At 42.6% G+C, this 144,179-nt stretch overlaps 3 protein-coding genes across 12 annotated transcripts in view; 1 reads left to right on the top strand and 2 right to left on the bottom strand.

Annotated features, from left to right (window-relative positions):
• Positions 1 to 25,947, bottom strand: part of LOC147605624 (uncharacterized) — a 26,468-nt gene extending 521 nt beyond the window's left edge. Inside the window, exons 1-13 of one of the 8 annotated variants that reach the window (XM_086793100.1) lie at positions 25,788 to 25,920; positions 25,639 to 25,719; positions 23,700 to 23,857; positions 2,799 to 2,888; positions 2,612 to 2,677; positions 2,449 to 2,514; positions 2,224 to 2,312; positions 2,073 to 2,118; positions 1,936 to 1,990; positions 1,760 to 1,836; positions 493 to 1,638; positions 307 to 411; positions 52 to 225 (exon numbers count right to left, since the gene is read on the bottom strand). In XM_086793100.1, coding sequence (XP_086649226.1) covers positions 52 to 225; positions 307 to 411; positions 493 to 1,638; positions 1,760 to 1,836; positions 1,936 to 1,990; positions 2,073 to 2,118; positions 2,224 to 2,312; positions 2,449 to 2,514; positions 2,612 to 2,677; positions 2,799 to 2,840 — 1,866 coding nt within the window. In that variant the 5' untranslated portion in view covers positions 2,841 to 2,888; positions 23,700 to 23,857; positions 25,639 to 25,719; positions 25,788 to 25,920. Of the gene's footprint in view, positions 1 to 51; positions 226 to 306; positions 412 to 492; positions 1,639 to 1,759; positions 1,837 to 1,935; positions 1,991 to 2,072; positions 2,119 to 2,223; positions 2,313 to 2,448; positions 2,515 to 2,611; positions 2,678 to 2,798; positions 2,889 to 23,699; positions 23,858 to 25,638 lie in introns of all 8 variants that reach the window. The other 7 variants (XM_086793102.1, XM_086793101.1, XM_086793095.1 and 4 more) reach the window with 7 other exon arrangements.
• A 26,965-nt stretch (positions 25,948 to 52,912) lies between these two features.
• LOC147605623 (bystin-like protein) lies at positions 52,913 to 112,269 on the top strand. Of its 3 annotated transcripts, none has more exons than XR_015265181.1 (13): positions 52,913 to 53,154; positions 53,491 to 53,564; positions 106,842 to 106,968; positions 107,049 to 107,175; positions 107,454 to 107,505; positions 107,600 to 107,927; positions 108,329 to 108,408; positions 110,261 to 110,308; positions 110,487 to 110,633; positions 110,861 to 110,933; positions 111,169 to 111,247; positions 111,467 to 111,639; positions 111,970 to 112,269. XR_015265181.1 is itself a non-coding variant. In XM_086793560.1 (12 exons), the coding sequence occupies exons 1-12, from the start codon at positions 52,960 to 52,962 to the stop codon at positions 111,550 to 111,552; spliced, it is 1,416 nt and encodes a 471-aa protein (XP_086649686.1). In that variant the 5' UTR covers positions 52,913 to 52,959; the 3' UTR covers positions 111,553 to 111,855. The 3 variants fall into 3 exon arrangements, 1 of the variants encoding a protein (XP_086649686.1); XR_015265182.1 differs by having other exon boundaries at positions 111,960 to 112,081; XM_086793560.1 differs by lacking the exon at positions 111,970 to 112,269 and having other exon boundaries at positions 111,467 to 111,855.
• A 5,831-nt stretch (positions 112,270 to 118,100) lies between these two features.
• Positions 118,101 to 122,431, bottom strand: LOC147605622 (rac-like GTP-binding protein 5). The gene is made up of 7 exons (XM_086793559.1): positions 121,977 to 122,431; positions 121,388 to 121,475; positions 121,179 to 121,288; positions 120,888 to 120,951; positions 120,734 to 120,798; positions 118,768 to 118,833; positions 118,101 to 118,678 (listed from the first exon to the last, which is right to left on the bottom strand). Exons 1-7 carry the CDS (start codon positions 122,073 to 122,075, stop codon positions 118,574 to 118,576), a joined length of 597 nt encoding a protein of 198 aa, XP_086649685.1. The 5' UTR covers positions 122,076 to 122,431; the 3' UTR covers positions 118,101 to 118,573.
• Between the last annotated feature and the right edge of the window lie 21,748 nt (positions 122,432 to 144,179).

Genomic DNA, 144,179 nt, shown 5'->3' with positions numbered 1-144,179 from the left:
GTTTAAGGTCACCAGCAGACTGCAAACAGCAAGAAGACTGATAAATGTTACCCCTCCAGCAAAGTAGTCAAGACTGCCCGGTAGATTTCCATAGCCCATTCTTTGCAGCGCAGCAGCATTGCCTCCCCATATGCCTGCGGCTCCTGTGCCTGAGTGTGATGAAAATTTGTTTCCGTATGGCATATTTGCACCACTGGCCTGGGGAGTTGGGCGGTCTACTGCAATCTGAACGCAATGGTACAGTGCAACACTTACGATAGTTGTCACAAGAGCACACAAATTTGAATAAAATAATTCCAAGCTTACAGGTTGCCCAAGAATTTCATGGGATTCAAGAGACACTTGCTCAGCCACACCGTCATCAAAAAAGGTAACAAAGCCAAAGCCTCTGTGTCCAGTCTTCTTCGCGTCCTGCCGTAAGTACCAATTATTAAGGATCAGATCAAAAGTTAAGGAAATTGATTCGTGTGGAACGTCTTTACAGCAACTCACCTTTGGCACATAGACATCCAAAATCCTTCCAAATGAGCTGAAGTAAGTTCGTAAGTGTTCTGCAGTTGCCTCATGTGGAAGCTTTCCAATAAACACTTTGTTGCCCATTGTAGGAACTTGTGGACCACTTGATCCATACCCAGGTAGTGTACCGCCATATAAAGCACTGGAACCATAACCAATATCAGACATAGGGGCTGCACCTGCATATAAAGCACCTGTACCATACCCAGAACCAGAAGGGAGGGCAGTTGGAGCACCAGCATATGAGGCACTCGAATCATACCCAGGACCAGAGGAGAGGGGAGCTGTTGCACAACTGTAGGAGGCACTGGAGTCATATCCAGCACCAGAAGTGGGAGCACCGGATCCATACTCAGCCGCATAAGACTGAGGTGCTGATGCAGCCACAGCAGCTGAAGCAGGATTAGCTACAGCACCACTATAGTAACCACTAGCGCCATAACCTGGGGCAGTGGGGACAGCACTGTATACCACACCTGGTCCATAGCCAGCAGCAGGAGTAGTTGTGGGTGGTCCACTGCTGTGAGAGGCATACATAGCAAAAGGCATGCTTGTAGCTGGTGCATTGGTGCTATACCCAGAATCAGAGTTAATAACCGAGTACGTACTGTTATGAGACGCACCAAGGCCATATGCAGAGAGTGCATTGTTTTGAGCAGCCTCGGGATCATAAGCAGCAGCAGCAGAGTTCATGACTGTTGCACTATTTTGTGGTGCACTGCTCTGAGGTTCATGTCCAGCAGCAGGAGAGGAGAGCGTCGGGGCCCCACCACCATCAGGTGAATCATTACCTTGAGCACTTGCATTTTTTACTGCTTCCCCTTCTGAAACATCCCACGCATTGTCGGCTTTCTCAGCACCCATTCCCATAAACCCAGGGAAACCATAGCCTGAAAAATCAAAACCTTCCATTGGACCACCCATTCCACCAAAAGCCCCCATCTGGGCAGCAGCAGCTGCTGCGGCCATGTAAAAGCTCAATTGATCAGGAAACATTTTGGCCCATTGCTCAGGAATACAATTGGACCATTGCTCAGGCAAAGCTTTGCCCCATTGATCAGGAAACGATTTGCCCAATCGATCAGGAAGCGATTTAGTCCCCCAGAACTTTGGTGTCTCTTCCTGCATACAGACAAATTTCTTTTTCAGTGACCCAGCCTAAGCTTGAGTTGATGGCATATCCACCATTGAGGGGGGGGGGGAGGGGGGGGGGTTGAAGGAAGAAGTTTTCAAACATTTTAACCTTTGGTGTAGCACGATCCACTGCCACCAATGACCCTCCAAGCTCATGTGTCTCACTCATAATTTTGTCCACGGACTCTGTAGAGGACAAAAACACAAGATGTGAGCAACATAGAAAGAAAACAAAGCAGCAGTACAATTACATGGTCCTACAAAGTGTCAAGACTCAATATGAACCTGCATTGTCGAAGGTCACAAACCCAATTCCGCGATGTGTTCTGGACTCTGCATCCTGTCAAACAAATAATGAAAACAGGGTGTCTGTGCCAAAGACATAAATCGTAAAAACCCAGTAGTATGTTGAAACAACCCACCTTGGGCATATATGCATCAACAATGACTCCGTACTTTTGAAAATAGCTGCAACAATTCCCAAAAAGTATGCTCAGTATATTAAGCCAGAATAACTACAGCACAACTATGCAAGAGAATTTTATCACAACAAGATTGTGTGGCATGACTTGCCTGCGAAACATTCCCTCTGTGACTTGAGGAGGTATCCTTGCAACGAAAATTCGGCCAACTTTTCTAGAGGAGGATGGCCCCATTTCATCCTGCAAACCCCTCACAAAAAACTTCAAAACATGATTTATTTGTAAGAAAAACGCTTAACTTAAACTTGCTACAAAAGCTGGAAGACCATGGTGTCCTCAGCCTAACATACAGAAGCTACTACCCATTCAACTTTACCCTCGGAGTGGCAACTTTGACCTCTAGCATTCGACCACTCAAGACATGCTGTGCTGTGGTGGCTTTCTGGACCATGAAAACCCACAAGGTCTCTTGTTAGAAATAACTAAAAGCAACAAATAGGGGTTTCCTGCAGAACCCTGTAGAAGGTGTAGAATCCCACCTTTGCATCCTCTGCCGTATTGAACGTAACATAACCAAAACCACGGGACTGCCCAGTTGCACGATCCTATAGATCAAGATGAGAACGAGCGCCCGGATTAACTAAGCCAATTGACATGTGAACAAGTCTGGAGATAAAAAGTAGCAGTGCTACATTTGCTGCTGTCTGGTTTTTAGACAAGACATACCTTCATGACAATACAATCCTCAAGTTCTCCAAACTTTCTCATGTAGTACTTTAACTCATCTGTCTCAACATCGAAAGGAATCCCTAAGACCTGTTCCACAAGCAAAAAAAAAAGATAAAACGGTCTCGACACCTTGCACTACAAAACTGTGTACACCATTTTAAGTTTCATTAGTTCAAAGAATCCCCCAAGCTTCCTAACCACATCTCACTGAACACCCCAACAAGTCCCCTCAGGCAAGTCACCTAAAAAAAAACTGTGTTGTGGGCACACTGCTTTGATGGTGTGACAGTAAGAGAGCATTATGAAGGAGTTAGCTTATCACATGATCAAATGCGTGAATATAATGCTATTGTAGGCAACGCTCATGTTTACCTGTACTTCGTTCCAATTTAAGTTAAGTAGCACTATATAGGAGTTTTCTTATCAGATAACCAAATGCGTGGATATAATTGTCATGCCTCCTTTCATGGGAAACCCTCATGTTTCCCACGGTCTTTTGTGTGACTATGGCCACAATGTAAGAATTTTCTTAAGATCACCAAATGTGTGGATATAAATGTCCAGCCCCTTCACAGGTAACCCTCATGTTTACCCACGTGTTTTTAATATTTATCGCTAAGGTTATCCATAGTAATTCTGTGCGAAGAGCTCATGGCACTTCCTCTTTTGTTAATTTAAAACTTAATTTAAAAAAGAAACTTATGGTCATTGTGTTATGTACCTCAAGCTAATCCTAAAATTAGCAGGCAGGGTTAGGGGACCTTGGGATTAGGAGATAGCAAGCACATACAGAGGGCTAAGGTTCAGAATTAATAAAACTAGGCTACTCACTATCTATAGCGGATTAACTAATTATAGCGGCAACTATCACTATATAAGTGATGCCTTGGATTATTATTGTGTGATGGCAGATCCCTTAGCCCCTGCCTCGGGGGTCGATCGAACTATTGATCCTACGGTTGGGTGGACCCCTATTTGGACTGTATTTAGGAGCTCTTGGTTAGACATGCCTCGGAAGGCCTCTTACACTTGGTATCAGAGCAACCAAAGCATGAGGTCTACAAAGATTTGCATATACATCCAAATTCCTAGGTATTTCTCTCAGCACCATAGCTTGCTTTTTGTCTTGTAAGAGGTATGCTTTCCAAGGTTCCTGCCATGGTTGTGTCACCAATTGGCCGACCATTTGGTCCATCTCCAGATTTGTGTCTCGTTCAGGCCGGTGTCTCATGTGAAGGGGCCAGTATTTTGCATAACATGGACGGGAGCCAGACTGGTGCCACCTGTGTGTTAAAAGGATGGTGTCGTATGACGGGAGCTAGACTGGTGCCACCCGTGTATGACCTGGACTGTGTTCTATCCATGGGATTGTCACGCCATGGAAGAACCAATATTTGTGCCGTGTCTTGCCTATGGGACCGTCACTCCATAGGGGGGCTCGTGCCTGGATCTGTGTCTTACCTATGGGACTGTCACTCCATAGGAAGATCGAGATTTATGTTTTCTGTCGTTATAAAATAAGGCACATCTTAGGAATTACACCATCAAACAACGCCCTTTCCAACGTTCAGTGTGAGACAAAACAACTGGGAGCAAATTTCGCACCTCTTCTTGTACATGGAGCTCAGGGAAGGCAAGTGGTTTTACGCAATGGTCTCAGATTTTACCTGCACTTTCGTAATTTTTCCCTCGCTTTCCTGAAAATTCAGAATCGGCACATATCAATCATTCTTTCTTTTTGCAGTGGCAGAGATACACCCTTGCTTTTCTTCTCTCTTCTCATATCCATGGCGACACCCCAGGCCCTCTTTACTTCCACAACAACGAGATGCAAAAACTCCGAGCAAAAATCTCTACCCACCAGCAAGAGTAGTTTAGGTTTGTGAAGGCTCCACAAATCCAAATCAGACCCAAACTCAGAGAAGACTCAAAGGACCGAGTGAAGCCTTCAGAACATTTGGGAGGGCCGGTGTTTTACTTGTTGGAAAGGGAGCTGCCCTCAAGCACAGAAAAAGCAAAAGCTTATGGGAGCTCACTTGACCGAGATTACAAGTAACCCCAAGCTTACTTCTGGTCACAATTCTTGATGCATCGATTGTAACTTTAGTATGGCAGTTTTCGGACCCGATCATCCATACGTATGTATGGATGAGTATTCGGGAAAACTGTAAACATCCTATTTGATCCACGTAGCACTCACAATTTTATTAATGCCAAATTGGTGCACAAATTGGGAGTGGAGACCTGGCCTAGTGATCATGTCTACCATGTGAACCTAGAAGTGGAGCATCGACAAACCTTGGACAAATGTGTCTCAGCTGCCTATATCTATCCAGAGTTATTTAGATAGTCTAGATTTCTTGTTGATGAATCTAGATAGAGTAGATATTACAATAGGTAAAGAATGGTTTCATAACCATGACGTCCATTTAAACTCGAAGGATCATACATTGTCTTTTTTACTACAAGATGCTCCAGTTTGTCTCAAGGGTGATTTTGGAGTCCCACCCACTACTCCTGTAAACTCTGCAAAGCTTCATAATGTAATACAGAGTTCGTATTTTGATTATGAAGTGTTTCAAATTCTGTTTCATCTGATGTTACTTCTGCTTTAAAATCTAGTAAGTTGGATGTTTGGAAGACACGTGAGTTAGAAAACATCTTTTCCCACAGAGTTACCTCATGGTTTAGGTCGGTTCACCATAGGATTGATTTGATTCCACGATCTCAGCCAATGAGTATTGCACCTTACAAGATAAGTCAGCTAGAAGAGAATAAGATTGCCCTACAGTTGTCGTAATATGTTAGGCTGAGACAGATTCAGCAGCATAAATCTCCTTGGAGCTCCAGTGCTTTTGACACACAACAAAGATGAAACTCGGAGAATGTGTATAAAAAGTTAAACAAAGCTACAATCAAGAATAGATATCCCCTTCCTAGAGCAAACAGTCTACTGATAGACAAGCTCCAGGTAGCCAAATAGTTGAGGGAGATGTCTTTAAGACAAGAGTTCAATATGGTCATTACAACTCACGAATTTCTTAGATTACCCTACAATCAAGAATAGATATCCCCTTCCTAGAGCAGACCATCTGTTGATAGACAAGCTCCACGGAGCCAAGTAGTGGAGGGAGATGTCTTTAGGACATGATTTCGAACCAGATATGGTCATTACGAGTTTCTTGGATTACTTTTTGGACTCACAAATGCTCCTACTACTTTTCAGCAGATGATGAACGATCTCTTTCGGGATTGTTTGGGAAAATTCGTTATGGTATTCTTAGACGATGTTTTGATATATAGCCTTCTTTGGAGTAGCATGTAGAGCACCTCGTATACGTCTAGGAGATTCAATAGTATGAAAAAATCTCTAAGTGTGAATTCTTTTGTAAAGAAATCACATACCTGGATTGGATTTCCAGAGATGGGATGAGCATAGAGCTTTAGCAGATCCAAAGGTTTTAGATTGGCCACTACCTCGGACCGTCAAGACAGGTTCATTCGTTTTTAGGATTTGTCTTCTTTCTCAAAAAGTCAATGAGAAAGTATTCTAACGCGACCGTTCCCCTTTCTAACCTCTTGAAAGGACGTGGACAAAAGTCCAACACTCCCATTACCTAGAATGAGAGGCTTGCTCAAGCTTTTAATAGGATCAAGCTTATAGTGAGAGATACACCAATTTTAGATCCTCGCAAATCATTCGTGGTAATGCGATAGGGGCTGCCTTATTCCAAGATAGCCAATCTCTGGCTTTTGAAAGCAAGAAGATTTATGATACAATAGTTAGATGGCATACTCAAGAAAATACTCACTTGTATGGATCCAAATTTGTCATTTTAGCCAACCATGAATCGGCCAAGTATTTTTGTGATAGACCTGAGTTGAGGAGAAAGACGGCACGGTGGGTAGAATTGATGCAAAATTTTGATATGGAGATTTGGTTTCGGAAGGACGGTTGAATAGGGTTGTGCAGATGTATTAAGTTGGATTGGGGAGGTGAATGTTTTGAGTTTCACCGAGATGCACACTGATCTTGATGATTCCCTGAGAGGGCTATGTGAGACCGATAGATATTTTGGTCAGTTTTGTAGCAGGTCTAGGGAGGGAGCTCCATTATCACAGACCAAAGCTCATGAATCATTCCACCTGTCAAGGTGGCTAGAGGTCAATATCTTATTCAAAATGGATTGTTGTTCCAAAATGATAGGGTTCGTGTGTTGTTCCAAAATGATAGGATTTGTGTGCTGGATAGTGTTAGGAGGATCCTTTATTACTGTCACGAAGCTCCTACACACGTCATCCGGAAGAACACAAACCTATGACTTGGTGAAACGTATGTTTTACTGGCCCAAGATGAGGGTATAAGTCCAAGACTATATGGGTAATACTAAAGTGTCGTCTATGTTAGGTGAACAAGGTTGAGCGCCTTAGTGCTGGATGACTATTACATCCTCTGGAGATCCCTTTTAGTAGATGAGTGAGTTTTTTCATGGACTCTATCACCAGTTTACGCAGAGGGCATGATGCCATTTGGGTGGTGGTAGACACATTGACAAAGATGGCAAGATTTTTACCCACAAGGAAAACAATAACGACTCCTGAATTGGCACAGTAATTTGTTGAGCAGCTTTTCAGGTTATATGGTTTACCTTGTGACATAGTAAGTAATAGGGACTCGTAGTTTACTGGACACTTCTAACAGATCGTCTTCCAGAAATTGGAGACCAAGCTGAGTTTGAGTGTTATCCGAGAGAATGTTGGTGTATTTGCAAATACCCAAGAGTTCAAAGACATTACGGAAAAGGAAGATTGGGAAGTTATCCCCTAGGTACTGTGGACCTTTCTGGATCCTTAAAAAGATGAGAGATTGTGTGTTGTGTGCATTCTTGCTTCTTCTTCTCCAAGCTTTGTGTGCTTTCCTGCAACCCTAATTCCAACAATTGGTATCAGAGCAGGCATCGGCTCCCAGGGCTACGCCGCCGGCACCCTCCGACTCACGTTTTCCGATTGAGGTGAGCTTTCACGATCGCTTGCAAGTCCCTATACTCTGCAAATAAGCCCGTGGGGCTTTGCGTTCTCAGAAATCGCATCTGAGGTCATTTCAGGCTCCGTTTTTGCATTGCAAGTTCTGCATAGGTGTTTTCGTCGTTTTCTGCAGAAATTTCGACAGTGCAATTTTTTGCAAAACAGGCATACGTATTCTATTGTGAACAGTACTACATAGCACGAGTTGTTTTCTGTTCAATCTTTGCTTCATTACAGGCAGCTTTTGCATCAGTTTCAGTCAGTGGCCATGGCTGATAACAGCAATGATGTATTTCGCATGTTGTCTGCTGAAGACAAACTGGATGGAGACGGCAACTACCAACTTTGGGCATACATGATGCAGCATGTTTTGGTTGCAAAAGGTGTGTGGAACATTGTGCAAGGTATGGATGTACGTCCAGGTTCTGTGGATGTAGGATCTTTTGAGGATGTTGCAGGTTCTAGCAGCTCTACTGTTGCTGCTATTTTACCCACTGCTGAACAAGCTCATTGGGATGGTAAAGATGCGCAGGCTCATATCTTGATTGCACTTTCTGTCAAATGTAACATCACCCCACATATTCGTTCAGCTAAAACAGCAAAACAGGCTTGGGATATTCTAGCTGGTTTGTATGCACGTCGTAACGAGGTAAAAATCTCTTACCTGCGTAAAGAGCTAGAATTGAAGATTATGCAAGAAGATGATGACATGAATGTTTTTCTTGCTGAGATTAAAGATCTCAAAGAACAGTTGATTTCCGCAGGTGAGATTATTCCTGATCATTCTCTTGTGCAAACTGTTCTTGATGCTTTACCTGAGACATATCAGACTTTTGCTTCCACGTGGAGACTTCTTACTAAGGACAAACCTGATGCTGTCAAGTATGATACTTTAGTCAACAAGCTCTTGCAAGAAGCGCAGTCCAGGCAAAACAAGGCAAGACAGCGTGCAGTTAATCAAGCATTTATTGCTGCCCAGCAGCAGAGAAGAAGTGGTAAGGCAGCCCCTTCCACTGTTTCTTCTCCTATTAGTAGGTCTGCAACTTCTTCTGCTTCCATAGGTAGCAACAATAAGTCTGAGAAGGCTCTTGATAAAGGCAAGAAAAAGACCAGGTGTAACTATTGTAAGGCAAATGATCATGTCATTAAGAATTGCCCTAAGCTAAAGGCTAAAGAGGCAAAGAAGAAAGAGTCAAATGCAGCCACAATAGCGGATGCTTCTACAAATGCAGATTCTGCAAATGTTGTGCAGGATATAGAATGGGCGTTTAGCGTGTATTGCCAGTATGACCCATCTGTACATGATGCATGTTTGGCAGTTTCTGATGACTCTAATGTATGGTATTTTGACAGTGGTGCTACAAAGCACATTACCTCACATCGTGATATGTTCACTTGTCTTGAGGCTGTCTCTAATGGGAATACTGTCACACATGCCAATAATGCTTCTTACCCAGTGAAGGGCGTTGGTAAAATTATGCTTACTGCTGCAAATGGCAGCGCTTTCACACTTTCAGATGCTTTGTATGTGCCAGGGATAAAGAAGAATCTATTGTCTGTCTCTGCGCTTGCTAGACTTGGATTTGTAGTCAAATTTGTGGATGACAGATGTACTGTTCATGATTTGACTTCTGGTGATACGATTATTGCATCTGGCACCTTGTTTCGTGGGCTGTATAGGCTCAATTCTTATGACAAGTGTGTGGAAGATTCAACAAATGCAGTTTCTGATAAAAAGGCAGTTTCAGATGCAAAACTATGGCATGCTCGTTTTGGTCATCTGAACTTTGCTAGTTTGTTGCGTTTGCAGAAATTTGATATGGTTGCTTCATTGCCTCCTCTTGAGGCACCATTGAAACATATTTGTGAAGGTTGTATTTTGGGCAAAATGCAGCGTTCTGCGTTTCCAAAGGATGGTTCTGTGCGGGCCACTCGCAAATTGCAACTTGTACATAGTGATGTATGTGGGCCTATGCAAACTCCGTCATTTGGTAAACACTTGTACTTCGTGACTTTCATTGATGATTACTCAAGGCATGCATGGGTATATCCACTGAAGGCAAAGTCCGAAGTGTTTTTGTGCTTCAAACAATTTTTGCTTATGGTTGAAAATGTATCCAATTGTAATGTGGACACCCTCCGTTCTGATCGAGGGGGGGAGTACTTGTCTAAAGAGTTTGATGCATTTCTGGCTAGTCGTGGGATAAAACACCAATATACAGTGTCATATACCCCTCAGCAAAATGATATTGCTGAGAGGAAAAACAGGTCACTTATGGAGATGGCACGATGTATGGTCAAGAGCCAAGCTTTGCCACATGCGTTTTGGCTTGAGGCTGTCATGTGTGCTGCATATGTACTCAACAGGTGTCCCACTAAGGCCTTGCAGTCTATTACTCCATACGAAGCTTGGCATGGCAGGAAGCCTTCTATTGGTCACTTGCGTGTCTTCGATTGCTTGGCCTATGCTTTAGTGCCTGTGCAACAACGCAGAAAATTGGATGATAAGGCTGTCAAATGCATTTTTGTTGGTTACAGTACTGAGAGTAAGGGTTACAGATTGTATCATCCGCAGTCAAAGCGTATCTTGATTAGTCGAGATGTTGTTTTTGTGGAAGATGCTGTGCAGCCTTTGTTATCATGTACCAAAGAGACAAGTGTGAGCTCACGGGATGTATTTGATACGCTGTGGCCTTTGTTTACAGGTGGGAATTCAAATGTAAGTCCTAATGAGGCAAATATTCAGCCTATGAAGATTTCAAACCACATCATAGATCAGTTTAAGCAATGTGATGGAGATATTGCTTTGTGTCAAACAAAGTATATAGAGACATTGTTGCGGAGATTTGGCCTTGAAGACTGCAAGCCTATTGCTACTCCAATGGAGACAGGTTTGAAGTTGAGTCTTCATGATGTTGGAGATCACTTTGACGTCACACTCTATCAGACAGCTGTTGGTTGCCTCATTTATGTATGCATTACGAGGCCGGACATTCAGTTTGCAGTCTCACAGGTGCGCAGGTTTATGCATAGCCCAGGGTCTCAGCATTGGAAGGCAGTTAAACGCATCTTTCGCTACTTGAGTGGTACCATACATCTTGGGTTGTTTTATCCCAAGGGGGGATCGTTGCCGCCAGATTTGCATGCTTTTTCGGACTCAGATTGGGCTGGTTGCTATGACACAAGAGTGTCCACAAGTGGTTTTTGTTTCATGCTCGGTAGCTCTAATATCAATTGTTGGAATTAGGGTTGCAGGAAAGCACACAAAGCTTGGAGAAGAAGAAGCAAGAATGCATACAACACACAATCTAATACATTGTGTGTTGTGTGCATTCTTGCTTCTTCTTCTCCAAGCTTTGTGTGCTTTCCTGCAACCCTAATTCCAACAAGGTAGCCTATCAACTGGAACTGCCTCAGAATGTGAAAGTTCATCCAATCTTTCATGTCAGTAGATTGAAAGAGATGCTTGGAGCTGAGGATAGCATTGTGACTCCTTTGAGGACTTGTCCTATGTTCCACATGTGACATGAACTGGAAATGGTGATTGATTTTAGGGAATGGCAACTTAGGAATAAGTTGATCCAGAAGTATAAATTAAGTGGAAAGATAGGACAAAGGAGGACTCGACTTGGAAGAAAGTTGCTAGTTTAGAGCATAGGTTCCCCGGATTTCTTTCCTAGACAGATTTTGTTTAGTGGAAATGTCTGATGAGGGGAAGTAATTATGTACCTAGAGCTAATCCTCAGATTAGTTGGCCTAATCCAACACGGTTAGGGGACTCTAGGATACCCAAAGGGTATTTTATCCAGCCCAAAAGGGCTATTTTGACGCCCCTCCCCCCCTCGCTTTCCGCCTTTCCCTCCCCCGTCCCGCTTCGCCCTCGACTCGGCTTCAGACTCTGATGGAGGCCCCTCCCACCCCACCTCAAAGGGACTCTTTCGCAGCCCCCTCGCCCGCCCCTGAGGATACCCCCATCAGGCTTTCTCTTTCGCCAGAAGAGGAAGCGAGCCTCGCCGCCGCAAAGGTGAAACGCCTCCAGGCACATTCCACCATCTGCCATATAGTTGACACCCGCCCCAATAGAGGGGAGATCCGGGATCTTCGCCAGACCCGCCTTCTTGCAGATGTGGGCAAGATCCAGGACGTTCAGTTACTGGGCCGCGGCCATTACTAGATTGAGTTTGAGACAGCCCAGAGCGTGGCCCAGGTCCTAGCCATCAGTCCTCTTGACATCGGGGGCGCTCGGGCCTTCTTCAGACATTAGCAGCATGGTTTCGACCTAGCAGCGGCCGAACAGAGAGAGCACCTATTCCATGTCACACTTTGTTTTCCTGGACTTCGCCGCAAGTACCTTCCGCTCCTCTCCAAGATAGGATCATTGGTGGGCTCGGTGCCTGACTGGCCCCACAGCAGCTTTAGTGGTGGCTAGAGCAGCAGGCCTGCCTTCGGTCAAAGTTTTGGTTCCTGACATCTCCTCCCTTTCGAAGGTCATTCAGTTACCTAGGATGGGGGGGGGGGGGATGGATCGATCAGAGAGTGGAGTTTTTGGGACTCCCGAACCAGTGTTTTATATGCAGGCAGGTCGGCCACCTGGCCAAAGCCTCTCCTCACGGAAGACGCTTTTGCAGAGCAAAGAACACCTCCAAAGCCTTACCTGTAATTGAAACTTTCTGTTTTCTAGTCTTCACTCCCTTGAGCGGATCTGTCAATGGTATTGCAAGGTTAGAAAACCGACCCGTATGTGAGTTGTACGCTTGGCACAAGCCCACGAATATTCTTTGAGATGTCGGCTTCAAATATTCTGACTTGATGATAGCCACCTTTGAGGTCATTCTTGGTGAAGTACTTAGCACAGTTGAGTCTTCCAAGATTGTACTCGATCCTTGGCATGGGGAACTTATTCTTGATTGTCAACTTGTTCAAGGCTTGGTAATCCACACAAATACGTGCAGCCTTATCTTTCTTCGGCACAAAAAGAACTGGTGCAGCAAATGGTGTCACATGCACTCTGCACTAAGTGCATGGTGACACGATGGCTCATCATCAGCAGTGCAACATTTGTCCATTATTAGAACCCACTAGGATGATATTTGTCGTACGTCGTAACCCCATTGTACATCCTCAGTCCAGGATAAGTCAAGCACGAGCTACGTAGGTCATTCCTCAACCTTAGCGGGTCAATCAGTTTAACCCACTTACAGAGAATCATTCATGCATGTAGAGTCAGTAGAAGCCTTAGCATTTGCATCATTTAGAACATCCCAGAAGCCTTAGGGAATTTACTAGGATTTATCTGGTATTTTTCCCATATTTTATGGTATTTATTTAGCACTTAATGTCATTTATAAACATAAAGTTTATTAAAGTTATGACCAGCCAACTTGACCAGCCCCTAACTAGTATAAATAGGCTTGCTCAGTGCTTAGAAGAGCATTTAGTCTTCAGAAGCTAGGCGCCTTCATCCTCAGCCTTAGGAGCATCCACGCCTTCAGCCCTAGACTAATCCAGCCCTATTGGAGCTTCTGCGTTTGCTTCTCCAGTCCCTTGAGAAGCTGCGTTTCTGCTTCAATCAGCCCTAGCAGCCAACGCAGCAGTACAACATCCCTTGTACTCCAATGCAGCAGATTCCGCAGTGCCATACAGCAGTACTGTCCCTACAGACCATAGGCACAGCCTTTGAGTACTTCCACAGGCCCCAATTCAGCATATACCTCTGCATTTTCTGCATATATCATACCCGGCTTGTGTCCAGTTCCCTACAGCCCTGCGTTTACAGTTTTACAGCAGACCAACCTTGCGTTTTCAGTTCTGCGGCAGTCATACAGCAGTGTACCACCTTCTTTGCATCATCCAAACATGCTACAATCATCTGGTGAAGGTAACATATCATTCATAAGCATTTTCAGCATATTTACATAGCTTAGAACAGTCCACCGCAGTCCCTTCTCAACCTCAGGTGTGCAGCCCTTCCTCATGCCCTTGGGAAGAGTGCATAGGCTCGAGATCAGTTCATTGTGGTGTTTCTACAGCGGTGTACAGTTCAGCTAGGCTTCCGATCCTCCGAGATCTTGCGTTTGGCTTATCTACAGTCCACAGTCATTCTCTCTAAAGTAATAAAGCAAATACTATCTCATTAGATTCAGATTGTCCACACACACCGTATCCTAGCGTGGGAGCATCCTTGGATGGTTAGATTGCGTTCCGGCACGACCACCGACTTCAACATCATGTCTACACAAGAGAGTACACATCAGCCGAAAGACGTCTCCCTTGAAGGAGACCATGTTCTTCCACCTACAATAGACAGCATAGCTCTTCTGAGAGCTCAGAACCAGCTGCTCATGGAGCGTCTCTAACTCTCGGAGGCAGCAACAGCACGTTCTTCTCCGCCTCCAACAACACCCGACTACATCTCCCTCTTCTTTCAGATGGAACAACAAAGGAGAGAGGATGAGGCCCGAAGGAAAAAAGAAAAAGCAGAAAGACGGGACTATGAGGAAGCCCAACGCAGGATCGACGAAGACCAACGTCAGACTGCACTAGCCGCTCGGGAACACCAACGTGAGCTTGATCGAGAACGTATGTTACTCGAGCACCAATGGGAAAAGGAGGCCATACACTTGAGGTATCGACATCTCTCCTCAGTATCCCCAACCATAGGTGTCACCAACCCGCAGTCCGCAGCAGCATCAACCACCGTCATTCGCAGTCAACCAAACTTCAGTAAGTATGATGGTAAGTGTGATCATTCATCAGTTAATCAATTTATTCATCAGTTTAATGCTCATTTTCCACTAGCTAAGATCACAGACCCACAAGATAAAGTCCACTTAGCGGCTCCCCATCTCACTAGTGAGGTAGTCACTTGGTGGCAGCATTGGTCTAGTATTGATACAGACCAGGCCACAGGTGTCACAGCCTTTGATTGGGACATCTTTGTCCATGACCTAAAGACCAGATTTCTCCCACCCCAGTACATGACCGGTCTGGCAGATGAGTTCTATGGACTCAGACAGAACGGATCCCCAGTGCTTCAGTTTTCCGGTAAGGTTATTACTTTAGCACAGCAGTTAGGATTATCTGCGCAAGCTAAGATGGAGCAATTCATTCGTGGATTGGACTCTAACATTCGGTTCACAGTTCGTAACTTTGATCCAAGTACATATGCCTGGCCATTATTCAGTTCAGAGACAAGCATGTAAGTTTAGACGAGATATCCACTTCAAGGAAGGGGATTGGGTCTATCTGCGTATCATGAAACAGAGATTGAAACAAGTGGGCAAACGTTGTCCCAAGCTTTCATTCCATAGTTTTGCCCCTTTTCCAATAGTTAAGAAGTTAAGTGATGTCTCCATGAAGTTAAAGTTGCCTACCAGTTGGACAATGCATGATGTTTTCCATGTTTCTTGGCTAAAACCATATGTTGGTCCAGAAAAGTGTGATATTTCAGATGAACAGCAGCCAAATGTGGTAGACAAAGCAGAAGTTATTGAGCCTGAGCAGATCCTTCTTCATCGATGGAAGCATGGTTCCGGTCAACGGATACGTCACTTCTATACGAAATTCCGTGTTCGAGGCACCCACGAAGCCGTATGGCTCGACGAGGAGTTCTTCCAGGAGTACCCCCAGTTGCTAGCGGACTCATCATCAGCAGTGCAACATTTGTACATTATTAGAACCCAGTAGGATGATATTTGTCCTATGCCGTGACCCCATTGTACATCCTCAGTCCAGGATAAGTCAGGCACGAGCTACGTAGGTCATTCCTCAGCCTTAGCTGGTCAATCAGTTTAACCCACTTACAGAGAATCATTCATGCATGTAGAGTCAGTAGAAGCCTTAGCGTTGGCATCATTTAGAACATCCTAGAAGCCTTAGGCAATTTACTAGGATTTATCTGGTATTTTTTCCATATTTTATGGTATTTATTTAGCATTTATTGTCATTTATAAACATGAAGTTTATTAAAGTTATGACCAGCCAACTTGACCAACCCCTAACTAGTATAAATAGGCTTGCTCAGTGCTTAGAAGAGCATTCAGTCTTTAGAAGCTAGGCGCCTTCATCCTCAGCCTTAGGAGCATCCACGCCTTCAGCCCTAGACTAATCCAGCCCTATTAGAGCTTTTGCGTTTACTTCTCCAGCCCCTTGAGAACCTGCGTTTCTGCTTCAGTCCGCCCTAGCAGTTCAACGCAACAGTACAGCATCCCTTGTACTCCAACGCAGCAGATTCAGCAGTGCCATACAGCAGTACAGTCCCTACAGACGAAGGCGCAGCCTTTGAGTACTTCCACAGGCCCCAGTTCAGCATATACCTCTGCGTTTTCTGCATATAGCATAGCCAGCCTGTGTCCAGTTCCCTACAGCCCTGCGTTTACAGTTTTACAGCAGACCAACCTTGCGTTTTCAGTTCTGCGGCAGTCATACCGCAATGTACCACCTTCTTTCCATCATCCATACATGCTACAGTCATCTGGTGAAGGTAACATATCATTCATAAGCATTTTCAGCATATTTACATAGCTTAGAACAGTCCACCGCAGTCCCTTCTCAGCCTCATGTGTGCAGCCCTTCCTCATGCCCTTGGGAAGAGTGCATAGGCTCGAGATCAGTTCATTGTGGTATTTCTACAGCCGTGTACAGTTCAGCTAGGCTTCCGATCCTCCGAGATCTTGCGTTTGGCTTATCTACAGTCCACAGTCATTCTCTCTAGAGTAATAAAGCAAATACTATCTCGGTAACGGGATAGGGGGGCCCTTCAGTGGGTAATTCAGGACCCAATCTGGTGTATAGTTCTCATATCTCTTTAAAGTTTGAAGTATTAAAGTGGATTGCTAAACTCACGAAACTCAAGATACAGAAGACGATGTGAGCATTTGTGTGACAGGATCCTCCAATACGAAGACTTCCGTTGCATATTACAAATGGAGAGGATGAAGGCCTGATGAAACCACACCTAAGCCACTGTGCTAGCTACGTCTCCAATTCAACTTCCAACGCCTTAGAAAGATGACACGGCAACTTACTGGGTGGCTCAGCTCCAGGTACCAAATCCATACGATGGTCTTCAGGACGAGAGGGTGGAGGTCTCGGTGAAAGATCATCCCTCAACATGATGTTCTGAAACTGCTGGAGGAGACCTGTCATCTGTGGCTCTAATGGAGTCGCAATGGATGTCGCTATCTGTCATGGGCGGACATAGATCACCACACACTCAGCTCCCTTTCTAATAGCTCTACTGGCCTAATGGTGGGAAGTAAGTGGAATACCTTGAATGCTCCAATCCTCGCGAATGATAGTAGGCTCAGGCAAACCTTCGACGATAGTGAAGGTGTCTTGCCTCCAATCAAGAATGGTTGCATACTGGTGGAACCACTGAATCCCAAGGATCATGTAACACTTGAGAAGAGACGAGTCGATAAAATCCCTCTGAAACTGAGCCTTCTAGACTGTGAAGGCAAACTGTTGAGCTCTCTAGGTAATATAGGTACATAGGCCATGAGTGAACCTGTCCACCTCCAAATGATATGGCACCAAGGCACGTTTCATCTTGGTCGCCAACTACGGAGTGATGGCATCTTCTGAACTACCCATGTTGAAGAGAACAACAAATTGTTGCTCCTTCGTTGTGCCATAAGCTCTAATAAGACCTTTCTGACGCTCCTCCACTCCGCCCTCTTGCTTATCATCGAATACCACTACGGATATCGCATTCAAAGCGGGCAAAAGCTGAACGATTAAGGGCAGGGGTGGAGAGGGTGCCACTGAAGAGAACAACAAATTGTTGCTCCTTCGTTGTGCCATAAGCTCTAATAAGACCTTTCTGACGCTCCTCCACTCCGTCCTCTTGCTTATCATCGGATACCACTACGGATATCGCATTCAAAGCGGGCAAAAGCTAAACGATTAAGGGCAGGGGTGGAGAGAGTGGTACAGCTATGGCAGTAGCCACTATAAAGGCTGGTTGTTTGCCTTTTTCCACTTGCCATTTGGTACAATCCTTCTTTGCATGTCCCTTGTGCTGGTAGAAAAAACAACGGTTCTCTTTGAAGTACCCCTCCTCATCTGACTGTAAGAAACCTCCAATAAGTCTCTCCTTGATCTTTTCTTCAGAGGTCTTCTTTGGTTCGTCTTGTCGCTCCTTCCCAATAGAAGAGCTATTCTCGCCCTTCTTCTTTTCATTCTTGTTGTTGGGAGCCCCCTTACCTGCCTGTTAATTAGACACCTGGTTCTGTTGGGTGGTCTGCGTCTGCTGCTGTAGGGGTTTGGGGGTGACGAGCGCGATCTTGGACTTGCCTCCATTGAGCATCATCTCATGGTTCTACACAAGAGTCAAAGCCTTTCATAAGTCTAGGGTTCAAAATTATGGGCGAGGAACCGAATTTTTGGATCCAATCCCCGAATGAACTGCTTTAGCTTCTCCTCCTCATACTTCCCAACTATTGAGCTGATGTGATAGCACAAGAGAACCGTTCTGGGTGAGTTTGTAGAACTCATCTTCAAGATTGTCATGTACTGCGGAGATAGAAACCTTGTCTTCAAATCGGACACAAAGGTGTCCCAATAATAGTCCGGTAAGCCAATGTAAGAATCTCTGTGTAAACAGGACCAATGTTCCCACCAAGTGACTACAACACCTGAGAGGTGTGGAGCCACCAGATGGACTTTGTCTTGGGTATCAGTGATCTTGGAAAATGGAAAGTGAGGCACGGATAACTGTTGTCGAGGCTATGGCTAGGATTGTGGAGGATTGAGAAGAGTGGAAAGAAGTTACCAGAGTCTGAAGTGTCTGTTGTTGGAACTCGTCCCTCAAGTCTTCTGGGGGTCGTCGCTCGTGGTTCGCCTTCGCTTCGAGTCCTACCTGCAATCGCTTTAGCCTTACATTTGGCTTTCTCTGTCAATTGTTCAACTAGTCTTGCTTCACGGTCTTGCTCTTCTTTTTCAGTCATCCATCAACACCATTCTTCAATTGAGGAACTTTGTTCTTCACGTGTCTCTTGCTGGGCCAAGGTTGCCTGTAATTCTTCTACCAATTTTTTTTCCATTTGGACTCTTTCGAGTTGAATCTGGAGTTGTCTTTTCTGCTCCTTTAACTTCTAGTTGTCTTTGTCTTCTTTTGGTGAAAGAATTTCTTCGAATGATTCTTCTTCTTTAGTGATGTCTTCTTGATGCCATGGTGCATGGGCGAGTAGTTTTTCCTGATCTCAGCTTTACCATCCACATGATGCTCTCACCCTAGTTTGCTTGATTGAATCACGTCCCAAGCTCTGATAAAAATGTAGCATGCATCGAGCTAGGACCGTGTGAAACAACAAAGCCTTCTTTAAACCTAAGTTTAGTGAGTCTTTAAAATCCTTTAAAACAATATACATGAATCTGAAAGAGATATAGTAGAGACAACACCAAACGGAATCACGAATTACTAAGCAAATTCCACCAAAGGAAAATATTCTTCCCATGAAGCTAATCGAGATTCAACATAATGACACAGCATTTCTTCCAGAATCTGATTACCTCGTTCCGTTTATCCATCTGTCTGTAGATGATAAGCAGAACTAGAGTAAATTTGTACCAAGAGATTTGAATAGCGAAGTCCAAAATTGTCATGTAAACTTTGGATCTTGATCAAAAACTATAGATTTTGGCAACCCATGAAGCTTGAAGATATACTATATGAACAATATTGCAATATCCGAAGCCTGGGCTACTTTCTTGCACGGAATGAAATGTGCCATCTTAGAAAATCTGTCAACCACCACAAGAATCTGTGTATTGCCTTTAGAAGAACGTGGCAATGAAGTGATAAAATCCATACTAATACTTTCCCAGCGTTCATTGGGAACTGGAAGTGGTTGAAGAAGACCAGCTGAAACTTGTCTGCTAGATTTCATACGTTGGCACGAAAGACATGCTGTGACAAACTTAATAACATCTGAGGCCAATAGTATGTAGCTGTCAAAAGACGATGTGTTGTTGATGCCTCGTGTGCAGCATAAGTGACCTTGTGACGTTCTTTCACTAAGACTCTTCGAACATGAGTATCATGAGGTACACAAATACGATCCTAATAATATAGTAAACCATCCACTAATGTATATGCTCCATAAATCTTCAATTCAGAAAGAGTTACATTCTGAGAATTGAGAATTCGAAATGCATTTCCAAAATCACGATCCTAATAATATAGTAAACCATCCACTAATGTATATGCTCCATAAATCTTCAATTCAGAAGGAGTTACATTCTTAGAATTGAGAATTCGAAATGCATTTCCAAAATCACGATCCTTTGAATAACGATCCTTGAAACTTTGAGGTATATCCATTTCAATTGTAGAAATAGCCAAGACCGAAGCTGGCAGCATACGACTAAGGGCATCCGCAACCACATTGGTAAGACCAAGAACATACTCAATTGTTATATGAAAATTGGCTAAGAATTCGACCCAACATGCTTGCCTAGCATTCATAACTGACTGCGACTAAGGACATCCGCAACCACATTGGTAAGACCAGGAACATACTCAATTGTCATGAAAATTGACTAAGAATTCGACCCAACGCGCTTGCCTAGCATTCATAACTGGCTGCATGAAGATGTATTTCAAAGAATGATGATCTGTTTTCACCACTGAATCCGCACCAAGGAGATAATGTTTCCATGCACGATAGGCATGAACAATAGCCAAAAATTCCTTGTCATATACTGGGTATCTTACTTGAATCGCAGAGTGCTTATGACTGTCAAATGAAATAGCACGTCCTTGTTGCATCAAGACGGCACCAGTGGCAATATCGAAAGCATCGGTATAAACATCAAAAGGGAGAGTAGGGTCACGAATAGCCACGACAAGAGTTGTGGTCAAAGCTGTCTTTAAACTTTCAAAAGCTTGTGTTGCGGCTTCAGTCCACTTGAATGCAAGAGCAGACTTTAAAAGTTCTGTAAGAGGAGCAACTATTTCTGAAAATCAATGAACCTTTGTGTGATAGAAGTTGGCAAGTCCCAAAAAAGAACGAACATCATGGATGTTTGTAGAAGTTGGCCGATTGACAATAACCTATATTTTCTTCGGATCCACAGAAATACTGTTTGCTGAACCAACATGTCCGAGGTACTCACATCCCTGTGAAGGAGTGTGGCTCTTGAATCAATGGTTATGTCCTTAGGACTTAGGGGTGTGTCTTTAATGAATAGACATGTCCTTTAATAGTGACGCATGTACCCTTCACAGGTGTCTTTACAGTTAATGAGAGATTAAGGATAATTAGGGAGAGATTAAGAGAGTTAGTCACAATCATGACACTGCAAGCAAGAGAATTTGCTTTATTTCTTCTTTAGGAGAACTGAATACAAGCTGAACTTTTTCCACAAGACTGAGCTACTGATTGACCGCCAAATGCAAGGACAAAGCAACCAAACACTAGGCAGAACTCTACATAAGCTATAGGCAACTGTGAAGCTATCTTCAAAGAGCATACGACTGATGGTTGGTGTGCTGAATACTATTGAAGAGACTAAGCTTCTTTTGCCTTGGGTTGAAAGCACAAGAGTGGCTATAGGTATGCAAAGGCTGGAGCCTATGCACACATGCTTGACTAACTTTGCTTGATATCTCTGATTTTTATTTGAGTGGCATGCCTTTTTATATGGACCCAAGGGTGCTGGTCGGCTGCCAGAACAGCATGTCGGCCTCCTGAGAGAGTCCACGACTGGGTCTAATGGTATTTAATGCCCTTTTTGGCTGTGTGGCTGGTCAGGTTGCTGGCCAACTAGGTGCATAACCTGGCCGACTACTGTCCAGGCCATAAAGGCTGCCGCCTGGTCTTTTATGTTGGCTACGGGTACTAAGTACCCCTTGCAAGGCTTGCCCATGGTTAGGGGCTGGCCTTAGGGCTGGCCCCAACGACATGAATGCAACTAAATGCTTCTATGACGCATACTACTACTATGGCTGACATCTGCATGCACCTACATGATGAACACTTGCTGAATTCTCCACAGTGGGTTAAGAGGACTGACCTGACACTGGCCTCTATGACAAGGAGACTGACCTACAGTTGGCGAACCATACACAGGTGGCGGCAGTGACAGTCGTGACAGGTCACAAAATCACTCGAAACGTGTGTGGCTGTGAAAGTACATTGAAACAAACGTAAAGTCGGCGAATATGTGATAAGACTTTTTTCTTTGGAAAACATGTTGGATAAAAAACGTGTTTCACTGATTGAAACGTTTTAGTCTGTTTCAAATGCAAATAATGACATCACATCACATGGGTAACGGGTTGATGGTTGAATCCAATGTTTGACGATCATCTTGGTCAACTCTAGGAAATAAAGAATGGTAATTTCTAACAAGAGAGAGCTTGACTGTCAATCGTCTTTGGCTTTTTTGGCATAATCCCTTTGAATGGATCTGCAATGTTTCTCATGTTGATGAGTGTCTGAAAAGTTGGTAGCCAATAAGCATAAGCTTATGACTTTGAAAAAGATGAGCAACTGGACTAGCGGCCAATACGTACATGACATCGTTTTTCTAAAAGGGCACTTTTGTTATTAGCTAAGGCTAGAAACAACATGGCCATAGACGTGATTAGGGCATTTGGTAAATTTCAGATCCAAAATATACAAGGGGCTTAAACAAGTGTGATGCTAGTTGACAACACATTATCTACCCCTGTACATATGCCTACAAAACTGTACCCATGTTCCAGCTTCAAACTTCAACTTCTTTTTTGTAGTCCTTAGGGAGATGGCTCCACAAACCACTAAAGCAGATATGCTCCAATAACACTACAAAATGTGTTGTGATACTAGATCACTAGATATGAGTCCATTATTTAAAAGCATCAAAGCCAAAAGATTAAGAGCTAAAAACCTAAAATCCATAACCTAAGATGCTCACTACAAAACAAGTAGGCTCCAGCCTCCCTTCCACAGAGCAACAAGGAGTTGGGCAGTGCATTTTACATCTGATCCCTGCAACTGTAGGATAACACAACTGATTAGCTTAGCCCATCACGATTCACAACCTAAGGAAAAGGCAGAGCCTTCAGCGTTTTCCCTTGGAAAAGAGTATATGCAACATCCAAAAGGTTGATTATTAGAAAGAAAAAAAAAAAAGCAAATTTTTGCTTTTTCTCAAGCTATGAACCACAGCTTACAAGGTTGCATACACAAAGATAGTAAATGGGTCAAAACGTATCCCAGAAATGCGCACAGATAAGGCCATACCACATTAGCCAAAAGTTGGAACAAGTCATTAGGTTGAATGCTTTAACCAGATGAGCAAATGGCATTAGTCAACAGAAAAGAGGCAGTAATCAAAAGAGAGCTTTGGACTTAAACCACCCTTCGAAACTATCAGGCGACAGGCCCAGAGTACAAACCAAAGCTCATGACCCCTTCTATGTGCCACATACAGCAGGGTAAAACCAACGAGATTACGTTCCTTCTAAGCTGCAATCAGAAGATTCAACCAGGCCATCTAAAGACTTTGTCCGGTCCCTTGTGATGATACAAGAACTTGGACAAACAAGCTGCTCTAAAAAATAACTCATTTTGATTTGTTTTTTTTCCCCAAAGAAAGATCCTTCTATTAGTTATAAAGAAAAATCAGCCTTACAACACTACTAAAAAATAGTGAGGCAGGCAAATGATTTGAAAACCATTAAAATTTCCAATCTCAAGAAAAAGGCCGTTTGGCCAAAAAAGGGGCAACAAAACTGGGGAAAATCTTCTGTGGGCAAGACTATTGAGTCTCTTGATCTTCTTACCCATCAAGACAGACTCACACTAGAAACAACCCCCCCCCCCCCCCAAAAAAAAAAAAAAAAAAAAAAAAAAAAAAAAACTCTCCCTCTCTCTCTCATACCTCTATCTATGGTGCATATGCTGACCCAAATCTAACCCACACCCATGATAGGTTGTAGGAGCTTCCTTGGCACTTGCACACAGCATACTCATTGGCCAGCTTTTGCCACACCTTAGGCTCCTCCATGATGATGTTGAAAAGAATTGAACTTGAAAATGCTGCCAATTGAGCAAAAAGTGAAAATCTCTCCCTCTCCCTCTCTCTCTCTCTCTCTCTCTCTCTCTCTCTCTCTCTCTCTCTCTGTGTGTGTCTGTGTGTGTGTGTGTGTGTGTGTGTGTGTGTGAAAGAGAGAGAGAGAGAGAGAGAGAGATAGGGAAGATTGGGGGAAAGAGGGAGGGGGGGGAGGGGGGGAGAGGGGGGGGGGGCTGCAGTACTATCAGGGTCAAACAGGATTGCCTACTCTCCCACACTATTTCGTCTTTACATTGATGAGATTTCAGATCCCATTGACAAGCTTGGGGCCACAGGACCAAGGCTTGGCCAGGAGGTGATACCTATCCTACTGAATGCAGATGACATTGTCCTCATATCAAATTAAGCCAAGAGATTACAGAGACATCTGGATGCACTTCAGACATTTTCCTGGAAGTGGGCCTGAAATCACTCTCTTCAAGCTAGCTAAGATGGCATATCCCCTTGCCAGTCGCACCTTGGCTGCAATGTGAATATGGGATCTGTGACGGTGACCCTCAGGTATACATAGGAGGGGACTATCTCAATTGCCTCCACTCCTTATGAGAAAGCATATCTAGCTGCAACCTAATGCGAGGTGTTAAAAAGCATATTCTTGGTCTTTCTAAGATTCATTGTAAGGTCCCTCTCCTCACAACTGTGCACGAAGAGCTGGCGCTTTTGACACGTTGGTTAGACCAGCTATCGTGTTGGGGGTTTCCTTGTGCAGGCCAGTTTTTGGGGAAGGAAGACACACCTATTGTGCTCTGACAAACCAACCATAACATCCCAGCCACCACAACCATGCAGTAACCAGTTCAAAAGCCATTGCACCCCATGCCAGGATTGGAGGATAGAGAAAGAAGTTAATGCATCACCAAGATGTACTCATTCATTCGTTTGTGAAGACATCCACAATTGAAACTCGTAGCCCATATTCCACCCCAAAGGCACATCTCTCTCTCTCTCTCTCTCTCTCTCTCTCTCTCTCTCTCTCTTCAAGCACACTCTTCACAGAGCTAGACACCCTCAAGCCCCAAGATCCGGACCCTCATCCAGATCAAGGTCATACTCCCGCAACTTAGAGCAGCACCCTTGCATGTGTAATGATTAGTGGTGATGCTCGATGATTTCGTAATTAATTGAAATCAACTCTGTTTAGTGAGATTGCACCCTTGGCATGAGTGTGGATTTGCAATGCTTTCCTTCCATAAGCAAGGTAACTCTACTGGATCCACAAGTCTCAATAGTCCATATAAATCGTTGCTGCTGAATGCAAATGAGATCCCAAAGATGTTCAATAGCAAGGAGAGTCTACACAACACATTCGCAAAAAGATAGAAACACCAGGAAACACGATGCTTACAGGAATTAAGCCAGCTGTTCTACATAGCCAAGAAGCTCTTTAGTTCTATGATAGATTTGGTATGGGCATATCCTCCTACTGTACTATGCAAAAGAGAGAGAAGTGGTGGGGGGAGGGGGGGAACTGCATGAAAAGAAAACTCTGAATTTGGGTTAAGTTACATCATTAAATGCGGAGCGAACTTTTACAAGATGGTTAGAATTTTTTCGGAAAAAATAGCAAGCAAAAGCATCGCCCAGGCTATACATATTGTGTACACACGACCCCACCCCACCACCAAAACCAAAGCGCCCCCCCCACCCTTTCCGGCCTCCCACAGACAAAAACAAAAACAAAAACAAAAAATTTGAAGCCACAATTTCAATCTTAACCTAAAGCAAAACGCAAAACGGGAGCTCGTACCACAAGTTTGCGTTCCCTGAGGGAGACGTAGGGATCTGCAAGCTCCATGCCTTTGCTCTGCAACTACTGGCCGGGGAAACCCTAAAACGAAACTCTGTCAGAATAGAAGAAAGCAGTGCTCTCAAGTTTCCAAACCGCAACGCTCGTACCTTAGAGGGGGGCACAAGAAGGTCGCTAAGTAGTAGGCCGCTAAAGGGCAAATGATAAATGGTAGGTGACCATCTTATTGGTGCGGCATGCTTGTATGTATATGTGCATACATATTTATATGCGTATACAAGTGTGCGACTGTATAGTTGTGTGCGTATTCGTATACACGCATTGTGCATTTTGAGCCTGTCTTGCATGTGTGTCTCTCTTACATAGACATGTATTAGTGTGTGTCCCTTTCATATGCATTTTCTCTATGTCTCTGTTATGTGCACAGACACAACCCTCTTTCACACACCTGTACACATGCGCTCTCTCTCTGCTCACACTCATCTCATATACAAATTCTCACACATAGAAACTCTCTCTCTCCTACTCACACATATCCTCTCTACACGTACGTGTGTGATTGTGTGTACGCATACATATGTGTGTGAATGTGTTTATATATAACAGTATTAATATAATATTATTATATATTTACTATATCTATATTAATTTATATATCATTTTTACATTATATTAATAGTATTAATATAATATTATTATATATTTACTATATGTATACTGATTTATATATCATTATTACATTGTATTATTATATATTTACTATATTACTTTTCTTATTTTCTTATTTTATATATTTTATTTATTAATTATATATTTATATTAAATTATTATATTTATACTTATGTATTATATATATATATATGTGCATAACATTATACTATAATATCTTAGTATAGATTTAATATCATTACTTATTATATGTTTACATATTATTATTATTATTATAAATATTTGTATTCTATATATACTTATTATTATATATCTTTATATATTTTTTATATTTATTATTATATATTTTTATATCATATTATTTATTTAAATTTTGTTCTCTCAATGTACCTCTCTCTCTCCCCTTCCCCAATGTGTGAAATTCTTTAGGCCTAACCCCGTACACTCTCGCACACTCTCTCCCTCCATATACACTCTCTCACATATAAATTCTCTCTCTCTCTCTCTCTCTCTCTCTCTCTCACACACACACACACACACACATACACGTACACATGCAAATATATAATATTATGTTTTATTATATTTAGACACATACATACATATGTATATGTATATATAGGTATATATATGTATAGGTATAATATATATACATATATACCTATACATATATATATATATATATATATATATATATACAAATTTGAATATACACACATATATACATATATATGTGTATTTATGAATATGAACAAATTTATACACACACACACACACATAATATAAATTAATTAAATTTTAATTTAGATTAAATTTTAATGGGTGGGGATGCGTGGTGAGGTATGCTCACTCTCAAATAAATGCATCTTACATGTAATCTCTCTCTCTCTCTCTCTCTCTCTCTCTCTCTCTCTCTCATACACGTACACACTTGCACGTGCATTAATGCAAATGCACACTCTTTCTCCCCCCACATACACCCTCTCATACATAGAAGTTCTCTCACACACACACACGTACATACTTCCTCTCTCTCTCTCTCTCTCTCTCTCTCTCACACACACACATACATACTTCCTCTCTCTCTCTCTCTCTCTCTCTCTCTCTCTCTCTCTCTCTCTCACACACACATGCACACGCACACGCACACACATATACGCAGATATAAATATATATTATATTTAGACACATGCACCTATATATACATATATATGTGTATTTTTTAATATATATATATATATATACACACACACACACACACACACACACACACACATACATATAATTAATTAATTAAATTTTAATTTTAATTTTAATTTTAAGTGCTGAGGTGTGCTCGCTCTCAATAAATGCAGCTTACATACAATGTCTTTTGTCTTTTCTTTTCTTTACAATCGATGCCACTCAGCTTTTAGTAGTAAGGTTTTGTGGTTTGGGGTAGGTGCAAGGCCTCACATACCATGTCAACAGTAGTGAGGGCCATGGTCAGGTCAACACATGTGGTGTCACAGACTGTGCCAGTGTTAAGGTGGGTATCATAAGATGAGATGAAGCAAAAATAGGTGGTGAGGTCAAGGCCCCAACTGGAAAAAGAAGCCAACCCATCGAGTCTAAGTTTGTGGAGGTGCTCCATGACCTCTAGTTTCCTTAGCAATCTGGTAGCACTCTTGGGTGTGGTAAGTGAGCTTGTGCTCCATCTTCTTGTCAGACTGGATACGACTGTGGATCATTTAGCTGCGCTAACTTCACAGAGCAGCTCCACTCCTAGTGGGAAAAAGTCGATGGCAACTACTTGGCTGACGACTTTGGTGGCCTTCCTCTTTTTGGTGGGTGTGAGGAGCACAGTGTCTAAACAAGTCTTTGAGGCCCCAAAAGCAGTCGCCCCATGAGGATGATGGAGGATGTAGAGGGCTAGAAGGCAGAGAGAATTTTGGATAAAACTAGCAAGAGTTTGGCTAGCTAGAGAGGGAATAATGGAAAATGAGAGAGGGGCCCTTTGTTATTATAGTATTTTACTTGGGAGCATACGTACAAAGTGGGTACATGCAACCGGACCTTTAATTTTCTTGAAGAGAATAATCAAAAGACTCATAAATTAAATCAAATATCAAACAACTACTTGAATTAAATTAAAAATTAAAGCACAAAACAAAACATAAGATAAGAGAAAGAAATACATCACCATCAACACAAGACTGGGTGCAATCTTCCCCCCCCCAACGTGAGTGGCTTCTTCTCGCGTGGGTATTTTTATATATTCCAAAAAGCAGGCTTTAAGCCAAAAATAAAGTATACATCCATATTTGGACTTTGCCATTTAATTAGCCTTTGTCCTCAATTAACCTTTGTCCTCAAACCTTCTAAGGTTTGCACAATTCTTCTAATTCAATAATCTAACTTGTGCACATATGTACATTACAAAATAAATCAACTAATGCTCGTACGCACACTGTACAATAAATTGACGCGTGCACACACACACATCACACTGATGTCAAAATAATATCAAATGCCATAATACAGCCACAAAATATTGTGAGATCGGTCCACACGCCATGACTCAATCCACCATCCATGCGACACCTAAAGCGGTACCCTCGCACTGTGCAACACCTAAATCGGTACCCTTGCACACCTCATCACCTAAACTCATAAGCATAAACCACGTCAGTAGTAACAATCAATTGACATCACATCAATCAATCCTAACGTGTTCATGTGATGAGAAATAGGCATCATAAAAAATATAAATCAAATATTAAATGACCATGATTATTATTCAAATAACATGGGTCATAACAGTCCTCCCTGTTGGGAATCAACTGCCCTCAGTTGCGTAATCAATGAGTGGATGGCTTCATGGCTCAAGTGGAGGACACGATCATCACATCAAACAATTTCTTTTTAAAAAAAAAACCAAACAAATGAACGCATGTAAAAGGGATCTAAGTATCCCATACCACATAGGTACCTTCCACATACAAACACTCGTTGGTAAAAGATAGAAGACATAGATACGTCTAGGGTAGGTATGTAAAACCAATCTAATGTCCCATACCATAGATTAATTCCACACGACACTACCTTAAGAATAGAAGTTTGAGACGGAGTAGCTAATTCCCTCTGAAACTTTCATTCCGACATAACTTTTCTCTATCCTCAAAATTAAACTACAAGTCTTATTCTAAAAATAAATTAGGTTGAAATGGAAATTCTTATCAACTTAAAATTGAAAAATAATCACTTACATTACTGTCAATAACTTGATGAATTCCGGGGATTTGTTCTTGATCTTAGTCTTAATGAATTCTCGAGATTTGTTTTTTATCTTAATCTTAATCTTGTAATTGTCTCACTAAATTCTCGGGATTTGTTTTTGATCTTAATCTTGATAAATTCTTGAGATTTGTCTTTGATTTTAATCTTGTACTTGTCTAACTAAATTTCAAAAATTATAATCTTTGAATAGGTCTATAATTCTTGAATTTGTGAATGTTGCTTGTAAACAATGAAATCTTAAGGGGATCTTGATCTTAAGCTTAATCTTGAATTTGTGAATCTTACTTGTAAGCAATGAAACCTAAAGGGAATCTTGATCTTAAGCTTAATCTTAAACTTGAAATCAGAACTTGAATAAAAATAGACATCTTCCACCCTAGTTGATAGCAAGAATTTGATATACTAGTAATGAATCTTGGCTTAGATTAAAAATACTTGAATGCACAAAAATTGAGAGATCATAATTGTAATTCTTGAATAAATCTTGTTCTTAAGGGGTTTAAATCTTGTGATTGAATATATCTTTGATTTAGGGCAATTCTTAGTCTAGAAAGAATCTTATACTTGGATAGATCTTAAACTAGAATAGTTGAAAATTTAGACAAAACTTTACTTGAAAGAATCTTGTACTCAGATAGATCTTAAACTAGAACACTTGAAAATTTAGACAAAACTTTACTTGAAAGAATCTTGTACTCAGATAGATCTTAAACTAGAACACTTGAAAATTTAGATAAAACTTTACTTGAATTGTTATAAACTTTGTAATTGTGATTGGCATACAACTTAAGCTTGGTTTCTAGTCACTTGAGAACTATTTCTTTACTTTTCTCATCATCACTAAATTTGATGGTGAAGCAATTGATAACTTGAATCAAAGACTGGAGAAACTTGATTGGTTCTTGAATCTTCAAATTGGTCTGAATCTTCAAATTGGTCTTAATCTTCTATGAAATGTCTAGCAATCACTTTAACTTGAATTGGGGCAACTAGATCTTGAAGATAACTTTTACTAATCTTGTCTCGATCTTTCTAGTTAGGTCACTGTATCTAAAATTCTCTTCAGGAGCTAAAGTTTTCTTACTAGGTCTAGAAACAAAGAATATTCAGAAAAGAGATACAAAAGCAAACAAAAAATTGTATACAATAAATAATTTTTAACACATACCTCCACCTTTGGTTAGTGTGTCGAGTGTGTTAACCTTTTCGGTGTCAAGCTGTTCCTGAATAGTACGATAAATAGTACGATGGTGCGGATATTCACCCATTTCTTGACAATTAATAGGAATAGGAAAAATTAAAAACAAGAGAAAAGGTAGGGTTTCTTATCTCATTTGGAATGTCGAACTAGATGTGAGTCCTGCCAAGTTAGCTCAATACACAAATGCATAATTTTTCAAGAAATAATCCATGTACTTTTAAAATTAAAGCTTTGTTAATTAAAGCTTAAAGAGTTTCTTAATTAAGATTACTAAATAAAAGCTTTGCTTAACATGATTTTTTTTTACTAATTTAAATCCAACACACAGTTAAATCCAAGCTTAATAAAAGCTTAAACAAAATGATTAGGTGAATTCAATCATCTTGGAATTCATGAAGTTCAAGGTACATTTGATAAAGAAAAACTTTGGAAGAAAATATAATTAGTGCATAATGATTTCAATATTTACAACTTGTATATATATATATATATATATAGCTTTTATGCTAATTAATAAACTTTTAATTAAACTTATTAAAAAAATTTATGAAAGCTTTACTATTAAAGCTTGCCAATGTCCAACGCCAATCGTTAGAAAGCAGCCCACTAAAGAAAATTCAGCATCTAATATAGAAATAAAAATTAAACATTTGAAGCTTTTAAATATAAGCTTTAAAGCTTTAAGCATCATTAAGCTCAAATTCTGAAAATTGCTAATATAAGCTTTGTAAATCAAAGCTTTTAAGCATCAATTATCTGAAAATTCCTCAATTCTCAGCGCTGGCCGCCCGGTTATGAAGGAAGGAGAAAAAAAAAATTACAGCAACAAAATATATATATATATATATATGCTCGTTTTATTAAAGCTTTATATTAAGACCTTTATACTCTCCTCTTGAAACTACCCGCGCAGCGCACAAGAGGGAAAAAATCTGCGCCTCCTGAAATTCCCAGCGCTGGCCGCTGCCGCTGCCGCTGCCGAAGGGGAGAGAGAGAGAAATAGGGAATTTATATATATATATATATATATAACTTTAAGCTTGCTTGCGCCCAGCGTAGCACAGAGGAGAGGAGGAAAAATTAAATAAAAACCAAATTAATTTTTGAAGAGACTCATGAATAATTCTCAGCCCTCTATTATAGATTGCTTCCTTCCTCAACGGTTTAGCAATCTGAAAGCTAAGCTGGATTGACTATCAATTTTGAAACCCATCCATACAGACAGATCACAAAGAGGTCAAGAATTTAGCAAAACCGCTTTTCAATTTTGAGAGAGGTTTCATGGTTTCTGAGAATGGTTTACCACCTTTTCTTTATACTTTGGGCAATAGGTTGATGGAGACTCATTACCCAATGGTCAAAAACAACCTTTATTTCATCCATAAAGAAAAATCCCTAAACGTGTTCTACTTCAATTAAAATTCAAGAAAATTTACCAAAATTCACCTCTTCTTTTGTCTCTTTCACCTCTTTTCACCGCCTTCAAGAAAATTAAATTTCACCAAAGCTCTGATACCACTGCAACCGGACCTTTAATTTTCTTGAAGAGAATAATCAAAAGACTCATAAATTAAATCAAATATCAAACAACTACTTGAATTAAATTAAAAATTAAAGCACAAAACAAAACATAAGATAAGAGAAAGAAATACATCACCATCAACACAAGACTGGGTGCAATCTTCCCCCCCCCAACGTGAGTGGCTTCTTCTCGCGTGGGTATTTTTATATATTCCAAAAAGCAGGCTTTAAGCCAAAAATAAAGTATACATCCATATTTGGACTTTGCCATTTAATTAGCCTTTGTCCTCAATTAACCTTTGTCCTCAAACCTTCTAAGGTTTGCACAATTCTTCTAATTCAATAATCTGACTTGTGCACATATGTACATTACAAAATAAATCAACTAATGCTCGTACGCACACTGTACAATAAATTGACGCGTGCACACACACACATCACACTGATGTCAAAATAATATCAAATGCCATAATACAGCCACAAAATATTGTGAGATCGGTCCACACGCCATGACTCAATCCACCATCCATGCGACACCTAAATCGGTACCCTCGCACTGTGCAACACCTAAATCGGTACCCTTGCACACCTCATCACCTAAACTCATAAACATAAACCACGTCAGTAGTAACAATCAATTGACATCACATCAATCAATCCTAACGTGTTCATGTGATGAGAAATAGGCATCATAAAAAATATAAATCAAATATTAAATGACCATGATTATTATTCAAATAACATGGGTCATAACAGTACATAAGTTTACAAACCATTATTGGAAACGTGCATACACGGAGAACGACGGACATGCATTCAAAAATCTAAACGTGTGTGCTAAGATGTGAACATGTGTGCAGAAAGTGGGAACATGCGTGAACAAAAGTGGAAATGTGCATGCGTAGATGAAAATGTGTGTACACATCTTGCACATGCTGGGTTTTTTTGGAGTACCATTTGGTTGTGGAATACCAATCACTAGCAATCAAGGCGATGGGATGTACTCGCCATGGCTCCCCATCCTAAGATGTACCTAGAAGGCTAGTGATTAGAGTACCATTTTACATAAAATAGTGGCATCCTTGCTCTCCTTCACAAGTCTCCATCCCCTTGCTTTCTTCTGTTTTTGCTTTCTCTACCCCTACTCATTGCTTTCTTTTCAACTCTTTTTTTGCTCTCTTTGACATTTTTCATGTGTTTTTTAATTGGTATCCCTTATCATCTAGAACAAGTGAGGTACCTATTTTTGGCCCACTTGATGAGGCTTGAGAGGGATGTCGATTGTGGTAAGGAATTGGGTGGTTCAGGTATCCCTTATCATCTAGAACAAGTGAGGTACCTATTTTTGGCCCACTTGATGAGGCTTGAGAGGGATGTCGATTGTGGTAAGGAATTGGGTGGTTCAGGTCCCTCAATTACATCATAAGCTATGGAGTTCAAAGTGGAAGGAATATCATGTCCCAGGTATGTTTGGAGATGGTTATGGGGATCATTGAGTTGGTCAAATTTTCCCTTATCCTTTGCTAGGGTAGCATTGACGGTTGCCATGTTACTAGGAACCTTGGGTTGCCATTGTAATTGCTCCTTGGTGCTTTTTGTTATGAGTGAAGAAGTTGGGGGAGCTGATGGTGTGATATCCAAATGCTTATGTTACCTTCATAATACCCAATTGCTTATGTTTGGAGATGGTTATGGGGCTCATTGAGTTGGTCAATTTTTCCCTTACCCTTTGCTAGGGTAGCATCGACGATTGCTATGTTACTCTAGGAACCTTGGGTTGCCATTGTCATCATTGCTCCTTGGTGCTTTTTGTTGTGAGTGAAGGAGTTTTGAATGTGTCTACTCCTTTAACTTGCACATTTGGGGGTGTTAACAATGGTTACAACGCACACCAAGTTACGTGGGACATTAAGTTATGGCTAGCACCCGTGTCGACGAGTGTAAGCTTGTGTTCTAGGCTAGTCCTTGTGGCCATTCCTAGCTAGAGTCTAGCAGGCTTCACCTCCCAGTCCTCCTTTCTAAGTTGATGACTTGGACCATGTTAAGAGAAATGTGGCAATTGCGCAACTTTTTCTTGTCTATAGCTTTAGCTTCTTGCTAGGCCTCTCATTTTAGTGTAGCTTCTTTTATTTTCTCTTTTTTTTTAATGATGAATGGTCTTCAAAGCATTCCCAATTAAAGGGGCATAGTAGCATCGAAGTTTGCGCAACTTTTTCTTGTCTATAGCTTTAGCTTCTTGCTAGGCCTCTCATTTTAGTGTAGCTTCTTTTATTTTCTCTTTTTTTTATGATAAATGGTCTTCAAAGCATTCCCAATTAAAGGGGCATAGTAGCATCGAAGTTTGCCATTGTTGAAGTATCCTTGCATTTCGACACTGCTAAGTGTTTCAATGCGTGCAAATCCTTGCGGAGTGAGTTCGCACATAAGGAACGATCCACCCCCTTTATAATACTTTAGCTTGCGCTTTTGGTTTTTTGTGTTGTACATGAGAACCATGTCCTTGACTTTGATATCTTTCTCCTTTAGCTTTTCATCGAGCCATTCCTTATGCATCATCTTTTCAACTATCATTTCGTAAACGGCACGCAATTTGGCTTCTTCCAAGCATTCAAGTTCAAACAGTTGGTTAGTCAGTAGATTCCCTATTAACCTTTCCTTGACGGTAATTCTTAAGCTTTGTACTAAGAATTCCATGGGCTCATGACACCATTTGTTACGTATGTCAAGTTAAAATGTACCGTATGGGTGGCTACTTTGTAGGAGGCCATTCTGTAAGCCTAAAGAGCAGCTCTCGTAACTTCTATTCCCAATCATTGCATGAGGCTTCCACAGTCTTGGTGGTCAGGATAGCAGAAATAATCTTGTTGGTGCTTTCCACCTGACCATTAGCTTGGGAATAGTAGGGTGAGGATTTCGATGCACTATTAGGAATTCGCCTAGCAGGAAGTTGACTACATCATCCATCGATGAATTGGGTTTCTCTAGCGCTTTACTAGTTTCAGTGGACACCCAAATTCACTAATTATATTCTTGTAAATAATTTTGGTTGTTGCCATGGCATCAACCTTTGTAGTAGTAAGGGCCTCAACACATTTTGTACAATAGTTCATGGTAGTGATGATGATAAATTGCGCTTTTGTTCCTTGAGCTGCTGGATTGATTGGTCTAACAAAGTCAATGCCCCATTTCTCAAATGGTTGTAGAAACACTACAGGGTCTAGGGACATTTTATCGTGATTGTGAACACCGGCTATTTCTCGCTACTTTCACTTTCAGCGGAATGGCAAGACAGTAGTCCGGGGTAACGGACTAGTCAAGCAATGTTGTGGGAGACATGTAGCCACCCGCCAGAGCTTCTTGATTCGAACACCAATTCTAGTGTGGTCATGGGGACACACAAAACATCGCTTTGCTTGGAACTTCTCACACTGACGCTTTGTCCTCACACTACTACATAACTCTCTCTCTCTCTCTCTCTCTCTCTCTCTCTCAAGTACACAACATATTTCTTAGGACGGTGTTACAACATTCTTATTTAGCATATAGGAGAAATTACACGGAGATGAAGAAGAGAGCAACATAGTTCTTGTATTACATCCAGAACCACTACAAACTCGCAATTGAGCAACTACTTGACATAAGACTAAAGACATGTTCTACTACAATCTCCAGTCGGAGCCTGCTCCTCTCTCTCATTCATTCCTTCACTCGATTGCTTGCCTTGCGCCATCCTTTTAAGCTCAGTCTTCTTGTTCTTGGCAATAGCTACTCCAGTGGTTACAGCCCGCCATCTTCACACGTGCAGACCGAGGTGGTGCTCACAACGTGGAAGGTGGTTAGATCAAATCGCGCTACCGCCACTCAGCTACTACTGCGCGTAATACCTGTCGCGCTTGGTGCTGGAGCTTCTGCTTCGGAACCCACTTCCTTGACAAATTTTCCCTTAAACTTCTCAAACATTTATGGGAGAGTGTAGTGCGGAATGTACACATTATCAGAGTATGTGGCGTGCTTTTGCAGCCTCTTTAGTTTTGACGCATGTTCTTCTGAACACCCAAGACCCTTGCTGTCGGTCTGCAAAGTTTTTAGGTCAAAAACTCTCACCACAAGTCGGAGTGGGGTTTTGCCTAGAATTTTCTTTCCGCCATCAGAATAGGCCTCCACTTGACCTGTGCAGCTTCTTCGTATTCCATCGGATGTTATGGAGGTGGGCTTCATATTCCATCGGATGTTATGGAGGTGGGCTTTGTAACTTCTCTACATCTAGGTCTTTAGTGCTCCACTTCTAGACATTGGCATTGTCTGGTGGTTACATCCTCAGTGAGACCATCTTCCTCCCCTCCGGAGTCTGAGAGAACAAGAATTAAGAGCATGGATGTTCCGAAGGAAGGGGTTTCCTGCTCAGTATGGACCTTATTCTATTTGCATTTTGAAAATACTATGGTAACTCCATGTTGGCCTTCAGTAGCTCTGAGAACATCACATGAGAGGCTTCAAAAAATGGGTTATTTGTGTTGGCCCATGGAGAAGCTAAGCTGTTGAAAAAGCTATCTTTCATGCACTCATTTTCTTTGTTCAAGGCTTGGTTGGTGTCTTGTAGTTTTCGGACCTCAATTAGTAGCTCCCCTCGCTCCTTTCTTGACACACTGGCTGGCAGCATCTTTGTGCTTTTTGTGGCAAGCTCCGCATTAGCTTTAACCTTAACAATTTGAGCTTGTAGCCTTACAACTTCTTCTTTTACTTCTCTCGGCTCCAATTTCCATTACAATCTTGTTTTTTGGGTTAGCTATATCTTTTTTCGCCATTAGCTGTGCCTCCTCTATTTTCCTCTGAAGGGCTATCTTGTATTCTTCCCGGTCTCCAAGCCTTGCCCTTCTGAATTGATCCTCGTTTTCCAAACAGTGTTGCATTTCTAATTCCAGAGCATTCAGTTCTCTGATTATATCCATTTCAAATTTTGTGCTCTTCTCTAGTTTTTCCTTATACTCTTCTGCCTGTGATTTGGCCTCGTCTCTGTCTTTATAGGCTTCTCTCAAAATTTCTGCATACTCCTGGGAGGGTGTTGCATCCTGCAATTCCTGCTATAACTCTTGTTTCTCTTTGCCAACTATTTGGCCTCCTTTTGCGAGTTCCATGTGGTAGCCTTCAGGGCTTGCACCAAGCTCTACTCCTCACTCTCCGCTTTCTTCTCTTTTCCGGAAGTAATTGGCCTAGGAGATCCCTGGTCTGCACGTTGTTGTTGTTGCTATGTTTGTTATTGTTGTTGTGGCTATTGTTGCTGCTCCTTATCGGCATCATCATCTTCATCTAGGTCATGGATGTTGAGATATCGAGCTCATCCTAGTGAGGCGGTGGACACTGATGAGGGGATAGGCCCCGCACTTACACCACTGGCATGGTTGGTGAGATCATGGGTGATATGTGGCCAGTGGGATGACAGGCTGTGTGACAGCCATTCTAGAGACTGGCATAGTTATAGCGCCAGCTCATTTAGTTGGGTTCACACTATAGAGAACCCTAGTATGTATTTGGTTGAGTACCTTTTCATATTGTGTGTACTCTTATCTTTGTATATGGTGTGTTGAGTGTTGTGTGAAGAAGAAGAAGTTTTCCAGCCTCTCACCTTGTGTGTACTCTTATCTTTGTGTATGGTGTGTTGAGTGTTGTGTGAAGAAGAAGAAGTTTTTCAGCCTCTCATCTTGTGTGTTCTCTTTTAGGGTTTTGTGAGTGTGTGTGTGCTTGCAAGAGCTCAAGCTCTGTTCTCCCCTGCATCGTTTCATGGTATTAGAGCCTGGTTCATGCTAAGGGCTGAGCTGCAAGCAAGAGAAGCACATGAAGCGGTACGAGAGTAAGAGCTTCATCTACTCTTCCCTATTTGTGTTAGCGACTACACCCTTGTTGGGAGCTCTACGGTGGCAAGATGTCAACTGATGGCATAAACCAGATTGTTGCTAAGAAGCTTGATAAGAACAACTTCCATGCTTGGAGGTTCAGGTTGATAAATTTCCTGATGGGAAAGGGTTACTGGGACTACATAGAAGGTGAGCATGAAGAGGCACTGGAGATACCGGAGATCAATCCGACTGCTCTGCAGATGTGAAAGACTTCAAGGATTGGAACCACAAGGAGCCAGAAAAGTTATGTATTAGCTCTCTATCAGTATATAGCACACCATGATTGCACATACAGGATGCCAAGTCCCCCAAGGAGGCGTGGGACACCTTGGTAAAACTCTATGAAACGAATACCAAGGCACGAAAGATACAGTTGAAGAATGAACTTCATACTGTGGAGAAAAAGAGTATGTCTGTGTGAATGACTATGCATTGAAGATCAAGGGTATTGTGGAATCCCTTGCATCTATTGGCGTTTCAGTAGGATGATGATGATGATAAGGTGGAAGTCTGTCTACGTGGTCTCGGGCCACAATACAAGGCATTCAAGACGTCTATTCAGACTCCAAAAAACATTCCCAATTTCACAGATTTGGTGTCTATGTTGATTATAGAAAAGAAGAGCTTGGGTGAAGACCAACAGTCTTCACAAAACAAAAACAGTTCAGAGCAACAGGCCTTCTACACAAGTTCAGGAAGAGGACGAGGTAGAGGAGGCCATGGACGCGGCCAAGGAGGTGGCCGAACAAGTAATCAAAATTATAGCCAGCAGCAGCAGTAACAACAACAGTCTCATAATTCACAACGACAACAACACGCAGGTGGAAGAGGCCAACTCAAAGGCAGGGGGAGTCAAAGAGGTCGTGAAAATTAGCAAAGGCAGTATAATGATACACGTGGATGCTTTTATTGTGGTAAGCCTGGACATGTGCATGTAGATTTTTATAAGAAGCAGGTTGACATGCAAAATGGGAAATTGCAACAAAACAACTATGCATCCTCGAGCAAAAACAGTGAGGATAATAAAAGGTTGTTTGTTATGCAGCATGTCGTTAATGCCATGTCTGAAAATGTTGAAGCAGCACATAAAGATGATGTATGGTAAGTTGATTCAGGTGCTTCGAACCACATGACAAGTCATGTGGGGAGTGGTTCAAGGAGATGAAAAACCTTGAAAGACCAGGTTTTGTGGAAACAGGGGATGACACTGCTCATCCAATTGCCCATGTTGGAGATGTGTCATTGTCTATGCAAGATGGCAAAGTGAAGTACCTTGCAGATGTACTTCATGTTCCGAACATAACAAAGAATCTAGTTTCAGTTGGCCAGATGATTGAACAGGGTTTTTGCAGGTTCGGTTTAAAGACAAGTGCAGGCAACAGAGTGGGCAGAATGTTTACATTGAATGTAAACATGCATGAAGTGAGTGCTGCGATGTTTACAAATGGTTCAAGAATTGTTGCAGACACAGACATTTGGCATAAAAGAATTGGACATGTGAATGTGCAGAGAATGAAGTCTGTGCAGACTAAAGGAATTGTGACAGCGCTGCCAAAGTTTAAAGTTGAAAGTATGCAAAAAATATGTGAAGCATGCCAATTTGGAAAAAGCAAACAAAGCATGTATTTCCACGTGATAGAAATGTGAGTAGAAATGCACTAGATGTTGTGCATTCAGATGTATGGGGTCCTACGAAGACCATGTCTATGGGAGGCTGCAGGTATTATGTGACATTTATTGATGACCACACAAGGAAAGTGTGGGTATACTTCATGAAGTAGAAGGGTGAGGTGTTCACTCATTTTCAGAATTTCAGAGTTATGGTTGAAAAGCAAACACGGAAACATGTAAAGTGCCTAAGGTCAGATGGAGGGGGAGAGTACTTCTCCAATGAGTTCTCTGAATTTTTGAAGAAGAATGGTATTCAGAGACAGTTTACATGTAGATACACTCCGCAGCAAAATGGAGTTGCTGAGCGGAAAAACACACACATTGCTGAGATTGCGCGAGCATCGATGGGAGAGAAAAATATGCCGCATAGCTATTGGGCTGAGGCTGTTTCTACAGCAGTTTACATCATGAATAGGACTCCAACTGCAGTCATACATGATGTAACTCTAGAGGAGAGGTTTACTGGCAGAAAATCTAATTTGTCAGCTGAAAAAATGTGTGTTTATTGGGTATTCCCTTGAGCAAAAGGGATATAGGTGTTATAACCCTACTACATGTGAGTTGAGGGTAAGTAGGGATGTTGTTTTTGATGAGCTGATCAGCTGGTATGCTGCTAGAAAAGAAGCTGTTGGGGGGGCTGATGTGAGTGGAAATGTGGTTGCACAGAATGCAAGTCAGCAATAAATATGGTTGAGTGGAAATGTGGTTGCACAGAATGCAAGTCAGCAATCACAGTCTTTGAGTGGACCAAGAGAGTCCTCATCTAGTGGTTCAGTTGTTTGACCATGGAATGGAGTGGCAATGATGGTTATGTGGCACATCACTATGCATACATGGCAAAAGTTGTACAGGTTGTAGAGCCCACATGCATTGATGAGGCTGTTGGAAATGTGTGTTAGGAGAAAGCTATGGATGAGGAGATGGATGCACTATATGGAAATGAGACTTGGGATTTAGTGCAATTGCTTGAAGGCAAGAAAGCCATTGGATGCAAGTGGGTGTACAAAGTAAAACATAACAGTGATGGAAGCATAAGAAGGTACAAGGCTAGATTGGTAGCCAAAGGATATGCGTAGACATATGGCATTGATTATGAGAAAACTTTCAGCTCAGTTGCAACAGTGAGAGTTGTGATAGTAGCAGTGGCTGCGTCAAAGCAATGGTCTTTACATCAAATGGATGTAAAGAATGCATTCTTGCATGGGGATTTGTAGGAAGAGGTGTATACGCTACAGCCACCTAGTTATGAGGATGTGCATCCCCCCGAGCATGTTTGCAGGTTGAAGAAAGCCTTGTATGGCTTAAAACAAGCACCAAGAGCATAGTTTGACAAGATTTTTGAATATCTTCTCACTATTGGTTATGAGAAAACTTTCAGCTCAGTTGCAACAGTGAGAGTTGTGATAGCAGTGGCTGCGTCAAAGCAATGGTCTTTATATCAGATGGATGTAAAGAATGCATTCTTGCATGGGGATTTGTAGGAAGAGGTGTATACGCTACAGCCACCTAGTTATGAGGATGTGCGTCCCCCCCCAGCATGTTTGCAGGTTGAAGAAAGCCTTGTATGGCTTAAAACAAGCACCAAGAGCATAGTCTCTGACAAGATTTTTGAATATCTTGTCACTATTGGCTTTCATGCAGCCAATGCAGCCAATGCAGATTTCTTGCTATATATGAGACACAGTGATAGAGGGGTTATGCTTGTTGTCATCTATGTAGATGACCTGATCATTACGGGGGACCATGATGCAGAGATCTTTGATGTAAAGATCTTGCTTAGACAGAAGTTTGAGATGAAGGATCTGGGGGAGCTCAGATATTTCTTGGGCATTGAGGTAATTAGGTCACCACATGGTATTGGATTACTGCAGAGACAGTATGGCTTGGACATGTTGTCCAAGTATGGTATGACAGGCTGTAAGCCTATCTTAGTGCCATTGGATCAGAATGGCAAGTTGAGTGCAGATTCAAGAGAGATTTTGGAGGATCCTACTATGTATAGGCGCATAGTAGGAAGCTTGATCTACATGACGATCACCAGGCCAGATTTGAGCATGTGAAGGTGGTAGATCCACTAGCGTGTCCTTGGCTTCTCCTGCCTAAGTAATTTTCGTGGCCTTTCCTCCCATACCTTCCCATTATTGGGGTCTTCTTTCCGCTCCTTCCAAGCTATTCACCATGGGAGTTCTATTCTTCATGTTTTACCTATAATTCCATGTACTATGATTGTACATGTTACATATGGTACATGTTGGTGGCATAGTACATTCCTCCTTGAGGTGGCCTTCTTGTTTACATGGAGAGCAGAACATATTTTTATTGAATTCTGAGCTTTTGCTCTTTTTCATTTCATGCATCAGCTGCTTCACCTGCAGTGCAAGTTCTCCAGGGCTCATTTTTGCCTTTGCGGATTTCTTCTTTTTGTCTATGACCTTACTAAATCAACCTTAGCATATACAAATATATTTTTTCCTTTTAGAACTCAGACTTGAATACAATTTTGTCTCTTTGTCTGTACATTCACGTGCTCTCTCTCTCTCTCTCTCTCTCTCTCTCTCTCTCTCTCTCTCTGTGTGTGTGTGTGGCTCTCTCTCTTTTCAACATGCAGGGTCAAGGAAAGTGAGCTCTCTCTCTTTTAATTGTAAGAAGATCCTTGTTGATAGAAATCCATCACCATAAATGTGTGGTGAAAACTCATCCCATAGGTTTTAATCTTGATGTCTTTCAAAAATCCCCATGGTTTAGTAGTCATCAAGTTTTACCTTTACATCTGTATTCATGAGAGGAGGGCTTCCCATGTATCCCAATACACTACCATCCAAGATTGCAAAGAGTAGCCTTCCCTTGTATATCAATTACATCCATTTCATCACTCTCAAAGTAGTGCCTTCCCTTGTATCTCAACTACATCCATTTTATCACTCTTATATATCAACTGCATTCATTTTATCACTCTGAAAGTAGTGCCCTCCCTTGTATATGAACTACATTCATTTTATCACTCGAGAAGCCTAGCTTGGATAGTTTATGATTTAGTTTAGCTTTGGTTTGAGAGCTGGTGCTTGATTCAATATCTGCTAGCTCTTACATCTCAGCTCTCAAGTTTCCTTCCATCCAGTCCTTTAAGTCTCTCCATAGATGTAGACTTCCTTGTAGTAGTAGAGAACTTATTGTGACTTGCACTTTTGATAATAAGAAAGCTGTCAATTTATAAATGTCTTTGGGAGGAATCACTAGTAAAGAACTTATTAGGAATCACACTTCTGACTATAAGAAAGTTGCCAATCCATCCATGTCTCAAGGATGATTCTCTCGGTGGTGGGCTCAGACTAGCAATGGTATAGGAAATCCTTACATGCTCCTTGCTTATAAAAAGTGGTTTCACTATCCAAGGAGTCCTTAGGTCATCACCAATCACAAATGAGAATAGAGTATATCTTGTCTCATAGGCATCTCCTCAGAGCCTTATTCAAAATCTTCAACAACAACATCAAGAAATGACGTGAGTTGTCATTATTCCATGGAATCCTTCTCCATGTTTTTCCTCTTATGTTGTATCTAACTTTGGCATTTGTGCCAATTCATATTGAAGTTCAAGAAAAGTATCTGGTGTTAGGTCAAATGTGGGTAGTAGTTTGTACTCAACCAACAGTGGTTCCATCATTGCTTGGACCTTTATGTTATATCAAACTTTGGCATTTGTGCCAAAGTTCAAGAGGAGTATTTGTTGTTAGGTGAGATGTGGGTAGTGATTTGTACTCACCCACTTGTTCAAACATTAGTTCCATCTCTACTTTGGAACTTTCAAACCAACTCTTGTGCCTTTTCCACTTGAGTTATTTCTAACAGAAGTTTAGGATACTCTTGTGAACCCTTCGTAATAGAGTTAAGTCCTTTGGATCCATTTCATTGTTCAATGCTTGTTTGGCAAGAATTCTATAACTATTTCACCTTGAGAAGAGAGTCACTTCGGAACTTGTTATGGTGACTATATCATGTTTGCATCGACGTACATTTTTTTGTCTTCTCTCCTAGTATTAGTGCTACTCCTACATGCTGGATGCTATATGTTTTGAGGTATACACTTGCACCTTTTGTTATGGTTTAAGACAAGATTAGGTGATCCTTGCTTTGTTGCGTCATTTGCAATTGCTCTTGATTAAGCTTCAAACCTTGTTATTTCATTTAATGGAAGTGTTTAAATGAGTCCATTTCTTACACTTAACAAGTTCAAACTTTTGAACTTGCTAAGTGTAGGAAATTGACTCATTTAAACAAGTTCAAACTTCTCACATGAGCTAGTTCAGGTACTTGAACAATTGATGCTCATATGGGAAAGATGGTTAACTAATTATCTTGAGGGTTATTGAGGTGTGTTTTCTACAAGCAGTTTCTTGGGACACTAATCACTTTATATGCAAGCCATGGGGTAGTGAAAGCATTGTCAAGGTCTTCCTTGTTGTTAATGTCTTCAACTTTAGGTTGTGCCACACCAATTTGATAGTTTGGAAATGGTTCTAGATTATCATTATAGCATTATAGTAATTCATACTTTATTAACTTGTATCTTGAACTTCATTTTGTTTCATAATCTAGAACACCATGTGTATTCTTGGTAATACGGTTAAGAAAATAGAATAGCGTAGAAATATGTGGTTTAGCAATATCTAACATATCAAAGCTCTAAGCTTCGTGATTTTTTAGTATTCAGCAACATGATAATGTTTGGCAACATGTAACAAGTTAAAGGTCTAAATATCTTAATAATGAATGTATATCACATTCATATTAAGTATTTATGTAAGCAAATACTTAATATTTAACATGTTAAAGGTCTAAATATCTTGATATTGAATGTATATCACTTTCCTATTCAGTGTTTGTGTAAGTGATTTCTTGGGACACTCAGCACTCTATATGCGGGTCATGCTAGTGAAAGCATTGTAAAGGTCTTCCTTGCAAAGGGTCGTTAATGTCTTGGACTTTAGGTTATGCCACCCACACCAGTTTTATAGTCTATAAATAATTCTCGATTATCATCGTTAATAGCATTATAGAAATTCATACTTTAGTAACTTTTGTACCTTGAATTCCATTTTGTTTAGTAATCTAGAACACTGTGTGTATTCTTGGTAATACAATTATGAAAATAGAACTTTGATTTGAGTAGTATAGCAACATGTAACATATCAAAGTTCTAACCTTCTTGATTTTGAGTATTTAGCAACATGATAATGTTTGGCAATACTTAACATGTTAAAGGTCTAAATATCTTAATATTTAATGTATAGCACTTTCATATTAAGTATATAGCATCTTGCACTATTATGCAATATTGCGGGCTACATTTGTTGGGCATGTGTGATAAAGGTGGTAGGTCTTTATAGCTACCATGATGACTGGACTGAAGCAAGTCTTCATTGATAGCTAAGGTCAGATGGTGCCATGAGTTTGAGGAAGTGATCTTCCTTGAGTATAGAATTAACAAAAAAGTGGCACCACATGGTAAGGTTGGACACAACTGGATGTGATTCAATAAGAGTATAGAAGCGTGGTGCCCAAGAAGGAAATGGCTTGGTCATAGAAGAAGAGGGTAGCGAGAGGGTTGATTGGAGTGTGGTGTTGGTGTGGGCTAAGATGGTAAGATAGTGTGGAAGATGAGGATGTAGATAGGGTCTAATAAAAAGATATTGAATTGAAGGTGGGGATGGTAAGATGGTGTGGAAGGTGGGGATGGCGATAGGGTCGGATAAAAAGATATTGAATTGAAGCAAGTAAGGGGCTAAAGTATGGTTGATGGTTGGATCATAAAATGGGGGTTGTGGCTTCGGGAGAGGCAATCGTTGTGGTTGCACTTGGGCAAGAGCCTCAGGGGCGGTTGAAGGATCCTCCATTGGTGCCTTGGGTGAGGGGAATGAGGGGTTTCACAATCTTTCCAGCTTTTGCCTCTTCACAAGAAGATGAGGCTTATGGTTGTCGAAGGGGGGCTACTTTATAAGCTAGGATAGGGTTGTGTGAGGTACATAGAGTGTAATCTCTTTGTTGATGGCATGACAAAGGACCTTTATAAGCATATGTAGACGCAATGTAGGGCCTTTGGGATTCGTACATGAGCCTTGGAGTTCATGGGTAAAAGCTTTGGCCCAATTTGTCAGTTGGCATGAAAGCAGCTTGTTGGCTAGGATAGCAAGAGATGCCCAGTTTTGTTGGCGAGCCTTTTGATGACTGAGGAAAGTGAGCACTCTTTGAGATGTTTCTACCTCCCCTAAATTGTTAGTGTTGTGGTAGGGCTCAATGAAGTGCAGGGTGAGAGGGAGATCCAAGCCCCATGATGATAAGTGTTGGAAGGCAATGAAGCTAATCTTGTCGAGCTAGGGGGCTACTACTTGGGGAGTTGGTAATAACAACATTCTGCTGATGGATAGGCAACCCCAAATTGATTCCCAAGGGTGTGGGCATGAATGAGGGTTCCAAGGGCTTTGTGGAGCATTTCAAGGTTGAGGGAGCATGAACCGTCTCCCTAATTGTGACTAGTGTTTCAGCAAATGGATCAAGAAGATCCAAGGGCCGCTTTATGGGTTCCCTACAAAATGTTGGGAACATGGCTCCGTCAACCATGGTGCCTATTGTGGCATCACTTGTATAGGGATTAAGTTTTAATTTTTAATATGTGCTTTGTCCTTTTTTGTGAAGTGCAATGAAGGAAAGAGGGCTGGACGTAGTAAAATGAAGACTCAATGAATAGGCAGGGGCTATGTTAGAAGAAGCATCGCAATGCGAGGAGTGGGGACAAGGTTGGTGTGGGATGCATGTGATCTTGGAATGGACAATGTGCACTATGCGTGCTTGGGAATATGTGGGTTGGGTAGATGGGATCGGTAGTGTGTGTAGGCTTCGGACTATGTCAGCTTGGAATGGACTATGCGCACTATGCATGCTCGGGAATATGTGGGTTGGGTAGATGGGATTGGTAGTGTGTGTAGGCTTTGGTGTAGGTTCTTGGACTACTTGGTTAGAAGTTATTGGACTTTCCAAGATATGCCTTTGGACTATTCAGGTGTGTGCCTACAAACGATCCCAGTTGTACTAGCTCTACCCTTTATGGGCAGGATAACTCTAACCACTCAACAATGGGGAGCCAAAATAAGCAGTAAAATGATGGTTTAGAAATTTTATTGCACTTACTAGTTGGTCGGGAAGTTTCAAGCTTTGTGGAATTTCTAGTTTTAGTCATCTTCTTAATTAGTCCATTCTTTGTCCTAATACTATGTGTGAGAGCCTCTCCTTCTTCATTTATGAGTGACACATTAGAGAGGAAGAGTAAGCTTTCCCTTTGTGAGATTTTTGAAGAGTTTGAGAGCTCCTTTGTCCTTCATTCATAAGTGGCTATTGAGTGTTGAGGGAGGGCTTCAAATCCTTGTTTCTTATCTCTTAATCACCTTGATTTAACAGTAAATTATAGAGAGAGAGAGAGAGAGAGAGAGAGACAAACATTACATTGCTTTTCTATGTGTGAGAGAGATTTTATGCATTGTGGAAAGTGAGTGGTTCACTTCATCTTCTTTCTTGTGAAAAGGCAAGTCAAGAGAGAAAGAGATTCTCAACATTGTGGTAAAGTGAGTGGTTCACTTCATCTTCTTTCTTGTGAAAAGGCAAGCCAAGAGAGAATAGTGGTTCATATAATTTTTGAGTGAGAAAGAGCATCTTCCTATGGGTATCATTATCGACCGAGAGAAAGAGGTGAGAAAACTCTTACATTATGGCAAGAAAAGTGAAAGAGAGAGAGAAAGAAGATCAAGCTCTATTGGCTTGTTGACCTAATAAAGCTTAATCAGTGTATTAAATTATATAATCATAGTTAGGAATGTGTGGAGATGAGAATTGGTAGCTTCATGTTGCATTCATGCTCATTATTGATGAGTTGATAAGTGAGACTTGATGGAATAGCGAATCTTTGTGGTAATTTGTGTAATATTTCTAGAGCAAGTGCTCCTCTGATCCTATATTGCTCACTAAACCAAGTTTCTCTTTAATCATGGCTAGACTCAAGTTTGAAGCATAGAAAGGAAGAAAATCCAAGCTAATCTTGATGATGAATTTTTTCTTTGCATCAACCTAACAATGAGGCCACATAAGGAGTTCCTGATAAGGCTGTCTAAAGTAATATTCTCTAAAATCAAGATAATACGTAGCCATTCTTGTTTTATTGTTCATCATATATACTAGAAAGCAATGCTAATAGCTTGGTATCCATGATCAACGATCTATTGATTGTTGAGCTATGAGAATTGGTAGCTTCATGTTGCATTCATGCTCATTGATGCGTTGATAAGTGAGACTTGACGGAATAGTGAATCTTTGTGGTAATTTATGTGTAATATTTATAGAGCAAGTGCATCTCTATGAAAATCCACAAATATGAAGGATTTTGTCCAAGTTAACTCAATTGGGTATCACTCCTACTCCTACTCCTACTCCTACTCAATGGAGAGTGTCACTCCTACTTCTACTTACACTAGAGAATGGCACTCCAGTGAGCTAACTCAACATGACAAGGCGGCTCTCTATGGAGAGTGGCACTCCTACTCAATGAAGTGAGGCAACTCACCACAATAAGGCAGCTCTCTGTCACACAGGCTCAACGCACCCAAGAGGCATCTCTATGATGGGTTTGTTATGGGTGCAATAGAGTAATAGATGAAGGTGACCTTCTGTATGAGTGAAGCTTGGAGCTCAAATAAGCGCTTGCAGCACAGCAGAGCAGGCTCTGGGGCTTTCTACTTTGCAACAAATGACATTGCACAACATCTTTTTCTCTAGCACTTTGGGTGCTTTAGGCAGTGGAAGTAGTTGATCTGGATGCTAAAATCAAGGTGGTTTTCCCCCCTTTCACTCCTTGAATGGAGGGAACGAGAACCTTTTACCTCTTTCAAAATCTCAATGGTATTTTCTTTGTAATATTTTGGGGCATTTACACCATGGTGAAATGTTACAAGCCTTGTGAAATTCTGTGTGAGAAAACTTTGTGTGTGATCAAAATTTTTGTGAAGGTCAAAGGTCCATTATGAAAGTCCTAAGAGATATAAAAAGGGACTTCCCTTTGTGTGTGTAAGTCAAACCATAGTGAACTGTATTACCAGGTCTGAAAATGGTTTCAGACAAGTTTTTTAAACCTTTTTTTTAAAAAGCTTTTAGGCTCATGTGTCTAAGTTCACACCTCTAGACCTACATCTCTAGGATCACCTTTACAAGTTCACGTGTCTAGGTTTACATCTCTAGGTTCACACCTCTAGACATACGTCTGTAGGTTTATGTGTCCAAGTTCACCCAAGTTCATGTCTCTAGGCTCATGTATCTAGGTTCTTGCCTCTAGACTCACGTCTCTAGGTTCGCATGTCTAGGTTCATGCCTCTAGACTCACAACTCTAGGTTCACATATGTAGATTCATGCCTCTAGACACACATCTGTAGGCTCATGCCTTTTCTTGTATGAACTTGGCTCACCTACTTCCTTGGTATGAAATGAGCATACCTTGGGCATGAAAATCTAGGAACTGGGCCTATGATGATAGGATTGGTGTACTATTGGTGTGTCCATACGAGTCTTTATGGTAGTAATAACTATTGGGTAATAAATATAATTCTCCAATATTGGGTAATAAATATAATTCTCCAATAATTATGAAGGATGAGAAGTTTCCTTGGAATTTATAGCTTTTGTATGATAATAAGATCTTCCAAGGACATGAGTAGGTGTGTCCATACGAGTCTTTATAGTAGTAATAATTAGTTCATACTATATTAGGTATACCTACCTTTAGGTATACCTAATAATTAGTTCATACTATATTAGGTATACCTACCTTTAGACTCACATGTCTATAGGTTTATGTATCTAGGCTCGTGGCTCAATGTATAGGCTCATGTCTATAGACTCATGTGTCCAAACTCATGTCTTTTTATACATGACCGTGGGCTCGCATTCCCTGCCTGAGCTGCTTTAGAGTGGTTTTTGATGGGTTTTGAGATTTTTTGGACTTGACGGGATGTGATTAATGGTCCTAATCCTAGTTAATAGTTACTATGTAACTAATTAAGTGTTTTTTGATGCTTTAGCATGCTTCTAATCTACCAATTTCAATAATGTATGAATAAAAATTGATAATCCCTATTGGAGCTCAATGCTCATGTTTACATAGTGGATTCCACACTTCTAATCACAATGGCATCTTGGCTCAAAGCAATGAAATCTAAAACTTTTGGGATCCAATTTCATGCAAATCATAAAAAATTGGGTTTTTACCCTATCAAAGTAAATGAAAATAGAATGCCCTAAACTTCAAATCAAAAGTAGACAAAAATAGAATTCCCCAATGCAAAATAAACTTCAAATCAAAATCAAACACATCCAATAGCTCCAAATAGAATGACCTAATGCAAAGTAAACTTCAAAACAAAACAAACACATCCAATGGCTCCAAAACAGTATGTTTTTTTGGAGTGTGACTTCCTGATCAACACTGAGCAATATTGGTAATCCTACTAGCTTGGAATGGATGAGAAAACAAAAGCTAATCCCTAAATATGTTCAAGTTAAGAGCTTAACTTAGCCTTGTCATGGGGTCTTATCTTCGAGCAGTAAATATAACTTCCCATTATGGGTGCACTTGCTCGTCAATCACGTCCTCACTCTGTTGTCACACCAAAACGCTCCTTGCCAAAGGGGTGAAGGGAGAGCTCTCAATGCCTAGATTGGCAAGAAGAGATGCTCCTTCACGATGGTTGTCACACTAGAATGCTCCTTGTTGCCAAAGGAGTGAAGGGAGAGCTCTCAATGCCTAGATGGAGGCAAGAAGAGAAGATCCTTCTTCGCGATAGTTCTCTCTCATAAAGAAGAGGCTAATGGAAGAAGGAAGCCTACAATCAAACTTGTTCAAGCATAGCAAGCATGAATTCAAAAGCATACAAGTAAGAAGAGGGAAGAGGGAGAGCTCACAAGAAAACTATTGCATGATCGTGTATTTTTTATTATAAAAAATGACTTATATACAAGTGACTAGTTTTCACACTAGGCTAGACAAACTTAAAAAGCATAGCAGGCATGAAATCAAAATTATACAAGCAAGAAGAGGGAAGAGGGAGAGCTCATAAGAAAACTATTATAAGATAATGATTGTATATTGCTTATTGTCAAAAATGACTTATATACAAGTGACTAGTTTTCACACTAGGCTGGCTAAACTTAAAAATAGTATGGCCTCTATTAATAGTCTTAAGCAACTATGTACACTAAGTCCATAGACTTTCCTTATTTGACATTAAGAAGATTTAAATGTTCAAGTATCGTCTTTTAAAAGGTAAGTGCCTATTCGTATGGGTAAGATGGTAAAGTGCACCTTATAGTAGGTCATGTAGGTAAAACCATGTTAACTAATGGAGTGGTACAATTATGAAATTGATCAACGCTTTGATCAAAAGGAGAAGACTCACAAGATTGATATATGTAAGTGTAAGATCAATAAAAAAATAAATAATTAGAAGGGTGTTACTAAATTGATAAATGAGCACCCAAGATGTATACACATTATAAGAAACTCCAATAATAAGGTCAAAGATGGCAATGCAAGGTGATTTGGCTACATCAAGGCCGGTTCTTAATCCTTAAAGTCTAGAACCTAAAGGTATGATGAAAATCCATTTTGGCCAAGAGATTCAATGAAATAGGTAATTATAAAACCAAACCTTTAAAGGTATAAGCATCTTAGCCCTATATTAGCATAGAATTATGAAAATTTTAACATGTGAGGTTTAAAGTTATAATATGTTTTAATTGTTTAACTAGGGATGACTCTACTTATACAAACAAGTCAACAAGTCTCGTTGGTGTTTGGACCCTCATGGAGTAATGTTACAATGAGCAAGCATAGGCTTGCTTAAGCTTTTTCTACTTTGAATGTTGTAATTTTTTTACGGATTTCAGCGCCATGACATCTTTTTTCCCACGAGCTTCTGATGTGTGCAACGACGCCTTCAAGCAGCCATTATGGTAGTGTGGATCACCATTTTTAGATTTGAGTAATTAGTTTCATGGTATGCCTTATGATCAAGCTCTTCACTTGGTGAATTGAAAAGAATTGATGATTAGGCTACATTTTGGGATTTAACAAGAGAAGGCTTAATCAATGTATCCTAGCCTCTTGAATGCCATTACTCTAGCTTCTTGTATGCTACATACAACGAAGGTTTGCATTACCTTGAGTTGGAGGCTTTTGCATGGTTAATTTTCACCATTGAAGTTATTTGGGGATGCATTACATGAGCTTTTGCTTAGCATTAAGCAAGCATCATACCTTTTGTGTTGGTCATTGAGCCATTGGAACTTCTAATTTATGGTCTACACCCCTCTTTGGTGTGGAGTTTTGTTGGTAAATTATGTGGTAGTTCTATTGGAAACATGTCCTTTTTATAACATGATTTTGTTAAAGATCTAGTTACTAGTCATCAACACTCTTGGAGCACTCATGGCATAATTAATTCATTAATGGACTTGTGCATTGATAGCATCAAATTATTATTTTTTGCACACTGTGTCCCCTCTTTTTATGGGTTAAGTCTACTCATAAATGGGTGGGGTGAGTGCTAGCAACAAAATGGTGTAAGCTAAGGTGTAGTTTACAATGTTCACAAAACATGTAAAGTACATATAATGGGCTTGTAAACTTTATATTTAGAATAATTTTTTTAAAAATATTTATAGTACATAAACAATTTAAAATGTACCACAGCTTTTCTAAAGAAATCTATTGTTTTAAATTAACTATGAACTTTACAACTTAAATAATATTAATTATACGGACAACTAAAATGTCTTAGAGGACGAATGTTATCTAAAAGGTCTTGGGTTCGATCCTTGCTAACTACGAAGGATGTGCAAATTGGTGTCAGTTGTATACACAAGCTGGGTGTAAATATCCAATTAGAGTTAATTTCAAGCCTTTCTCAAAAACAAAAAAATAAAATAAAAATGTCGAACGACACCCTAATTCAGTTTATTTAAGCCGTATACGAATCCTTTGCGTTTGCCCGATGGCACCTCCTGCCAAGCTCCAACCTCGCCATCATCCTCAAGATGCCAGCAAGAAGAAGAAGAAGCGATCCAAGGACGACCCCGCCGCAAAGCACGACTTCTCCCTCCCGCAGCTGCTGCTTGAAGAAGATGTAGACAAACTGTCAAGCAAAAGCCGCCCTGCCAAATCCCGCAAGCTGCAGGAGCCCCAGGAGGTATTTCTTCCGCCATCTCCATTGACTTCTCACCTGAGAGAGAGAGAGAGAGAGAGGTCTCGCAAGCTGCAGGAGCTCCAGGAGGTGTTTCTTCCTTCATTCCCATTGACTTCTCACCTGAGAGAGAGAGAGAGAGAGAGAGAGAGAGCTATGGTACAGGATTACAAGCGTTTTGAGCTTTATGGATTAAACCTGATTGATAAACGTAGATTTTAGGATGTGCAGCAATTAAGGAATGATATGCATGTGCTCTATGTAAGGGTGAATCCAGATTTCAGTACGGGACAGGATCCTAACGTGGAGAGTTTTAATCATTTTCCTTGCATCTTCGTGCAGTTTGTCAATACTACCTTGAGTAACAAAATCCTGCGGGAAGCTCAGAAACAGCAAAAAGAAATCCAAAAGGAAAGGTACGATCACTCAAGATTGCTCTCCAAACAAAGCATATTATACATTATATATATATATATATACATATGTACGTATGTATATGTATACACACATTATACATGCAACCTTTTTTTATATAGTGAAACCACTGCTTCATTGATAATATAAATGTACACTCATAGCTATCCTAGAGTGGGACAGCCAGGACTCAGATCAGAAACAGTGGGAAAACAACTCAATCTACGGAAAAGCAAGCTCTCCGAGATCATAAGAACCCCTGAGAGACTGGTAAAGAGATCTATGAAAGAAGGAAAAAGGGTCAACATGAACAACATAAAAAGCAGCTAATTCCAAACATGATAGATAGTCTAGAAAGCCCATAATCTCGTCTAATCCAAGAAGACTGCATAAGCTGGCAATGTAGGAGAGACCAAAAAGCCAAAACTGTCTCCCAAAAAGTCTACCTGGAAATCGTGTACGTAATCTCCCCGACAATTTGAGGGCTCGAGAGTGGGAGCAACACGATAGAAGATGGGGCGGGTGAGAGCATCGCCTACAAGAGGCTAAAGCAATGTGTCTTATATGCCAAAAGAATCCCCACCGGAAAAACACCCATATTACATCTCCATAGAAATAGTCGTTGCTTCAAAGGCAATTTGCTCATCCATATTCTTCTTAGTGTTGCTCTACATCAGTGCAAGGATTTAGACATCTTCCAAAGATGTTTCACATGCTCATGAATCCATAAAAGGGGGGGCGGGGGGAAGCAAAAGGAACTTGTACGCCCTAGAATTTGGGAGCTGATGAAAAGGAAGAGGTGTATATCCAAGAAGTCGCCTGTCAAAAAGCGAGTCAGTAAGTCTGTCTTATTCTTGAAGCACAGACACTCGTTGTAATGGTTGCATCATTTCCATAATGACCCTCCAAATTTACTTATGATGCAATTCTAAGCGACAATGTTGGATTGCTTGAGGAAATGAAAAAACGATACCATATGAGGGCAAAAGGATGAAAGGACCAGATGTACGAGAGATCAGAGCCAAACAACATAGCATGAAATGGATGAGTGTGTATATATGATGGTGAGTGGAAACATGTACAAGAGCCCTCTGATGTGAGGAGAGTATGAGTAGAAGACCAATGTAGAAGCAAAGATGATGTCGGAGCTGAAGCATGGTCGGTGATGAAGGCTCTTGTCGATGTGAGGCAAAGGCACTCCGTGAGGTGGTTGGTGTCGAAGGCTCGCGTCGGTGGATGCAGAGGCACTGTGAGGTGGTAGTGGGTAGCGAAAGGTGAAGTGATGCAGACTCTGGTGACAAGGGTGCTGAGGTATCTGAAGCGTGATGAAGAGCAGAGAGGGTTGTTGTCCCGAGTGGTGTAGGCTTTGGTGACGAGGGCGCTACAATACTTGAGTGGTGATGAGGAGCTGAGAGGGCCACTATTTCAAGTGGTGTAGTGGTGCAAGCTTTGGTGACAAGGGTGCTGCAATACCTGAGTGGTGGTGAGAAGTAGAGAGGGTTGCCGTCCCGAGTGGTGCAGGCTTTGGTGATGAGGGTGCTGCAATACCTGAGTGGTGTAGTGGTGCAAGCTCTGGTGACAAGGGTGTTGCAATACTTGAGTGAGAGAGGAGCAGAGAGGGTTGCTGTCTTGAGTGGTGTCGATGGTGAAGATAAGCAGAGAGGGCTGTCATCTCGATGATGTGTGATGGTGAGCAGAGAGGTCTGCTGTCCCGAGTTGAATTGAAGAAGAAAAAAGCTGATGCACTATAGCAGAGAGTGGGTTGCTGTCCCAAGATATGTACTGATGATAAATCGATGATGTGCTGTACTGTAGCAGAGAGTGGGTTGCTGTCCTAAGGCGTGGACTGAAGATAAAATGCTAGTGTGCTCTATGTAGTAGAGAGGGCTGTTGTCCCATGAGCTGAGGTAGAATGTTGGTGTGCTCTATGTAGCAGAGAGGGCTGCTGTCCCATGAGCTGAGGTAAAAACGTTGGTGTGCTCTATGTAGCAGAGAGGGCTGCTGTCCCATGAGCTGAGGTAAAAACGTTGGTGTGCTCTATGTAGCAAAGAGGGCTGCTATCCCACGAACTTAGGTAAAAACGCTGGTGTGCTGGAGCAGAAAGTCGATGATGATGAAGTAGATTAGTGCAGGCCCCGGCAGCAGCAACAACAGTAGTGTGAGATACCTGATGTGGTGTATGAAGTAGTACTGAATGATGTGGTGATGAGGCAAAACTATATATAGTATGTGGGGCTGTTGGTCGGCTAGGCCAGGAGGTGTCGGCCAGCAGCAAGACCCAATAAACATGACATTAAATCTAATAAATCCAAAAAAAAATCATTTTTAGGGCTGGACAAAAAAGCCATTTTCACACACCTCCTCTCAAGCCAAATAGGGGACCATGAGAGAAGATGAGAAAAAATGAAGGATGCGAGGGGTCCACACTGACACATTGGTAGAAGGAATGTATCCCCCTTTGGAAGCAAAGTTTGATAAAGTCAGAGGGGGAGATTGTGATGGCAAAGGTAGTGAAGGTGAGTTGGTGTAGATGAGTTGATTGTCTCCCAAAGTGAGATCTTGAACGGGGCTCTCCATTGAGTAAGAAGCTCCCATTCCTTGTGTGGTCCATATCAGAGTTTGGAGAACAACTCCTGGTGAGAAAAATTGGTTCTCCGGGAGTGCGGGTAGACGATCCATGCTGTGTGCTCACGAGGTCTTCAATCCCTTTGCTCACGATAGCTTTGATACCATGTGAGGGCAAAAGGACGAAAGGACCGGATGTACGAAAGATCAGAGCAAAACACAGCATGAAATGGGTGAGTGAGTGTATATATGATGGTGAGTGAAAACACACCAAAGGTGATTAATCATATCAAACATGACGCTGGCCAGAGGAATTTGGTAGCATTTGGCTTCTCTGTATAACAGGGTATCACCCATGAAGACGATCTCCTTGGAAGTGCAGATGCAGGTGATTGATCTTGCAAAGTCTTCAATGATGCGGGAGCACATCAACAAGCTGAGGCTCTTCAGCAAGAGGTTCTTTAGGTTGGGAAGGAGATATCTTTAGAGGACATGGCCATCACTTTACTATCTCATCTGACCTCTCAGTGCTTAGCTTTCTACTCCTCTTTGATCGCCAATGGCAGGCTCAGCACCATCACATGGGAGGAGCTTATGCCTATGGTCTTGCACTAGGAAGAGCGTTTTACGAACCCTCCACAGGGCAGAGGTTCAGAGGCCTTGATTGGCCAGCGGTCGAAAGGCTGCAGCAAGGGCAAAGGGAAGTCTTCATAGGCGAAGTCTTATGAGGAGGAGCCCGACTTGGATCATGACGCCTTGAAGGCAGAGAGGACCAGTAAAAATTGTGGCGAGAAAGGCCACTATTGGAGGAAATGTCCTAAGCAGAGCACCGAGAAGGGTGCAGACTCCTCAGCAGTAATCGTGAAGACTCCAGCTTTTGTGCACTTGACAGTGGCGTTTCATCTTCTTCGAGCAAGGAGGCGATTAGACTCACCGCTAGGGACACTCGGGACTGGATTCTAGACAGTGGTGCTTCCAGGCACATGACTCCTTCCTGAGAGTTATTACAGGATCTTAGAAGGCACGTAGGTCATATCCTACTATCCCTATTCACAGTGAGGGCAGGTTAGAGACCGTTTTCAATGGCAGAGGGGGGAGGCATTCCTCCTAGGTTCTTTCTCTCCCATCCCTTGGTTTTCCTCTGTTGTCAGTGCATGAGGTTTGCAAGACTGGCGTACGAGTGGAGTTTAATGAGCATTTTGTTGCTCTACGGGACAAAGTAACAGGCCAGATTGTATGGGAAGGCGGAATGGAGAATGGGATCTACAAACTCTCAGCACTCTCTCTTACAGGTTCTTAGTTAGGTGATTTGTGGCAGTTTCGTCATGACCACTTGAAAGTGGATACGTTGTTGCGGCAGTTTTTTCGGGACCACATGGTGGATGGCTTGCCAAATGATGGCAGCAGGCACCAGTTCTTGCGTTTGTTAGCTAGATGAACCTTTAGAGGTGAACTATGCTTTGATGTCTTGTATCATTCAGGACAAAGAGCCTCGTGTAATTGAGGAAGCTCTTTCTCAGGGGACTTGTAGGAAAGCCATGCAAGTGGCAGATGGTGACTTGCGGGAGGAGGTGTATGTTGAGCAGCCTCCTGACTTTGAGGTTCCGGGTTCAGAGGGGGTGGTTTACAAGTTTCGGAAGGCCTTGTATGGTCTTCAGCAGGTTCCCAGGACTTGGCATACCAAAGCTACAGTTGATGATCCTTCTGAGTAGGTTGATGCCTCCTTATATCGAAAGTGGTTTGGTTCATTGATTTGGTTGCTGAACACTAGATTGGACTTGAGCTTCCCGGTGGGGCTGTTGAGCTCATTCATGCAGATGCCTTTGAAGACTCATTGGGACGTAGGATTTCGGATCTTGTGGTATCTATAGGGTACGAAGGATCTTGGACTCTTCTAAACGACGGATGGAGTCAGACTCCACGGTTGGAGTGACTCAGATTGGGGAGGAGATCTAGACACGCGGAGATCTACATCAGGCTACGGAATTACCCTTGGCTTAGGAGCTGTTTCATGGAGCAGCAAGAGGTAGCCAACTTTTACCTTGTCTACAGAGGTAGTACTGGGCTGCTTGTGGTGCTGCTTGCGAGGTGGTGAGGTTGCAGAGGTTACTTGGCAAGATTGGGTTTCCATTAGCGGAATCCACGGCCATCCAGAGTCACTTTGTTCGTGAGAAGTTTTTTGCTGATGACATCTTGCTAGAGTTTTGTTTGACGGAGGACAATGCGGCGGACCTCATCACAAAGTCTCTACCTTAGGCTATGCTCCGGCAGCACTCCAGCTCACTGGGGTTGGTTCCACATCCAGGAGCTAAGAGAGGGTGTTAGTAGTCATCTCTTGTCTGTACATTACACACCAGGGCCTTTGTTGTGGGTGTGTCCGCCTCTCAATTTTCTTCATTTTTTCATGTATTTTTTCCATTTTCTCCTGGTCGTGGGGCAGTTCTCTTTTGGACTACTCTTGCTGTCCTGGCCGACTTGGCTTTACTAGTCGACTAGTTGTTTTTCAGTCGTGGACAGCAAGGGCTACTGTCGGTTGATTTATGGCTGGCCGACCAACATATGAGGGTGGTATAAATACCACCCTTGCCCCCCACTTCTGAGATTGTACCGGATCTTGTATATAGTAGAGTTTATACAGCTTCTTACTCTCTCTCTTTTCTGTGTTTTTCTCTCTATTGTATTTGTTTGTAACGTGGGTACATCTTTAGCGTGGAGTTCTGCATTTTCTTGCTCTCAATTGTTTGTCTCATATCCGCTGCGTATTCCAACACTGATGACAAGGGTGCTGCAATACCTGAGCGGTGGTGAGTAGAGAGGGTTGCTGTCTCGAGTGGTGCAGGCTCTGGTGATGAGGGTGTTGCAATACCTGAGTGGTGCAGTGGTGCAAGCTCTAGTGACAAGGGTGTTGCAATACCTGAGTGAGAGAGAAGAGGAGAGGGCTGCTGTCCGGAGTGGTGTCGATGAAGATTGTCACCATTTGGTCCCTCACTCGTCTCGATGTTAGCAGTCATCTCTTGTTTGTATAGTTACACCAGGGCCTCTGTTGTGGGTGTGCCTACCTGATTTAGGTGTTTTCTCATTTTTTCCCACTCCATATTTTTTTCCCAAATTTTCCCAATTTTTACCAAGTGTGGGAGTCTGTCCTGTGGGGGCTGTTGGCTGATCTAGATGATGGCCGATTGCCCCTGCTGCTCCACGACTCTCCCTGTGTGCTGGCTGACTGTGAGTAGCTAGCCGACTGGAGTTGCAGCAGGTCGGGTGACTTTATGACTGCTGTCGATTGTATTTTGTGTAGGCCGACTGGTTGTAGGGGCCATATAAAATGGCCCCTAGCCCCCACACACTTTGTATTCAATTTTTCAAGATTTTCTTGTGTATATAGTAGAGTTACACGCCTCTCTCTCTCTCTCTCTCTCTCCCTCCCTCTCTATTGCTGTGTTTTTTTGCAGTGCACTTGTTCTTGTGTTTCCAGATCTTGTCTTCATCTCCGCTGCATATTCTAACATGGTATCTGAGCTCTAGGCTCTTGGAAGATCTTGGGAACTGTGTGAGCAAGAGGGGGGACTGTTTTATTGCTGATTGGAGGACTGTTTTGGGCCGTACGAGAAGAGGATAAGCAAGCGGAAGGCGGGCTGATTTGCTGGACAGCCACCTGCAAATTTAGTTCCTCATTTTTTCCCACCCACCCTCCCTTTTCAGTTACACCCCTGCAATGGCAGATTTACTTGAGATGGCTGAGAGGCAGGTGATGATCCCGACACTCCCCACGTTCCCAGTGGACCGTTAGTTGGACGGGAACAACTACGGCATATGGAAGGTAATGATGGAATCTGTTTTGGAGTCTTACGACCTTGCTGATTTCATTGTTGTTGGGGTTCCACGGTCGGAGTTAGAGGAAGGGGAGTTAACCCTCGATTCAGAAGGAACGTGAGGCACAGGCAGTTATGGGGTCATGTCAATGTCAGAGTCCGTTCTTTCATTTTCCTCAATTGCACACCATTGGAATCAATCATATCAAGCATATGACACTGGCCAGAGGTATATGGGAGCATTTGGCTTCTCTCTATAACAGGGTATCGCCCATGAAGAGGATCTCCTTGGAAGTTCAGATGCGGGTGATGAATCCTGCAAAGTCGTCGACGATGCGGGAGCACATCAACAAGTTGCAGGCTCTTCAGCAGGAAGTTCTCCAGGCTGGGAAAGAGATATCATCGGAGGACATGGCCGTAACGTTGTTGTCACATTTGTCCTCTTAGTACTCAGCATTTACTCTTCGTTGATTACCAGTGGCAGGCTCAGCACCATCACATGGGAGGAGCTTGTGCCCATGGTCTTGGACCAGGAGGAAAGATTCACGAACCCTCCACAAGGCGGAGGTTGGGAGGTTTTAATTGGCCAACTGTCGAAAGGCCGTAATAACAAGGGCAAAGGAAAGGCTTCATCGGAGAAGTTTTTTTGAGAAGAAGTTCGACTTAGACCTCGAGAAGCTGAAGGCAGAGAGGACGTGTAATGATTGTGGCGAGAAAGGCCACTATTGGAGGCAATGTCCCAAGCTGAGCATCGAGAAGGGTGCAGAATCCTGAGCAGCAACCGTGAAGACTCTAGCTTTTGTGCACCTGGAGGAGGTTATGGACATCGATGTTTCATTTTCTTAGTGTAGGGAGGAGGTTAGAGGACTCTCCGCTACGGATACTCGGGAGTGGATTCTTGACAGTGGTGCTTCCCTTCCCGTTCGGCTTTACAGGATCTCTGCAGGTATTCTGGTCACATCCTTACTGGGGATACATCCACTATCCCAGTTCATAGTGAGAGCAGGTTGGAGATAGTTCCCGATGGCAGATGGGGGAAGCATTCCTCCCAAGTGTTGTATGTTCCATCACTTGGTTTTCATCTGTTGTCAATGCATCAGGTTTGCAAGACTAGCATACGGGCGGAGTTTGATGAGCATTTTGTTGCTCTCCGGGACAAGGCAACAAGCCACGTAGTTTGGGAAGGTGGAGTGGAGAATGTAGTTTACAAACTTTCAGCACTCTCTCCCAAGTCCTCAGTTTTGTGATGAGTGGCAGTTTGGTAATGGCCACTTAAGTGTGGATAGGCTGTAGGTGCGGCTTTCTCGGACCAAATGGTGGATGGCTTGCCAGTTGATGGCAGCAGTTGGCAGGAACTTTCCAGTACAGATGTTGGTAGTTCTTGTGTTCGTCAGTCAGAGGAAACTTTACAGGTAACCTTTGCTCTCAGGTGACAGTTGATTACTTGCAGAAGGAGGTGGATGTGGGAATTCTCCAGGCTTTGTGGTTCCGGATTTTGAGGGAGTGGTTTACAGATTTTCGAAGGCCTTGAGTGGTCTTCAAGCAGGTTTCCACTACTTGGCATCCCACCGTAACAGTTGTTGATGTTTGTGAACAGTATGATGCCTCCTTGACTCAGAAGCAAAATGGTTCATTGATTTGGTTGCTGAAAACCAGATTGGACGGGAGCTTCCTAATGAGGCTGTTGAACTCATGTTTGCAAAGGACTCTTTGGGAGGCAGGATTGCGTATCTTGTGGTTTCTACAGCATGCGAAGGATCTTGGACTCTTTTACACGGGAGGGGGATTGATGGATGGAGTCAGACTCCAAGGTTGGAGTGACTCAGACACGAGGAGATTCAAACACAAGGAGATCCACATCAGGCTACAGTTTTCCCCTCGGCTCAGGATCGGTTTCATGGAGCAGTAAGAGGCAGCCAACTATTGCCTTGTCATCGACAGAGGCAGAGTACCGGGTTGCTTGTGGTGCTGCTTGCGAGGTTGTGTGGCTGCGGAGGTTGCTTGGCGGGATTGGGTTTCCACATGAGCCCACAGTCATCCAGTGCGATAACCAAAGCTGTATAGCTATTGCTCGGAACCCGGTCTTCCCTTTCTCTTCGCTTCTCTCTCTCTCTGCCTGCATTTCGCCCGCCTGTACCTCTGCGCCCCTCGCTTCTCTCTTCCCACCCGCCTTCTTTCTCTTCGCTCCCTTTCTCTTCGCTTCTCTCTCTCTCTCTGCCTGCATTTCGCTCGCCTGCACCTCTGCGCCCCCTTTCCCTTCGCCTCGCCCCCCTTTCTCTTCCCACACGCTTCGCTTCTCTCTCTTCGCTCCCTTTCTCTTCGCTTCTCTCTCTCTCTGCCTGCATTTCGCCCGCCTGCACCTGTGCGCCCCTTTCCCCACCCACTGTCACCAATTGGGCGACCATTTGGTCCATCTCCAGTTTTTGCGTCTCGTTCACTTGAGGCCAGGCCGGTGTCTCGTGTGAAGAGACCAGTATTTTGCTGACATGGACGGGAGCCAGACTGGTGCCACCCGTGTGTTAGCAGGATGGTGTCGTATGGACGGGAGCCAGACCAGTGCCACCCGTGTATGACCTGGACTGTGTTCGACCCATGGGACTGTCACGCCATGGAAGAGCCAGTTCACTTAAATGTGGGCACCCCCTTTGGGCACCCACTTAGGGGCCAAGGTGGGGAGCCCCACTTTAAGTGAGTGTGGGGGTGGGCATGGTCACCTACCCACACTAGTCCCCCCACATGCATGCGTGGAATTCACTAGAGAAGACTACATCTTTAATTTTATAAAAGAATACTTCTTCCTTCAAGCGTGGATCACCACCACCCGCTTCTATCTGGCGTTTATTCACCAACCGGCGACCATCTCTCCCTCTGGCGCATGTTTTTCATGAAGGCGACTGCTGCAGTACCCTCTGCTGCTGGCTGCGCCTGCCTCTCTACAGGTGGCTGAATTTGCTGCAGGTGGGCTGCGCTTGTTTTCCAGCAGGTTGCCCTGGCTACAGCAGGCGCCTGCATCACTTCCTCTCCTACAGGTGGGCTGCACAGCGTAACTGAAGTACACACCCAGCAGGCTGCCTTCTCTTCGCCTGGTAACACTGCAGGCGACTGTGTGAGCTCCTTCAGGGCATCTTACCTGCAAGCTGCGTGAACCTCTACAGGCGGCCAAAACAGGCTGCAACTAAACATCTCCTCCTCCTTCTCAGGCTGCGCATACACTCAAGAGGGTTGTGCCCTTCTCTTTTTCCTCCTCTGCACAGCAACTACCATCAATAGAAGGATACAGCCGGCTGCTCCTCCACACCACCTTCTTTCCACACTGCAATCGGGTATCCTCTCCCTTGCAAGTGGGTGCTCCTCCTTTCACAGCAGGCGGCTGTGGTTTCTTGTGGTGGTACTTGTCTTGGTGGTTCACCACGAGGCGACTGAGTCTTCATCAAGGGGACTTCGCATCTCCTGGGTAGCTTCATCATACCACGAGTATTGGTTTTCTATCAACTATCTACAAGTAAGTGAATTTCAGATTTAAGTAAAGTATTTTATGTTTAAATCTGATAAGGGATTCATCTCGCTCGGCCAACACCCGTTCGGTGCCGGGTTGTCCAAGCTCTATTGGAGAACCTCGGTCCAAAGGTGCTGAGATCGGGAGAGCTAGGCGTTAGTACGAGAGCGCTTGTTTGTGCGTGGTCTCGGAACACCAGTGAGGCGCTCTCTGCGGAGTCCAGTGAAAGCACAGGACCGTAGAGATTGGACCACACTAGTGGTCGTTCTGCTTCGAGTTTTCTACTTCGAGATTCGACTTCGAGTCTATTTGTTTGGTACTGTTTTCATATGTACATGGACATTATCTGGTTCTTGGAACCCATGGAGCATTGTATATATTAAATACTCCCAATAAATATATCATATATTGAGGGGGGGTCGGTCCGTTCCGGCCCCAGTGCTGGTGTCCATCCTTCCATTTCATTTCATTTAAATTTCAAGTTGTATTAAGTTGTCCATTTCAAATTTGTGGTTTTAAAGTTGTGCTATTAAGCGTGTGGGTGTCCAACGGAGTCTTTCCCACTTGACGGGATCGGTTTCACCCACCCTTGCTCAGGCCCCCAAGGCAGCAACATAACTCTCCCCTGCACCTGTAGCTGAGCATCTTGTAGGTTGCATTTTCTGAGTCTCCCCCAAAGGGGAGAGGGTACCCTTGAGGGGGGACTCATTCCACCAATAGCCCTCTCCTTTATTAGCAGCAACACATGGAAAGTAAGAAGTCTTTTGCCTCAGTCACCGCTTCACGATTACCGCCCATTCCTCCACCCGTGAGCAAGCCGACACCATGGGAAGCCTACCTCATGCAAGAACTGAAGAAACTCCAGGGAGAATTAGCAGCACTGAAACACGAGACTATCAAGAAAGATGAACAAATCAACGAACTGAAAGTGCAAGTGCAAGCCATGAAGACAAAGCAAGAGGAAGCACGAGAAGGACCCATACCTACAACACTACAAACAGAAACGACAAACCTTGTTTCAAAGGTAAATTCAGTTAACTCACAAGATTTTGTTAAAGAAGTCATATCAGCGGTCAAAGAAAAGGAACGAATGGAAAGTAACAAAAAGGTAATCAGAGTCGGTGGTCTTCCTCAAGGCTGGGATAGGGCAGACATAGCTCAAAAGCTTCGAGAAGACTACATATTAGATACAGATGTACTTACAGCACAACTGAGCAAAGTAGTCCCCTTCGTGGACTTAGGAGACCCTATCTCTATTATAGTAAAGGGTACACAGGCAAAAGTCTCCTATATGGACAACAATGAGAAAATAGCAGTGATGAAGCAAACAAGGTCTCTCCAAGGGACAAAGGTATGGATAGTTGATGAACTCACCCCGCTACAACTCAAGAACAGATCGGCAGAGCTGAATAAAGTCAAAGAAGCAAGAAAGAATGGCAAATGGGCAATATACAGAGGAGGACAAGCAATCATTAAAGAATTCTGTACCCCACCCCTCTCAAGAGCAAATCCATCCATGGATGAAATATAGCTATTTTTATTTTGAACCTCAATTTTGAACTAGATGCAATAGAACCCATGGTAATTTAAACTCTTAAGAGTCTTAAGAGTTCATTTTGAGTTATTTTTTTTCAGTTTTATGCCTCTTTGGCATCGATACCCAGAGTGGAATGTAAATGGATGTACCTGATCTGTCCCATAGGTCGGATTCGGCCTCCCGTGGACGTTAATATAACTTTCTTTCTTTCTTCTTCTTCTTTCTCCCTCTCTATTGCTGTGTTTTTCTGCAGTGCACTTGTTCTTGTGTTTTCAGGTCTTGTCTTCATCTCCGGTGCATATTCTGACACTCGACTAGTGTTTCATACACTAGGTGGAACCAAGGTGTGAACATGGATCTTTCCACAAAAGAAAGTGGGAGCATTAACTGGCAAGGTTTTGGCATGAAAGATGGCATCTGGACAAAAGTGGCATGGCATTTTCATCATTAAAGTGATGAGTTAGTGTTTTCATACACTATTAACAAAGGGGTGGATATATTATTATTTGGGCATGGGCCAAAAAGTCAATAAACGCCAGGCGCCCACCTTTTATGAGGTATTTTTATAGTCTGGACACTAAAGATGGCAAGTTTGGTCATTTATAGAGTGATTGGCTATTTAAAGCACAAACTTGGATATTTTTAACAGGGAAGGCCACTTTTAGAGCAAGCACATGCTTGAAATAGAGGAGGTCGACTCTATGAAAAGGGGGATAAGGGATGCGCATCCAGGGGGGAGAGGTAGCGGTGCGATTCTCTGGATTTGCTGGCGGTACACTCACTCTCATGCGCATATTTCTGGAAGAGTCGGGCAGTACTCCCTCTTCTCTCTCTCTCTCTCTCTTCCGGCAGTCATATAGGGGCCCACAGGTGGGCAGCCTCTTTTCTCTACAGTCGGGTTTCTGTTGCGCTGGCCATACAGCATAGTGCCCTGCCCTTTTTCTCTTGTGCAGGCCTTACACAGGGTACAGCAGCTTCTTGTTCTCTTCCTGCACAGGCTGTACAGAGGAGCAGCAGTCGTACAGCACTCCAGCCCATCCATACGCTGGTTGTACAGAAAGTACAGCAGTGTACAGTTCAGGATCGCACATGTGGAACCCAGGGGCTGGTTTGGGGCCTGTTCTTAGGAGCTTCTGTTTGTTGACTGTTTGTCAGCCTTTTGGGAGCTGAGTTGTTTCTCTAAAGTATTGGTGGAAAGATCTGGTGTTGTTCACACCCACATCTTGGTTTGATTGTAACCCGTTTGTTGGAATAAAGCCGTTCCTACGGGGGCTGGCCGTTCCGGCTCAGTGTTGTGTTCCCTTTAGCATAGTTTATGGTTATTTCCGTTGTATTTTCATATCTTTGCTGTCATCTGAAGTGTTTGTTCATTGTTCTGGATTCCAGGCTGGTTTCAAAGATAATTAGAGAGGGCTGCCGTCCCGATGATGTGTGATGGTGAGCAGAGAGGGCTGCTGTCCCAAGGTGAACTGTAGAAGAAAAAAGCTGATGCACTGTAGCAGAGAGTGGGCTGCTGTCCCAAGATATGTACTGATGATAAAACAATGATGTCTATACTGTAGTAGAGAGTGGGTTGCTGTCCCAAGGTGTGAACTGAAAATAAAACACTGGTGTGCTCTATGTAGCAAAGAGGGCTGCTGTCCCATGAGCTGAGGTAAAACGTTGGTGTGCTCTATGTAGTAGAGAGGGCTGCTGTCCCATGAGCTGAGTTAAAAACGCTGGTGTGCTCTATGTAGCAGAGACGGCTGCTGTCCCATGAGCTGAGGTAAAACACTGGTGTGCTGGAGCAGAGATCCGATGATGACGAAGTAGATGTAGTGCAAGCCCTAGCAGTAGCAACAATAGCAGTGTGAGGTACCTGATGTGGTCTCTGAAGTGGTACTGAATGATGTGGTGATGAGGCAAAACTATATATAGTATGTGGGGCTGTTGGTCGGCTAGGCCAGGGGTTGTCAGCCAGTAGTAGGTACCAAAAAACATGAAATAAAGCCTAACAAATCCAAAAAATTCCCTTTTAAAGGCTGGACGAAAAGCCATTTTCACAGACCCCCTCTCAGGCCAAATAGGGGACCATGAGAGAAGATGAGAAAAAATGAAGGATGCCAGGGTCCCACATTGACACACTGGCAGAAGGAATGTATCCCCTTTGGAAGCAAAGTCTGATAAAGTCAAAGAGGGAGATCATGAAGGCAAAGGTATTGAAGGTGAGTTGATGTAGATGGGTTGATCGTCTCCCAAAGTGAGATCTTGAATGGGGCTCTCCATTGAGTAAGAAGCCCCATTCTTTGTGTGGTCCAGATCAGAGTTTGGAGAATCAAATTGTGGTTAGAAAAATTGGTCCTCTGAGAGTGAGGGTAGACGATCCATGTTGTGTGCTCTCGAGGTCTTCAATCCATTCGCTCACGATAGCTCTGATACCATGTGAGGGCAAAAGGACGAAAGGAACAGTTGTACGAGAGATCACAACAAAACAACACAGCATGAAATGGGTGAGTGAGTGTATATATGATGGTGAGTGAAAACATGTACGAGAGCCCTCTGATGTGAGGAGACTCTGAGTAGAAGATCAATGCAGAAGCAAAGATAATGTCGGAGTTGAAGCATGGTCGGTGACGAAGGCTTGTGTCAATGTGAGGCAAAGGTACTCCGTGAGGTGGTCGGTGTCGAAGGCTTGCGTCGGTGGTAGTGGGTAGCGAAAGGTGAAGTGGCGATTTCCAAGCAAGGAAAGATTATAGGCCTTGCTTGGCTAAGATAATGGAAGAGACATTTTAAACAATGAGTGTTCTCCATAGCTAGAGAATTTCCTTGGTTAGGGGGCTGTCCCGACCAATGTAAGTGGTGCAACAAAGCGTTCCGGTCATGAATGAGAGCATAACCAGTAATCTTGCCATCAAAATGTCCAAAAACTATATCATCATAATGGGTTACCCAGAGTCCATATGCTTCTGTACGCTTGGAGACACACATACTGCCCAACATGTAAGCCCATGGCTTTGATTGTGCCACAAAATCTGGTAGAAGCATCACCTTTTTGGCGAGAACACGATAATGGATATTGAGAATGTTAAGACCACCATGTATCTTGGGCGAGTAAACCAAATCTTTCTTCATCAGACGGAGGGCTTTTTGGTCTTGTTTTGTTTTCCACAAGCATTCCAAGGCTTTAGACATGAAAATTTTAATCTGTTTGCAAGACCAAGGCAACGAAGGGAGACACCTTTCTTGGGCTAAGCACTTGTACGAAATTGGTGTTCCAGGACTGTGCATGAACATGCACTCCTGTACTAACGCCTGGCAAAGTACTCAACCACGGTGACAAGATAGCGGGTTCTTCTAGAGAAACGCTCCCAGCTTCAATGCCAGTCTTTTGTTCCGTCTTCTAGCACCCTGGCTATTGCATCCTCAAGAGTTCCCCTGGGGGGGGGGGGGAGAGAGAGAGAGAGAGAGAGAGAGAGAGAGAGAGAGAGAGAGAGAAATGAAATGATATATTAACGTCTCTAAGAGGCCATAATGGCCTATGAGACCAAAACTGAGAGTACATCTGAAGTTGGTGTCTCATCAAAGAGAACAACTAAATGAGACTAAAAAGTACAATAAACTGATTGTCTTACAGTTATAAAAATAGAATTGTAAGACTCCGAGATGATAATGAGTAGAAAATACTGGAAAATGTATATGAGGTAGATCCATGTATGTTGATCAGTTGAAGTGCTGCCCTCTCCTTAGATCAAGTATCTCCGCCATGGGGCTGTCTAGAATGGAGAGGTCGTAGAAGCGAGGTAGGCGCGTCCGATGCCGAGCAATAATGGCTATGATCTGGCGATGGTGAGGATGCCGTGGATGGGATCTTGGTGGGTGTGGCCGACGAGCTCGACATAAGATGACTTCTCTATCAGTGGTGACTCCTTGGGAGCGTGGTCGGTGCCCTGATGGCCCAATGGAGAAGGTATCATGAGGTGTGTGGGTTGGGTTGTTGTTGGTGGTGGTGGTGGTGCTAGTGCCAAAGAAATTTGTCAGGGTCCTCTGTCTAGGTACATCATGGCTCGGTCTCCTGTCTGCCAAGAGGGTCTCTCTGTGTCTCCTGAGCTCAAGTAGGAACAATCCCAGGCATCTCTGATCCTCAAACTCCTTGACCCTGCGTAACGGCCTAAAACCCTCTCGGAAGAGGCAGTGATATCTCCCTCGGATCTCATAATAGATTGTACATCGGCAAATGTAGTGCTCCTTTGTCTCTGCCTCCTGGTAGCATAGCTGACAAATGCAGTCATCCAAGATCTGAAGCACATATTGCCCTGTCTCAATCCACAGCTGGTGTGATGAGGTCCGGATTTGTCCAATGGCACAACGTATCCCATGTGATAGGTGTACATCCATGTACGGTGGGCGGGTGATAAAATCATATGGTGAGAGGTGTAGAAAATGGCTCTTGTAATGAGCCATTTTCGTGCCTAAGGGCTCAAGGGGGCTAGTCCATGTCCTCTCTGTGTCCACTCTGATGATATCCATCCTGATCATGCGGTTTTGCTCTGAGCGGGTGATATCCAAAAGTGGACAATCCAGACTGTATTGAAAGGGTGGTAGTGCCTCTATCTGCAAACCATGTAGGTCAAACCATGATCTCATCTGAGCGTACCAGCAATGAGTATCTCCATCCTCTACCAACTATATGGATGAGGTCAATGCCAATCGGGAGTACCTCTGTTGAGGGAGCTCCCATAGCCGCTGTAAAAAGGTAACTGCTTGGAATAGGGCCTTGGTCACTATTGGTGCGGCACCTAGCTCAGCCCGAACAATCTCATGTGGTATTGATGATTTGCTCCGAATCATGCGGGCAATCATCATAATCAGTGGTCTCTCCATTTGCCTCCATCTCTCATCCGTCCCTCATCCCTCCCTCTCTGAGATCTGTGATGTATGCTGGGCCCCCAAATCGGAGCTTCGTACAGGAGGGTCGGTGTGACGAGCGTATCAAATAGCCACAATTTGGTGTGTGGCTCCTGAAACTGTATGTGTGTACACTGCCTCTCAAGTGCCCCCAAGGCTGCATGCCCTCGAGCTAATCTAGTTGCTGCTGCCTCCTTCAGGGAGAAACGCGGTCCTGTGAAAGTAACTCCCAAGTAGACATATGACTTGACGTACTCAACCGGCTCCCCTCGAAAAGTGAACTGAGGCTCTAATCTCGTCACCCATGCCTCTGTGGTGTTAAACACCATAACCTTGGTTTTCCCAAGGTTCAGTGTCAGATCTCTATCCGCACAGAAAGCCTGTAATGCATCGAGTTGTCTCTGTAATCCCTCCGGAGAGTCTGAGATTAGAGCAATATCATCAGCATATAACAAGATGCGTATCAACATCCCTGCCAAGCATGTCCCTGGGCCTCCCAATCTGTCTACATAATCAGAGACCGCATCAATGTACAGTCCAAAGAGGGTGGGCGATAGCGGGCATCCCTGCTTCACCGCTATCGTGCTGGTCACCATATCGGATAGTCCGCCTGGAGCTCGTACTCTGCCTGTCACAGGCTCATACAAAGCATATATCCCCCACTGCATATCCTCGGGTACCTCAATGTCATGCAATCTGTGCATAAGCCTAGCACGGGGTACGGTATCGAAGGCTTTGCGGAAGTCCACAAAGTAGCAATATATCCTTCTCTTCTGTGCCTTGCCCTCTTCAATAAGTGGCCGAAGTGTTAGTATGTGATCTAAGGTAGTAAATCCTCTCTTGAAGCCGGCCTGTCCATGTGCTCGATGACCATGCCTTTGCCCAGCGGCTTAGCTCCGACTCCAATATAGAGCCATATAGTTTGGCCAAGTAATGACCAATCATGATCGTCCTGTAGTTGCTTGGTACCATGGGGCCCCCACTCTTAAAGAGTGGTACAATGATATGCTCTGTCCAGCTTGCCGGGAAACCCTCACAAATGGCACGATTAAACACATGTACAATGAGCGGAGCCAAAGTGTCGTGTGCATATGAGAAGTGCTCTCCAACTAGCCCATCATGATCCTGTGCCTTTCCATTTTGTAACCTGTCTATTGCATCTAGCACCATCCGCATAGTAAAAAAGGTGTTGCTAGTCGGTCTAGCTCCCAGTGGAGGGGGGGTGGGGGGCTGTCCTAGTGCATCATATAGCTCTCTAGCATAAGTATGCCATGCCACAGGTGCAGTAATCGGAGTACCAGGCTGTCTCTCTTGAAACATCTTCCATGCCATCTTGTTGTCCTTCCCCAAAAAGAGTTGGTAGATCTCCTCCTCTAGCTTAGCTAGATAGGCTCATTTCTTCCTCTGCACAAGGCGCCGAAAGATCATCCTGGCCTGTCTATTCGTGTGAGTCCCAATGGCAATCTCATGCTGTAGCTGTGCTCGTGTCTCACGACACTCATCATCATACCAATTGTTCTGTGGGGCAATGCTGTGGGGGTGGGTGGAAGGGATCATAGTGTAGGGAAACGCATATGAGACGGATGCATGTAGTACACCTGCCAATTCTCTCATGATCTCGTCCAGAGGGCTATGGAGGTCTAAAGCGAACAAGCGATCAGACACTGCATCTCGGTAAACCCCAACTGTCTCACGTGTAAACTGATATCTTGCATCTCTCGGGGATCTACCTTCTAGTGTGAAACTCAGGTATGCATGATCGGCTGCTATGCCAATGGACGGACTGGAAATCGTGAAATCCCGCACATTAGGTATCAATGAAGGAGATCCCATCAAGTAGTCCACCGTGCTCGCTTCCCCTTTAGAATTCCAGTGTGTGAGAGCATCTGATCCTTGCCATCTCGATAAGCCATTGTATATGACCAACCCATGTGCACTCATTAGTGTGAGAAAATGCTTGCCATAATCTGTCTCCCCCTCAAAGGAATTAATGAAGATTTTTATTTATTTTTTAAGAGAATATAGTTAAATTTATCTTTTTGTATAGATAAATTTTTATGATGAAAGAGAAATTCCCACCATATTGGAATCCAATTAATTAAACGAAGAAAGTGTAATTCCTAGTACAAAGGAATTAATGGAGATTTTTATTTAAATTTTAAGAGAAAAATTTAGTTAAATTTATCTTTTTGCATAGATAAGTTTAAATGATAAAAGAGGAATTCCCACTATATTGGAATTCAAATGTTTAGATGAGAAAAGTGGAATTTTTAGCTTAAAGGAATTGATGGTTATTTTTATGTAATTTTAAGAAGAATTTTAATAGATTTAATTTATGGTCATCTTGTGTTGATCTCTGCAACCCTACATCTTCTACCATGATCTCCCGATACATAGCCTCTTGAGTATCATACAGCTCTGTCTGCACTGTGCCTGTACGTGCATTAAAGTCTCCCAATAGTAATATGTCTCCCATGCTGGCAAACCTGATGATATCATCATATAGTGGCGTATAGGGTGAGACTCCTGATGGTGCAAACCTGGAGTGGACTGGGGGAAAGTAGCATACCACCACATATAGCTTGCGGAGCCCCCCTCTGCATATTCGGACCCACATGTACCTCGCATCTGCATCTCTATGAACCACATGTATTTAGTCACGAAGCTCCTCCCTGAAAAGTATTGCCACTCCTCTAGATCCTTTGGTACCTCCCACTGTGCGTGGCTGAGGGCGGAAAACTGATTCCCATCTATAACCCCACACGTGAGGAAGCCTCTTGTTTGTGCACTGATGGGTCTCCGTATACATAGCAATATCACTGTGTCTGAAAGTATCCTCAAAGTATCTTGCATCTGTTCTAAGGGCTCTGTTGCCATTCCACACCGTGAATCGTAAGGTCTCATAGGCGGCGCACCGTCAAGCGGGCCTCCTCTCCATAATGATGACTCAGCCATCTCTGTATACCGCCCGTTTCCTCTCTTTCCTTGCCTCAAGCACTGCGGCATGTGTTCCTTCCAGTGTGCTATCTGTGCGGGTGTAAGGTCCTCATCCAAATAAATCTTTTCCCCCTTAATGTTGGGGTAAAGGCATAATGCCCACCCTTATAGTGTGTACAAGCCCATAAGTTATAGTACATAGTACACTTAGTACTTTTAATGTACTAAGTGCACTATGTGTACTAGTGCAATATACATGTGTGATGGGGGAATCACACACTCATCTTGATGAGTTGACTCATCCCCACAACTCTCTCTCTCTCCTTGTTCTCTCTGCGTATGTCTCCCACATGAACTCTAACCCTAATCATCTCTCCCATTCAACTGGTATCAGAGCCTGCAGGTTGACTAGGGGTTGACGCTGAGATAGCAGGTCGACTAAGTGTTAGGACGACGGGTGAGAGCCTTTAAGGGGCGGGAAGAGGGTCCCTGAAGGGAGAACAGAGAAGGACGGAGGGCAGTCCCGAGCTCTCTGTTGTTCGCCATAGCCAAGCTAGCAGAGCTGCCCAGGAAGGGCGCGGATGACCACAGCCGAATAGAGGCCTGACGGAAAGAGCAGGTGGCAGGTGTCCATACTCAGGCGTGGAAACAGTCGCAGCAACCAGGCGAACACGTCTATGAGTCCTAGGCAGGCGGGCGGGGTCAATACAACAAGCGAATACGCAAGGCGTTGGTCGCTAATCGCGTAGCGAGCCACTAGGCGAAGCGAAGGCGAGACAGGCTGCGGACCAGAACCAGGCGCATATGCAGGCGTGAGCAAAGCAAAGCGCTACACGGTGGGCTACTTGGCGAAGTCGACGGCTGGAAGGGGGGCAAGTTCGCGTCAACAGTAGCGCTGGCCCTTCGCTCCTCAGCACCTCCTCCTTTCCACCTGCGACCAGCCCAAGCCCGACTACAAAGCAGCCCAACCAGCCGGTCACACAAGCTGGTGGTGGAGCAGCCATCAAATCTGTAGCAAGGATCACCTCCAAGAACTTGCACTACAGCAGCATCAACAGCAAAAATCGACGCCTCCTTTTCTGCAACAGCATCAACAGAAATTCAGCCTGCAAATCTCAGAGAAACTCAAAAATTAAGAGGTATTTGCCTTCAATTTTGGGAATTTCTTATCAATTCAATCAATTGAGCAGGTACAGGTGCTGAATTGCTCAATTTCTGAGCAAAATTGGCAAAATTGGGTGACATTGGTCACAATCAGGATCAATTTGCAAGAAATTGGATGTCAAAATTTGGGGCTTTTGATGTAATTGTGCAATTAAACATTCATACATGCTGTATGATGTGAGAAATCGCACATTTGGGCAAAATTGCAGGGCAAATCAAGGGGCTTTTGTGCCAATTTGGTTGATTTGCATGCAGGCAATCGCATTTGATGCTTTGGGCAATGTGTTGATGCCTGACAAGCACTCAATGTGCCTGTAAATCAAGGGGCTTCCTTGTATTGGATGTATATGTGGCCAGGGGGAAGCATCGCGAAGACTCTGGATGCCTTCATGTGCGTCAATGTACCATGTATGATCAGCAATTGATCTTAAATCAAGGGGCTTTTCAAGATCGTATGCTTGTTGAGCTTGGCAAAGCAGCAGGCAAGACATTTATGCCTTGAATCCTCAGAAATCAGCTTGCAGTCAAGGGGCTTTTGCCCAATTTCTGTTCGGGACTGTTGTATGCAGTGTTCGGGAAGTCTGATTTTCACTCATTTGGACAGCCAAGAGAGCATTTATTGCACTGTACCTGCTGATACAGATTTGGTACAGCTTTGTATAAGTTTTGGCATGGCTGCACATTGATTTGAGTGACCAAAAGGCTCAATTTCAGCTGTTGTACTTGCCGGTACAGGTTTGGTACATCACAAGTGAGCACTCAGTACTGCTGTACAGTACTTTGGAAGGGCAACAGAGCACAGTTAAGGTGCTGTCCTAAGTCTGTAGCAACCAGATTTTGGTGATTTCATCACATACAGTGGGAGAAAAGTTGCATTCTTGCTTCCGCAGTGGGAGATAAAGCTTGGGAGAATAACTGTGAGCACTTTGTGTGCTTTTGGTACAGTGTTTGCACATTTTGCAGGGAGTCAGGCATTGACAGGTTGCATATTGCTATGGCAACCACAGGTGAGAGCTCTTCATTGCTTCACATCAAGAAGCTTGAAGGCTCACATAACTATGATATTTGGCAAACCCAGTGCTATAATGTGTTGCTCTAGAAGAAGCAGCACAAGCCTATCAAAGAAAGGGGTGTATTGCCCGCTTCTCTTACTGCTGAAGAGTGGGAAGATATGGATGAGCTGGCAAGATCTACTATCATGTTGTCTGTATCAGACTCATTACTTTTCAGCATTCGTGAAGAGAAGACAGCTTGGGGAATGTGGCAGAGATTGCAGGACTTGTATGCCCAGCAAAGTGCCTCAAGCAAAGTGTATTGGTTGAAGAAACTCATAGGTCTTCAGATGAAGGAAGGGGCGTCTATGACAGCCCATCTAAATGAGTTTAATGGTATTGTCAGCCAAGTTATAAATCAAAAGTTGGCAATGGACGATGAGTTCAAAGCCACTTTTCTGTTATGCACTTTGCCAGAGAGTTGGGACACATTCAGGACAGCCACTAGCAATTCGAATGCTATGCTGTCATATGCAGATGTTGAGGGTGCTCTCCTTCAAGAGGAGATGAACAAGAAAAACAACTCTGTTGGAAAGTCCAATGCAATGAATGCACGTGGGAGATTCCAGCAAAGGAGTAAAAGCCAAGAACGGGGAAGGAGCAAGTCTCGCTCCAAAAAGGACTTGGAATGTCATTATTGTGGCAAGAAGGGACACATTAAAAAGCAATGCTACAAATGGAAAAATGATCAAAAGGAAAAGGGAAAAGGCAAAAGACAAAGACAAAGATGAAGCCAAAGATGTAAAGCCAAAGGGCAAAAGTGGAGTCAAGATTGAAGAAATCAATGTGTCACATGCAGGTGACAGTGAGGATGAGGTCCTATTCACGTCTTCACTTGATGCCCGTTCACTTCTTACAGGAGATGGTCATGGTATGCACTCATGGATCATTGATTCAGGTGCCTCCTTTCATGTCACAGGTTGCAGAGACTTGTTTGTCAGGTATACTGCTGGCAATGAAGGAGTAGTTTATTTGGGTGATAACCATGCATGCAAGATTCTTGGCAGAGGTGATGTGAGGCTTTTGTTTTCAGATGGCTCACAGCTTATGCTCCATGATGTCAGGCATGTGCCTGAGATCAAGAAGAATCTACTTTCTACTGGACAGCTTGATGATGCTGATTATGTCACCACATTTGGTCGTGGAAAGTGGAAGATTAGTAAGGGCTCACTGGTTGTTGCCAGAGACTCTAAGGTGGACACTCTTTACTTCATGCATGCAGGTGTTTGTCACCATGCTAATGTAAATGCAACCGAGCTGCCGGAAATCTCTATGTGGCATAGCCGGTTGGGACACATGAGTGTCAAAGGAATGGAGCAATTGTCTCGTTTGGGTTACTTGCCTTCTCTAAAGTTTTCAAGTTTTCAGTTTTGTGAGCATTGTATATATGGTAGGCAACTACAGTGCCCCCACAAGAAAGCTCTTGGACAGAAAGATGCTTAGTTAGAGCTTGTGCATACAGATGTATGTGAGATGCCTCAGCTTTCTTTGGGAGGGGCAAAATATTTTGTGTCTTTTATTGATTATGCCACACGCAAGGTGTGGGTTTATTCTCTTCGTTTGAAGAGTGATACATTCTCAGTGTTTCAGAAGTTTGTTGCTCATGTTGAGAATCAAACTGGCAAAACACTGAAGGCTTTACGTTCCGACAATGGTGGAGAGTATATGTCCAAACAGTTTCAAGACTTTTGTGATGCTAAAGGCATCAAGAGGGAGCTCTCTACTCCTTATGATCCTCCACAAAACGGGACAGCAGAGAGGATGAACAGGACCATTCAGGAGAAGGTCCGTTCTATGTTGTCACATTGAAGCTGTTATGACAGCCGTTCATCTTATAAACAGGTCACCTAACACGAGGCTTGGTGGGAAAGTGCCAGAGGAAGTATGGACAAGGAAGCCTCCGCCATACAAGCACTTGAGAGTGTTTGGTTGCGTTGCGTACGTGCACATACGCAGGGAAATGCGCACCAAACTTGATCCTAAGTCTCACAAATGCATATTCCTAGGATATGGTGACAGAGGTGAAATGGGGTATAGACTTTGGGATCCCGTGAATAGAAAGATTATACGCAGCAATGATGTCATTTTTGATGAAACATGCATGTATAAGGAGCCTGCAAGGCAACAGGAGCCTGGCAGAGTCATCTTTGATGATGGACATCATGGACAACTCATGGGGAGAATTAGGGTTAGGTCATGTGGGAGACATAAACAGAGAGAACAAGGGAGAGAGAGAGAGAGAGTTGTGGGGATAAGTCAACTCACCTGATGGGGAGAAACCTGAATTAGGGTTAGAGTTCATTCATGGGAGACATACACAGAGAAGCAAGGGAGAGAGAGAGAGAGAGAGTTGTGGGGATAAGTCAACTCACGAAAAGCATGAGTGTGTGACTCCCCTATCACACATGTATATTGCACTAGTACACATAGTGCACTTAGTACATTAAAAGTACTAAGTGTACTATGTACTATAACTTATGGGCTTGTACACACTATAAGGGTGGGCATAACGCCTTTACCCCAACAACCTCCCACTTAAAGGCAAAGTGCCCTTAAGTAAAGGAAAAGAAAAAATCAGCATGTACATGATAATATACAAGGCCATATCAAGGCTGAAACTGGCCTCATCCAATGCCCATCAAGTGTCTGCAATGAGCAAACCGCTCCGGAGGCAAACTCTTTGTCAACAGATCTGCCGGGTTGTCATTTGTATGAATCTTAACAAGCTGAATTTGCTTGTTCTCTATCACCTCTCTGATGAAGTGATACTTCACATCCACATGCTTCGTCTTTGCATGAAAGACAGGGTTCTTTGCCAACTGGATGGCACTCTGACTGTCACAATGCAACAATGGAATATCCCCTGTATAGCCCAAATCAACCACTAACCGAGATAGCCATAATGCCTCCTTGCAAGCCTCTGTGGCTGCAATATACTCGGCCTCTGTAGTAGATAAGGCAGTGCACTTCTGCATCTTGGATATCCATGACACAGCACCTCCTGTGAATGTAAATACATAACCGGTAGTAGACTTCCGGTTATCTGGATGACCGGCATAATCCGAATCCGTGTAACCATGCACTAATGCATCCTGTTTGCCAAAGCAAATGCACATATCCTGTGTGCCCTTCAGGTATCTCATGACACCTTTCACTGCTTCCCAATGCTTCTTGCCAGGGTTGGCCATGTATCTAGAAACCACTCCCACTGCAAATGCAATGTCCGGCCTAGTAGCAACCATGGCATACATGAGACTGCCACAAGCTGAAGCATACGGAATCTTGGCCATATCAGCCCTGTCTCTATCTGACTGTGGGCTGTCCATAGCACTGAGTTTCACATATGGAGGCAAAGGAGTACTAGCTTTCTTTCCCCCGTCCATATTGAACCTCTGCAAGACTTTGCCAATGTATTCCTTCTGAGACAAATACAACACATGCTGATTTCTGTCCCGAAGGATCCGCATACCCAAGATGTGATTAGCATCACCCAAATCCTTCATATCAAAGGTTTGATGCAGCCTCTGCTTCAAAGCATCCATCTCTTTACGAGATTTCCCGGCAATCAACATATCATCAACATACAAAATGAGAATCAATAGACTGCCATCCAAAGCTTTCTTGGTGTACAAGCAGTGATCTATGTCACTTCTCCTGAATTTCTGAGATTTCATGAATGTATCAAATTTATGATACCATTCTCTTGGTGCCTGTTTGAGCCCATAAAGACTCTTTTTTAGCTTGCATACAAGCTTCTCCTTTCCACTCACTGCATAACCCTCTGGCTGCTTCATATATATCTCCTCATGGAGATCACCGTGAAGAAAAGCAGTCTTCACATCCATCTGAATCAAGTCCAGATCATCATGCGCAACCAAAGCCAACACAGCTCTAAGTGTGGTCATTTTGACCACTGGAGAGAAGATCTCATCAAAGTCCACACCATATTCCTGCTTGAAGCCCTTAGCCACTAACCTGGCTTTGTATCTTGGCTTTGCATCTGGTGCAACTTTGAGCCTGTAAACCCACTTGCATGGCAAAACCTTCTTGCCTGTAGGCAAAGGCACCAACATCCAAGTTCCATTTTTATGCAGAGAATCCATCTCTGCCTTCATGGCACGCTCCCATAGAGCTTTGTCTGCCCTCTGTAAAGCCTCCTTATAACATGAGGGCTCCCCACAGTCAGTGAGCATCAAGTAGTCAACCCCTGGAACAAACCTGTCAGGGACTCTGGAGGGTCTAGTGGACCTCCGTACCCAATGACCATCATTTGCAGGTTGCTGTCCAGCCTGCATATCACCCATTGGTGGCTCCTGTTCCATGCCATAAGGCTGAAAAATCATGCCCGGTATCTCCTCTAACTGTGGTATATCCATAGGGATATCTTCTGCCATCTCTGGCTGTCCATTTGGACCATTTTCAGCACCATTTAAGGGCTGGTTTTCCTGCTGTAATGGCTGATTTACAGCCCTTTGTTGTTGTCCATGATGTCCATCATCATCAAAGATGACTCTGCCAGGCTCCTGTTGCCTTGCAGGCTCCTTATACATGCATGTTTCATCAAAAATGACATCATTGCTGCGTATGATCTTTCTATTCATGGGATCCCAAAGTCTATACCCCATTTCACCTCTGTCACCATATCCTAGGAATATGCATTTGTGAGACTTAGGATCAAGTTTGGTGCGCATTTCCCTGCGTATGTGCACGTACGCAACGCAACCAAACACTCTCAAGTGCTTGTATGACGGAGGCTTCCCTGTCCATACTTCTTCTGGCACTTTCCCACCAAGCCTCGTGTTAGGTGACCTATTTATAAGGTGAACGGCTGTCATAACAGCTTCAGCCCAAAAACCATGAGGTAATGCAGCATGTGACAACATAGAACGGACCTTCTCCTGTATGGTCCTGTTCATCCTCTCTGCTGTCCCGTTTTGTGGAGGATCATAAGGAGTAGAGAGCTCCCTCTTGATGCCTTTAGCATCACAAAAGTCCTGAAAGTGTTTGGACGTGTACTCTCCACCATTGTCGGAACGCAAAGCCTTCAGTGTTTTGCCAGTTTGATTCTCAACAAGAGCAACAAACTTCTGAAACACTGAGAATGTATCACTCTTCAAACGAAGAGGATAAACCCACACCTTGCGTGTGGCATCATCTATAAAAGACACAAAATATTTTGCCCCTCCCAAAGAAAGCTGAGGCATCTCACATACATCTGTATGCACAAGCTCTAACTGAGCATCTTTCTGTCCAAGAGCTTTCTTGTGGGGGCACTGTAGTTGCCTACCATATATACAATGCTCACAAAACTGAAAACTTGAAAACTTTAGAGAAGGCAAGTAACCCAAACGAGACAATTGCTCCATTCCTTTGACACTCATGTGTCCCAACCGGCTATGCCACATAGAGATTTCCGGCAGCTCGGTTGCATTTACATTAGCATGGTGACAAACACCTGCATGCATGAAGTAAAGAGTGTCCACCTTAGAGCCTCTGGCAACAACCAGTGAGCCCTTACTAATTTTCCACTTTCCACTACCAAATGTGGTAACATAATCAGCATCATCAAGCTGTCCAGTAGAAAGCAAATTCTTCTTGATCTCAGGCACATGCCTGACATCATGGAGCATAAGCTGTGAGCCATCTGAAAATACAAGCCTTACATCACCTCTGCCAAGAATCTTGCATGCATGGTTATCACCCAAATAAACCACTCCTTCATTGCCAGCAGTGTACCTGACAAACAAGTCTCTGCAACCTGTGACATGAAAGGAGGCACCTGAATCAATGATCCATGAGTGCATACCATGACCACCTGTAAGAAGTGAATGGGCATCAAGTGAAGACGTAAAGAGGACCTCATCCTCACTGCCACCTGCATGTGACACATTGATTTCTTCAATCTTGACTCCACTTTTGCCCTTTGACTTTACATCTTTGGCTTCATCCTTCTCTTTGTCTTTGCCTTTTCCCTTTTCCTTTTGATCATTTTTCCATTTGTAGCATTGCTTTTTGATGTGTCCCTTCTTGCCACAATAATGGCATTCCAAATCCTTTTTGGAGCGAGACTTGCTCCTTCCCCTTTCTTGGCTTTTTCCCCTTTGCTGGGATCTCCCACGTGTATTCATTGCATTGGACTTTCCAACAGAGTTGTTTTTCCTGTTCATCTCTTCTTGAAGAAGAGCACCCTCAACATCTGCATATGACAGCATAGCATGAGAATTGCTAGTGGCTGTCCTGAATGTGTCCCAACTCTCTGGCAAAGTGCATAACAAAAAAGTGGCTTTGAACTCATCGTCCATTGCCAACTTTTGATTAATGACTTGGCTGACAATACCATTAAACTCATTGAGATGGGCTGTCATAGAAGCCCCTTCCTTCATCTGAAGGCCTATGAGTTTCTTCAACCAATACACTTTGCTTGAGGCACTTTGTTGGGCATACAAGTCCTGCAATCTCTGCCACATTCCCCAAGCTGTCTTCTCTTCACGAATGCTGAAAAGTAATGAGTCTGACACAGACAACATGATAGTAGATCTTGCCAGCTCATCCATATCTTCCCACTCTTCAGCCGTAAGAGAAGCGGGCATCACACCCCTTTCTTTGATAGGCTTGTGCTGCTTTTTCTGGAGCAACACATTGTAGCACTGGGTTTGCCAAATATCATAGTTATGCGAGCCTTCAAGCTTCTTGATGTGAAGCAATGAAGAGCTCTCACCTGTGGTTGCCATAGCAATATGCAACCTTTAATGCCTGACTCCCTGCAAATGTGCAAACACTGCACCCAAGATGTGCAAACACTGCACCCAAAGCACACAAAGTGCTTACAAATGTTCTCCCAAGCTTTATCTCCCACTGCGGAAGCACAAATGCAACTTTTCTCCCAATTTTTGTGATGAAAACACCAAAATCTGGTTGCTGCAGATTTTGGACAGCACCTTGAATGTGCTCTTTTGCCCTTCCAAAGTACTGTACAGCAGTACTAAGCGCTCACCAATGATGTACCAAACCTGTACCGGCAATTTCAGCAGCTGAAATTGAACCTTTTGGTCACTCAAAACAATGTACAGCCATGCCAAAACATGCACAAAGCTGTGCCAAATATGTACCAGCAGGTACAATAGCAATAAATGCTCTCCTGGCTGTCCAAATGAGTGAAAATCAGACTTTTACAGTCCTGTACACTGCATAAAACAGTCCCGAACAGAAATTGGGCAAAAGCCCCTTGACTGCAAGCTGATTTTTGAGGATTCAAGGCATAAAAGTCTCGCCTGCTGCTTTGCCAAGCTCAACAAGCATACAAACTTGAAAAGCCCCTTGATTTAAGATCAATTTCTGATCATACATGGTACATTGACGCACATGAAGGCATCCAGAGTGTTCACGATGCTTCCCCCTGGCCACATATACATCCAATACATGAAAGCCCCTTGATTTACAGGCACATTGAGTGCTTGTAAGGCATCAACACATTATCCACAGCATCAAATGCGATTGCCTGCATGCAAATCAACCAAATCGGCACAAAAGCCCCTTGATTTGCACTGCAATTTGCTGCAATTTTGCCCAAATGTGCGATTTTTCACATCATACAGCATGTATGAGTGCTTAATTGCACAATTACATCAAAAGCCCCAAATTTCGACATCCAATTTCTTGCAAATTGATCCTGATTTGACCAATTTCCTGCAAATTTATCTTGATTGTGACCAATGTCACCCAATTTTGCCAATTTTGCTCAAAAAATTGAGCAATTGGGCACCTGTACCTGCTCAATTGATAATTGTACCTGCTCAATTGCAAGTCCCAAAAAAAAAATGAAGCAAAATACCTTTCAAATTTTTGATTTTTCTCTGATTTGCAGGTGGGTTGATGCTGTTGCAGAAAAGGAGGCGTCGATTTTTGCTGTTGATGCTGCTGTACACACTGACAATAGAGGGCTAGGCTGGGGATGATAATAGAGGGCTAGGCTTGCTACTCATGCTAGTGCCAGCCGTAGCCTGGGTGCTTTTCAACATTCTGCAGCCGGCGCTGAACCAGATCAGCAAGATGAGGTCGTCGAAGGAGTTAGTAGGCGCCGTAGGCCTGGGTGCAGCGGCGTCGACGCTATTAGTTGCGAGCGCTGGTGTTCTTCTTCGCTCGCCTACCTACCAGCTACCGTCGAGTCAACGTTGCCGCCTCCGCCTAGTGGCTTGCGCTACACGCGTTGCTGCCTTCGCCGCTTGCGCTACACGCGTTGTGTGTTCGCCCGACTACGCTCACGTATTGCTGCCTTCGCCGCTTGCGCTACACGCGTTGTGTGTTCGCCCGACTACGCTCCGCCTGGCTGCTGTTCGCTTCACTCGCCTAGCGCCTATACGCCCAGCGCTAATGCGCTTTGCAGCCCGCCTATCTTCTTCGCTCGCTTATGAGCGAAACCTGCTTTGGCTGCTACGACTGTTGGGCAGCGTAGACTACCTGCTGGTTCTTCTCCTGTTGGGCGCAGCCTGTGTGGTGCTCCTGTCGTGTCCTTGCGACCAGTTGATGTAGGCGCCTCACCACATTCACACGAGCAAGCCTGCTTGCACAGAGATTCGAAGGGCACCGGCTCTGATACCAGTTGATGGGGAGAAACCTGAATTAGGGTTAGAGTTCATTCATGGGAGACATACACAGAGAAGCAAGGGAGAGAGAGAGAGAGAGAGTTGTGGGGATAAGTCAACTCACGAAAAGCATGAGTGTGTGACTCCCCTATCACACATGTATATTGCACTAGTACACATAGTGCACTTAGTACATTAAAAGTACTAAGTGTACTATGTACTATAACTTATGGGCTTGTACACACTATAAGGGTGGGCATAACGCCTTTACCCCAACACTCACCAAGTGAGTGTGTGACTCCCCTATCACACATGTATATTGCACTAGTACACATAGTGCACTTAGTACATTAAAAGTACTAAGTGTACTATGTACTATAACTTATGGGCTTGTACACACTATAAGGGTGGGCATAACGCCTTTACCCCAACAACCTCCCACTTAAAGGCAAAGTGCCCTTAAGTAAAGGAAAAGAAAAATCAGCATGTACATGATAATATACAAGGCCATATCAAGGCTGAAACTAGCCTCATCCAATGCCCATCAAGTGTCTGCAATGACCAAACCGCTCCGGAGGCAAACTCTTTGTCAACAGATCAGCCGGGTTGTCATCCTTATGAATCTTAACAAGCTGAATTTGCTTGTTCTCTATCACCTCTCTGATGAAGTGATACTTCACATCCACATGCTTCGTCTTTGCATGAAAAACAGGGTTCTTTGCCAACTGAATGGCACTCTGACTGTCACAATGCAACAATGGAATATCCCCTGTATAGCCCAAATCAACTACTAACCGAGATAGCCATAATGCCTCCTTGCAAGCCTCTGTGGCTGCAATATACTCGGCCTCTGTAGTAGATAAGGCTGTGCACTTCTGCATCCTGGATATCCATGACACAGCACCTCCTGTGAATGTAAACACATAACCGGTAGTAGACTTCCGGTTATCTGGATGACCGGCATAATCCGAATCCGTGTAACCATGCACTAATGCATCCTATTTGCCAAAACAAATGCACAAATCCTGTGTGCCCTTCAGGATTTCATGACACCTTTCACTGCTTCCCAATGCTTCTTGCCAGGGTTGGCCATGTATCTAGAAACCACTCCCACTGCAAATGCAATGTCCGGCCTAGTAGCAACCATGGCATACATGAGACTGCCACAAGCTGAAGCATACGGAATCTTGGCCATATCAGCCCTGTCTCTATCTGACTGTGGGCTGTCCATAGCACTGAGTTTCACATATGGAGGTAAAGGAGTACTAGTCTTCTTCCCCCCGTCCATATTGAACCTCTGCAAGACTTTGCCAATGTATTCCTTCTGAGACAAATACAACACATGCTGATTTCTGTCCCGAAGTATCCGCATACCCAAAATGTGATTTGCATCACCCAAATCCTTCATATCAAAGGTTTGATGCAGCCTCTGCTTCAAGGCATCCATCTCTTTACGAGATTTCCCGGCAATCAACATATCATCAACATACAAAATGAGAATCAATAGACTGCCATCCAAAGCTTTCTTGGTGTACAAGCAGTGATCTATGTCACTTCTCCTGAATTTCTGAGATTTCATGAATGTATCAAGTCTATGATACCATTCCCTTGGTGCTTGTTTGAGCCCATAAAGACTCTTTTTCAGCTTGCATACAAGCTTCTCCTTTCCACTCACTGCATAACCCTCTGGCTGCTGCATATATATCTCCTCATGGAGATCACCGTGAAGAAAAGCAGTCTTCACATCCATCTGAATCAAGTCCAGATCATCATGTGCAACCAAAGCTAACACAGCTCTAAGTGTGGTCATTTTGACCACTGGAGAGAAGATCTCATCAAAGTCCACACCATATTCCTGCTTGAAGCCCTTAGCCACTAACCTGGCTTTGTATCTTGGCTTTGCATCTGGTGCAACTTTGAGCCTGTATACCCACTTGCATGGCAAAACCTTCTTGCCTGCAGGCAAATGCACCAACTTCCAAGTTCCATTTTTATGCAGAGAATCCATCTCTGACTTCATGGCACGCTCCCATAGAGCCTTGTCTGCCCTCTGTAAAGCCTGTTTATAACATGAGGGCTCCCCACAGTCAGTGAGCATCAAGTAGTCAACCCCTGGAACAAACCTGTCAGGGGCTCTGGAGGGTCTTGTGGACCTCCGTACCCAATGACCATCATTTGCAGGTTGCTGTCCAGCCTGCATATCACCCATTGGTGGCTCCTGTTCCATGCCATAAGGCTGAAAAATCATGGCCGGTATCTCCTCTAACTATGGTATATCCATAGGGATATCTTCTGCCATATCTGGCTGTCCATTTGGACCATTTTCAGCACCATTTAAGGGCTGGTTTTCCTGCTGTAATGGCTGATTTACAGCCCTTTGTTGTTGTCCATGATGTCCATCATCATCAAAGATGACTCTGCCAGGCTCCTGTTGCCTTGCAGGCTCCTTATACATGCATGTTTCATCAAAAATGACATCATTGCTGCGTATGATCTTTCTATTCATGGGATCCCAAAGTCTATACCCCATTTCACCTCTGTCACCATATCCTAGGAATATGCATTTGTGAGACTTTGGATCAAGTTTGGTGCGCATTTCCCTGCGTATGTGCACGTACGCAACGCAACCAAACACTCTCAAGTGCTTGTATGACGGAGGCTTCCCTGTCCATACTTCTTCTGGCACTTTCCCACCAAGCCTCGTGTTAGGTGACCTGTTTATACGGCTGTCATAACAGCTTCAGCCCAAAAACCATGAGGTAATGCAGCATGTGACAACATAGAACGGACCTTCTCCTGTATGGTCCTGTTCATCCTCTCTGCTGTCCCGTTTTGTGGAGGATCATAAGGAGTAGAGAGCTCCCTCTTGATGCCTTTAGCATCACAAAAGTCCTGAAACTGTTTGGACATGTACTCTCCACCATTGTCGGAACGCAAAGCCTTCAGTGTTTTGCCAGTTTGATTCTCAACATGAGCAACAAACTTCTGAAACACTGAGAATGTATCACTCTTCAAACGAAGAGGATAAACCCACACCTTGCGTGTGGCATCATCAATAAAAGACACAAAGTATTTTGCCCCTCCCAAAGAAAGCTGAGGCATCTCACATACATCTGTATGCACAAGCTCTAACTGAGCATCTTTCTGTCCAAGAGCTTTCTTGTGGGGGCACTGTAGTTGCCTACCATATATACAATGCTCACAAAACTGAAAACTTGAAAACTTTAGAGAAGGCAAGTAACCCAAACGAGACAATTGCTCCATTCCCTTGACACTCATGTGTCCCAACCGGCTATGCCACATAGAGATTTCCGGCAGCTCGGTTGCATTTACATTAGCATGGTGACAAACACCTGCATGCATGAAGTAAAGAGTGTCCACCTTAGAGCCTCTGGCAACAACGAGTGAGCCCTTACTAATTTTCCACTTTCCACTACCAAATGTGGTAACATAATCAGCATCATCAAGCTGTCCAGTAGAAAGCAGATTCTTCTTGATCTCAGGCACATGCCTGACATCATGGAGCATAAGCTGTGAGCCATCTGAGAATACAAGCCTCACATCACCTCTGCCAAGAATCTTGCATGCATGGTTATCACCCAAATAAACCACTCCTTCATTGCCAGCAGTATACCTGACAAACAAGTCTCTGCAACCTGTGACATGAAAGGAGGCACCTGAATCAATGATCCATGAGTGCATACCATGACCACCTGTAAGAAGTGAATGGGCATCAAGTGAAGACGTAAATAGGACCTCATCCTCACTGCCACCTGCATGTGACACATTGATTTCTTCAATCTTGACTCCACTTTTGCCCTTTGGCTTTACATCTTTGGCTTCATCTTTCTCTTTGTCTTTGCCTTTTCCCTTTTCCTTTTGATCATTTTTCCATTTGTAGCATTGCTTTTTCATGTGTCCCTTCTTGCCACAATAATGGCATTCCAAATCCTTTTTGGAGCGAGACTTGCTCCTTCCCCTTTCTTGGCTTTTCCCCCTTTGCTGGGATGTCCCACGTGCATTCATTGCATTGGACTTTCCAACAGAGTTGTTTTTCCTGTTCATCTCTTCAGAAGAGCACCCTCAACATCTGCATATGACAGCATAGCATTCGAATTGCTAGTGGCTGTCCTGAATGTGTCCCAACTCTCTGGCAAAGTGCATAACAGAAAAGTGGCTTTGAACTCATCATCCATGGCCAACTTTTGATTAATGACTTGGCTGACAATACCATTAAACTCATTTAGATGGGCTATCATAGATGCCCCTTCCTTCATCTGAAGACCGATGAGTTTCTTCAACCAATACACTTTGCTTGAGGCACTTTGTTGGGCATACAAGTCCTGCAATCTCTGCCACATTCCCCAAGCTGTCTTCTCTTCACGAATGCTGAAAAGTAATGAGTCTGACACAGACAACATGATAGTAGATCTTGCCAGCTCATCCATATCTTCCCACTCTTCAGCAGTAAGAGAAGCGGGCATTACACCCCTTTCTTTGATAGGCTTGTGCTGCTTTTTCTGGAGCAACACATTGTAGCACTGGGTTTGCCAAATATCATAGTTATGCGAGCCTTCAAGCTTCTTGATGTGAAGCAATGAAGAGCTCTCACCTGTGGTTGCCATAGCAAAATGCAACCTGTGAATGCCTGACTCCCTGCAAAATGTGCAAACACTGCACCAAAAGCACACAAAGTGCTCACAGTTGTTCTCCCAAGCTTTATCTCCCACTGCGGAAGCAAGAATGCAACTTTTCTCCCACTTTATGTGATGAAAACACCAAAATCTGGTTGCTGCAGATTTTGGACAGCACCTTAAATGTGCTCTTTTGCCCTTCCAAAGTACTGTACAGCAGTACCAAGTGCTCACCTGTGATGTACCAAACCTGTACCGGCAAGTACAGCAGCTGAAATTGATCCTTTTCCTCACTCAAATCAGTGTACAGCCATGCCAAAAGTTGTACAAATCTGTACCAAAATTGTACCAGCAGGTACAATAGCAATAAATGCTCTCCTGGCTGTCCAAATGAGTGAAAATCAGACTTTTACAGTCCCGTACACTGCATACAACAGTCCCGAACAGAAATTGGGCAAAAGCCCCTTGACTGCAAGCTGATTTTTGAGGATTCAAGGCATAAATGTCTTGCCTGCTGCTTTGCCAAGCTCAACAAGCATACAAACTTGAAAAGCCCCTTGATTTGAGATCAATTTCTGATCATACATGGTACATTGACGCACATGAAGGCATCCAGAGTGTTCACGATGCTTCCCCCTGGCCACATATACATCAAATACATGAAAGCCCCTTGATTTACAGGCACATTGAGTGCTTGTAAGGCATCAGCACATTGTCCACAGCATCAAATGCGATCGCCTGCATGCAAATCAACCAAAACGGCACAAAAGCCCCTTGATTTGCACTGCAATTTGCTGCAATTTTGCCCAAATGTGCGATTTCTCACATCATACAGCATGTATGAGTGCTTAATTGCACAATTACATCAAAAGCCCCAAATTTTGACATCTAATTTCCTGCAAAATGATCCTGATTGTGACCAATTTCACCCAATTTTGCCAATTTTGCTCAAAATTGAGCAATTCGACACCTGTATCTGCTCAATTGTCGATTGTACTTGCTCAATTGCAAATCCCAAAAAAAAATTGAAGCAAAATACCTTGAAATGTTTTGATTTTTCTCTGATTTGCAGGCGGGTTGATGAATTTGGTGCTGATGCTTATGCAGTTGCTCTCATCATCTCCATTGGGGTGCACAGCTCCAATCGGGCTCTATGTAATTAATCACCGAGTGTTTTGAGAAACTCTTTGTGGACCACCGTATCTTTGAAGTTTGTAGACTTCCTGTTAACGGGAAAGCTAGAATCCTCGTAGGTCACCTCATAGATGGATGAACTTCAGTGCAGAGGTGGCTTTCATTAGTTGCAGAACACCAATAGCAAAGGCTTGTGACTCGGGCTTCAGGAGAGCAAGGTGAGCAATAGCGAACCGCACCGCAGGCGCCTGACGACCTCGTTGCCTAGCGCCAGCCTTCGCCGTGTAGCGCTATAGTAGCAAGCGCCGCCTTGTGGACCAGCCGACGACCGTGTAGCGCTATAGTAGCCAGCGCCGCCTTGTATTCGCCTTCGCTCAAGCCTAGCGCCACTTGCCTAGGTGGCCAGCGTTTTTGCACACCTCGGCTTACGTATCCGCCTAGTTGCAGTAGGCGCCTGACACGCCTGCCCTTGTACGTGCACGAGCTGCCACCTCTCGCCTGATTGCTGCCTTGCGTTCGCTTCTGGCCTCTTCACCGAGTAGCAGCGCTACATACGACCAGTTGAAGGCGAGCAGCCCCCACAATACGACCAGAAAAAAAAAACGACCACAGGGCTGATTACGACCAGCAGACAGGGTTAATTACGACCAGTTCTGAAATCAGATTAGGGCAACTATAGGATGTGATAACAAGTGCAGCCATCATGAGAAGAGGGAGGGGACCAAGAACTCTGATACCAGTTGATGGGGAGAATTAGGGTTAGGTCATGTGGGAGACATAAACAGAGAGAACAAGGGAGAGAGAGAGAGAGAGTTGTGGGGATAAGTCAACTCACCAAGTGAGTGTGTGACTCCCCTATCACACATGTATATTGCACTAGTACACATAGTGCACTTAGTACATTAAAAGTACTAAGTGTACTATGTACTATAACTTATGGGCTTGTACACACTATAAGGGTGGGCATAACGCCTTTACCCCAACAACAACAACCAAGGATTGTAAATCAGCCATTACAGCAGCAAAACCAGCCCTTAAATGATGCTGAAAATGGTCCAAATGGACAGCCAGAGATGGCAGAAGATATCCCTATGGATATACCAGAGTTAGAGGAGATACCGGGCATGGTTTTTCAGCCTTATGGCATGGAACAGGAGCCACCAATGGGTGATATGCAGGCTGGACAGCAACCTGCAAATGATGGTCATTGGGTACGGAGGTCCACAAGACCCTCCAGAGCCCCTGACAGGTTTGTTCCAGGGGTTGACTACTTGATGCTCACTGACTGTGGGGAGCCCTCATGTTACAAGGAGGCTTTACAGAGGGCAGACAAGGCTCTTTGGGAGCGTGCCATGAAGTCAGAGATGGATTCTCTGCACAAAAATGGAACATGGAAGTTGGTGCATTTGCCTGCAGGCAAGAAGGTTTTGCCATGCAAATGGGTTTACAGGCTCAAAGTTGCACCAGATGCAAAGCCAAGATACAAAGCCAGGTTAGTGGCTAAGGGCTTCAAGCAGGAATATGGTGTGGACTTTGAGGAGATCTTCTCTCCAGTGGTCAAAATGACCACACTTAGAGCTGTGTTAGCTTTGGTTGCACATGATGATCTGGACTTGATTCAGATGGATGTGAAGACTGCTTTTCTTCACGGTGATCTCCATGAGGAGATATATATGCAACAGCCAGAGGGTTATGCAGTGAATGGAAAGGAGAAGCTTGTATGCAAGCTGAAAAAGAGTCTTTATGGGCTCAAACAGGCACCAAGGGAATGGTATCATAAATTTGATACATTCATGAAATCCCAGAATTTCAGGAGAAGTGACATAGATCACTCCTTATACACCAAGAAAGCTTTGGATGGCAGTCTATTGATTCTCATCTTGTATGTTGATGATATGTTGATTGCCGGGAAATCTCGTAAAGAGATGGATACCTTGAAGCAGAGGTTGCATCAAACCTTTGATATGAAGGATTTGGGTGATGCAAATCACATTTTGGGTATGCGGATACTTCGGGACAGAAATCAGCATGTGTTGTATTTGTCTCAGAAGGACTAGTACTCCTTTGCCTCCATATGTGAAACTCAGTGCTATGGACAGCCCACAGTCGGATAGTGACAGGGCTGATATGGCCAAGGTTCCGTATGCTTCAGCTTGTGGCAGTCTCATGTATGCCATGGTTGCTACTAGGCTGGACATTGCATTTGCAGTGGGAGTGGTTTCTAGATACATGGCCAACCCTGGCAAGAAGCATTGGGAAGCAGTGAAAGGTGTCATGAGATACCTGAAGGGCACACAGGATATGTGCATATGCTTTGGCAAACAGGATGCATTAGTGCATGGTGACACGGATTCGGATTATGCCGGTCATCCAGATAACCGGAAGTCTACTACCGGTTATGTGTTTACATCCACAGGAGGTGCTGTGTCATGGATATCCAGGACGCAGAAGTGCACTGCCTTATCTACTACAGAGGCCGAGTATATTGCAGCCACAGAGGCTTGCAAGGAGGCATTATGGCTATCTCGGTTAGTGGTTGATTTGGGTTATACTGGGGATATTCCATTGTTGCATTGTGACAGTCAGAGTGCCATCCAGTTGGCAAAGATCCCTGTCTTCCATGCAAAGACGAAGCATGTGGATGTGAAGTATCACTTCATCAGAGAGGTGATAGAGAACAAGCAAATTCAGCTTGTTAAGATTCATACGGATGACAACCCGGTTGATCTGTTGACAAAGAGTTTGCCTCCGGAGCGGTTTGCTCATTGCAGACACTTGATGGGCATTGGATGAGGCCAGTTTCAGCCTTGATATGGCCTTGTATATTATCATGTACATGCTGATTTTTTCTTTTCCTTTACTTAAGGGCACTTTGCCTTTAAGTGGGAGGTTGTTGGGGTAAAGGCATAATGCCCACCCTTATAGTGTGTACAAGCCCATAAGTTATAGTACATAGTACACTTAGTACTTTTAATGTACTAAGTGCACTATGTGTACTAGTGCAATATACATGTGTGATAGGGGAGTCACACACTCATCTTGATGAGTTGACTTATCCCCACAACTCTCTCTCTCTCCTTGTTCTCTCTGTGTATGTCTCCCACATGAACTCTAACCCTAATCATCTCTCCCATTCACTTAAGGGCCATCCTTTTGTGGAGAGGAAGGCCTTCTTCTTCTCCAAGTCACCAAACCTGATGATCAATATCTTTGCCCTGGTTTCATCTCTGCCTACTCGCCATGCTCCGGTAATGGGTACAACAGTGGCTCCTATTTTTGTTGCAAGAGCTTTTGCATCCTCTTGGGGATTTCCCTTATCTTCCCACCCAACTACGTGTACATGTAAGGCACGTGTCCCTCTCTTGGCTTCCTCTTCCAATGTAGCATTCATCACCTCTACTTTATTGATTGGTGTATACTTCTGCTTTTTTTCTACTTCAATCCGTGGGTTGACTTCCTCAATTTGTTTCTTTGTGGGACTGGCAATTTCAACCCATGAATGCATCTCCTTCTCACCTGCAGCCACTTTTGCCTTACATGATTCCAAAGTGTTGCATTTCTATGATGTCTTTTTCACAGGCAGCCATACATGTCTTCAAAGTGCCTTCGTACGATGCAACTGTTGTGCCAATCTCCCGAAGCATGTCGTCTTTCCATTTCTGCATCTCTTTTTTCATTTCCGTGTACATCAAGGCTTGGGCTAATTCCATCTCAACCCGTACTTGGGCTTGCATTTCTCCCTTCAATTGGACATATATCTCTTCCTTTAGCGTTTCGTATATCACTTTCCTTTGGGCATGCATCTGCTCGGTCCATTCCTTTTCAAGCTCCTGTCGCATGGTGTTCATCTCTGTCCTTATTGAAGCTGTATCTGTCACCAGCCTAGACATTTCCCAGTCTGAAAGGGGTTTGGTGGACTCCAGGATGTTTAAATATTTGGAAAGTACAAGCTTTGGGAATGGGGGATTATCCTAGAATACAAAGGACCACACTCCTAAATTTTAGGAGAGTTGCTATTTTTGGCCCGACTCCGATGGAAATTCTGTTCGCGTCATTACATCTGGAATTGAGCAGATACCAAGAGTTGGCAAAGTGCCTATGACAGAATGTTTACCACTTGGGATATTTTTAGAGATAAAGGATATGGAAGGACCCATCTCTTAGATTGGGACATGTGGCAAGGAGGTGGACCAAAGTGAGACAAGTGGCCTGACATTTGTTAGAAAGTGGATCAAAGTGAGACAAGTGGCCTCACACTTGTCACTTCAGCTATTGTGTGGCTCTCCACTTGTCATCGTAGCCTTCTCTTGCCATTTTAGCTCATGGGAGGCCCAAATCTATAAATTGGAGCCGTCTCTCTTCATTAATGGAGGCTCTCTTGCTGTACACTACCTCTACCACCGTTGAAGGCTTCCCTAATGATGGCTACTCTCTTTCTCTCTCTCTTGAAGGCTGCCCATGAAGAATACCGGCTGTTGGGTGATGGGAGAATTAGGGTTAGGTCATGTGGGAGACATACACAGAGAAGAACAAGAGAGAGAGAGAGAGAGAGTTGTGGGGATAAGTCAACTCATAAGGCATGAGTGTGTGACTCCCCTATCACACATGTATATTGCACTAGTACACATAGTGCACTTAGTACATTAAAAGTACTAAGTGTACTATGTACTATAACTTATGGGCTTGTACACACTATAAGGGTGGGCATAACGCCTTTACCCCAACAACCTCCCACTTAAAGGCAAAGTGCCCTTAAGTAAAGGAAAAGAAAAATCAGCATGTACATGATAATATACAAGGCCATATCAAGGCTGAAACTGGCCTGACACAGCACCTCCTGTGAATGTAAACACATAACCGGTAGTAGACTTCCGGTTATCTGGATGACCGGCATAATCCGAATCCGTGTAACCATGCACTAATGCATCCTGTTTGCCAAAACAAATGCACATATCCTGTGTGCCCTTCAGGTATCTCATGACACCTTTCACTGCTTCCCAATGCTTCTTGCCAGGGTTGGCCATGTATCTAGAAACCACTCCCACTGCAAATGCAATGTCCGGCCTAGTAGCAACCATGGCATACATGAGACTGCCACAAGCTGAAGCATACGGAATCTTGGCCATATCAGCCCTGTCTCTATCTGACTGTGGGCTGTCCATAGCACTGAGTTTCACATATGGAGGCAAAGGAGTACTAGTCTTCTTCCCCCCGTCCATATTGAACCTCTGCAAGACTTTGTTAATGTATTCCTTCTGAGACAAACACAACACATGCTGATTTCTGTCCCGAAGTATCCGCATACCCAAGATGTGATTTGCATCACCCAAATCCTTCATATCAAAGGTTTGATGCAGCCTCTGCTTCAAGGCATCCATCTCTTTACGAGATTTCCCGGCAATCAACATATCATCAACATACAAAATGAGAATCAATAGACTGCCATCCAAAGCTTTCTTGGTGTACAAGCAGTGATCTATGTCACTTCTCCTGAATTTCTGAGATTTCATGAATGTATCAAATCTATGATACCATTCCATTGGTGCCTGTTTGAGCCCATAAAGACTCTTTTTCAGCTTGCATACAAGCTTCTCCTTTCCACTCACTGCATAACCCTCTGGCTGCTGCATATATATCTCCTCATGGAGATCACCGTGAAGAAAAGCAGTCTTCACATCCATCTGAATCAAGTCCAGATCATCATGTGCAACCAAAGCTAACACAGCTCTAAGTGTGGTCATTTTGACCACTGGAGAGAAGATCTCATCAAAGTCCACACCATATTCCTGCTTGAAGCCCTTAGCCACTAACCTGGCTTTGTATCTTGGCTTTGCATCTGGTGCAACTTTGAGCTTGTATACCCACTTGCATGGCAAAACCTTCTTGCCTGCAGGCAAAGGCACCAACTTCCAAGTTCCATTTTTATGCAGAGAATCCATCTCTGACTTCATGGCACGCTCCCAAAGAGCCTTGTCTGTCCTCTGTAAAGCCTCCTTGTAACATGAGGGCTCCCCACAGTCAGTGAGCATCAAGTAGTCAACCCCTGGAACAAACCTGTCAGGGGCTCTGGAGGGTCTTGTGGACCTCCGTACCCAATGACCATCATTTGCAGGTTGCTGTCCAGCCTGCATATCACCTATTGGTGGCTCCTGTTCCATGCCATAAGGCTGAAATATAATGCCCGGTATCTCCTCTAACTGTGGTATATCCATAGGGATATCTTCTGCCATCTCTGGCTGTCCATTTGGACCATTTTCAGCACCATTTAAGGGCTGGTTTTCCTGCTGTAATGGCTGATTTACAGCCCTTTGTTGTTGTCCATGATGTCCATCATCATCAAAGATGACTCTGCCAGGCTCCTGTTGCCTTGCAGGCTCCTTATACATGCATGTTTCATCAAAAATGACATCATTGCTGCGTATGATCTTTCTATTCACGGGATCCCAAAGTCTATACCCCATTTCACCTCTATCACTATATCCTAGGAATATGCATTTGTGAGACTTAGGATCAAGTTTGGTGCGCATTTCCCTGCGTATGTGCATGTACGCAACGCAACCAAACACTCTCAAGTGCTTGTATGACGGAGGCTTCCCTGTCCATACTTCTTCTGGCACTTTCCCACCAAGCCTCGTGTTAGGTGACCTGTTTATAAGGTGAACGGCTGTCATAACAGCTTCAGCCCAAAAATCATGAGGTAATGCAGGATGTGACAACATAGAACGGACCTTCTCCTGTATGGTCCTGTTCATCCTCTCTGCTGTCCCGTTTTGTGGAGGATCATAAGGAGTAGAGAGCTCCCTCTTGATGCCTTTAGCATCACAAAAGTCCTGAAACTGTTTGGACATGTACTCTCCACCATTGTCGGAACGCAAAGCCTTCAGTGTTTTGCCAGTTTGATTCTCAACATGAGCAACAAACTTCTGAAACACTGAGAATGTATCACTCTTCAAACGAAGAGGATAAACCCACACCTTGCGTGTGGCATCATTAATAAAAGACACACAGCATTTTGCCCCTCCCAAAGAAAGCTGAGGCATCTCACATACATCTGTATGCACAAGCTCTAACTGAGCATCTTTTTGTCCAAGAGCTTTCTTGTGGGGGCACTGTAGTTGCCTACCATATAAACAATGCTCACAAAATTGAAAACTTGAAAACTTTAGAGAAGGCAAGTAACCCAAACGAGACAATTGCTCCATTCCTTTGACACTCATGTGTCCCAACCGGCTATGCCACATAGAAATTTCCGGCAGCTCGGTTGCATTTACATTAGCATGGTGACAAACACTTGTATGCATGAAGTAAAGAGTGTCCACCTTAGAGCCTCTGGCAACAACCAGTGAGCCCTTACTAATTTTCCACTTTCCACTACCAAATGTGGTAACATAATCAGCATCATCAAGCTGTCCAGTAGAAAGCAGGTTCTTCTTGATCTCAGGCACATGCCTGACATCATGGAGCATAAGCTGTGAGCCATCTGAAAATACAAGCCTCACATCACCTCTGCCAAGAATCTTGCATGCATGGTTATCACCCAAATAAACCACTCCTTCATTGCCAGCAGTATACCTGACAAACAAGTCTCTGCAACCAATGACATGAAAGGAGGCACCTGAATCAATGATCCATGAGTGCATACCATGACCACCTGTAAGAAGTGAATGGGCATCAAGTGAAGACGTAAATAGGACCTCATCCTCACTGCCACCTGCATGTGACACATTGATTTCTTCAATCTTGACTCCACTTTTGTCCTTTGGCTTTACATCTTTGGCTTCATCTTTCTCTTTGTCTTTGCCTTTTCCCTTTTCTTTTTGATCATTTTTCCATTTGTAGCATTGGTTTTTCATGTGTCCCTTCTTGCCACAATAATGGCATTCCAAATCCTTTTTGGAGCGAGACTTGCTCCTTCCCCTTTCTTGGCTTTTACCCCTTTGCTGGGATCTCCCACGTGCATTCATTGCATTGGACTTTCCAACAGAGTTGTTTTTCCTGTTCATCTCTTCTTGAAGAAGAGCACCCTCAACATCTGCACATGACAGCATAGCATTCGAATTGCTAGTGGCTGTCCTAAATGTGTCCCAACTCTCTGGCAAAGTGCATAACAGAAAAGTGGCTTTGAACTCATCGTCCATTGCCAACTTTTGATTAATGACCTGGCTGACAATACCATTAAACTCATTTAGATGGGCTGTCATAGACGCCCCTTCCTTCATCTGAAGACCTATGAGTTTCTTCAACCAATACACTTTGCTTGAGGCACTTTGTTGGGCATACAAGTCCTGCAATCTCTGCCACATTCCCCAAGCTGTCTTCTCTTCACGAATGCTGAAAAGTAATGAATCTGACACAGACAACATGATAGTAGATCTTGCCAGCTCATCCATATCTTCCCACTCTTCAGCAGTAAGAGAAGCGGGCATTACACCCCTTTCTTTGATAGGCTTGTGCTGCCTTTTCTGGAGCAACACATTGTAGCACTGGGTTTGCCAAATATCATAATTATGCGAGCCTTCAAGCTTCTTGATGTGAAGCAATGAAGAGCTCTCACCTGTGGTTGCCATAGCAATATGCAACCTGTCAATGCCTGACTCCCTGCAAAATGTGCAAACACTGCACCAAAAGCACACAAAGTGCTCACAGTTGTTCTCCCAAGCTTTATCTCCCACTGCGGAAGCAAGAATGCAACTTTTCTCCCACTTTATGTGATGAAAACACCAAAATCTAGTTGCTGCAGATTTTGGACAGCACCTTAAATGTGCTCTTTTGCCCTTCCAAAGTACTGTACAGCAGTACCAAGTGCTCACCTGTGATGTACCAAACCTGTACCGGCAAGTACAGCAGCTGAAATTGAACCTTTTCCTCACTCAAATCAGTGTACAGCCATGCCAAAAGTTGTACAAATCTGTACCAAAATTGTACCAGCAGGTACAATAGCAATAAATGCTCTCCTGGCTGTCCAAATGAGTGAAAATCAGACTTTTACAGTCCCGTACACTGCATACAACAGTCCCGAACAGAAATTGGGCAAAAGCCCCTTGACTGCAAGCTGATTTTTGAGGATTCAAGGCATAAATGTCTTGCCTGCTGCTTTGCCAAGCTCAACAAGCATACAAACTTGAAAAGCCCCTTGATTTGAGATCAATTTCTGATTATACATGGTACATTGACGCACATGAAGGCATCCAGAGTGTTCACGATGCTTCCCCCTGGCCACATATACATCAAATACATGAAAGCCCCTTGATTTACAGGCACATTGAGTGCTTGTAAGGCATCAGCACATTGTCCACAGCATCAAATGCGATCGCCTGCATGCAAATCAACCAAAACGGCACAAAAGCCCCTTGATTTGCACTGCAATTTGCTGCAATTTTGCCCAAATGTGCGATTTCTCACATCATACAGCATGTATGAGTGCTTAATTGCACAATTACATCAAAAGCCCCAAATTTTGACATCCAATTTCCTGCAAAATGATCCTGATTGTGACCAATTTCCTGCAAATTGATCCTGATTGTGACCAATTTCCTGCAAATTGATCCTAATTGTGACCAATGTCACCCAATTTTGCCAATTTTGCTCAAAAATTGAGCAATTGGGCACCTGTACCTGCTCAATTGATTACTGTACTTGCTCAATTGCAAATCCCAAAAAAAAATTGAAGCATGTACCTCTGAAAAAAAATTCTGTTTGTAGGAAGGGGGGTGTTGGGGGCGTCGTGCTAATGATGTTGCTGCAGTCTGTTTCTTGGAGGTGATCCTTGGAGAGCTTTGATGGCTGCTCCAATCAAGCTAGCTCACGCAGGCGTTTACCATGAAGCGCCCAAAACAGAAACGCCTTTGGTTTCCGGGCGCCAAGTCTACTTCATGGCTCGACAGCTCGCTGCTTTTACGTGTTCGCCCACGTGCAGCGTTTGTGCCGCCTCCTTTGCCTAGTGGTGGCGGGTTGTAGCGATGGCCACTAGGCGCACAGTTTGCGCCCAGCACACGAGAACTAGCCCGCTGATAACTGCGGCGTTTGCCTCACGGAAGGTGTACCAGCGCCCGATTCAGCAACGGCACGTGAGCCTGTGCGGAGGAGGCCGTGCCATGTGTCGAAGTCTACTGCAAGCCTCCACGCTGGAAGCTATTTGTGAGGAAGCCTGCTCCGCCTACGATGCGCTGAGCTACGCCATGAACTTCGACGAAGGTTGAAGTCTTGCGAAGGACTTGATGGAACCGCTGCACCTTGAACTGAAATACCGTGTTAAGGTAATGTATGACTGCGTTGTGGACGACTCAAATGCTTTGATTGGAACTGATGGAGCTCAGATGTCACCAGAATGTGAGATAAGTCACCTGCACAAGGGACGAGCTTGCTGGCAGAGAGCAAGCGGCGACGCGAGAGAAGCTTGGCGACCTGCTCTGATACCAGTTGATGGGAGAATTAGGGTTAGGTCATGTGGGAGACATACACAGAGAAGCAAGGGAGAGAGAGAGAGAGAGAGAGTTGTGGGGATAAGTCAACTCATCAGGTATGAGTGTGTGACTCCCCTATCACACATGTATATTGCACTAGTACACATAGTGCACTTAGTACATTAAAAGTACTAAGTGTACTATGTACTATAACTTATGGGCTTGTACACCCTATAAGGGTGGGCATAACGCCTTTACCCCAACATTGGGGACTGTTTTGGAGGCTTCCATCGTGAAGAAATACTGAAGGCAAGGGTATTTAATCATTTATTATGATTTCTAGCCATTGTACTTGTTGCACCAGCATTTGTACTTGCTGTACCTGTTGTACCTACCATCGTATCGATTGTACTAGTCATTGTACTTGTTGTACCAACCACCGTACCGATTGTACCAACCATCGTACCGGCTGTACCAACCATTGTACTTGCTGTACTAGCCATTGTACCTGCTATACCAGCCATCGTATCGGCTGTACCAGCCAATGTACCTGCTGTACCAGCCACTGTACTTGCTATACCAGCCATAGTACTTGTTGTACCGGCTGAATGGAGAGTTGTACTTGTTGTACCAGCTCTATTGCATGAAGACCCGTGGTTTTTGGGGAAGAATCAGTACCCACACGGAGGTATATGGATTATATTGTTGGCTCGGCATTTCTACAGCCTATGTTCCGGCTTGGTAGCCTTGTGTTGGGCTGTGTTATGGCATTTGTATAGGGATAATCCGGCATCTCTCGTGGGGAGAGTAAGGCCCTCAAAGCTTGTACAAGATATTATTCTGCTTGGGTAATAAAATACTCCAAGGGGGGGGTCGGCCCATTCCGGCCTATATGTGGTGTCACACGGGCAAGCTCCATTTTCAGCATTTATGGATGTTTTGTCCAGCTTTATGTTTTATGCAAAGTGATGATGGATATGTGTTAAGGCTGTGGCCATGTTTAAGTGTTTTAACATGCATTGATGGTATCAACAAGTGTGTAAAAGACCCTAGTTCCCCGGGCACCCGCCGCGAGTTTCAGTATCTCCTCATAAAGGGCCTCATCTCGTCGGGCCATCTTCGCAAGCCTTCGTGAGCCAGGGGACATGATCCCTTCCCTCAGTCTTCTGCGGTAGGTATTTGGTGCCTTCGTGGGGGTGTGAAAGGTTGTCTTGCCATCTTGTTCTCCCTCCAGGAGTTGAGACATGTTTTCCACTAGTTGCTGCCTTGGGGCCCTGAGCAAGGGTGGGTGGGAAATGATCGATAGCTGCCTGAGCAAGCGTCACATCAGAGAGGCGGGTTACAGAGGTGCGCATAGAGCAGATGCCCATAGGTCAGAGCAGTGGCGGGCAGAGGTGCGCAGGTTGGTGTGCACAAAGTTGAGCAGAGAGGTGGGCTAGAGAGGTGCGCATAGAGTAGAGGCGCAGCAAGTCATCTCAGCAGAGAGGCGGGCAGAGGCGCAGCAAAGAGGTGCGCATAGAGCAGAGGCGCAGTAGGTCATCTCAGCCATGGGAGCAGGTTGCGCTACTAGAGAGAGCAGGTCATCTCAGCCATGAGAGCAGGTTGCGCTACGAGAGAGAGAGAGAGAGAGAGAGAGAGAGAGAGAGAGAGAGAGAACATTTGCAAGAGAAACTCTGCAAAACAGATTGGAGAGGATTAAGTTGCACAGAAACTTTGCTAGGCGAGAGGAGAAAACCTGGTTTTTTTATTGTATGAAGAAACCACTACCATTTCCACGTGGAGCTGAACAATTCAGCCAACTAGCTGGTACAAAAATCAGGTATAGGCTGTCCCATGCAAGGCCGGTTAATTGTTTAGGACAGATTCGTGGCTGATTTATGCTGTGCAAAGCAATAAGGTGGCACAAGGCGGATACAGGCTATGCAGTACAAGTACATAGTATTCGAAGTAGATAATCACAACGAATGAGACCTGCACGGTTGGTAGAGACTGAGATACAGACTGAGGTACGTATGCACAGTGTTCGAAACAGGTAATCGCCTTCCCTGCTACGTGTGCTGGTCCCGTAAGACTGAAAGCTGGCCGAGATCACTTCAGTACGCCGGGGTGAGAGAGGAGAGTTGCCGAAGGTTCTTTCCCTCTACATACCCCCCTGTCCAGCCTCTATACGTGTGCTTATTAAACACAGCAAGTTTTTTCTATGTTAAACTTTCTACAAATGAATTTTTGGGCACCCAATAAGTTGGGCCTTGGTCACTTTAAAATATTGTCCACCCCACTTACTAGAATGTGTGAACCTACAAGCCTTATAATTATAAAGGTTAGAAAAACAATATTAAAATAAATGAATACACCATACTTACCACCTGTTCACATGCAACAAAACATATCAGAAAACAGAGTAAGCTTACAGCTTACTGGCTGGTGTCTCCGCTTAGTAAGTGGCACATCATAGTAGGCAAATATACAAATACAAGTCATGCGAAAATAGTTTCAAACATGCAAATATGGATGCACGTGCACATGTAATGGACAAAATCTCTTTTTCATGAAACTCGTACAAGACATTCTCGTTGGGTACGAATCTGGCGTGACAGAATGTGAAAACCCTGGCCTTCCTATGGAGTGACAGTCCCATAGGTACAAACACAGGTCCTTCCATGGAGTGAGTCCCCCATGGACAAGACACCGTCCTGGTCATACACGGGTGGCACGATACAGGCTCCCATCCATATGACACGATCCAAGTCACACGGGTGGGCATGAAACTGGTTTTTGTCCATGTGACACAAAGTGATTGGCCCTTTCACATGAGACACCGGCCTGGCCTCATGTGAACATTGCACAAATCTGGCTGCTCTGTGGAGTGACAGTCCCATAGAAGTGGCACCAGCAATGGAGATGGACCAAATGGGTGGCCAAATGGTGACAAATGCCATGTGTAGAGCTGAATTGACAAGTGTGAGGACACTTGTCTCACTTTTATCCTCTTATCTGCTACATGTACCAAATCCTAAGGCCAAAAATTCCACAATCTTTAGCTCTAAAAATATCTGTGATGATAGCCCATTTCACAATGGCGCTTTGGCAATTCTCAATCTTGTTGAATTCCGGAGGTAATGATACGAACGAAAATTCCATCGGAGATTGCCAAAAATAGCAACTTCCCTAAAATTTAGGAGATGATCTCTCTGTGTTCCACCACATGAGAAATACATGTAAGCACCATGTAGAGACCTGTTCCATTGCTTGATTCCTCCCAAATCCTCAAGAGTTCACCATACATACTTTCCACTTGACACTTGAGCTTTAAAGTCTATTTCTGTCCAAGAAACCGTCTTGAGTTTCTGGACCATGCTACAAACACTTGGTCCTCTGTACCGTATAATCCCCCATTCCCAAAGCTTGTACATTCCTGATCTTTTGGGCATCCAAAGCCCATCCACACACATGAATTCTGGAGATGCTCAAAATGGTGACAAAAGCTTCTTTAGAACCACCAAAGGTGCTGGTCTGCTCCTCAAAACGAGACTCAATCTGCATAATGGAGGAGAGAGCTTCCTCCCAAGTAATTGGAACATCACGAGGAGAAGAAACAAGAAACTGAAAGAAAGTATTAAACCTTTTTGGCTTCTTTGAGAGAAGCCGAATAGCCATATTCTGTGTAGAGATATTCTTGCCACATGCAGCGAACTTGTCTCGGAGATCTTCTATCTTCGTGATGAAAGTATATAAAGATGGATAGCCAGAAACTGAAAGATTCATACGCGGCTTTTCCAAAGCGAAAATCTGACTTAGAGACTTAATCTCGTAAAGATTTGCAAGGGCCTTAACTTCATGTGCCGCATTTGCTACGCACATTCTCGAGAACATAAACTTGACAATTCAACATGAGAAAGGAGAAAACACGAAGATCATTTGCCGCGCAAGCATCAACTTGTGCGTGAGTCACACCAAATGTAGATAGGGCGGGAGGGGTGGCATTGGCCACTGTAACGAGCTAGTCCTAGATATCCCCTCCACGCAAGGCCGATTTCACCTTCCACAAAGTATCTCCAACTTGGCAGACTCAGAGAACATATGAAGCACAATCGAGGCAGCCAGCATTGAACTCGGGCTTAATCTCAGAAGAAAACACACAACTCAAAAGAAAGAAGTGTCCACCACGGTCCATAGGTACCAAAGTTGCCACCAAGGCCAGAACCCACACAAGACCCCCTTTGCAAGAGAGTGTCCACCGGAGAAGAAAACGCAGCCAACAAAGGGGCTGCAAACCTGAAAATACATGCTGATCAGCTTCCACACCTCAGATGAGAAAAATGCTGAGGAGAAGGTATCTTCAGGCTGAAAACAATGAAGCCCAGGTGAAGGTAGAGCGACCAGCAGCAACTGTCCAGAAAATGCAGCAACCAGAGGGCTGCAAATCTGAAAAATGCAGAGGAGAAAGGGCTGTAGACAGGGCAGAATATGGGGCAGCAGAAAATCGCTGATCCTAGAGCGATGATACCATGATAGAGTGTGCACAGAGTAGAAGCAAGGGGAGCACTAGAATGTGCTGAACTGAAAGGAAAAGAGAGAGAGAGAGAGAGAGAGAGAGAGAGAGAGAGAGAGAGAGAGAGATGAAGCTAATAAGCTAACTATACTGCAGTGAAAGGAATCCCGAGCAAGAGGCCAAAGAGTCTCATAAGTAAAGGATACAAGAGAGAGTGTGTCAACACATGAACCACACAACTCAATGATCAATGAATAAAAAAAGGGGAGAGGCCAGCCCACCTATTTATAGGTAAAAAGGGGCTAGCCGACTAGAGCATAGGAGCTGGCCGACTGGGACACGATCACCCGACCTTGGAAAAATACCAAGAAAAAGGGGAAAAATATGGGTGGCCAGCCCACAACCAAGGGCCATAAAAGGGCAAATATATGGGCAGCATATGGGGATGAATATGCTAACATATACATATGTACAACAAGTGTAAACAAAATAGGTTAACCTTCAACTTACATGGCTGCTTGGAGATTGCGAGAGCCAATAGATACATTAGGATTTGACACAGTGTATGGAAACAAGGGGTTACCCCTCACAATTGCAGCCCACATTCTATCCACACCTACAACATTACCCGAGATATCAGGCACCCCAAAAGTCTACCCCACTATGGAGGTTCCTTGTGTCCAATTACGAGACATCGTCTAAGAGGGACAATTTTCTTGGGTGTTTGCCATGCATTTGGCACCCATTTTTCCTTTTCTTTCCGTTTTGTAACAAAAGAAAGCTTCCTCTGTCTGTAGTCTAGGCAACTCAACATCCAAAGGCCTCTTGGGAAGGAGTTGGTTTATTTGTATCTCAAAGGATGCAAAATCTATTGACACTTCCAGAAGACCTGGGAGGGAAAACTACTTTGCCCAACGATTATGCTAGAAAAGATAAAACAGTGCGCATATAAATAGGAAGCACAACAACTTCACACAGGGCATCTATGTTTGATGAAGCTTTGATAATCCTTTGTAGGTGACCATGGGTATACATGCACCATCTGCTGCTGTCCAAAAAAAAGAGGCGACTTTTCCAAAATAGTTTATTTATGCTCCAGATCAGTAAGTAGAACATCATAGAAGCCTTGAGCAGTAAAGTAGCATCCCTCAACAAAGCATCCTCCAAGCATTGCTTTAAGCCACTGCCCAACATCAGCACCTGCAGGCATCTTTCTAGGGAAAAAAAAAGGATCATAGCTCTTTGTGAGAGTTTCATGACAGGGTCTAATAATACCTGTCTTGGAACACGCAAACGAAACTCAGGGACAGGTTCATCCCTAGCTTTCTTGATCTCAGCAAAATCCTCTTCAAGGGTGTCACGGAGATGTTGTAGGTCGGGATTGGAGCAACGAGAGGAGAGCAATTTAGGTCGTTGAGAGTCTCCTCTTGTTTCTTCTCTTGGACTAAACCGAGGGATCTCTGCGCTTGCACACTTTTGCCGTTTGAGAGATAGCAAATATGCACAAGAAGAAGTAGGCTTCAACAAAGACAAGGCAAAGAAGGGGACACGAGACAAACACACAGTAGTAATAGCAGATGAAAGCGAGCAGAATCAAGACACTATGATCAGATGCAAGGGTAGCAAGTGCAATCAACAGCACGAGATACAAGCCTGTAGGAATAGCCGACAGCTAGCTGCTAGGGAGGAAATCAGATAACGAACATCACACACACACACACACACACACACACACACACACCTACACACAAATGCGCGCTTGGAGAGGATAGGGAGAAAAAGGAGTCACGAACCCACAAGAAGGGGCAAGGTCACGAACCCACAAGAAGGGACCAAGAGAGGAACCGGACGAAAGACGGTTGAACAGATAGGGTCTAGAAACCCTAAAAATGTCTTCGCAAGCAAGGATGAAGAGGTTCCAGGCATAGGGTCAACAACGAGGTCTCCAACAGCAGCACGAGGTCTCCTTGAAACTCTACACACACGCACAAACACACACAAACATATGCATCTCTCTCACACACACACACAATATAAATAAATAAATAAATATATGTGTGTGTGTGTGTGTATGTGTGTGCAAGTATGCATGTATAGATAATAGATATATATTTATGTATGCATGTGTGTGCGTGGGGTGTGTGTGTGAGAGCAGATATTGATACCAAGTTCTACACTCGCTATTGGGCATTGATGACGTTAGTGGGGATGTCGTAGTATCTAGTCCATACTATGCATGAAGGAGTTGATGGTTTATTGTCTTGTGGATGACTACCATGAGGTTATAAATTGCACTTTCTTACAAGGTGGATTTGGGCCTGTTCCTGGATTCATCTAAGAGTGTGTGTATATATATATGTGTGTGTGTGTGTGTGTGTTCGTGTGTGTGTGTGATTGTGTGTGTATGTATGTAAATGTTTACATACATACATGCATATATGTGTATATATATATATGTGTGTGTGTACAGTGTGTGTGTGTGTGTGTGTGTATGTATACATACATACATGCATATACGTGTGTGTGTACATATATATGTATGTATGTAAAGACCTAGTCAATGTATGAGGGCATGTATTTTTTGATGTAGGGATGAAGAAACTGGGGTTGCAGCAGCACGTGCAGCATTTTCTTCTATTCAAGATGGTATCAGTAGTGACGAAGAGGATGAGGGTGACGGGTTTTCAGACTCGCAAAGTCATTATGATGAGTTCGAAGTAAGTCCTTTTTGGCCTAAGTTGAATTTTGGTCGGAAGTTATCAGGATAACTTGGGCAGGGCCTTTGGTGTTCTTGTAGGAAATCCCAGAGGAAGAGGAGAAGATACTCGCGATGTTTATGGCAGATGAGGCGGGGCCTCAACGAACATTGGCAGATCTAATTATGCAAAAGATTCAGGAGAACGATTCGGCTGTTCAAGACACAGGTTGTTTTTCCTACTGGTCTGCCAAAATTTTGAGTCAGTAAGTTAAAGTCAAAAAATACACTCTTCTGTAGAGGGGCATTTAGACCAGAAAAAGTAATATTATTGGAAACTTGGAAGCTTCGGGCCTTCAAGCCTGCATGACCATTTGCTAGGTTTCTAGGCTTTATTTCCAGGCCTCAAGCAAGTGCAATTGGGGTACAAATGTGCTTGCTCACCATGCTGCCTGTAAGAGTTTTATAGCATCCTCCATTGACTTGGATTTGGTTTTGGATGCTTAGGAGGAAGACCAGTGCCTGCTGTGGATGACAAAGTCATTGAGGTCTACAAAGGGTATGCATGGGCTTTCATGCTTTCTCTAGCTATAATATTGGCTTGTCCACATTCTTAAAATCAAGACACTAATTTTTTTTGGGGGGTCCTGTAGAGTGGGGAAACTTTTGAGCAGATATAGGTCTGGGAAGGTACCAAAAGCGTTCAAAATACTGCCGTCTTTGTCAAATTGGGAAGAGGTTTTGTATCTCACAGAACCAGAGAACTGGTCAGCCAATGCAATGTATCAAGCAACTCGCATCTTTGCCTCAAACTTGAATGCAAAAATGGCACAAAGATTTTATAATTTGGTTTTGCTGCCACGTGTCCGTGATGATATCAATTCAAATAAAAGATTGCATTTTGCACTCTATCAAGCTTTGAAGAAAGCTGTTTACAAGCCCTCTGCCTTTTTCAAAGGAATTCTTCTGCCTCTTTGTCAGGTGAATTGTTCCTTCTTATGTATTGTTGCAAAGAGATCGCTTTTTGCTCATTGTTGTGTAGTTTGGGAGATAATGCGGATTTATAAGTTTCTTTGGCATTCTAGAAGATTAGTGTAACATCGTTCATCACCAGGTTTTCTCTGTGCATTGGAATGTTTTTATTTAATGTCTCTCCACCTTTGTTAAAAAATAAAATAAAGTGATATACTTGAATGCTCTTGTTTGGAACATTGCTAAATCTGGAGAACATTTACTTTTATTTGACCAAAGCAAGGTCCTTAGCCAAGATACTGGGTTCAAATAGATAATTGAAGCTCTTTAAGCTCTTATTATTTGATTGACGTAGTGCATCTGGTAGTTTTTGTAAAGTGGGGCAGTTGACGCTGTCTTTTGCACTGCAGTCAAGGACGTGCAACTTACGTGAGGCTGTGATAATTGGGAGCGTTATTCAAAAAGTGTCCATTCCATCACTTCACTCCAGGTATGCTTGACAGTCCCTCTTTGTTTCAGCTTTTACTCATCTGAGTCGTTTGATTCATCTACGATTATTTAGCATATTTGAGTATGCCCACTATCTTCCTTCAGTTGATGCCAATGCAGGAAGGGTTGTTTTACATAATCTTTGTATGTGCTAAGCTGGCTTACACGAGAGAAGGATCAAGGCAGTCAATTTAGGGGAAGGTATTCCAACTGTAAGGAGGGAGATCTTCCTGAAGCATGGGAGTCATCAGAGGGGGGGACTCTTATTGGAAATTTGGTTCTCAGAGACCGTATTCATCTCCTTCATTAAGCACACAATGCAAAACAGTAAACATATGCAAGATTTTGTGTCCGTGTATGAATGTTGTGGATCTGTGCTTACTACACCATACTAGGGGCTGAAGATGTCCACCTTTGATTGTGCACTTTTCTCTTCAGGGGGGTAAGAGACTGTGCACTTTCCTATGCTGTTAGTGGCCCTGCTTCAGCGCCTCAATAGCTTGCGTTTTCTTGCCCTAGGCTGCCTCTTGGCATGCTCAAGGCCTCGGAGTCTTGCAAACAAATGAGAGCAGGAATGGGGGCTCAACCCACTCTTACATAGGGGCTGGAGCAGGTGGACTCCTGTGTAGAGGTAGCCGGCCCCCTTTTTGGGCTGGACGTGGGTATTAAACCCTCTTGGGAAGGGTGCCCCATTGGGCGCCCTACGCTAGCCCTTTTGCCTCTTTGGTTGTGGGCACTGGATACTCCCCCAACTTTTTGGGTGGCCCATGGGCTGTTCTACAGCGTTCTAGGCATTCCCATTCATGTCCCCTTTTTGTGTGTCGTTAGTACCATCAATAAATGGGTTATTACACACCGATGCCTGAGCTAGACATTGACAGGGTTTGAAACACCTGACGAAATATCTTAATAAATGCCCCCAACACCTTGACAACATTACATCTGACAAGAGGGTTACGATCTTGTGCAGGATGGGCATGACAATGATTCGTGCAGGATGTGCGGACTTTGACCACACCTTGCTTGGCGACCTTTCTTGGCTCTCAAAGCTAGGAACTCTTCTTCTTGAAGATACTTTTTGAACTTTTGAAAGTCTAGATATTCAGCTGATGTCATGATTGCGGTCTCACGAGAGACAGATTGGCAGCCTTGGATCCCTCCTTGATGCTCTGGGTTGGCTTCATAGTTCCCTTCTTGAGGCCCTTGGTCTCCCTCAACTCTTGACACGGTTCTGTCACCCCATAAAAGATTTCTTCAAGAGAAATCCTCGCTCTGATACCATTGTAAGCCCAACCGAGCATGCAGTGACAGATGCAACCACGTGTACGAGAGATAAAGATAGAGAGAGAGAGAAGGGGGGGAGAGAGATGGGAATAGGAGTTTCACACAAAACACCACGCTGAGCGGGGAACAGGGCCTGCTCCCTCTTCAAGAATTTATTTTAGGAACAATCCATGGGCTTTTCGAAGCCAGGACCAATACAACAAATGAATACAATATCAAACAAAAGTGTCGATGTCGAGGTTGTACTGAGTCGGTGTCGGGGCACAAGATAATTGATGCCGAGCTCACCACGAGGATGACCCATAAGAGTCTTACACCGGGCTAGTACCAAAATCCAAGTCTGAGTCAAATCTGTTGTTCCCCAAAGATCTTCAAGGTTCTTTCTCTCATTCTGGACAAAGGCAATCCCAAGATCACTTATGCAAAGTAGAGTAATTGCCCAGATTGTAGTGTTGTAATTTGCTCCACGGCTGCACTAACCGGCTCCAAATATGTGCTTTTTTTTCAACCAGTCGTTGGAATTAAGTATAATGGAAGATTGAAGTTCATAAATTGCCTCCTTGTGACAGTGTTGCTCTTCTTAAAATCGCTGAAATGGAATACTGTGGCACCAACAGGTATCATCAAGCAAAATAAAAGCCTTTTGATTTATTCGGCAGCATTTTATGTGGTTATGAACTCGAGTTCTTCAGAATAATTGGTCCTTTTTTGTGTGAGAATTTGTATTGCTAAATAAAATCGGTCAGCAGTATTTTAAATACTTACAAATGTTTTCTGTTGGGCTATTTGAGACAGCTATTTTATGAAGCTTCTCCTAGACAAGAAATATGCATTACCATATCGGGTTCTAGATGGCGTGATTGCTCATTTTATGAGATTTCTTGAGGATGACAGGACAATGCCTGTGATTTGGCATCAGTGCTTGCTAGCGTTTGTCCAGAGGTTAGTCACACTCCTTTTTTCTCATCCCTCCTTTTTATATTTTCTTGGAGTGAAAAAAAAAAGCTTAGCTTCCAAGTCATGGGCAGGTTGTATCATTGATTGTAGGCACTGTATTATTGGACTTGGTATGTTAATATGCAGGCGAGTGGAGTGTTTAAAGGATGTGGCTCATAATTTTATTTGAAGTGTGCTGAAGTAAAGCAAGTTTTGCTTTTTTTTAAAAACAGGTATAAGAACGAGTTGAGAAAGGGAGACAAAGACAGCTTAGAAAGGCTAATGCGGCATCACAAACACTACTTGGTTCTCTCCTTTTTCCTTTCTCACTTGAAATATTTAGCTTGCCTATCCAATATAAAAAATGATTGTATCTTGCCTCTGCAAAGTCTTTCAAATGAGACATCTATCTGGTTAAGGGTTCTATCACACCTCGTTGGGAATAAGCTGCCACAATCATGACATGTGTTCATGGATTTGGGAACATTTTATTAAAACTCGTAGTAAACACTTTTGGCCTGCCTTATTTTAATTGTTTTAGGTTACACCGGAAATCAAGAGGGAGCTACAACATAGTCATAATCGTGGACAGAATGAAGCTGACATGCCCATGGCTGATGGTAACTCTCTTGCTCTTAATCCGAGCTTAGATACCAGAGGAAATACCCATACAAGCCTGCATTTGATCTATGCCCATATTCAACCTGAGTTCATGTTGTAGGAGCTGACTGCTGACAAGAAAGCTTTGATGAGCATGGCAAGGAGAGCTTTCATTCTTTTGAATGTCTATTTTTCATCTGTTAGGTTGAGTCATTTGCTTGGTTTTATGCTGTGTGCAGCAAATTTTTCTATTGGTGTCGTTAATGCACACATTGAAGAAGACATCTGGAACTTACCAGAAGTGCCAATAGGCATGGAGGAATGAAAGGCGGGAATGGACATCTCTAGATTGTCTGGAAGGAGGAAACAAGGGCCAGGCGGAGCATACTTCTCTAAGTTGGATTTGATATAGGTATGCTTTCTGAAATGGTAAACTTGTACTCAAATCCGTGAGCCTCCATACAATATCCTTTACAAAATATGTGGGGGCTACAGCTTTTGTACCCTAATTACTCTTCCTTGTCATCAATTTGGTGTTGTGAAGTTTGCAACTTCTGAGGGATGTAAGATACATTCAGGAATGCCTCTTTATTATCATTGTCAGCAAATAGTTTATATTTGTGGGTAATATTTGTGTATTCACAAATGAGTAGTCGTTTCATGTGTACGATTTGCAAATAATCTAACATGAACTAATTATTTTACATGATTTGCTAATGAGGATCAATGAAGTGCATGAAAGATGGTACCTACCAATCGATGGGTACAACAGAGTGCAGCCTATTGACTCGTGGGGATCCTTGATTCGATTCAAGTCATTAGAAATTCAAGTGCAAATGATCAAAAAATTTTGCAACATTTTTTTTTTTTGCTGGATGATGCTTATTATTAGTGGGCAATGATCCTATAAGGAGTAAACTTATTTCTGGCTTTGTAAAAGGAAGACCTGAGCGATATTATCATTTGCTAAGGAAGAAATAGATCTGAATAAAAGAAAATTTTGTAATATTTTTCGAGCAAATGAGTGACCGATATTTGATTATTTGTATGCAATGTGTTTGTGATGATTCTTCTTTTTTTTTTTTGTATGCAATGTGTTTGTGATGATTCTTTTTCTTTTCTTTTTCCAAATATAAAAACAAACCCACCAATCCCTTTCTCGAGTGAACCCTTCCTAATATATGAATTGTATGCTTCTCTTAAGTCTAGGATGTAAGCGTGCACTCTCTCTCTCTCACACACACTCTCCTCCTCCCCAAACTCCAAATTCAGAGCTTGCTTGAGTGATACAAGAGTGTCGTCCTACAAGTGGTGGATATTGAAGCCATGTACATGCTTTACATGGAGAATGTGTTTTGCGTTTGGATACATGAGGTTCTTATGATATGCTTACTTGTACGCAGTTTGTTGACCTTGTCTATTCATTTAGTAGCTTGTCTTTAACTTTTTTTCAAGTTTTTATTCATGGATCATATGCAATAGTTTTTTGGTCTCGAGCGATGCACTACTAAGAAATCTTATGTATCATACACGTTTAAGAGATATTTACCAAAAAATTATTTGTGAAATTTTTATGAATAAAATCATCTTTTTTAAATCCACTTGTGGTTTTTTTCAGAATCGATTAAAAGCTTTTTTTGTAAATTTATCTTAAATTTTAAATTAAAAAACCCTTTCATTTGAATTCATGTGCTATATTGCATATTTTTAGGTGTCCTCTGAATTTCTGGTCTCATAAATCCTTGGAGTCTTTTATTTTCAGACGTTAATAAAATCTTACTTTCTCAACTATACAATGATATGCGTGTATGTTTCGGAGGATATATCTTGCTATTCCTTTTCTCATACTTGATCTAGGCACTCTCGTTCCAAGGATAAAGTAAACACAACCTCTATGGTTATAAGGGCAAGGTGAACACAATCTTTATGGTTATAAAATCAAAGTGAACACCACATACGGTGTGAAATATAGATGATGATTTCCGTTCTTGAAGTTATATGTGATGCTCTTAGACATCTACTCTTTTCTTGTAATCATCAAAATTGATCTACATAGCTAATCATACAAATATAATCATACAAACTTTTCACAATCACACCTAGGGATGCCTTGGTCTTTCTCGCAAACACTCTATAATTCTAAATGACGTTTAATGCACAACAAAAATAAAGACATTCTTTAAACATGCAGAGCATTCTAATTCATGATGACCTAAAAAGTGGACCAATATGAGAACATGAAACCACTAGCTTGTACTCAATGGTGAATCTGTAGCAACAAGAGTAGTAGTTGCATTAGTATCAGAAGCAACAGCAATAGCAGTAATAGCAACATCTACAACAATATCAATGTAGAAGCAACAACATTAAGAGCATGAGCAGTAGCAAAAGTAGTAGTAGTGGGGTTTCATGGCTTCAAAGCCAACAGGGAATGAATCCTTCAGCTGAAAGGCTTCCTCTCTGCTTGGCACCAACTTATGATCTAGCTTTTACATATGTTGAATGGCTAGTTATTGCATTTGAACTACTAGGGCATCTCTTCTTAAGATCTTGAGCAAGCCTCCTTGTTCCTTAGCATTGGAGAAAGAAAGAAAAGTATATGAATGTATACAGAGAGATCCAAAGATGCAATATAAAGATGATAATCGTCAGAAGCCAACTATCCAGTCCAACAAAAGAAAAATTCCCATGAAAGAAAAGTCTTACTGATCTAATGAGAGAGAGGGAGAGAGAGAGAGCACTAGAACATGCGGTTGTAACCATTTAGATCTCCACTAGAATGGAAAGTGCATTTTCATAGGAATAGGATTCATCATTCCAAGATTTTAATGAATTTATGTACCACATGCCTATTCCCAAACTAAATCATGTAGCTAAATTGCTTAATGGCTCCATTTTCTTTGAAAATGATTTTCTTCCAATTTCCTACACTGAAGAGAAAATGGCACATGCCTATTCCCACTAGACTAAATCATGTAGCTAATCGCTTAATGGCTCCATTTTCTTTGAAAAGGATTTTCTTCCAGTTTACTACATTAGACTAAATCATGTAGCTAATTGCTCGCTTAAGCTCCAAATTTTTTTGAAAATGTTTTTCTCCTAATTTACTACACGAAAGAAAAAAGTGTCACCATACACATTTTTTAAAATTCATGGAAAAAAAATCCTATGGATGGCATCCTGCCGTATTCAGGATGAGCTCTTTGGGGTATCCTGCCTCATATTTTTCGGGTTGCAAAAGCTCTTTGAAATAACTTGCTTGACGTAAATAGGACGAACAAGCCTAAGTAGCCAAATGTGGCTTATAATCATTTTCCTATTGTACATAAGACCTTGAGTCATTATACATGGAATGTAGGCCCTCACCATGTTTTTGTAATGCCTCAATTCATTAGCTATAATTATTCTTACAATTAAAAAAACAAGATTTACACATTTCTTTGGGCGCTTGGTCAATGTGGCAAAAATCTATGTGAAGTGAAGCCTAATGGGAAAGATGCTCAATTTTAAATATTACTTACCATTCTTTAAAAGCCAAGACTTTTCTTTAAGAAATAGTCTAGATCTTTATACTATAATCATTATCAAAGAGAGAAAATAAGAAGGATGTGCTAGCTAGAGAAACGATGGTAATCTTTTCACAAAGTTCAGCATGTAGGAGTTGAAGAGATGCCTTGGCCCTTAAACTAGCCTCATGTGGAAAGGGATTTTGGTGCTACTTGCCCATCATACAAGTTTTACATACAGCTAGCATTTGTAAAAATGCTAGTTATTGCTCACCTAGCTCACCTCTTTGCATTTGTACAAGTCTAAATTTGGCTTCCCTATTGCTCATTTCTTTACTAATCGGTGGCTTCGTCGATAACTTGTTTAGATTGTTGCATCATATGTATCTAGTAATGATCTTGTTTATTTAGTATAAAAAATGACAACCCCATTCTAGCAACATAAAGCTATAGGTCACGATCAACAAAGCTAAACTTGGCAAAAGATTCTTCTTTGGATCTAGTAGATCATTTAATAGATTTTTAGCACGACACTTTCTTGAGATAATGAAAACCACACTAGTTGGTTTGATTGAGCACACTGTCATCTTTTCAAATTCCCACTATGATGTTATTGTCCACACACACTTTAATGAGAAATGTGATCCTCAAGGTGTTTCCCCATTGTCGATGATCCATGAATCATAGAATGTTGCTACATGAGCTACCTTATTGCAAAACCTATTCTCAATGGCCACAAACAGTTAAATTTGTACAGTGTTACTAAACTCATTTTGAGTCTTTGGAGTTCATTTTGAAAGACTGGATGAACTAAACACGCTAGGGAAGTTCTAAGCCATAAGCAACATCACTGATCTTCTTTGTGATCCTGGATGGTCCACAAAACCTAGAAGATAACTTGTAATGCTTGCATGTATGCAGTCTTGGAATCTTTCGAAATTCTTAGATACACCCACATGCGAATATCCAGCACTCTAGGAGATCTATGTGGGTTAGCAAAGTTTGAGCTCGATCTTGAATTGTTCTTATACTTGCTCTTCCATATCTTATAGAAAATCATAAGCATGCTGGTTTTGGATTTTACCTAATCCAAGAGAAATTGGTGCTTTAGCTTGAAACCCACACATAAGCATGAATGGTATACACAAATTCTAATTGTGAGAGATACCTTTCCCACTTGGTTTGTCTTGATGCAACAACACTTTCTGGCAGTAGATGAATTGGGTATAGAAAATCAATGAAGGCAAATATGACGGGCATGTTTTATGGCATCCTCGAGTGTCAAAGCTCCATTTTGCTTGACTTCCACTTTATGATTTGGATCCAACACGTAGATGAACATTTGAGTGGCATGGTTGGGGTCAACCTTACACTGCAAAACAAGGTATCTTTAAATTCATAAAGTTCTTACAATTTGACATAGGCCTTGAAAGGGTCCATCTTGACAAATTGCTTTTGAAAAGCATCAACAAATTCGTCCCAAGTGCTTGGGTGAGGTTGAAGATCTCTCCACCGAGTAAAAGCCTTGTTCTGTAGGAACATCTGTACTTAGGAAATCCTACGATCTACAGTCTCTTGCTTGAGATTGAAGTAGGTTGTCTACTGGCATAACCAGTTATTGACATAGGTTTCCTCGCATTCCTTTTTCTCTCCTAAAAAGGGGATGCCTTGAAATGGTAATACAATGGGAACCACCACTTGTTGAGGACCAACTTGAACAAGTGTCCAATAGTGGCCATGGTGGTCTTGATAGCCTGAAACTTACTTCAACCAAGCGCTCATGGAGCTTCACGCAAACAATTCTCCATGCCATCCTCGTCTACCACCAAAGACTGAGCGTCCCATACCACCAAGCCACACCCTACAGGTGTCCTTGCAGTGAGCGATGCTGTGCTACGAGTCGGACTAGATGATCGTGTCCTAGAATTATGCCTTGAGTTCACTTATATAGGAGCTTGGTAGTGTGAAGCAGTCCCCTAGCTAGACACCCCTCTAACCCAAAATTAACCCAATCTAGTTTAGGTGCCTAGTGTGGATGCAACATTGTGCATGCATACATGTGTGTGCGTGTGCATGTGTGAGCGAAATAAACCCAATCTAGTTTATGTGCCTAGTGTGGATGTAACATTGTGCATGCATGTGTGTGCGTGTGCATGTGTGAACGAGCGTGAGAGAGAGGGGGAGCGAGAGGGAGACCTATTACAATGTAGAGCCTGTCTATAGTGTCATCTACAAAATGAAATGAAAAATCCATAGTGGTTGACAAGCACAGCTGAGTTGAGTACACACCTTAGGGCTAGGATTCAACTAGCTTTGGCTTCTTAAACTCTGTAATAAGAGATCACCCACTCTCCATTTTTACCTGTTTGTTTGCTGTTTGAATTGCTCTCACCTCCTCCAATTTTGCATCTAGTTCTTCTCTCGCTTTCGTCAAATGAATTTGTGCCCTCTGCAAATTCTTGATGGCATGTTAACTACCCCTGTGAGCCATACTTGAAAGGTGTATGAGCATGTCAACTATGTCTTTGATTCATGAGGGCATGTGCTTTTGGAAAACTTAATCTCATTGTTAGATTTCCAATCACAATTGCATTGTCATTGATGTCTTTTTTACTAACCACAAGACCCATGGTGTTTGTGTTGGTCATGTAGCTTTCATTTGCAAATGTGCACGAATATGTACACCCTCATTGCCCTTGCCCCTTATTTCACTCAAATGCACCAATAGTAACTCCTTATATACAATTTCAAAAACACAACTTACTGAGACTAATCATGCCATTTTGGCATGACCTTTAATGCTTTTTTAAAGATAAAAAACAAGAAATCTACTCATTTAACCTTGGAAGTACTCCTTCATGCCACTGCAGTTTGTGCTTAAGCATCATGTGGAGGAAAATGATGAATGGGAATATCGATCTCAAGTGAACCCTCTTGTTTTGAAATCAATCACACCATGCATCATACATAGCCAGTGCTTTGATCCTAGGCAACCATTCAGCGAAGTATATTCATTGCCCATGCTGTGAAACAACATGACAGCCTGCTTACTAATAAAATATGTTCTTCCTATGCATAGCTCATACCTCTCAAGTATACCAAGTGTGAGACCAGTCTTGATAGCTGACAAAGTTCAAACAATCATTTCAAGAAAGTAGCACCCAACCAGCCACTTCGGCACATCTAGGTTCTTTAAGCATGAAAGCCACTCTTACCCACATTACACATGCTTGCAACTCAAATGGACTTATTAGACAAATAAGTATAGGGATAAACATCACACTATTGTCACAAGTATTGACAAAACAAAACCCAGGCCACAACATCAGCAAACAATGAAGGGTCCTGCATCTGCTTAAATCAGTGCCTTAGAAATAAGTGAGCCACGACAATTGATTGAAAAAAGGGGAGGGTGACGGGTGATTTTAGAGGAGTCCTATCTTTAAAGGACGGTTGGCACAATTGCAACTGAGTTTAGTGGAGGGTGAGAACCCAGTTTGAAGCATAAACTTCAAAGATGCTAAAATTATTAGGTGTAAAGCCCCTTTTTTGCTGCAAAGGAAAGCAGCTGAATCATGTGTATTTGATTGAGCTTAAACACTCCTTCCATGCTATCATGTCAACTTGTTTTCTGGGGAGCTATGCTGACCTTTGTAACTGCCTTCTGACTAAAAAGCTTTCGGGACTGTTTGACAAACACATAAGATTTGATGCCCCATATAAGCATATCCATAATTGTGAAAACCTTCATTAATAATAACCTGTCTTTCCACACTGTACAGCACTATGATATTGCAGCTGTGTAAACCTGCTTCCAGCCAAAACCATCGATTTGTTTCTTCACAAAATTGCACAGTTCTTGTGATGTGACTTCTTCTTTCTCTTTTTCTGCTTGGGTGGCTGTAGCACGACCTTTATGGCAGCATCAAAAACAGCTTTAACATTCTGCCAAATGAGAATTGGAGAGTTAATCACAAGTCCAAACGGCAGAAAACAAGAGGTAGGTCCTAAAAAGGAAAGAAAGGTGGTTTTACTTGTTGTGTTTTTGAGCTACACTCAATAAAAGCAGTGGCCCCAATCTGCTTTTTTAATTGCTCGCCCTGCATACAGGAGAAGCATTTGATTAAATTTTTCACGGGTAGAAATGGTTATGGCAGAAAAGGCTAAAAGTTCAACAAAAAACCTTGTAAACCTGAAACTAAAAAACCCCTAAAATTTTATGACAAATGCCATAAAGCAAGCCTAAACAGGTCAATGCCCTTAAAGCTCAACTAACTATCCTGCTTCATGTTACACTTTCGCACTGTGAGACCTTCCTCATGCTTACAAGCCCAATAGATCCCACAGAATTGCATGTTGGTTGTCCTGACTTGCCTCTGATTTGGAAGATACACCCGGTTTTGCACAACCTTTTACTGTAGCATAGATCAAAGCTACAAAATCAGGACTGAAATTGCCAATAACAATGAGCTTCATATGGTTGAGGATCCACGACAAGCCTCCTCCATTTCCCATTTGGATAAACCTGCCTAGGTTCCGTGGATTTCTCCCTCAGGATGTCAACCATAGCATACAAACAGATAACATTTTCCTTGACTTGCTGCCTTCACCTAAACAGGTCAATACCCTCCCAACCTCAACTATTTGTTATGCTTCGGATCGAACTTTTATACTGTGTAGACTTCGCCCATCCTCACAACCCCAATTTATGCCACAAAATCACATTTTTGGCTTAACTTGCTCCTGAATTGGATGATACACCCAGTTGCACAACCTACGGGCGTAGCAGGACTGAAAATGTCAATAAAAAAGAACCCGTCTGGTTAAGGGTCCATGACAAGCCTCCTTCAGCATTACAGAAAGTAACCACTCTGAAAGGGAACCGTTCCACTGCTACACAAACTTGTAAGAGGCCATGCAGATAAGCCTCCTTCAGCATTACAGAAAGTAACCACTCTGAAAGGGAACCGTTCCACTGCTACACAAACTTGTAAGAGGCCATGCAGATAAGACCAGCTCCTGTTGACAGACACATGTCTCGCATACTAGGAGAAGACAGTAAGGCAGAAGATATGTACCTTGCAAGAGCAGTACCTCAATGGAAGGTGCTGCAGACAAAATTTACTCACATACGGTGCTGCAGACAGGTGACTTGCAAGACAATGCCTACTCAAGCAAGTCACCGGCTAAAACTTTCAGCAATTAGGGGCTTAGTCTCTGTTAGCGCGTGCAGCTGAGTTCTTGATGATAGAAAAGTTGTCCTCAAATATTGTCTCATAACCTGCGCTAGATCTGAGCAAACTAGACCTACAATTGCCTTTCATATGTTATTTTATCATCCCCCAGTAACGACATTCACTGAAGCTACTATAAAACAATCCCACAACAGCTGCCAAACCAAGGTCTCAAGCTTATACATGCACAAGTTCCTGGGACCTGATTGGAGAGTGGCAAGCTACTGGAAAAACCTGAAGCCTAAGACTTACTCATTTCTCGACCAAGACCTCTACAGGTAAGACTTCTCGCATCATAAAGCCAGACCCTATTGAAAGGTGCCTTTGAGGCAGATCTGACTTGAAAGCCTTTCTATTCTCCAAGGCATACACAAAGACAAATTCTTACCTGCTTACTGTCTCAAAATTATTTAGACGTTATAGATACAAAGAAAGATGAGGCATGTCTGTTTGAAGTCGTCTTTTTCTATGCTGCAAGCATTTTGCAATTACCACAAGCATTTGTCTTTGTTGGCATGTGTAATCCTTAGACATGGTCTACGCGATTAGTAGACTAGCTAGAGCAAGAAACAGCTAATCAAAGTGATTAGTTGCCATAAAGAGATGACTCGGGACAAAAACCAAGTACATATGAGGAACAACCATACAAATCAATGTATGAGAGTAGCTTACGCAACAGGTTTCCACATTGATATTTCACAAGGATTCCAAACAAACACAGTTAATGCTTATAACACAAAATAAAAATCATTTTGGTGCTCCTTACTTGAGCCGTTGATATTGGTGTAGCACCTGGATGATCTTGGAAAAATTGCTTGTCATCACGAAGGTCTACATTTGCCAAAACTTGAGCACTGGTTAGTGGCTTTAGTCTCAATTAAAAAGAATCATTAAAAAGACCACATAAATTAGAGTGTCACCTAGTTTGGTGCCCACAAGAATGATTGGTACACCAGGGGCATAATGTCTCAACTCAAGTATCCACTGCAACAAGCATGACCCTTAAGGGACGTGACATATCTCAAAGCAACAAAATCCACTTGCAAAAACCCTTCTTCGTAGACAGAAGAACCACCGCTCAAGACCCATGTGGACTCAATGATGACACCAATAACAGTGGCAAAAACAATAAAATCATGACAAATGGACTTATTTGAAGACAGAATTTGCAAATCAATCACTCAAATGCTAACTCCACAAGATTTGCATACCTTTTTTGAAATGTTTTCATAGCTAGCCTTGCTGATGAGTGAAAATGCAAGGAGAAAAACATCTGCACCCCTGTAGCTGAGAGGGCGCAACCTGTTGTAATCCTCTTGACCTGGATGGTAGATGGAAAAACAAATCATCAAAAAATGCCGACATACCAAGACAGAAAGCCCAGTTGTTCAAAATTGAAGATTGACTATAAGTACATAACCTGCAGTATCCCACAGCCCAAGATTGACTGTGTTTCCATCTACCACTACATTGGCACTGAAGTTATCAAACACCGTAGGTATATAATCCTGTGTAAAACAAATGAAAAGCTGAGATGTACAATCAACAGATTGTTTGTAAGAAACCCAAAGGACTTGGATAATATGCTGGACCCAGTGGCCTCCCAAGGGTCCAGTGATACATATAAGGGATGTGAACCTCCAAGCGCGCCCGCACACACACAGACAAAGAAAGTGCATGTGCATCAAACAAAACTGTTCCATAGGCAGGAATATCCAAGGGAGAGAGAGCTCTGTTGGGTTGGGATCCTCCCATTGTAAGAATGCATGTAACCCTAAAAAATTAAACGATTGGGAAGGGAAAAAAAAGCTGAAAAATAAAATTTGGATTGGGGGAAAGCATAACTGTGAGAAAAACTAACAATTTGTGGGAATTGATCGGAACCCGTTGAAAAGGCGTGATACTTGGGCATATTAAGCCATGTTCAGGGAATGAAAATGCAGGATCTGGGAGGAACGTGATGGAAATGCAGTAGTAGCAGCAGCAGTAGTAGATGATGAGGCACTTACAGTTGGGAAGGTGTTGCTGGTGTAGGAGATGAGCATACAGGTCTTGCCAACAGCACCGTCTCCGACTGTGACACATTTGATGAATCTGGATGTACTCATGATGTGGGCACAATTTCAACCCTGTCCTCCCAGCATAACAGAGCCTGCTTACTCAATGCGACTTCGACTTACTACACATAGCAAAGAGTTGTGAATGTGTGGCAGGTTCAGAGAACTGTACATGTGTCGCTTTATCTTCTTCCCCTTTCTCTCTCTCTCTCTCTGTGTCTCTGTAAGCTCCCCTTACCTTATGTTTCCCCTTTCTCTCTGATTGAATTTGGCTTTATGGCCTGCAAGGGTGTTGATTCTCTTTGCTTAGCTGTGGGTAGGTGCTTGTGTGTGTATGTTTGGTGAGGGTGAGATGCATCCAGAAAAGGGTTGAGGCAAGGCAGCTCTCTCTCTCTCTCCACTACTTTGAAGCCGTCAAGTAGTCACCACGGTACAAAAGTTGGAAGTCCAGCAAAAGCATCGTGAAATTAATTGGTGTGTAGCCCTGGCCCACACAACAACTAACCTAGACAAGGTAGCTGTGTCTCATCATCGTCGCATGGCTTTACAGTAGGGAGGCAAACCATAAGGCGGTTACACACTACAATGGGTGCCCAAAACTTGAATCCACCTGGATTGCCCGCCTCTCTTGCAAAGCTTTACACCATAAGGCGGTTACACACTACAATGGGTGCCCAAAACTTGAATCAACCTGGATTTGCCCACCTCTCTTACAAAGCTTTACACACTTCACCATTGGAAATTGGAGTTTCTGTCCATCTTTTACATTTTCATTATCTGTGGTCACCGTCGGAAACGAGCTAGGCACAAACTGTTTTACACTCTATTGCCACCTTTACCATACCTTCGTAGAAAAGGGTGAAAAATGATTTACCTTCTGCCCAATGAATGCCCAAAGCATGCCTCGAAAGATTTTGTTCAGAGCCAATCCCTCAGAACTGTTGTGTGGGCGGGGGGAGAGAGAGAGAGAGAGAGAGAGAGAGAGAGAGAGAGGCAGAGAAACAAGAGCCCTTTTCACACATCAAGTTTGGTGGTTCCCTTTCTCTAGTTGGAAGACAGAATGTAGCACTTAGGCTTTTGCACACCCGCCTCTTGTAGTAGACATTTATCAAATCATTATAAGTAAGTTAACAAAAGGGAGTTGTTCCTCCATACCCTAACCTTTAGTATATGTAAGCTCCCTTGAACACTGATTTATTAATTTCCTTCACACTATAACCACACTGCATCAAGGCGAAAACCCTCCTCCTATGCTTCTAGTAATTTTGCTCCCTTTCACCATATGAAACCCTCATAGTAGACAAAAAATCCAAAAGTGGCATCATAGTTTATGACACTTGTATTTCAAAACACTCTTCTACTACTTATTTACCAAGAAACCAAAGAGCCCACCACCTTTACACTTCACAAGATAGAACTTCACTTTAAAACCAAGCAAGAGTTCATTTCAAGCACCCATATTCTCGTCTAACACCACTATTGGCCCTTACACTCAAATAAGTCTACAAGAGTGAGCATTAATTCAAAAGCATAAAGCGAGGTAGGTTCGCATCTATGATGAGCTATCATGCTTTCCAAGAGGAATTTATCTTTGACATTGCTCAAGTTAAATCATAGTTTTTCTATTAGATCCAAATAAATAAAGCTGATGTTTTAACTTTTTATAAAGTAAATATTAATACAATACTTGAATTTCTACATATGTACTTCTATGATCTCTCTCTCTCTCTCTCTCTCTCTCTCTCTCTCTCTCTCTCACACACACACACACACACACACACACGCATACATATATGTATGTATATATATGTATTAATACAATACTTGAATTTCTACATATGTACTTCTCTCTCTCTCTCTCTCTCTCTCTCTCTCTCTCTCTCTCTCTCTCTCTCTCTTACACACACACACACGTACGCACGCACGCACACATGCACACACGCACTGACACAAATCCACTTCTAGGAAAATAGAGAAAATATAAACTTGCAAGGAAATATATTATTCAATCCAAATAACTCATCAAAAACCACAAGCTCAACATATTCAATAATTGAATAAATAACATGCAAAATACTTAGCTCATGAAAGCGACACAATAATGGGTGCAATCTTCCCCCTCATGTGTGTGGCTTCTCCCCACACATGAGTATTTACATAATTTCATTTCAAGAACAGGCCATAGCCTCCAAAAATACAAGTGTGCTTTTCCTTGCACGACACTCTCTTATGATCAAAATAGAGTGTCCATAAATTGAGGCTAGGGTTAAAGCATATAACGCTTTACAAAAGTATTAAATTTTTAATATGCAAGTTTAAGCTTGATAAATCTAAGCTTCCAAATTAAATAAAAATGTGTACAAGGTAGCATAAATATATACAAAGCTTGTTTCCAAAAATGTGTGCCATCAAATAATAATGTGTGCATCCTCCTCAATCTTATGAATCCTCTTCACCTATAAAATAACCAACAATAAATTGGTAAACAAATATTCCATAAGGATACAAATCATCACCATACACATATTTGTCAGGCGTAAGTACCCCACGAATCACCCCACCACACAAACCAATGGTAATAAATATTGGAGACCCCAAACACCAATCGTATTAATATTCACAATAGCTTCACCCACGATATTAAGCATGATGCAAAGATAATCCAAGCGTCCACGAACTATCTAAGAGGGTAGACTAATATTTTTAAGAGAGCTTAAAATACATTCTTATAACATTCCCTCTTGCTTGAGTTTACAATTTCTCTCAATTGTGGGGTTTGTTGAAAAAAAATGCAGGATCTCAAGGAAGGCACGAAAATATTTCTCAAGCACCCATCTTTCATTTTCATGAAAATGATTTTGAAAAGTCACCAAGTATTTGATATATTTATTTCCTGTACAAGTCGATGTAATTTATTGGTCAATGATAGTATCTGGAATCAAAACTTCTTCCTCACTCTCAATAAGAGGTGGATCCTCAAACATAGGATGAGTGGGAAGTGATCCCCTCCTGAAATGTTTAAGCAAACTCACATGAAATGAATTATGAATCTACCAATGAGAAGGCAATTCGAGTCTGTAAGCAATATCATTAATTCTTTGAATCACCTTAAAAGGTCCATAAAATCTTTGGGCGAGCTTAACAATTGGAATTTATCCACACTCTTAAGCCTATGTTTCTCAATTCTCAAAAGTATATAATCTCCAATTTCAAAAGAGAGCTTTATGTTTGCGGTTTACTTCCTTAACATATTATTGTTGAGCATGTGTCTTAATCCCAGTTAAGGATTAACAATTATGTTCCTCCATTTGAGGACATTGATAAGTGTCATGTAAAGGCACTATAAAGGTTGTAACATTATGAGAGATTGGTCACCCAACGTTTTAGTTAGTAAGTTTTTGGCATCCAAGTGGGAAAGGGCCAATTGTATATAAGGTATTTTCTCATAATGAAGAGACACAATCCCCCTTTGTGCTATGAGAGTTCTTGCTTTGTCTTGAGAGAGAGTGTGTGTGTGAGAGAGAGTACTCTAGCACATGTGCCTTCTCTATACTTGTATGCTTGCATGCTTGTGTGGTGAAGTGAGAGAGAGAGAGAGAGATTGCCTTGTGTGGTGGTGTGAGCGACTCTACAGTGACAACGTGGAGGTGAAGCTTCTCAAGTGAGCTTGGAGACCTCAAGGGACACAAGCTTGGAGCATTGGTAAGTTTCCTAGATAGTTGTGTTTTATTGCTACTTCCAAAGGTGAATGCATAGAGTTCCTTCTTGGAAGTGTGGTAGTCTATAACATTTTTAGCGTCGCTGCCAGAGAAATGCCTTTGTTTCTTTGAGTTTCCACTCCCATTACACAAGTTTCATCATTGCCTTTGCATTCTGGTAGTGTATTGTGTATGGAATGAATGGATAAGGTTTGAGTGGAAGTGAAGGTTTGTGAGAAATTGGTCATTTTTGTTGTGTGGGTGAGTACTAGGGTGACCTTAGAGGAAAGCTCCACTATTTTTTCCTTTCAATTTTGATGTTTATATCACCAAATTCGTGAACGTGAATGAGCAGGGTGATACTCTATTTTCGTTTCTTTGAAAAAATCCACAAAAATAAGGAGCCATTGGTTGTATTTTGAACTCACATTACATTCCTTATGTCTAGCACAATCCTTTTGGAGCACCTGGATAAGTAATTTGCACCCAAACTCCTCTCTGTCGACGCGGGAACTTCACACTTGAAAGTGCAAGAAAACAATTCACGACGTGAACTACTTCCTGCTACTCACGGCGTGAACCGCTCCCGCAATCAGCACCACAAATCATAGGATTACGTTGCTAAAAATGGTCGTCTTATCCTGACATCTCTGACACGAGTCAGACAAAATTGAAATCCGTGAACTAGCAGAGAATGCTTCATGACATGAAACACTATATAGTTCACGACGTGAATGACTCTTGGATATCTCGCGACATGAACTAATTAGATCTCACGACATGAACGGCGTAGCTTGTCACAGCGTGGATGGTTTACCCAAATTCATGACGTAAACTATTTTTGCAGTTTCACAACGTAACCAAATTTAGTTCACGAACCTAGTATTGTCATATTAAGGTTAGGGAAGTGCCTTAACTAAGCACATTAAGACTAGTAAAATTAGATCAAGGTAACGCTGACTTGTGACTCTAAAGTAATTATTGGAGCACGTGAGAGTACATAAATTAGCTCATGACATGAACTACTTACCATTTCACGATGTGAATGATTTGGATCTCACGACGTGAATTGTTATCTGCAGTCTCACGGCCACAGAAAACAAAGAAAAATAGATCGACAATACCTTACCAAAATTCAATCGGGGTAGCAAATTAGCTTATCAAATCACATTCACATACATTTGAGGTCTGGAAAGCTCATCAGAGATGACCTCACTCGCATCAAATCAACCCAGGATCTTCCTATCAAAAGAGTGTTAGTTCAAGCCACTCAGTGAGCACTCAATTGAGTGTCTCAATAAGGAATCTCGAGACAAGTAGTGAAGAATCCATGGAAGAAGGGCCACGATTCTCTGGGTTTAGGGAAGAGGAGAAACCACCCTCTCCTACAAGATCTAGTGGTATCATTGATATAACCCAAGGATTTTTCGATCTCTAAACTAACAACGATGAGGAGGTGCAATATGCGGGTATGGGTCCGTCAACTAGCACTGGACTAGGTCTAAGGTAAGAATCACCAACCCAACCTTCAAGCTCTAGGTTGTCTAACACTGGCACCCCCATAATGAGAAGAGACTTGGAAAGTGCAGCCAGGACAGGTCAAGTATTCTTCCCAACCTCAGAGGAAGTGGAATTAGATTTGAAAAGGGTTGAAGTAGAACAGCAACTGCGAGAATTGAGCTTAAGGAAACAAGAGCTCGATACTCAAAGGGCTAGGGCTAAACAAAAGGAAATGGGAAATGTGAATGTATTTAATCATCATGACCCAGGATGAAGGAGATAACCTACTGAGGGAAACTGGTGAAGTAGAAGACTGCTTGTACACCAAGATGGACATCAAGCAAATGATCAATCATCCCACGTTCTTACAAGACATAGAGCTCTTGATTCTACAAAGGCATACAGAGGCTGCTAATAATGAGCCAATCCAGAATGAAGTGACCGGACCGACCTATAGACCAGGAATGCCTAGAAGAACCAATGTTGAAACAGGACGAGGTCTAGGTAGGGGGGGAGTAGCTCCTCAAAGACCAAGGGTGGATCCAACTGTAGATCTTAATGCGGCCACAAGGACATATTTATTGAATATGGCTGCGAAAATGGGCTGAGGAATGGTTAAGGAACTAGGCATTGCTCTAGAATCCAGACCATCCCAAATGAAGCCACACATCATTTCAAAGCTCATATAAAAGTTCTCAGGGGATGGGGACCTGATCCAACATGTGGAGATCTTTGAGTCCACATGCAAAACCTGCAGGCCAGTAAGTGATGTAACCATGATTCATGTCTTCTCACTAACCCTAGAAGGAAAAACTCATCAATGGTTTCGAACCCTCAAGCCAGAAGATAAGATCAATTTCACTCGGCTCAAGAATGTGTTTGTGCCAAGCTTTGCCCGAAGTGGCGACAGATGGAGTCTTGTGGTGGCACAGTTACATAACATCAAACAAAAAGAAAATGAGTCTATGCAAGACTATGTATCCTAGCTAAAGCACTTAAATTCAAGATGTAAACTATGGGAGAGGTTAACTGATGATGAGTTATTGCCCTGCTTCCGGAGAGGAGTCCAAGATCACAAAATGCATGATTATCTAGTATTACCCCGATCGGCTACTTTGGATACATGTAAGTTGGCAATCGAATATGAAGACAATATGCTTGAATTACCACAACTTGAAGATGTCAAAATATCTTCGACAGCAACGACTTCGCGAGTTTCAAGTCACCAAGAAACGGGAACTCGAAGCAAGCAAGTTGGGAACATGACTATGGACGAACTTAGCAATGTCATACTAGACAAATTGAAGGTGAAGGATGGAAGAGAAACATCTGGGCATGGGCATACCCATCTTTATCCTCATAGAGATTTGATATAGTGTTCTAAGTGCAGATTGAATCACACTACCACTGAATGCCCACAGTTAAGATTAAGGCCATTACTCTATTGTGCTCATTGTGTAAATATAGGGAATCATGACACCTCCATGTGCAAGTATCCAAGGTTCCAATCCATAGCACAACTGCCGACACCCAGAGTATCATTGGCTTTACCAGCACCACCCGTATAAATCACTGCAGCTACAGGACAGCCAAAACCCTTCCTATTTACCTAGGGGGATGTTTCGAATATAGGACATGTCACCTTTGCGGCCGCCACCTTTTCTACCACCACAGGCTAAAATCGAATAATTACTGATTGAGGAGCCCATCAAAGGATGTTGAAATGGTGCGTGAGATAAAAATAAATGGTGATAACTATGAGGAAGCTGCGGAGATTGCACCATAATTTTATGTCTTACAGAATAACATGCCAGTACCAGTGTTTTAAACCACGGTACAGAGGAAAGGTAAAGACATAAACACAAATATGAGGAGAAGGCCACTACAATGTTTTGGTTGTAGTGGACCTCATCGAATAGAAAAATTTCCTAACAAGAATGTGGTTCATACGCATCAAACTCAACAATTGACTGCACCACCTAATGATATGCCAATACTTACTTGTACTAAATGTGGGATTGATCATTTGATCAAAAGAATGCCCATACCTCACAAGTGGTTCTTCTTCCACTTCTAACCAGGCCACTGTTCGGACCATAAGTGTGCAACCTAGAAACATCATGCCACTGAATGTCCTAACACAAGCCCAAGCCCAACTAGGGGACAAAGGGAAGAACCCAGTAGATGTCACCACTTCTAGAACTGGTAGGAGAAGGAGGGTAAAAAAAGTGGGTAAAGGTGACACCAGGGTCACAATTCAGGATGGATTTGAAGAAGATACTATCGACACCGGATCCACTCAATCAAGAGAAGAGAGTGATCAAGCGCGCTAAAACCAGATGAGCCTGACCAAGAGGCGCAAGGAGAAAAACCAACAAGCCCTAAGGGAATTGGTGAATACCCAAATGTTGAAGAAGACATTAGAAAGCTTGAAGAAGCTAGGGCCCTAGTAGAAGAGTGTCAACGACTTCACGAAGCCAAATTATGGGCTAACTAGGCTAGGGTTACAATGTATCCAAGAAACGAACTGACAAAGGAAAGAGAATTGGACGTACCTACTCCAATTCCAGAAGAGTCAGAAGAGGGATCTCAAGGAAACCTTATGTCAAGAATATTTGAGGAGATTGCGCAGGATGAGTCCATTCATTCCCTATAGTACTGCCCACTTCCGTGCAAATGCCATCGGGACAACTACTACGCAGTTCACCAACATAGTGGGCAGGTATAAAAGAATGGGTAGAGGGCGGGACTAAAGCCAACAGCCACTACAGAGGAGATTCAACCACCTCTATCAGAAAGAAACTTAAAACACACAAGGGAAAGAATGCCTAGATTCATCAAAATACCGGTTAATCAATTGGGGCGTTATTACAAAAGTGATGACACTAATGCTACAATCCCAATTCATCATAAAACGGATACCAAGCAGTGGTTATCCTAGATGGTGGGGCGGGATTCAGCATCATCCTCACAAAACGATGCTAGAAAAATTGGAAAAACCTGATCTGAAAAGAGTAGATCTTATCGTTTAAAATGGCAGACGTAACATCTTCAAGACCCATTGGGCTTTTAGAGAATGTGCGACTTAAACTCTTTACATTCCGATATCGTCATACATTTGTGGTAATGGATTTTTTACGCCAACCAGACTCATATGACATAATCTTGGGGAGACCCTTCATGAGGGAATCCAAATTGGTGTGCACGATTGGGCATTAGACCATGTGCATGTTCAAAGGGACTCACAAATTCTAAAGATAGATCTGTGAACATGGAAAGCACACCCCATGGAAGGGCAACTGTTTGGTAATGATTTGATCACAACCGAGCAAACCACATCCGTACAAATATGCCAGTCCATGGTGGAAGTTTCAAAAGAGGAAGAGGAAGCGAAAATGTATGCATCACTTCCTCCTCTGGATTTCAGTGAAAACTAGATGCATGTGCTAGCCACCATAGATGTGATGCAACCCTGAGGAACCCAATACATTGAATCTGGGACTGTTCCCACTACCTTTGTCTGTATGGTCAATTGGCAACCCATTGAAGAGGAATCCGAGGAGGAAGTTTCAAGCATAGAAAGGACTGGATCACAAGGCCGTACCAGTGCCTAATGCCTTAGAAGATGGCAGAAGTAGAAATGGTATATCGCTCGACAAAATGCCTTGCTCTACGAAGAAAACCCACGGATGCCTAGAGGATGAGATACCTCGAAGCTACTAAGGTACACGATGAGTTTCCTAAGGATTGGGGTGAGGAGTTAAGCAAGATATCCCTTGAAGGGAAACATAGGGAGGAAGTCACCCTTCAAGAATCGGAAACTCCTAAGCTTTCAAAAGCTAGGTGCCGAAAACGAAACAAATCTTTGGCAGAAGCCAAGCGCAAGGCTAAGAAGGTAATGGCTAAAACAAAAGGAGAGGATGAGGATAAACCAGACCTGCTTTCAGTACAAGACCATTTCAAGACATACATAATTGAAGAACGAAAAGTGGTCCGATTGACGATAAAAAGGGTTTAGGAAGATGGTTTATCCACATCATACGATGGCCTAGTGCTGTGAGGTCAAGGAAGTTGATATTGCAGAGCCAGGGGAGGAAACCAAACCTGTTTATATCGTTAAAATAAAGACTTGACTCCAGCTAAAGAAAAGGAGCTCGTTGCTCTTCTTAAGGAGTTTAAGGATTGTTTCACCTGAAACTACAAAGAGATGAAGGGTGTACCACCAACCAGGTAAAAACCATACCAGATGAATCCTAAATATGCAACAAATATAAAGGAGGAAATTGATAAACTCATTGTTGTGGACTTCATCTACGAGATAGAACATACGAAGTGGTTATCACCAATCATGATCGTGCCAAAGAAGAATGGGAAACTTAGGGTTTGTGTTGATCTTAAAAGGGCTAATGCGGCTACTAGGAGGGACCATTACCCACTATCGTATACGGAACACGTTTTGGAGAGAGTAGCTGGTGAAGAAGCTTACAGCTTCTTAGACGAATTTTCGGGTTACAATCAGGTGTCTATAGCACCCAAGGACCAACATAAAACGACCTTCAATATAATGTAGGGGAAGTTTGCTTACAAAGTTATGTCTTTCAGTCTCACCAATGCCCCAGTAACGTTCCAATGGTTAATGTGCATAGCCTTCTTGCAAAAGTGGTTGGAGGTATTCATTGATGATCTATGTGCACACTCCTGATGGTCAGACCATTCGACTTGCTTAAGAAAGGTGTTTGAGTGATGTTGATTGTATCGTATATCCTTAAACCCTTTAAAATGCCAATTTTGGGTCAAACATGGTGTGATCTTGGGACACATTGTCTCTAAGAACGGTATCTCCACGGATGAAGGCAAATTCAAATTGATTTTGGAATTGCCCCCACCCACTAATTACAAAGGGGTACAGAGGTTTATGGGCCATGTTGGGTACTATTGCCGCTTCATAGTATTTTATCGTTGCTTCATAGTATTTTATGCTGAAATTGCCAGACCATTATATAGGTTACTCATTATCTTCGAATGGACTGAAGAATTTCAAGAAGCATATGATAAATTGAAGCAAGCATTGGACAGTGCACCAATTCTAAGACCACTCAATTGGGACCTTATATTCCATGCACACATCGATGCATCGAACTTTGCTATAGGATGTGTATTGGCATAGCCTGGTGAGTTCAAATTGGACTACCCAGTTTGCTTTGCTAGTCGCCAATTGAATGATGCAGAGGTGAATTATACCACCACAGAACGAGAAGGTTTGGCTATGGTCTATGCAGTCAACAAGTATCGACATTACCTATTAGCCAACAAATTTGTATTCGGTGTGGACCATCAGGCCTTATTATACTTGGTGAACAAGCCTTACGCCATAGGAAGAATCACACGCTGGTTATTATTACTATTGGAATTCAACTTCACGGTCACGCGGTAAGAAAGGGAACACAGCATGTGTTGGCCGATCATATGTCAAGAATTCCAAATGGAAAACTGGCAAACTGGTGTTGACGATGACCTCCCAAATGGTTGTTTTTTCAAACTAGACATGGTGCCTGAATGGAGCGAAGAAATATCAGATTATCTAGCTTATGGTTTTCCACAAGAACAACCTTTAAACAAAGATAAAATGCATTGGCTTATTAAGCTGGTTGCACCTTATCAATTAATTGCTCTGGGGAACTATACAAGCTAGGTAAGGACAATGTCTTAAGGAGATGTGTGAGGGAAGATGAATTTGTCACAATATTAGATGAAGCACACACTGAGGGATAGTTGGAGGACATTTCATTGGGAAAATTATAGCTCGCAAGGTGCTTCAAGAGTAGGACTATGGTGGCCAACGTTATTTGGGGACGCCATGGAGTTTGTTAAAAGGTGCGAAGAGTGTGAGCGATTTGCTATTCCGCAACAAAGGGACAGGATGCCACTTGCCCCTGTTATTGTAAGACAACCTTTTGAGGAATGGGGAATTGACTTTGTTGGACCAATTAGTCCAGCTGCGCATCCATCACAAGTCCGATATGTGATCGTGGCCACAGACTATTTCACGAAATGGTAAGAGGCTAGAGCCTCTAAGCGAGCTGATGTACGAACAACAGCTAAGTTCTTATATGAACAAATCATTTTGAGATTCGACTGCCCATTAGAATTAGTCAGTGATCGCGGTTCACACTTCATTAATGAGGTGATTGATCACTTACTTGCTGGATTCCTTGTAGTCCATCAGAAGTCATCCCCTTATTATCCACATGCTAATGGTCAAGTGAAAAGTACAAACAAGATTTTGTGTACTATCTTGACAAAAACATTAAAAGCAAGTCGAACGGATTAGGGAACATAAGCTAACGATAGCTATATGGGAATATCGAACATCATATAAGGTAGCGACGGGATATACTCCTTGCCGTCTAGCTTATGCGGTAATGTCTATGGAGTATCTAGTTCCAAGCTTGAGAATTGTGGTGCAAGAACAATTGACTGAGAATGCATTAGCCGAAAGGCTAGTTGACTTAGAGAAACTTGATGAAACCCAACTAATTGCATCACATAGTCTTATGGTCAAAAAATTACAAAGAAAACGTTGGTTTGACAATAACTTGAAACAAAAGGAACTAGAAATGGGGGACCTCGTCCTCATGTATGGTGTGGGAAGCACCACAAAAAGGAAACTCAAGTACAGAGGATTAGGACCTTTTTGAGTGTTTGAAATCACACCTCAAGGGTGGGTTAGAATTGAAACAATTGAGGGCATACAAATGGAGGGTTACATCAATGGAAGCAAGCTTTAAAAATATTATGGACCACTGACCCAAAGAGATGCTCGTGCAAGAGCATCCTTTAAAACAACAGAAGAAGCTAGAAAAAGAAAAAATTAAGCAAGCTCAGGAAGAAGCTAAGGTAAGAGAGGCCAAAGCCAAAGAGATACTCCAAAAGAGTGTATTGCATGTGAACATGGCTTCACTAACCCTGCTTGATGAGGATGAACTGGACATTGAGCTAGTACGGCTCAGGGTGAAAGCCTTTACGACTAAAAGCATACGTCGAGCATTACATCAATGAATACATGATCAAGTCATAATCTAATCTCGTATGAGACATGGGTAGCTCTAGATAAACCACACCTTGAGGCCACCAATGCACAAGTACGAAGTGTGCACTTGTCAACTACGAAAGCTGAGGGATATAAAGTGTTAATGTTTCCGTTAGAAATAATCCCTTGGTTGGAAAGGTGTTTGTTATGCCTGCAGGATCTATGGAGGAAGAAATGATCCTAGGATAATCTTGGATTTGCGCCAGGAATTGTAATATCCAGTGGGAAAAGAGGACGGCATAATCTTGGATTTGCACCAGTAATTGTAATATCCAGTGGGAAAAGAGGACGGCATAATTGGACGAGGGCAACAATGTCATTACCGTGCCCTTATGGAGCCTAATAAATAAGGGGAAGCAGGCTATTATCGATGGTATTATGGAAACACCAAGGGCGGTAATAGTAGCTCATGTACTAAAGAAGACATCAACCCCACAATCCATACGCAAAAAACAGCCAAAGTCACTAGTGGGTGCCTAAGAATCAACTCAAAAACCAGCTATATAGTGATGCAAAGGGAGTAATTAAGGAATCAGGGAAAAAAGTTTAAATTACAGACAAGGGACAGAGATGGCCTTCAAATGTTAGCCGGCTATGTTCCAAACAAGTTGCAATCCACAAGGCACTCATAAGCAATGGATTCGAAGGGATTTGCTAGCGGCACAAGGCTATTAACAGGGCAATACAACAATATGGGTGCCAAAATCCCACCCAAAGTCCATCGTTGCACAAATACCTTCTGAAATAAAGAAAGGGACAGTAAGAGCAACCAAAGCCAATTCCTGGCGGCTAAAACAAATGCTAGGAATGCACAAACATTGGTGTGGAGAAAGAAGCCAATTCAACACGATGAACTAAAGATAGCAATCCTGCCAATTGCACCCACCAAAATAGAGGAGCTTGGCAATGTTATTGAGAAGAAAAAAGAAAAGGTGCAACAAATGGAGAGAGAGAGAGAGAGAGAGAGACAAATCCCAATCAACAAGATTCAGTAGAGGCACTCTTCAGTTGGATGGAAGGAAAGATCAAGCACTCTCACACGGAGTTAAAACGATTGCAACAACAAATGCCCAAAAGTGTCAAAGTACCACCTTGGTTTCCATGGCAATAAACAAAAAAGAAGTACAAAGGTATCCATTACTCACAAAAGTGGATACAAGGTAAAAACGGTTTAAAATGAAACATGATCATTCACTTCATTCAACCAACTTTTGATTTCATAATCGAGTGTCTGAGCGCACGAAAGGAATATAGGGACACACTCTATACAAAACAGTTCACGCCGTGAATTGGCTCCAAAATAGTTCACACCGTGAAACAATCCAAACAGTTCACGATGTGAATTGGTTCTAAATGGTTCACGACATGAAATGGTCACTTATTCTTTGATCAATCATGGAATGCCATGTGGCATACTTCATTCACGCAGCTGCCCAATCCAACGATCGCGCCATAAAATCAAATTCTTTCCTTTTTTGTGCATTGTGCGTTTGCAATTCTTGATCGTGTGACATCCCCAAGCATTGCATCTCCTCGCACTTGATTTCCAACTCATTGTCTGCCTGCGTAATCGACATCTTCGAGTTAAGGTGGGAGCTTGTGCCTTGCCTTTGTGTCTTTTTCGTTTTTTCGTTTCTTTCCTTCTTTTACATAATCAGAGATGAGGTGATAGAGAAAGTTTGCAGAGCCATGTCCCTCATAATGCAGGTGAAACCAATGGATAGGTACAACAGGGTTCCCCTTAACAGAATCGCCAAAGTACGTGAAGAAAAAGAGATGATTGGGCATGGTACATTCATAGGGAAATGGAAAACTATCTGAAGGCACACCAGTCAAAGGTTTGCAATTCGTACTTAATGACAAAAGTGTTGAATCATGTGGCACAGCTGCCTCTTCCAGGTCCAAAACAAGAAGAATAGATGCAGCAAGCGTAGCACAGCTACTAGAACCACCATCGCTTACCTCTAGAGAGCTATTAGAAGGATAAGCATTATTGAAGGACACCAAGGAAATCATGAAGGAACTCAAGAAAAGTAGAAGGAAGAAAACAGACAGGAAGATGCCAGGAATAATGCTTGGTGTCACGGAGGAATCACAGCAACTAGAAGCAGAGCTAGCCCAGGTGATAGCATCTTATTAGGAATTATTGGAGCAACGGTGGGAAGCAAAAAGCTCAAGTTTATTAGAAACTCAAGTTGGCACAGCAGCAGAAACACATCAACAAACCCCACCTCCTAGCCCAACACAAATTATTTTCAGAAACCTTTTCCCTCTTCGGAATTCCAACATATTAGATACACCTGCTTCCGCTGAGTTGGGTACAGAGAGAGCAACAAAACAGGAAAAGTTGCAAGAAGAAGGGCACCAAAGCCAAGAAGAGGCAACCTCATTACAGGTAAAAATCCCCGAAGAACGATTGGATACTGGGAAGAGAAAGAGAAGTGGGAAGCAACAAGCCCCAGCAAACGGTAACAACTCGATGATGCAGAGAGAATTCTAGAAAAGTCTTTTCTACATAACATGGATTACGAGAAGTTCCTTAATGAGACTTTAGAGGGATTGGATAGTCTCTTACAGTTACCACGCTCTAGATTGGAAGGAGCGACTAGAACAAGTGCTTCTATTTGGGAACAAGAGCAAAGGGTGTGGTGATGCCATCTTTTGACCACCCACATGCTTCAAGACAGAAATACAACACTATGGAAACAGGTCCAAGATGCCACCAACCAAGTTCACACACTCCAGAAGCATTTAATAGCAACAAAAGCAACCCACCGAGATGTAATCTTAAAAAGCTTAAAGGTTGCCGAAGAGCAAGAAGTAAGGTATCAAACACTCGAAAGTAATAATCTTGTTCTCAGCCAAACATTGGTACAAAGAATTAAGGAAAATACAAACTTAAAGGCACAACTAGAGCAAGCCAAACAACAAATTCAAAGAGAAGTGGCACACAATAAGGAACAAGCCGGCATTCAGGCTCAACAGCTTCAGGAGGTCCAAAATACATTCTGGGATAAGGAAGAGGAATTATTTTTGTGGGCAAGTCTAGTAGCCGGAATAGGCAAATCTTTTCCATACATAATCTCGAAAGGTACTCGACCGGTAGCTGAATGATGAGTATTATTGTATACAAACTGCAAAAGATGAATGTATTCATCCCATGAATAGATAGTGCTATTGGTAACCTCGGTTTGTCCATTGGTTTCCGGAAGGAAAGCAATGGAGAAATCTATCTTAGTGCCTAAGTTGGAGAAAAGAGTGATCAAAAAATTACTAAAAATCTAGAGTCTTTGTCAAAAACAATGACTTTTGGCAATCCACGTTGCACAAAGATCTACTTGATAAACATATTCGTGGCTTGCTAAGAAGTTAATGTTTTCTTACAAGGTACAAAATAGGCTTGCTTACTTAAACGGTCCACTATAGTCCAAATCCTATCATCATGACTGAATGTAGTAGGCAAACCCGTGATGAAGTCCATTGATATATGTTCTCGAGTATTATTAGGAATTGGTACAGGTGTGAGAAGTTGTTATTTCTTACCTTTATAGCTCTTAATTTTTTGGCAAATAGAACATTTGCCACAAATTTTTCTATATCTTATTTAAGATAAGGCCAAAATAATTCTCTAGACACTGATTGTAAAGTAGCAAAAACACCTCGATGACCCATATATGGTGGTTGATGCATTTCCTCCAATATAAATTGTCTGAAAGGTTGTGTAATGCATAATCTCTTTTGAAAGAAAAGGTACCCATTATGGCACGAGTAATCACCAATAGGGTTCCAATTATTGTCAAAAGCTTGATCCAAACTTGAGAGAAATCAAGATCATTCTCATAGGACTCAAAGGTTCACTCTCAATTGCAGAGATGTTGTGGACACTAGGTCTATTTAAAGCATTTGCCATAGCGTTTTCTTTCCCTAGTTGATATTGGATCATGGGTTAGAAATTCTGGATAAATGAAGCCCATTTGATATGACAGTGAGAAATCAAGGGTTGGGTCAACAAATGACGAATGCTTTGTTGGTCAATTTTGATTAAAAATTTAGATCCCATTAAATAATGTTTCCAAAGTCTCAAGGCATGAATGACAGTAACTAATTCCTTGTCATATGTACTATAATTTCTTTGTACTGGTTTAAGCTTATGACTTTCATAGGCAATGGATGTCCATCTTGCATGAGAACAATACCAAAACCCTATCCACTTGCATCAGTACTACCACAAAGAATGGTCATTGAAAATTCGATAGCGTAAGAATTGGTGCATGAGCCAAAGTTTTCTTATTTTTTATGTTTTCAAACCTAACCTACCGTCTTATTTGCCTTCATAGAAATGTGGAGCATCAAATAGAGCTTGTGCTTGTGGTGCATCTGTGGTCAATCGACCTTCGTACTGAATGAGTTTGGTCGATATATGTGTGTGGTGGGGCCTGAAAGCATTGATAATGTAGAGTTTATAGCTATCAATTGTGATCCTTTTATAAAAATCAATAATTTGAATAACCCTAGTTATCTTGCAATCTTAGACATATTTGCAGCACTGGCTTGAGACATGAACACATGTACTATGATATTCCTTTTTATATGTACAATCCTGGTGAAGCAAAAAGCACAAGGTAACCAAGAGAAACAAGCCATCCAAGAATGTGATAGGAAATTACAATTAGCTTGGAGGAGAATGTGATTGAAAAGGGTGGTTTCATATCAAGCTTGGATATAGAGCTCCCATCTTTGATGGATACATTGAGGCCATCCAAGAATGTGATAGGAGGTTGCAATTAACTTGCAAGATAATGTGATTGAAAAGAGGCCTTCGAGCAAATTGGGTGGTTTCATATTAAGCTTGGATATACAGCTCCCATTTGATGGATACATTGAGGTGGGATTTTGGTTGAAGATACATGGGTTCCTCTTGTGCATGAGAAAAGAGTTGCCTTCTCGATGATGTTTGATCTCATTTGGTTTAGTTGGGAGACAGTATAGATAGGACTGGTTTTATTTGTTTGGGTAACTCACTCTAGCAGGAGTTTTAGATAGGGAAAAGGGTATTGATAGGACTAATTTTGTTTGTTGTCTAACTCAATCTAGCAAGAGTAATCAATTTGTGTATAGTCTGCTTATTGTACTTTTGCATATATATATATATATATATATATATATATTCAAAAATAAAAAGGTACCATGGTAGATGAGTTTCGCGTACCATTTTAGCTTAGATTAGCTTCAATCACTTAGATCCTTAGTACCATAAAAATTTGTAAAACTTGTAATCTCTTGATTCCTTGAGCTACTTGCTTCTTGAACTTTAACTCGGTTTCCTAAGCCACTTTCTTCTTGAACCGTAACAATGTGGATCCATTTATCCTTTACATAATCTTCTTGAAAGAAAAACTAAATGTGCTAATGGGCTACAAAGTTGCATTACCAAATGATCACAAGTTGCTTGCTTCTTGAACTTATGGGCTATAAAGTTGCACTACCAAATGATCATAAGTGATTGCAAAATGATTGCATTCTCCATCCCTTTTAATAAAAAAGGTTGGCAATACATATTCTAATGATATGCTTGCTCATTAAGTTTGTATCTGCCCACTTAGTATAGATGCTTCTTCTTCGTAACATGTCTGCTTGACATTGGTCATTGAAAGATAATTTGTCCAATGAAAATGAATCTGCTTCATTTACTTTGGCTATCAACTAGAACCAAAGTTATAGTCGAGACTATCAATAAGTATATCCTTGTGATGATGAAGTCTTTTCTTGTGAAAACTTGTTCACATAGCAACACCAAATTGGGACATGTAGTTGCACTCCCACTCATTAAGATTGAGACTATGTAAACTTTTACAGCATTGCGTGAGACACATGTTTATAGATGTTCCCTTATTTTATGGTCCCAAAGTTACTAAAAACTTCAATTTACAAATCCATTAGCATACAAATGGCCAATTTACAATCCAGCAAAGAGCCCTTTCTAGTAAATAGTTGCAAGCCATTTAATCCTCAAAGGCTCATAACTATGATTCACTTACCAAATTTAGGACTGCTTTTCTTTCCCCATTAACTTTCTAGGATTAATTTTTTAGACATAATGGAATTTTATTTGAAAGACCTTACTGGTCATAAGAGTTTCAAAAAGCTACATACAAACGGATCTCCAGTCTTCTTTGAATTAAGGTCTCTTTCGTTTACTAAGGCGAGTACAGTCGATCATGTCACAATAAAATTGCACTTTAAATTCTATTCTAACAATATGAAACATTTAGAAGCAACATAAAGATTTTATAAAAACCAATGAGCAATCAATGAAAAAATTTAAAGCACGATAAGGAAAGAGAGTTCCATATGATTGCACACCCCAAATCTACATGAAGAAGGTCGATGTGGAGGGGCCCATAAAGAAGCTCTTGGGCGCCATCCCTAGGTTTGAAACAAAGACCTTTGAAACCTTAGAAGCCCAAAATTAATAAGAAAATTTTGAACTTGTGAAAAGCATTTAAAGCTCTACATTGCTTGTGTGTGCAGTGGTCGTGAGAAAATGCCTCAAATAAATATCCATGCATGCCCCACTACTAAGGTTTGTAACCTTAGAAAGTAATCCAATTTAAAGCTTCCTCATTTATTGGCGCACGGAAAAGGACAAGGCACGACCGTCCATTTTTTTGCATGGAAGACCACATGAGTGTGCAGCAAGCTTTCACAGGCTCCCAAAGTACTCCAACAAGCAAGTAGGTGGTGATGGAGGCTCAAAGGAATCATGGCTTAGCCGTGTGTCATTTCCAAGGAGGGCAAATATTGGCCATCTTTGTGCTCTTGTGGTGATGCTTGCTTGTATGTTTGCTTTCTCTCTTTGATTTTCTAGTGGATTATGAGTCAGTGTATGAGTGATGATGCGTACTTCCCTCCTCTCCCTCTCCTCCTTCTCCATCTTTCCCTCATTTTCGTACTCACATTAGCATTGAGGTTGAGCTTGCTCCCTCTCCTTCTCCATCTCCATCTCTCCCCCATTCTTACATTGGCATTGAGGTTGAGATATATATTTCCATAGATCTCTCCCTCTTTGCTTCCTACCCAAGTGCATACTTTGTGGTGACACTAAAGGAGGCAAGGTTGAGGACCCTAGCTTCTCCACAAGAGAGGGTTGTTCTATCAAAAACAGCTAAGGGTGTAAACCAAGGATATTGACCCTTCTTTCTTTTTCTCCTTGTGCAAGGCACAAGAGTTCCCATTTTATTAACATATTTGACACCACTGCTGGGAGGTGCCCTACATTAGGACTACCTTACTATACTTTACATTTGGCATCTTAAATAGCCCAGTTATAGTGAAATATATCGATTATTTATAGTTAACTTGTTTGTTTTTATTTTATTTTGGTTCATTTAGAGATTGGAGGTAAACAGTAACCTTGAAGCATGAAGAATCAAGCCATAAGTCAGTATTCAATTCTCTTTTCCTTTGATTTTTAGCTCTTCTTGTTCAATTTTTGTATGTTATTCTTTAGCATGCATTGAATGATCTATTATATAGTATAGGGCTTACTAACCATATCAAAAAACATATTAAAAAGGGATTAAATTCATTCTTTTTTGAATTATGTTTTCTCAAGAGAAATGGTGTGTTGCCCCCAGAGAAATCATGCATTGATCCAAGAATGACATGTCATTCTTGGTGTTATTGGGCACGTTATCATACACCTAATTTCTTTTCCAATCTTGGAGGGAATATTTGCCTTAAAGGAAAATTTAGGGCATTAAAGAATATGACACCACTCCCAAGAAAAACTGCCAAAAAGTTATTATAGGTACGACTCTAACACTGACATGAGAATCGAATCGTGCTCCATTCCTTAGTCAAATATAGCACCTTATTTGAACTTGATGACATGTGAGATGCCTTTAACACTCACTTGTCAAACTCTAATCGCATGCACCATTCCTTAGCAAAATATAGCATGCACCATTCCTTAGCAAAATATAGCATGCTACTCGAACTCGACGTGAGATTTCCCAAGAATCATGAGTGTGGCTGAATCATGCATGATTTAAGAAGTTTTTAAGCCCTTGGAAAAACACATAAATTTTAAAAAACCTAAAGATTATCCAAAAAATATAAAAATATAAAAACTATCGGATGACATGTAATTCCTCATAGAATCACGTGCTATTGAAAGGGGGTCAAACTTTGAAAGTGAATCTGCAAAACATGGGAAACTCATCCCATGAGTGGAGGCCCTTTTGCCAAGGACTCAATCTATTGCTAAAACACGAAGTGAGCATGTACCTCATAAGCCATAATATGTTGGATGAAGAACATGAAAGCTCAAAGTTTTCTCTAAGGCACACGTTATGCCACTTTGAATGGCAAAGAAAATGTTTCTGTTTATATATGCTAAGTGGCACGACAATGCACACCCGAGTTTGAAGGGGGTCAAACTTTGAAAGTGAATCTGCAAACATGGGAAACTCATGGGAAACTCATGGGAAACTCATCCCATGAGTGGAGGCCCTTTTGCCAAGGACTCAATCTATTGCTAAAACACGAAGTGAACATGTGCCTCATGTGCCATAATATGTTGTATGAAGAACATGAAAGCTCAAAGTTTTCTCTAAGGCACACGTTATGCCACTTTGAACGGCAAAAAAAATGTTTCTGTTTATATATGCTAAGTGGCATGACAATGCACACCCGAGTTTGAAGGCTTTATGATCAAGAGGTGGTGGCATGAGTACAGAGACACTTCTATTTACGTATGCTAAGCACCATGACAATGCACACGCAAGTTTGAAGGGGCTCTTTATGATCAAGATGTAGTGGCATGGGTATAGAGACACTTCTGTTTAAATATGCTAATTGCCACAACAATGCACACCCAAGTTTGAAGGGAATATTTATGATCAAGAGGTGGTGGCATGGGTATAGAGACATAATAGAAATGATGATTTGTATCTCTTTTAAGGGAGGGAACTAAGAACATTGTCTATGATACATTGCAGAAGCAATCGATCCCCACATTGATTTCTATTAGCAATGATAAGATAAAGCTTAATACTATGCATATTCTACTCAAGCTAGTGGTCATTGTTGAAAGGGATGAGCCATTAAACGGCAAGAAATTGTAAGTCTCCTTGCTTGTGACTTGCTTAAGCACATGTTTTGTAAATGGTAAAGTATAGTGGCTATGTTAGCCTTTTTGAGGTTACGCAAACTCTACATTTTCTACTCTTCTTGTACACTATCCCTATATAGTGGATACCCATTCCATCATATGTTCTATTTTACAAATGAATTAGGCATCAATGGGCCTATCTGTTTCCACCTTAACCATCCAAGGGTACTTAGGATTCATTGAGTAAGCCTAGTGCCTTAAAGGCTTAGCTCCTTCCATAATGGGAATGGTGTGCTTGACCACTTCAAGACGCACACCTTTCATGTTTATACACTTCCATGCAAAGAAATCTTAGAACTTTGTAAGGAGATTGATGATATCTTTCTCCTTTTCACAAGGCAAATCCTTTCCAAAATAATGTACACAAGCTTTGGATCCTCACCATTTCCTACCAAGTTAGATGTGCAAACCAATATGAGCCTTGTATTCTCCTCTTCTTCTCTCCATCTTATAAGGCTTGAGTGTTCTCTCTCGTGAACATCTTTGGTGCCGTTTCTAGGGAAGTGCCTTTGCTGCTTAGGGCTCCCTTACTAAACTTTGCATTTGGAGTATTGACATAGCCCAGTTGGAGTGCAAATCCACTCGTTTTAACTCTTGTTTGTTGTGTTTTACGGTATATTTTGCTTACCTTGGTTATAAGTAAGTGCTCAATTCAATTTTCTTTTATTTTGGTTGATTCCTACTTGTATTTA

Source organism: Cibotium barometz, chromosome 59, assembly GCF_041138505.1.
Source record: "Cibotium barometz isolate CiBa-2024 chromosome 59, ASM4113850v1, whole genome shotgun sequence".
NCBI classification, from domain to species: Eukaryota; Viridiplantae; Streptophyta; class Polypodiopsida; order Cyatheales; family Cibotiaceae; genus Cibotium; species Cibotium barometz.
This window is presented reverse-complemented; position numbering and strand designations above follow the sequence as displayed.

Coding starts and splice junctions, on each gene's coding strand:
- LOC147605623 (XM_086793560.1), top strand. CDS start 52,960: ATGGCACCTCCTGCCAAGCTCCAACCTCGCCATCATCCTCAAGATGCC. Junction 110,634..110,860: donor TTGCTAGCGTTTGTCCAGAG/GTTAGTCACACT, acceptor TTTTAAAAACAG/GTATAAGAACGAGTTGAGAA. Junction 110,934..111,168: donor GGCATCACAAACACTACTTG/GTTCTCTCCTTT, acceptor TAATTGTTTTAG/GTTACACCGGAAATCAAGAG.
- LOC147605622 (XM_086793559.1), bottom strand. CDS start 122,075: ATGAGTACATCCAGATTCATCAAATGTGTCACAGTCGGAGACGGTGCT. Junction 120,952..121,178: donor ATGAAAACATTTCAAAAAAG/GTATGCAAATCT, acceptor TGCTTGTTGCAG/TGGATACTTGAGTTGAGACA. Junction 120,799..120,887: donor TCTTGTGGGCACCAAACTAG/GTGACACTCTAA, acceptor TGGCAAATGTAG/ACCTTCGTGATGACAAGCAA.